This window comes from Acomys russatus, chromosome 28, assembly GCF_903995435.1.
Source record: "Acomys russatus chromosome 28, mAcoRus1.1, whole genome shotgun sequence".
Taxonomy (NCBI): domain Eukaryota; kingdom Metazoa; phylum Chordata; class Mammalia; order Rodentia; family Muridae; genus Acomys; species Acomys russatus.
In genome coordinates, this window is record NC_067164.1 from 36,463,154 (window position 1) to 36,600,464 (window position 137,311).

Below are 137,311 nucleotides of genomic sequence, written 5' to 3' on the forward strand. Positions count from 1 at the left end.
CCCCCTCCTTTCCTCCCTAGCACTCTCTTTTTTTGTTTTGTTTTGTTTTGTTGTTTTTGTTTTTTCGAGACAGGGTTTCTCTGTGTAGCCCTGGCTGTCCTGCACTCACTTTGTAGACCAGGCTGGCCTCAAACTCACGGTGATCTGCCTGTCTTTGCCTCCCGAGTGCTGGGATTAAGGGCGTGCGGCACCATATCCAGCCTAGCTTCTGTGTTTTCTAAAGAAACCAAAATTCGGGCTGCTCTTCCAGAGGTCGGTCCTGAGTTCAATTCCCAGAAACCGCATGGTGGCTCACAACCATCTATAACAAGATCTGGTGCCCTCTTTTGGCCTGCAGTTGTACATGCAGACAGAACACTATATACAGAATAAATAAATAAATAAATCTTTTTTATAAAATCACAAAATTGTCACTATACACACACACACACATACACATTTCAAATACAGAGATGTTTATAGATGATAGCATCCAAGGAGAGTAAGTAGAAAAATAAACAAGAATGCAACAATATGTGACATGACACATGAAGCACTCGGAGCAGAACCTGACCTCCAGTGAGCACAGGTAGACCCGGTCAGGGGTTGTATCTGACTCACTAGAAAAGAGACAAAGGAGCAAAACCAAGCCGGCCTGCTCTCCTGATTACTCTGTGTCTTGAATCGCATGCTGGATTTCAGGGTACACGGGGTCCTGGTCTGATCCACGTGCTGACTGAATCCCTTTACAGTCGGCAGGAGAGGGATGAACTGAGAGCTTCCTGATTGTTCTAGACGATTCCAGGAGTCAGCAGTCAGCAAAGCGTAACCAGAGAAAGCGAGAGAAGGGGGTTGGCCGGCCTCAGGAGCTAGCCAAAGGGCTGCTGGGGCTGGCTCGTGTTCTGTTGGGGCCTTTGTCCTGCTGAAACTGCACACAATAGGGCTGCGTTGCATGCTGACATGGCGTTCTGAACGTGGGGCTAGGGTAGAGAGAATACACGATGGAGGAATGAATGGTCACCGGTCCCTAAGGACTACATCTCTACTCATGAATATTGAAATCACTAGGGAGGATGGTTAGCACACAGTAAATACAAAGTATGTTAATCTATATCTAATTCAAGAATCAATTCGTTTATATATTGTTTAGGCATGTCTCACTTGATTTCCATACTCCTCCTCAACTGTCACAAGATCAGCAAGGCCAATATTTTATGGAACGCAAACCTGGTTCCATTTTAGGTACCAAAGACCACGGGCCGCCTTGGGGTAGCCATGGCAACTACACAGACTCTACTATGGAGGAATAAAGACAAATAGCTCTGCCTGAAGAGTCCCTGAGCTGTAGAGACCTATCCTTTCCCTATCACTGTAGAGAGTCCTTCTGTAGCGTTCAGGGACACTGAGAAATGGGCTTTCATTCTTAAACAGAGGAGTAAACATGGGCTCACCAGTCCAGGTACAGCGAGCTTTTCAAAGGTTGGTCATTAGTTCCCAGGGGATAACTCATGCATGTGAAGAGACAGATGATACTACAAAAAGGTTTAGCATCACAAGGCATTAATACTTCAGATAAAAAGCTGATCATGAGCTGGAGAGATGGCTCAGAGGTGAAGGGTACTGCCTGCTCTTCCAAAGGTCATGAGTTCAATTCCCAGCAACCACATGTTGGCTCACAACCATCTATAATGAGATCTGTATACATAATAAATAAATAAATAAATCTTTAAAAAAAAAAAAGCTGGTCACAGTGGGGCATACACCTAAGCCTGCCTCTGGGGACAGAAGCTGGGGTCTCAGTGAGTTCAAGAACAGCCTGGTGTATAGAGAGAGTTTTAGGAGAGCTAGGCCTACATAGAGAGAACCTGCCTTAAAAAAAAAAAAAAAGTCATGATAAAGGTCAGGCATACTACTGCACACACTTGGGAGGCTGAGGCAGGAGGATTATGAGCCTGAGGTCAGTTTCAGCTACATAGCAAGTTTAGAATCAGTATAAACCACATAAAAGACCTTGTGTGGGGCTGGAGAGATGGCTCAGAGGTTAAGAGCACTGACTGCTCTTCCAGAGGTCCTGAGTTCAATTTCCAGCAACCACATAGTGGCTCCCAACCATCTATAATGAGATCTGATGCCCTCTTCTGCTGTGCAGGCACACATGCAGACAGAACATTGTATACATAATAAATAAGTCTTAAAAAAAAAAAAAAGACCGTGTGTGAGTGTGTGTTATCGAGACAGGGTTTCCCCGTGTAGCCCTGGCTGTACTAGATTCAGTCCGTAGACCAGGCTGGCCTTGAACTCACAAAGATCCGTCTACCTCAGCCTCCTGAAGTGATAGGATTACAGGCCTATGCCACCATGCCCAGGTGGGGGAAAAAAAACAATCAGAAAACAGTTTCAAACAAACAGTGACTGGAGATATGACTCAGTGGTTAAGTGCTGCTCTTCCAGAGGACCTGCCTTTGATCCCCAGCACCCATGTCAGTAGCTCACAGCTGCCTGGGACCCCAGCCCCAGGAGGTATGAGGGCTTTGGCTTCCCGGAACAATCACACTCATGTGCACACCTCCACTCCACAATAAAAAATAATAAAAACAACCCCTTAAAACAAAAGAAGACATGTAAGACTAAATGAAGTGCTGCGCGTACACACACACACACACACACACACACACACACACACACACACACACCTAGGAGATAGAGGGATGAGGCCTAAGAAGCCAAGGCTAGTTTTGGCTACATTGACAACCTGTCTCAAAAACAAACAAATACATAAATAAGCAAATAAATAAGAAACAGCTGAAGACATGGCTCAGCGAGCAAAAGCATACTTGCCACCTGGCCGTGCAAGCCTGACAACTGACTCTAATCCATGGAATCCATGTGAAGACAGAAGAAGACAAACAACCCCACAGAGTTGTCCTCTGACCCAGAAACACACAACATGATATGTACACACAAACACCCCAGGAATCATAACAATAAATAACATTTATAAAAAGAGGATGATTATTTTTGAGACCATCCAATTTTATTACATCACAAATACTTTCTCTTGTTCTATAGTTTCTATTGAAAGAGAAAACTTAGCCAGGCAGTGGTAGCACACGCCTTTAATCCCAGCACTCAGGAGGCAGAGGCAGGTAGAACTCGAAGTTTGAGGCCAGCCTGGTCTACAAAGAGAGCCTGAATCTGAAGGTCCGAATCCAGTGGCTCTGTAATCCCAGGGCTCCTGTGAGGAGAGGGGTTGGGAGAAACAGGCAAATCCCCAGAAACTTGTGAGCCAGTAAGTCGGGGTGATGAACGGAGAGTTTGCCTCAAACAGGGTGGAATATGAGGGGCAAGAAACACTAGACTGGGTGGTGGTCCAGGCTGTGGTGGCAGCACGGCACAGGCCCTTAATCCTAGTGCTAGGGAGGCATCACACCCGACTATTTATTTATTTATTATTTATTTATTTACTATATTACTTAAGCAATAGGAAAGTTAAAAAACCATGACACAGTGATGATGCACACCTTTAATCTCAGCACTCAGGAGGCAGAGGCAGGCAGATCTCTTTGATTTCAAGACTAGCCTGGTCTACAGAGAGAGTTCCAGGATAGTCAAGGGTACACAGAGAAACCCTGCCTCAAAAAAACCCCAAAAGCCAGGCGGTGGTGGCACACACCTTTAATCCCAGCACTTGGGAGGCAGAGGCAGACAGATCACTGTGAGTTCGACGAGGCCAGCCTAGTCTACAAAGCGAGTTGAGGACAGTCAAGGCTACACAGAGAAACCCTGTCTCGAAAAACAAAACAAAAGGCAAAAAAAAAAAAAAAAAAAAAAAAAAACCCCACAAAAATAACCCCAAAACCCAAAAGGGGGCTGGAGAGATGGCTCAGAGGTTAAGAGCACTGACTGCTCTTCCAGAGCCCCTGACTTCAATTCCTAGCAACCACATGGTGGCTCACAGCCATCTATAATGAGGTCTGGAGCCCTCTTCTGGTGTGCAGGCATACATATATATGTAATAAATAAATCTTAATAAGAAAAACAACACCCCCAAGACCCCCAAAAACCCAAACCCACAAAAATCCAAAAAACCATGAAACTAGTACGGAGACCAGAAGATCATTTGCTGGAGTCAGTTCTCTTCCTCCACCAGATGGGCTGCAGGGATCAAACCTAGGTCATCAGCTTGGAAACAAATGCCTCCCCACACTGAGCCATCCTGAAGGCCCAGAGGATCTTGGGAGAGTCAGTCCTTGAGGCCCCATGTTCTGAGCCAGAAGCCATCCAGGGCCTAGTGCCTTTAGACTTGGCATTGCCCTGGGCGGCTGCAGCCGGCTGCTCACCCAGGGAAGCAGTCATGCCTGCCCTGACTAGGACAATGAGGTTGAGCAGGTACCAAGGTAAGATAGCTGACAGAGCTTTAAAGAATTAACAAGACAGAGAGAAACCCTGCTTGGCAACCTCTCTGGAAGCCACATTCACTGTGAGGCAGGTAAGTGCATTCTAAATAGACGCAGCCGGTCAGGATTCGGGGTGACTGGCTTTAGCTCTATCTCTGACACCTCCCTAGGTGGGTTGTATTAGTCAACTCCCCATCATTATGAAGGAAACCTCAAGGTTGACTGATGAAGAGAAAAGGTTCTACTATAGCTCATGTTTCTAAAGTTTTCAGTCCAAACCTGAGTGACTCCATGGCTTTGGGCGGCCAGCAAGTGCAGCACATCTACAGATGAGCACGCAGGCAAGGCTGAGCAGGTGGCTTTCCTCATGAGCGTGAGCGGGAGGCACAGCAAGAGAAAAAGAGAAAGAAGCAACTGTTGGGAAAGCCCCTTTGAGGGCAGTTTCCTCTAAACCCCACTCACCAAGCAAGTCCTTTAATTCGCTGATCACTGGAGAATACAACTCTCTCTCTCTCCCTCCCCAGACCCTACTCAATAGATTAAGGTTTTGTTTTGCTTTTTAAATATTTTTATTTAATTTTTAAATTTATGTGTATTGGTGTGAGGGTGTCAGATCTTGGAGTTACAGACAGTTGTGAGCTGCCATGTGGGTGCTGGGAATTGAACCTGGGACCTTTGGAAGAGCAGGCAGTGCTCTTAACCACTGAGCCAACTCTCCAGCCATGGATTGGATTTTTGAAACAGATTTCTCTGTGTAGCCCTGGCTGTCCTGGGCTCGCTTTGTAGACCAGGCTGGCCTCGAACTCACAGAGTTCCCCTGCCTCTGCCTCTCAGTGTGCTGTGATTACAGGCATGCATCCCTGATAAGGCTGGGTGAAGTGGCATGCACTTAAATCCTAGCTACTCAGAGCCCGTGGTAGGAGGATTCTGAGTTTAAGGCCAGACCAGACTATACAGTGGGAGCCCCATCTCAAAACTAAATAAACTAATAGAAACCAAGTAATATGCTAATGGTGTTACTATGTGTAAGATTTAGGTTACTTTTATGAGCTTATCTCCCGTTATGGTTTTGTTTAGTTACATTTATTTATTTATTACTTATGGTGTATATGAAAGGGCATGTGTGTAGGGGTCAGTGAACAGAGAATCAATTCTCTCCATGTACTGTGTGGGTCTGAAGAATCGAACTCAGGTCTTCAGCCTTGGTGGCAACCACCTTAACTCACTGAGCCAACTCACTGGCTCCTCTAGTTATTTTTGAAAGATGCTGGCATTAAAATAAATGAGGAAAGCCGGGCGTGGTGGCGCACGCCTTTAATCCCAGCACTCGGGAGGCAGAGGCAGGCGGATCGCTGTGAGTTCGAGGCCAGCCTGGTCTACAAAGCGAGTCCATGATGGCCAAGGCTACACAAAGAAACCCTGTCTCGAAAAACCAAAATAAATAAATAAATAAATAAATAAATAAATAAATAAATAAATGAGGAGCCTGATGTGAAAGGAAAGGGCCTGGGGTCCAGCTATCCACTGAGTTCTTAACAATTTTTATTTGTCTGTTTGTTTTTTGGGACAAGTCTTCAAACTTGTATGTCACCCAGGCTGGCCTCCTGTCTCAGCCAGAGTGCCAGGATTGCAGGTGTGATACAAGACAGCTGGGTAATTGTTGGCACATGACAAGGATTAAAGACGGAGGTTCTTCGCTGAAGATAAGGAAATTTGACCCCTTGGTGATGACTAAGCTCCCTTTCTGTTCCTCTTATAAAGGGGGCTCTAGGTTGTGAGAAAATAATTTTGGTGATAATAGGACTCCTGACTGGCTTCTGTGTGTTAAGTGTTTTGCTCTGCGTGAGACACTTTACCTGCCTTTTAATCTACAAGATTTGTTATTTTTAAAAATAATTTTTGGGGGCTGGAGAGATGGCTCAGTGGTTAAGAGCGCAGCCTGCTCTTCCAGAGGTCCTGAGTACAATTCCCAGCAACCACACGGCTCGCAACCACCTATAACGTAATATGTTACCCTTTTCTGCAGATAAAGCACTCATATGCAATAAATAAAATAAATAAATCTTTTTAAAAATTTATTTATGTATTGTATATGAGTGCTTTATCTGCAGAAGAAGGTACCAGATCACATTACAGATGGTTGTGAGCCACCACGTGGTTGCTGGGAATTGAACTCAGGACCTCTGGAAGAGCAGGCTGTGCTCTTAACCTCTGAGCCATCTCTCCAGCCCAATACATCTTTTTTAAAAATAAAAATAATAAAAAATAAAAATAATTTTTTGGAGCTGGGCGTGGTGGCGCACGCCTTTAATCCCAGCACTCGGGAGGCAGAGGCAGGCGGATCGCTGTGAGTTCGAAGCCAGCCTGGTCTACAAAGTGAGTCCAGGATGGCCAAGGCTACACAGAGAAACCCTGTCTCGAAAAAAAAAAAAAAAAAAAAAAAATAATTTTTTGGTGCAGAAGATACTGAGCCCCCAAGGAGTTTATATTAAATCGATTCAAAAGAAATTTAGGCCAGTGGCGCTCACCATTAATCCCAGCACTAGGGAGGCAGAGGCAGGTGGATCTCTGTGAGTTCAAGGCCAGCCTGGTCTACAAAGCAAGTCCCAGACAGCCAAGGCTAACACAGAGAAACCCTGTCTCAAAAAAACAAAATCAAAAAAAGAAATGTAGCTTCTTTTGCTGAAAGTCAGGCACCAGTTTGTGGTGAGCAATCAGATACATTTCCCATTACCCTGGGGTTAACCTGCTCAGGGAATTCACCACCTACAAAGTCACAATGCAAGGGTTACTGTTGCCACTGAAGTTACTGTTGTCACTGCTGCTCTTCCTCTGCCTTGTGACCCAGAATACCCTCCATTCATGCCCTCGCCAGTCTGCCTGCTTATAGCTCTACTTGCTTATTTTTAAAAATTTCCAAAAAGATTTATTTTTAACTTACACATATGAATTTTTGGCTGTGTGTGTGTGTGTGTGTGTGTGTGTGTGTGTGTGTGTGTTGCGTACATCACATGGGTGCTCGGTGCCCACAGAGGTCAGCAGAAGGTGTTGGATTTCCCAGAACTGGAGCAGCAGCAGGTGCTCACTTTCATTGCTTAGACAGCTCTTCAGCACCTACTTATTTATTTGAAACAAGGTTTCACTATGTATCTTCGGGGCTCTCTCTGAATTCAGAATCCTCCCGCCTCTGCTTCCCATGTACCAGAACTACAGACATTACCAGTGCCCTGTTCTCCTCCTAGTGTGGTTTCAGTTCATCTGTATGTATTCTGAAAAATGTATTTTTGCTTCAGTTGAACCTAGGTTTCCTACAGGATAGGTAAGTGCTCTACCAACCAGACCACATCTGCATCCACTCAGTCTTTTTTTTTTTTTGTCCAACATAGGGTTTCGCTGTGTAGCCCTGGCTATCCTGTAGTCTAGACTGGCTTTGACCAGTTTTGGTTTTTGTTTTTTGTTTTGTTTTGTTTTGTGTGTGTGTGTGTGTGTGCACGCGCCTATCAGGTCTCATCCCTATAGCCTTCCACTGAGTGCCACCCGGCCTCCTCCCCACCAAAGGTAAGTGGTCAAATAGGGGGCACCAGAGTTCATGTCAGAATCAGTCCCTGTTCTCCACACAACTGTGGAGAATGCACTGTCCATTGGCTAGATCTGCATAGGGGTTTTGGGTTTGTCTTTCTTTCTTTCTTTCTTTCTTTCTTTCTTTTCTTTCTTTTTTTGGTTTTTTGAGACAGGGTTTCTCTGTGTAGCCTTAGCTGTCCTAGACTTGGTTTGTAGACGAGGCTGGCCTCGAACTCACAGCAATCCTCCTGCCTCTGCCTCCCAAGTGCTGGGATTAAAGTTGTGAGCCACCACTGCCCAGCTTATTGTTGTTTTTATGTTCATAAAAAGATTACACAGGGGCTGGAGAGATGGCTCAGACCTTAAGAGCACTGGCTGCTCTTCCAAAGGTCCTTAGTTCAATTCGCAGCAATCACATGGTGGCTCACAACCATCTATAATGAGATCTGGTGCCCTCTTCTGGTGTGCATGCAGGCAAAATACTGTGTATATATGATAAATAAATAAATCTTAAAAAAAAAATAAAAGACTAGCATAGCATAAATATTTTTTCTTTTAGGTTTATTTATGTGTATGGGCATTTGTGCGTACATGGGTGCCTGTGTGCGTGTGTGCATGCGTGTGTGTGTGTGTGTGTGTGTGTGTGTGTGTGTGTGTGTGTGTGTACCAGGCATCCAATGCCCTGGAAGTAGAGTTATGGATGGTTGTGAGCCACTAATGCTGGGTGTTAGGATTGAACCCCAATGCTCTACACGACAATAATGTTCTTAACTGCTGAACTGTCTTTCCAGCCCTCATAATTTTTTACCTGAGACAGTCTTCCTATATAGCCCTGGTCAGCCTGCTACTTGTTATGTAGTCTGGGATGGCTTTGAGCTTGCTACTTAAGGCTTGGGCACTGTCACTTTAACCTTGGTGGAGGCAGTCCTTGAAGCCCTATGCCCCAGTGGGAGCGCCATGCCAGGCACAAATCTCTCATCTCATGTGCCTGACACTGGCTTTGAGTGAGCATGTGTGAGGATGAGCCTGGGAGAGAGGTTTGGGGTGACTTCCTCCAGCCTTAACCTCAACAGTCTGTCAATCATATCTGCAGATGGACAACTCCTTGGAACTTCTAAAACTGCTTTATTGCTAAGATTCATCCTTATTCTTGAGTGACACTGACTATTAACAAGTATTGACTATTGAGTAATATTCCTGTTACTACTGACTGCACTGTTTGACACGTCACTCTCCTGTTGATCAGAGTCTAGGTCACTGTCAGTTTTCCCATTGTGAACAGCTGTCTGTTAGTATGTCCATAGAAGAGTTTCTTTTGGATATATGAGTGTGTTTTGGGGTCAGGAAATATGTATTTGCTTATTTTTTCAGGTAGTGCAGTACTATATATACCTTAACTTACACTCTAGCAGGCACTTGAAACTTTCTGTCACTTTGTATCCTCACTCACACCTGTCCCGACATTACTAAGGTCTCTACTCACAAAGTTTCTCTGTGTAGCCTTCCTTGGTTGTCCTAGACTCACTTTGTAGACCAGGCTGGCTTTGAACTCACAGAAGCCCATCTGCCTCTACCTCCCAAGTGCTGGGATTACAGGCCTGTGCCACCATGCCCGGCAAGGTTTCTACTCTTTTTGTTTGTTTTGTTTTGTTTTTCGAGACAGGGTTTCTCTGTGTAGCCTTGGCCATCCTGGACTCACTTTGTAGACCAGGCTGGCCTCGAACTCACAGTGATCCGCCTGCCTCTGCCTCCCGAGTGCTGGGATTAAAGGCGTGCGCCACCACGCCCGGCCTAAAGTCTCTACTCTTAACCATGGTGTTTCCCTTGCTACTGTCTGAGGGTGTTCTCTGGAGGCAGCACGAATCCTGTGTCTTCCAGGGTTGACAGAGGTACCTGTAATCTGGGAGCACCACTAGGTGAGATGCAACACAGTTACAGGACCTGAAGTCAGGAGATTTGAGATGATCCCAACATGTGAAAGAGTCCTCCATCCTTTGAGTACCCCTGATCTCAGCAACACTTACTGCTGTTCTGTAGGTTAGAAGGGGGGCTTCTTCCATTAAGGTGCTGTTTTCCCCATCCAACTCCAAAGTGCATATTGCAGGAAGACAGAAACACAGACTCCCTCCCCACTGGACAGCATTTGTCTAAGCCATCCTCACAGGGTCTGTTCCTGTCCAGTGCTTCACATGGACAGCTCCAACTTGCCAGACTGTCCAGGTGGAAGAACCTGCCCCTGCCCCCCATTTGGTCTTCTCTACTCACATAGCCCCCCTCTCCTAGGTCCCATGTCCCTCTCTAAGGCTGAATACAGCTGGACCTGTTTCTTCTTGTCCAGACCTGCTTCCCCAGATCCAGCTCCCAGACCTTAGCGCTGGGATCAAGGCTGGACACTCCAGCACCTTAGTCACAGGGGTCCTGGAGAACAGACTTTGAGTCACTTCACCAGATGCTTCCTTTCATTTGTCACTTCCTGTTACCCCTCATGTGCTGGTGAATGTAACAACTGACTTCTTTTCTCCTTCTAGAACCCCCACCCCAACCCCACTTTCAGCTTATGCCCCCTATCTCCACACCACCCCCCGCCTCTGATTTAAAAGGGCAGGCTATGGGTTTGGAAGGGGAGCTGCTGGCACGAGCTGGGGGTCGGGAACCCGAGGCTCTGGGAAAGCCAGACACAGCAGAACTATTCTGCAGGGTCCACAGATTCCAGTCCAGACCAGCCAATGGGAGATGGCCCCATAATCCCAGGGAATAAAGAATTCTCTTCAGTTATTCAATTTCCCTGCTGCACCCCACTCCTTATCCCCTCCCCCACCCTTAACCCTGGTAGACTCAGAGGGGCAGGAGACCCCCACCCACCCAGCCCGACCTATATCCAAGGGAATGAACTCACTTGAACACCTTCCAAGAAATCTGAGGAATGTTCTAGGTCAGACATCAATCAGGAGTTTGAACCCCAACTCTGACACAGTTAGAGTGTTCCTGTTCTCCATCCATGAGCCCTATCCTCCTGGTTCTGACTGAGGAGAGAAAGAGAATCCACCCTCTCTGTCAGATGTTCCGTTATGGATTCAGACCTCTACGGTCACGAAGGGGTTAAGAGGCTGAGCCAGTTACCCCAACCTGCCCCTCCCAGGGATTAAGAGTCCTCTATAAAGGGGACTGTCCTCCCAGGCAAGTCCAGGGGGTTATTAGGGACCCAGGCACTGTGCCCACCCCCCACTGCCATGTGGGAACTTCGCTCTGCCTCCTTCTGGAGGGCCATATTCGCCGAGTTCTTCGCCACCCTCTTCTATGTCTTCTTTGGGCTGGGGGCCTCACTGCGTTGGGCCCCTGGGCCCCTACATGTCCTGCAAGTGGCTTTGGCCTTCGGCCTGGCCCTGGCTACACTGGTGCAGACTGTGGGTCACATCAGTGGAGCCCATGTCAATCCCGCAGTCACTTTTGCCTTCCTCGTGGGCTCCCAGATGTCCTTGCTCCGTGCCTTCTGCTACATGGCAGCCCAGCTTCTGGGGGCTGTGGCTGGAGCAGCTGTGCTGTACAGTGTCACTCCTCCAGCTGTGCGAGGAAACCTAGCACTCAACACGGTAAGGGGCTGGGGAGCACGGCATCATGATCGTTGCTCTAACATGCTTGCTCATGTATGTGCATGCACGTGTATGTGTCTGTGTGTATGCATGTGTGTGCATGCACACGCACGTGAACGTCAGGGTGGGGGGGGGGTAAGCAATATGTGCTTTGGAGGGGAAAAGAAAGCATAGAGCCCTCCATGGAGAATTGTGAGATGGGGACTCCAGTTTTGGCCTTAGCCCCTGAGTGCCAAGGTCACACACAGGCATGCCCAAAGGCACCCAGCCTCTGTGCTGCTGGGAACGCGGAACCCAGGGAGGTGTGCATGCTAGCCCAAATGAGCTGCAATTCCAGCTCTCCTTTCAGGTCTCTTCTTTCTTTCCTTTCTTCCCTTTTTCTTTCTTTCCTTCAAGACAGAGTTACACAGGTTTTAATGGAACTTGTTCTGTAGACCAGGCCCTTGAACTCACAGAGAGTCGCCAGAGTACTAAGACTAAAGGTGTGCACCACCACAGCCAGGGCAGGTTCTTAGATGATTTTACTTTATAAAGCCTCAGTTCCCACGCTCATAAGTGCAATCTTTTTTGTTGTTGTTGTTGTTGTTTTGTTGAGACAGGGTTTCTCTGTGTAGCCTTGGCTGTCCTGGATTCACTTTGTCAACCAGGCTAGCCTCGAATTCACAGAGATCCACCTGCCTCTGTTTCCTGAGTGCTGGGATTACAGGCGTGCGCCACTACGCCCAGGCTCAGGTGCAATCATTTTTTACAACAAAGAAGTGCCAGTAGGAGAAACTAAGGTAGAGATACATCTGCTGGGAGGGGCTATGTCTCCTTCCTTTCTTGGGAACTGAACCATAGGGGGATGCCTGCGTGAGGTGGTGATTCGTGGCAGTGCTAACAGGTGCTTCCTCTTCCCTCCCCCTCCCTTCTCCCTCCCTCCCCCCTCCGCCCCCTGGTTGGCCAGCTTCATGCAGGGGTAAGCGTGGGCCAGGCCACCACCGTGGAGATCTTCCTGACGCTGCAGTTCGTGCTCTGCATCTTTGCTACGTATGACGAGAGGCGGAATGGGCGCATGGGCTCCGTGGCCCTGGCTGTTGGCTTCTCCCTCACCCTGGGGCACCTCTTTGGGGTAAGCAAGAAAGGCGGGGCCCCGAAGTGTTACTAACTTGTAAGGGTTCTGTCTTTGCCACGCCCACCCTGAGGCCCACCCACCCCTTTCAGCGCTGATTAGCACAAAGGGTTAAACTCTGTATAGCTACTCCATCTAATCCTTCTTGGGCTCAGGGTGGAAAGCCACACCTCTTGAGTAGAACTGTTCTTCTAGGTCTCTGAGTCTGTCCCCAGATGGATTATCAGTGCCACTACCTACCCTGGAGAGTCATGAAGCTGGGACTACCCCATTTGCAGCTGGGATGTGGGCGTTAGGAGGGAAGCCGGAGGGGTGGGTGGGGTGTCTCAGTTACAGTCCTGTCTTTGCAGATATATTACACGGGTGCAGGCATGAATCCCGCCCGCTCCTTCGCCCCTGCCATCCTCACCCGGAACTTCAGCAACCACTGGGTAAGTTAGAGTACAGGGTAAGATCACAGAGCGCGCGTGGGTGGGGCTGGGTTCTGTCTGGATGCATCTGACAGCATGCAGCTAAGAAGGCTGCCAACGGCCTCGGCGTGGTTGCATGTGAACATTGCACTATTGTGCCAAAAAAGAAGCTCTTGGCTGGGTGTGGTGACGCAAGCATTGGGGAGGCTGATGCAGGAGGAGTATTTGAACCCCAAAAGTTGGGGCCAGCATGGGCGGCAAAGCGTGACTTCTCATTTCTGAAACAAACGGACAGAGGGCTCTTGCTGACAGTGGTCTTCTCTTGTTAGCTGGGGCTTTTATTTTATTTTATTTTTTATCAAAAAACAAAAACAAGAACAAAAAACAATAAAGCCGGGCGTGGTGGCGCATGCCTTTAATCCCAGCACTCGGGAGGGGACAGGCAGATCGCTGTGAGCTCAAGGCCAGCCTGGTCTACAAAGTGAGCCCAGGACAGCCAGGGTAATGTAAAGAAACCCTATCTCGGAAACCCAAAATGCAAAACAAAACAAAACACAACAAAAAGATTTATTTATGTATAGTGTTTTGCCTGCATGCACACCTGCAGGCCAGAAGAGGGCACCAGATCATATTATAGATGGTTGAGAGCCACCATGTGGTTGGGAAATGAACTCAGGTCCTCTGGAAGAGCAGCCAGTGCTTTTAACCTCTGAGCCATCTCTCCAGCCCCTAGCTGGGGCTTTGTACTGAGTATCCACTGATGCGAGAACCAGAGGTTGCTGGACAGTCGAAGACACTTAAGACAGAAGTCAGAGTGTGTCCACCTTATTCTAATAATTCTTAGCATTGTGTGTAACTCTGACTAGAAACCCACTCTTTGCCTCTGTCCATCAATTATAATATATAAGACAGGGCGTTATAAAAAAGAAAGCAAATATGAAAGCTATCTGGGTAGAGCTCCTAACACAGACTCTGGCATGGAGCACTCAGCAATAAATAACGGTAATGCTTACACTGCTTTGGGCATGTGCAAGATAAACATGAAATTAATTTAAAAGAATCTACCAAACCAGGTGCAGTGGCAAATGTCTTTAATCCCAGCACTGGGGATGGGGGGAGGGGGCTAGAGGCAGGTGGATCTCTGTGAGTTTGAGGCCAGCCTGATCTACAAATAGAGTCCAGGACAGCCAAAGCTACACAGGAAAACCCTGTCTTGAAAAACCTAAAAAAAAAAAAAAAAAAAAAAGTCAAGATGTATAGCCATTTCCACAACAGCATTAGTTATAATAGCCGCCAGTAAAAGCAACACTAATTCCCCTTGCTAGATGAATGGGAAAATCAAACATGGCCCATGTATACACGAGTATTATTCCACTATAAGAAGAAAAGAAGTTCTGATAAGGCATAGCACATACAACATGGACATTATGCTAAGTAAAATTACCTGTCACCAAAAGATAACTCTTACATAGTTCTACGTACACGAGGTAGAAAATTAAGTTCATTCAAACCAGCCAAAATGGTGCACAAGGACATTTCCAGCGCTCAGGAGGTAGCAGAGCCATTAGGAGGCCAAGGCCATCCTAGGCTACATAGCAGTTCTGGGCCAGCCTGTGCTACATGACACCAAAAAGAGAAGGGGGAGAAGGAAGGGAGGAAGGGGAGAAAGAGGAAAGAAAGGAAGAAAAAAGAAATACAAATTGCTAGAAACAGAAGTTAGAAGGGTGGTGTCAGGGGCTGGAGTGGAGGTCAGACAGGCAGCTTAATGGCCTTCGTTTTGCAAACACAAAATCCTGGGCACGAGTTACATGACAGAATGTATGTATTTACCACTCCTGAGCCATACATACACTTAAAAATGTTAGTAAGCAGGCGTATCGGCTTGTGCTAGTCACAGCACTCAGTAGGGCAGCTTAGGAGGACTGCCTTGAGTTTGAGGCTATGCTGGGTCATATACAGTGTCTCAAAAACAGTTCTTCAGAGCCCAGGTGTGGTGGCACCTTTTATTCTGGTACTGCAGAGGCAGGTGGATCTTCAGAGTGAGTTCCAGGACAGTCAGGGCTACACAGAGAAACTCTGTCTCACAATACAAAACAAAATCAAACCCAACAGTCCCAGGGTGCTGCTAAGCAATGCTGTGCAGGCACAAAGCAGAGCTTACTGCCTGTCTCTGCATGAACTTGGGCACAGCGCGCTTGTGGGTCCCAGCACTTGGGAGGACCAGAGGGTCTGGAGTTTAAGGTCATATTGAGCTGATGAGAGCCTGTATTAAGCAAATAACAATAAACGATGTTTAATAAGGTAAATTTTATATGTTATAAAGGGTATTTTGCCACAATTCGTTTTTTTTTTTTTCTCTAAAAAAATATGTAGACTAGTTCAAAATAACAGCAAATAGAATATATGTATGCTAAGGAGGTAGAGGCAGGATAGAGGAACAAGAAAATGGTTAGTAAGCCAGAAGAAAATGATAGATTTTGATGTACAGATAGCAGCCTTGGCTGTCCTGGACTCACTCTGTAGACCAGGCTGGCTCGAACTCACAGTGATCCGCCTGCCTCTGCCTCCTGAGTGCTGGCATTAAAGGCATGCGCCATCACCACCTGCCTATATTTTATTATTTAATGTATATAGGTGTTTTGCATGTATGTCTACACACTACGTGCCTGCCTGGTGCCCTTGGAGGCCAGAGGAGCATTCAGATCCCCGGGAACCAGAGTTACAGATGGCTGTGAGCTGCTGTGTGGATGCTAAGAATTGATCTTGGGTCCTCTGCAAAACCAGGCAGAGCTCTCAGCCAATCACTGAGCCATCTCTCCATCCCCATTAAGTCTAGAACGTCACGCCATGTGGGCTGGTGCTCTGTTCGGTTTTGCACATGCTTAACATGCAGAGCCCTGAATCCAGCAACAGCAAAAGTCTACATGGATGTCTACTAAGACAGTGCCCAGGCAGCCATGCAGGACAAGAGCAGGATGGCTTGTTTTCCCCGAAGAGTCCCGAAGCCTGAGCTTGCCTTCTTTCTTCCCACAGGTGTACTGGGTGGGCCCAATCATCGGAGGGGGCCTAGGCAGCCTCCTCTACGACTTTCTCCTCTTCCCCCGCCTCAAGAGCGTTTCTGAGAGGCTGTCTATCCTTAAGGGAGCCAGACCCAGTGATTCCAATGGACAGCCAGACGGTACAGGGGAACCCGTGGAACTGAAGACTCAAGCCCTGTAAGAGCTCCAGCTGGAGAGAGCAGTAGACAGCTTCTGGGTTTCAAGGAGGGGCCTAGCCAGGCCCCTGGATAAAGAAAGAGACCGTGGGGGACGGGATGAACCTCTTTATTTTTTAACTTATGTTTTTCATTTTTCCCTTTTGCTGTGTGAAATCTTTCAAGTTGCATTCACGACTGGCTGGTGCAAACTTCCCTTTCTCCCCACCCCAGCCTCCTTCGCCGTGTGTGCACAGACTGTTCATATGAATGTGGGTGCGTGTGGTGGTGTCTTGAGTTTTGAGGACACAAAAGCTAGGGAAGGGAAAAGAGGTGTCAACATAACATGTCTGTCTGTCCCCAGCCCAGTTTGGTGAATACAGGGAACCCCTCCCCCCAAACCTTGGAGTTTCTGACATTTTACCCTGCTTCTAGTCAAGTATGTGGCTCTGGAGGGGGTCAAGGGAGAGGTGACTCACCCCTCTCAGGCAACAGACAAGGAATTCCGGGGGTGGATGAGCAATCCAGAACACTAGGCAAGTGGACCTAAAAGCTTTGAGGGAGTTAATGGGGAGACCATAGCCTACCCCAGAGACAAGGGTAGGAGCTCCGAGAAAAGGAAACACTGGGTTTGAGTTCTGTTAAGCCTGCCTGCATCCACTGGCTGGGCTGCCTGTTCACTCAGAAGCAGCGGACCAGGGGCCTTCCAACCGAAATAGAGTCTAGAAAATGGACCGCCTTACACGGCCTGCCTAATGGCACTGGAGACTCACAATTGCTCTCTGAGGCTAAAACAGATAATCTGGTGTCTGAGGTAAATTTACAGAGTTGAGGGGATTTATTTAGAGCATATTGAACTTTGCAAATGGCCTCTTTGTACTTCTATCTCTAGCTCCATAGTCTTTTCTTTTTGTACGTCTTTTCACTTCTCTTTTTGTCTCACAACAAATTCCTGCTCCCACAACCATATCGATCTCCTCTATCCAAATGCTTAATTCTGGAGATGATTTTTTTTTTTTTTTTTTTTTAGCCTTATCTTGTACTGTTGGTAAAATAGCATTGTCTCGCCAGGGGCGCAGGTGACCACGAACGAACAATGAATATTTATTGCAGATCTATCCATTCTGAGCCTCCTGTATATACTTCTCAAGGTTCAAAACGTATGCCTATAGTAAGACAGACAATCCTAACTCCATCCCACACACCAAACCCTCCACTTCCTCCCAAATAAAACACAACTTTTCTAACTCGCCATTGGAGACTTCGGAATAGTCCACCTGACTGGAAGGGGAAGAATGTCTGTAAATTCTACCTTAATTCGACCTCGACCCATTATAACTCAGTAGAAGACACGGAGCGTTCTGGTTCTTACTTTACGGTAGATGCCCGACTCACGTAAAACAACCCTACTCGGCTTCCCTCCGTATCCCTCTCCCCCTCGTCCCCAGCCAAGTGGCCCAGCCCGCCCCGCCCCGCCCCACGCAGGCGCAGACTGGTCGCTTCGAGCCCAGTGGCGGGAAAGTCTGCGAGCTCCTGCACGTCAGGGCCGCCGGCTCTGTTAGGCTCCGGAGGACTCGCGGGGAGCGGGTGAGTGTGTGGACAGGACGGAGGCCGGCACGGGAAAGCTCGGAGGCGGCGGTGCAACCGGGGCCCAGCGGGGACAGCGTGCAGCGGTGCAAACAGGGGCGGCGTGCGGCTCCGGGCGGTGGGGGCGGGGCCCCGGCGCGCACGCGCGTTCTGACTCTGCCCCTTTCGGGCGCGCACGCGCGTTCTGACCTGCCCCTGGCGGGCGCGCGGTAGACCAACCGCGCTCCCCCTCCCCAGCGCATCCCCGTGCGCCCCTGAGCCCCGGGTAGGGAAGGGACTGTCAGGCCAGGGTTTTCCGTTTCGGAAAGAGCAAAAGGCGTCCGGGCATTGCCAACCAGTCCAGACCAAAGGACATGTGGGCCTGGTGCTCGTCGGGTTTTCACAGACTGTGTTGCATCCTCTTGCCCCCAGATTTGGTAAAACCTAAGGAGGATACCCCTGTTGGGGATGCCAGGCAGATGGAGATCATTTAGTTGAGGTTCTTTGCAGGAGTGTCATTTCTTTGTCTTTGATGCTGTCGGCCTTTTTTGGGGGGAGAAAAATGAAGCCCGTCGTTTTACATTTACGTTGAAGCCTCGTTTTGGTCACTAGGTGGGTGACGTGCATCTCTGACGTTTTTCTTATCCAGTTTGACTCCCAGCCTGGGAGTGGGGGAGACAGAAAGGATGTTTGCTTCGCGTTCTTTCATACCCCAAGGCAGCCGAACTCCCTCTGCTGGGGAGTTCTTGTCACTTAAGTGCAATTGCCCTGAAATCCAGTAATTTAGTTTATCCATCCCTCCAAGCTGGTCACCTCCCAGATGGCTCAGCGGGTCGGGCTGCCTGAGGATTTGAGTGCTATCCTAGAAGTCCAGAGAACACTGACTCCTGCAAATTGACATTTGAACAGGAACGCTCGCAGACACACACACACACACACACACACACACACACACACACACACGACATAAATAAAAGGGTCTCAGTATTAGCCCTGGCTTACCGGGAATACTCTATGTAGACCAGGCTACCCTCTGACTCACAGAGATCCATCAGCCTCTGCCTCCCTAGCACTGGTCACTTCCCTCCTTATGTCCCTGAGGTACTGTACCTGTTTATTGAGCTCCTGATAATACACTTTTACCTCCCAGTAGTTAGAATTGAACCAAAGGTCCTAGAACACCAAGCCCAAACACTACATTCCAATTTCGCTTTCCTGCCTTATTAAGAGGTAGAGGCTCCCTGAGTGTCCCAGACCGATCCACTTTTAACTGACCAGGATCTTCTTTAGCCCTGGCTGGTGGCCACCCCTCAAGCTCTGGGATTGCAGGCGTGTCATGCCTGTATTTGTGCAGTTGCCTGTGGACTTGCTTGATTTCCTGTGAACCGCCGTGTGGTTGCTGGGAATTGAACCCAGGTCCTCTGGAAGAGCAGCCTGTGCTCTTAACCTCTCTAGCCCCAGCACAAACTTCTTGAAGAGGAATCTGAGCAGACCTCTCCATGGCTGCGACCGCACCCTTTCTTTCCTGAGGCTTAATCTGATGCAGATTTGGTAAAGGATGGGCTGGTCTGCAGCCTTCGGTGAAGGCAGGACTCCGAACTCACACACAGGTGCATTCTGCCGTCTTCAACTATGTATCTCCTGTGTGAAAGTACTGGGTTTAGTACATTCAAAAATCCATAAGATAGGGCTGGAGAGATGGCTCAGATGTTAAGAGCACTGCCTGCTCTTCCAAAGGTCCTGAGTTCAATTCCCAGCAACCACATGGTGGCTCACAACCACCTGTAATGAGATCTGGTGCCCTCTTCTGCTGTGTGGGCACACATGCAGGCAGAGCACTGTATATATAATAAATAAAATTTTAAAAAATCCGTAAGACAACAATTAGGTAGAGGAAGAGAGAAGAGAGTGCACAAGTGTTGAAGTAAGAATTTGGTGTACATATCTCAGGCTTTCCGCCCCTGTCCTGCAGGTGGTCAGAGAGAGCCTCGTAGGGAAGTGTGTGTGGACTGCGGCTCGAAGGTCACATTGGGAGAAGAAGAGGCCTCCAAGATGGAGAGAATAAGCTGTGAGAGGAGTTTTGTGCGTTGGGATGTGTATGTTTGTGTTCCTAGGTGAGGTCCTAAAACAGCCAGAGAGAGCGATCGAGCCATGGACCTGAGCCATGCGAGTTGGAGGCTGTAGTTATCTATCCATCTAGGAGAGAGGCCAGACAAGCAAGCAATAGGCAGCTTTCCGTTAACTGAGTGAAAAGATAAACAAGATGTTCTTGCTTCCAAACTCTAAAGCAAAGAAGAAGAAAAAAAGGGGAAACTCTTAATTTTTATGTCCCTGCTACCCACCCTTTTTTTCTTAAAGTTATGGCAACTCTGAGGAGTCAGTTTTCACCTTCCAGTTTGGGGCTGGGTCTTTTGTCTACAGGGCCACACTGTTTATTCCAGGCATGGCTAGCCCTCATGATGGCCACTGCTGCTCGAGCCTTCTGTGTGTGGCCTGGGCATCTGAACGCAGGTCTTTCAGCTCGTGTGGAAAGTGTTTTTAGCTCGCTGAGCCGTTTAGCTAGCCTCCTCTTTGTTGGCCCTTAGAACATTTAGTAGAGGAGAGAGAAAAGAAACGATTTCAGCAGATAAGGAAAAGCAAATTATATAACACAGCCAGGCCTTTCACTCCGCATCCCTCACAGCTGTTTTGAATGAGAGGCAGCGTAAAGGAAAAAGCGGGTCAGAAGCCACAGGTGAGGAGTCCCACGGCCTGACAGCCCTCTCTGGGGCTGGGGGAAAGGAGCTCTCACTAGGAATGTCACATTAGAAATAGTCCCAGGGGCTGGGGGCGCACACCTTTAATCCCAGCACTCAGGAGGCAGAGGCAGGCGAATCGTTGTGAGTTTGAGGTCAGCCTGGTCTTCAAAGCAAGTCCAGGACATCTAAGAATACACAGAGAAACCCTGCCTGGGGGGGGGGGATCCAAAAAATAAAATAAACAGTCCCAGAACAGGTGTGGTGGAACACACCTTTAATCCCGGCAGGAAGATCTTTGTGAGTTTGAGGAACACCTACTTACATTGTGAGTTCCAGGACAGCTAGGAATACATAGAGTGACTCTGCCCCAAAGGGAACAAAAACCATAAATAAATAAAAGGTTTCTGTTGTTGACCACACCAAGAAATAACTCTTCAACTGAGACAGCTCTTTTATCTTTTTCTGGCCAGCTTCTTAGATCCAAACTCGGGAAGGACAGAAAGGAAAGGCCTTTGGACTGTTGTGCATGTCTGTGTGCATGCACATAACACACAGAAGCACACACACATATTCACACAGACATACGTACACCAGTGGTCTCCCTGGAAAAGCTGAGTGTCTTTGAGGACACTCAAGGGTTGCATGTTGAGAAGCTACCTCACCAGAGACCTGGTCCCTGAGAATGAAAGAAAAGGCTCCTCTCAGTCTCCCTGTCATTTAGTGTTTTGCTGGCTTCTTGTCTCACAGGGTGTTAGCACTGCGGTTGGGGGTACTAGGACAGCAGACCAGTTACGTAAATGAATACAACCCGAGTGCAGGCAGGCAGTGTCACCCATCACCTCTCCCGTAGGGGTGGAGTCAGGCCTTAGAGCTAGGGACCACAGGCAGCAACGGTCTATTTAGAGGATGCTTCCACCTGCAGAACAAGGTGAAGCTGAGGATGCCTAGGGGCCGGGATCAATGAGTATTCCTGATCTTCCACAGGAGTGGGTAAAGAACATAAGGTGTGTGTGTGCACGTGCACGCGTGTGTGCGAGTCTGTGGTATTAATGCTGGTCCCAGTGGCTCGGGATTCTGAGTTTGTGCCATCTGGTGAGGGCGCAGGGATCCAGATGAATGGGGACATGCTGGGGAAGAGGAAAGTACAGGAGCAGGCAGGGGAGGCTTACTTTCTCCTCACTGCTGCCTTTACCTCCCTTTCTGTTGGAGCCGACTTCGACTGAAGTCGCTGGGTTTTATGAGTAACATTGGAGGGCAAGGAAGGGACTTTCTGTACAAATATTGGTGCCTTAGAAGCCGAGGGGATCCTGGGGGCAGGGCGGGGTAGCTCCAGCGGTGGAAGTGTTGTACAAGCGTAATGGCCCGTGGTTGTAATTCCATCACTGAGGAGGCAGACAGGAGGGTCTGTGGCAAGCCACCCCAACTCCAGTGAGTGACCTTGTCTCAAACAGATAAGGTGATGAGGTGGACACGCCTGAAGGAATGATACCTGAGCTGGACCTCTGGCCTCCACACACACATGTGCACAAACACACATATATACTTGTGGACCCGCCCCCTACGTACACAAATCTCGCATACAATCACTATGTGCTCAAGACTGGGGTCGGTTCCTTTCACTTGGAGGGAGGGGGACACATGGCCTGTGGGTAGCACTCAGGTTCTCAGCCTTGGTGGCAGGGGCTCTTCTCACCGCTGTACTATCCCAGAGCTAGCACGTTCAACTCCTGTGGTACATCCAGGTGAGGTCTGTTCTAGGGAGAGCTGTAGAAGACAGGAGATTCCATCTGACCCCTCCTGAGGCTGCAGAGCTCTCTGAGGTGAACATCTCAGAGTTGGTCCCCTTTTTTCCTACTGGGTTGTCTTAACTCTGAGCTATGTTTCTCTGGTTTCAGGACTTGGCTGTGGTATGGGCCAGGTCATAAATCATAAACTGGAATTTCTTTTGTTCCTAGTCAGCTCGAAAGAAGCCTTAACAGAAACCTTTGGCGGGTGGGGGTGGGGTGGGGTGGCAGATACAGCTCAGTGGTAGGTCACTTACCCACCAAGCACAGGGGCCTCCCTGGGTTTGAGTCCTGTACACCACAATTGATTAGTTAAAAAGCTATTTTCCAGCTGGGTGTGGTGGCACACGCCTTTAATCCCAGCACTTGGGAGGCAGAGGCAGGTGAGTCACCGTGAGTTTGAGGCCAGCCTGGTCTACAAAGCGAGTCTAGGACAGCCAAGGCTGCACAGAGAAACCCTGTCTTGAAAAAAAAAAAAGGCTGTGTTCACAGCCAGGTGTGATGGCGCACACCTGTAATCCCCGTACTCCGAGAGGCAGAGGCAGGCGGGTCTCTGTGAGTTCCAGGACACCCCAGGTTGTTACACAGAGAAACTCTGTCTCAAAACAAAAACAAACAAACAAAAAACAGAAAAAAGTGAAACAATTAAGGGTGTTGCCCGGAATATCCTTGAGTGTTGATCCCTAGCTTGTTCCTTACCACGGAGGGACCTGCATCCCTCTTCCTTGTCATACAGGCCTCAGGATTCCATCTCCTGTCTCCACTGCCATCCCCCTGCCAGCTGGGCCTCCGCATGATGAACTGTGAACTCCTAGCCACATGTAGCGCCCTTGGGTACCTGGAAGGAGGCACTTACCACAAGGAGCCAGACTGCCTAGGTGAGTGCTCCTGCACAACCAGGAGAAAAACCTCACCGACTCAAGGTCTGATGGATTTCTCCTGCCATGGGTAGGAGGAGCGCATGCACCTGGGCAGCTTCTTGTTGGGCTGCAAGTGAGTGTTTTGTTCTTTTTTTATTTTATTTTATTTTTTTATTCTGTGTCTAAAGAGAGTGTGAAGGATTTGATCCGCTACCTGAGGCATGAGGACGAGACGAGAGATGTGCGGCAGCAGCTGGGAGCTGCGCAGATCCTGCAGAATGACCTTCTGCCCATCCTCACGCAGCACCGCCAGGACAAGGCTCTCTTCGATGCTGTCATCAGGTCCTCAGCCTCTTGACTTGTGCCATGGGCAGCCGTGTGTGTGTGTGTGTGTGTGTGTGTGTGTGTGTGTGTGTGTGTGTGTGTTAGAGAGAGAGAGAGACACACACACACACACACACACAGATATCAGGTCCGTGCTGGCAAGGAGACCTAACCACGCCTTCCTGTACTTTCTCCCCAGGCTGATGGTAAATTTGACCCAGCCAGCCTTGCTCTGCTTTGGCAGCGTGCCCAAGGACCCTAGTGTACGGCACCATTTCCTGCAGGTTCTGACTTACCTGCAGGCCTATAAAGAGGTGAGAAGCCTTTCTCCAGGGGGGCTGGGTCGTCAGTGTCTAGAGAGGGAGGCAGGAGAAGGTAGGCGGTACCTACGAGCTGTGCCCTGTTCCACAGGCCTTTGCCAGTGAGAAGGCATTTGGAGTCCTCAGTGAAACTCTGTATGAACTGCTGCAGCTGGTAAGTGCATCTCCTTCCCACACAGCCACGGCCACTCAGTACTCCCACCTCGCCTGGGCAGAGGAAGGTCCTCAGCCCTCGAGAGACTACTCAGGACAGCCCCCCTCCCTCCCCACTTCCTTTCTTTGCTTCCTTCCTTTCTTTCTTTTTATTTTTCAAAATTATTTTATTTTATATACAAGTGTTTTGCTTACATGTATGTATGTGCACTGTATGTGTCAGGTGCCCGCAGAGGTCAGAAGAGAGCGTTGGAGCCCCCGGAGCTCTAGTTATGGATGGATGTGAGCTGCCGTGTGGGTACTGGGAACTGAACACAGGTCCTCAGGAAGAGGAATTAGTGCTGTTAACTGCTGAGCTATTTCTTCAGGACACTCTCCCCGCCCCTTTTTTTTTTTAAGACAGGCTTTCTCTGTGTAGTCCTGGCTGTCCTGGACTCACTTTGTAGCCCAGGCTGGCCTCGAACTCACAGCAATCTGCCTGCCTCTGCCCCTGAGTGCTGAGATTAAAGATGTGCACCGCCACCACCATCCAGCTTTTTTTTAATGTGTGCCCTCCCCTTTTTTTTTGAGACTGACTCTCATATAGCCCAAGCTAGCTTCACACTTAAGTTCACTATGTAGCTGAAGACGGTTTTGAACTCATGATCCTTCTGCCTTGTTCTCCTGGATCTGGGATTATAGCCATGCACTGCCATACTCTGGGTTGTATTGTGTCCTTTTCCATGCCTGCCCTATAGTACTGGGATCGAATCCAGGCTCCGATGGATGCTAAACAAGCACTCGGCCACTGAGGTACCCCTAACGCTCTTTTTTTTTTTTTTTTTTTTAAGATTTATTTATTATGTATACAGTGCTCAGGCCAGAAGAGGGCACCAGATCACACTATAGATGGGTGTGAGCCACCATGTGGTTGCTGGGAACTGAACTCAGGACCTCTGGAAGAGCAGACGGTGCTCGTAACCTCTGAACCATCTCTCCAGCACCCGCCCCCCCCCACGCTCTTTTATTTATATATTTGTTTGTTTGTTTATTTTGTTTCTGAGGCAAGGTCTCACTGCATCGCCAGAAAGACTTGAACTGATCTAGGCAGGCTTGGAACTTGCAGTCCCCCTGCCTTCTGAGTGCAGGGGTTAACGACCTGTGCCACCATTCCTGGCTTTTCTTTCTATTTTTCATTTTTAGAAATTTGTAAAAAATAAAAAATAAAATAAAGAAATGAAGTGTGTGTGTGTGTGTGTGTGTGCATACATGCACATAGAAGCCATAACAAATTACAGGTGAGGTGTTTTTCTAGATGCCTGATGTGTTGAGTATGCACTGGGATCTGAACTAAGTTCATCATGAGCCATCTCGCCCTCCAGCTGCCTTTTCTTTCTCTTCAGTCCTGATGCTCAGGGCTCAGTCCTGTAGCCAGTTTCTCTCTCCTCTTACCCAGGGTTGGGAGGATCGGCAGGAAGAAGACAACTTGCTGATTGAGCGGGTCCTGCTGCTGGTCAGGAATATTCTCCATGTCCCAGCGGACCCTGAGCAGGAGAAGGTGAAGTGGGTCCTGGGGCATCTGCGCTGTGCTGGTTAGGGGGAACTCCCTCTTCGAGGCTTTCCTGTCTCCTCTGACAAGTCGGGCAGTGGTAGCCTCAGTCAAGGAGCTTGTAGGGGACCTTGGAGCTCGAGGAGCTGAATGTGTCCCTCCCTCAGCGGATCGATGACGATGCCAGCATCCATGACCGGCTTCTTTGGGCGATGCATCTCAGCGGCATGGACGACTTGCTTCTCTTCCTGTCCAGCTCATCCGCTGAGCAGCAGTGGAGCCTCCACGTCCTGGAGATTGTTTCTCTCATGTTCCGAGACCAGGTGAGACTCTGCACTATTTTCCCAGTCCCCTTCCGTGCATGGGCTTCTGCCATGTGGCCAGAGTGGCTCTGGTAGCAATGGCGATGGCCTGAGGAGGGCGGGTGATGGGTGACAGTGGCTGTGTCCTCCGTCAAAGGCCTAGCAACAGTTCCGAGTGTTTGTGTTTCTAGTAGGAGTGAACTAAGGCTCACAAATGCCTCTTCTCACTCTAGTTCTTCCCTCTTCGTTGCAAACCCAGAACCCTGAGCAGCTAGCAGGAGTAGGACAGGGACGCTCGGCTCAGGAGCGGAGCACGGATGTGGCCGAATTGGAGGTGCTGCGCCAACGGGAGATGGCAGAGAAGAGAACGCGAGTCTTCCAGCGAGGCAACAGGTGGGCACCGGGCTGCCTTGCTGTGAGCTGACTCGCAGCAGCACATACCCAACACTGAGACCAATTCGAGGCTGGGCAACATTTTAAAACCTTCTCACGCCGGGTGTGGTGGCACACGCCTTTCATCCCAGCACTCGGGAGGCAGAGGCAAGCGATCGCTGTGAGTTTGAGGACAGCCTGGCCTATAAAACAAAAGCTATACAGAGAGACCCTGTCATGAAAAAAACAAAACAAAACAAACAAACAAAAAAAAAAACCACAAACAACTGTCCTCAGAGCTGTCGATGAAGAGAAGTAAGAAAGTACTGATACTTAGAATCGGGGAGCCATTTTGGAACCTTTGGTTTTTTTTGTTTGATTTTTGTTTTTCCCTTGAAGGCACTCTCAATTTGGGGGTTCATACATCGTCCAGGGCTTGAAGTCAATTGGGGAGAGAGACGTTGTCTTTCACAAAGGCCTTCACAACGTGAGTATGTGCACATACAATGTGGAGACTGTGGCCTCTCGGGACCTGAGAAGGGTGACCAGCTTGGGGATGAAAACTGTTCTTTGGCTTAGAAAGTTGATGACAACAGAAGTGTTGCTTGTGTTGTGTTCACTGGTGTCCTCGCCACTACCAGAGGCAGAGGTCTCCTGGGCATTTTTTTTTTTCCCCTAAGACAATTTCAGGGCAGTGTCTGTCTGTAGAAAGGCCTGCAAGGGGCGGGGTTAGTTAGGACTTACTCTAATGCCTCAGCCCATACCCTCAGCTCCGAAACTACAGTTCAGATCTGGGAAAGCAGCCGAGGAGGGTGCCTAAGCGTCGCCAGGCTGCCCAGGACCTGCCCAGTCATCGCCGCTCCGCCCTCAACGTGAGGCTTTTCCTCAGAGACTTCTGCTCCGAGTTCCTGGAGAACTGTTACAACGCGCTCATGGGCGCGGTCAAGGTGAGAACCCCGGAAGGCCGTGAGGATGTACATGTAGGTGGCAGGGAGGGGACAGTAGAGAGACACTAGCCAGAGCGGTGGTATGGCTAGTGTGGTTGGCAAGACGGGCAGCAATTTCCTCAGAGAAAGTAGAGGCAAATATGCACAGAGCTGAGGAGAGTTGGAGGAGACTGGAGATATTATATTAGTGTCCAGGGCCCAACCCCTCACCTCAGGCAGGGACAGCTGGAAGGGAGCTGGAAGGCCTGAGGTCACGGTGCCTTTTCTCTTAGGATCACCTGCTTCGGGAGAGAGCCCAGCAGCACGACGAGACCTACTACATGTGGGCTATGGCGTTCTTCATGGCCTTCAACCGAGCCGCCTCTTTCCGCCCCGGCTTCGTTTCTGAGACCCTCAGTGTCCGCACCTTCCACTTCGTGGAGCAGAACCTCACCAACTACTATGAGATGATGCTGACGGACCGCAAGGAGGCCGCCTCCTGGGCACGCCGGTGAGCGGCCAGGCCACTGGGGACCGCGGCAGGCGCCTTAGCCGAGCCCGAACAGCAAGATCTTGGATAATGCTTTTTTTTCCTTGTTCGAGGTTGAGGTGGTCAGGTCAGGGTGCAGGGGCTGGTGGGGTTCTTGTCAATTTGGTTGGCACTTACATTTGACAGAGCCTTACGCTGCCCTCCACCTTGGCAGGATGCACCTGGCCCTGAAGGCCTACCAGGAGCTGCTGGCCACGGTCAATGAGATGGATGCGAGCCCAGACGAGGCCGTGCGGGAAAGCGGCCGCATCATCAAAAGTGAGGACCGGGCCTGGACTCCCATCCCGGCCTTCCCACTTCCTGATCAGAACCTCATTCCTTCAAGCCCCAACCTCATCCCTCCGTCTCCAAGCCCTCTTATTCCTCATCCCCACCCCTAGACAACATTTTCTATATGATGGAGTACCGAGAACTGTTTCTGGCACTCTTCCGAAAGTTTGATGAGAGATACCATCCACGTTCGTTCCTTTGTGACCTGGTGGAAACCACCCACCTCTTCCTCAAAATGTTGGAGCGGTTTTGTCGGAGCCGCGGGAACCTGATGGTGCAGGTACAAGGCGGCCCCAGGGTGTGAGGAGGGCTGTGGGGAGGGTGAAGGACAGAGGCTTGTGGCATTGCCAGTGTGCAGCTGCCCATTAGGGTCACCTTGACTCTGTCTCAAAGGGAAGGTGGAAAGTACCATGGAAAACACGCCAACCTCTGCCAAGCATTCACAACGTACAGGCTCACATGCACCATGGACACACACAAAATAAGATAAAAGGTTTTTTCTTATACTGGGACCTTCCTATAATTAAAGTTGCTATAGCTTAAAATTATGTCAGAACTGAGCTGGAGATGTGGCTCGGTGGTTGAGAGCACTTGCTGTTTGCCGGGTGTGGTGGCACTCACCTTTAATTCCAACACTCGGGAGGCAGAGGAAGGTGGATCTCTGAGTTCAAGGCCAGCCTGGTCTACAGAGCCAAGTTCCAGGACAGCCAGGGCTACACAGAGAGACCTGGGGGTGTAAGATAACACCTGAATTTTGCATTTTGCTACTGAAAGCCATAGCTGTGAACCAGCCCACTGCATGGGTAACAGGAAAGTCAGACAGAAGCTGGTTCCTTAGTGCCAGCCCTCGGGAGACAGAGGCAGGCCAACCTGGTCTACTGAGTGAGTTCCAGGATAGACAAGGCTACATGGTGAATCTCTGATTCAACCCCTGGCACCCAAAAAAAAAATCAAATATGATGGACAGATGGGGAATCCTTGAGGGTTATGCTCTACGCAAAGATTTATAATCAAACACATCAAGGGCAAAAGTAGTCACTGTATGTTTATCTTCATCATAGCCCCTGTAATGGCATTTTCTCTTGACTTGCCCTCCTGGAGGGCAAGAAAATCCATCACCCACTGCTGCTCCCCAGTCCTCTGCCGACACTGCACCCACTGCTGCTCCCCAGGCCTCTGCCTACACTGCACCCCACCGCTGCTCCCCAGGCCACTGCTGGACAAAGACTGTGGCTCTGCTGCCTTTACCGTACATTGCTTTCCTCTTAGAACAAGAGAAAAAAGAGAAAAAAGAAAAAGAAGGCTCAAAACCAAGGCGTTGCGTGTGGGGACGTCTCCCGCAGCCCTGGGGAGCTGGAGGCCGTGTGGCCAGCCCTGGCAGAGAAGCTGCTGCGTTGTGCCCAGGTAGGTGGCTGGAGAGTTCCTGCCGTTTCTGAGGACAGTGCTCCTATAGATAGTCTGAGTTTCTCCCGCCTCTGTTCCCATGGCTGCCGTTGTTGGAAGGATCCTGAGCTTGGTGTAGAGGACATCATTCCCTTTGATGCGGCCTCAGAGGTGCCAGTGGAAGAGCAGCGGGTAGAAGCCATGGTGAGGATCCAAGACTGCCTTCTCGCTGGCCAGGCCCCGCAAGCCCTGGCCCTCCTGCGATCTGCCCGGTAAGAATCCTACAAACTGGCTGGGGGTGGTGGCACACACCTTTAATCCCAGCACTCAGAAGGCAGAAGCACGCTGATCACTGTGAGTTCAAGGACAGCCAGGGCAACACAGAGAAACCCTGTCTCAAAAATTAAATTAAACTAAAATTTAAAATCCTGCATGCCCAGCCTCCTGGGCCCTGAGGGAATGGGAGGCCTTCACCTGGGTCCGGGTTCTCTGTCCAGAGGCATCTCAGCAGAGGATCTCTGTGGATCTCTGTACTCGACACTAACTCTTCGTAAGCTTAGATTGGAGTATTTTGGTTTTGAGAATGGTCGGAAAACACAGTTGACTAAGAAAGAAAGAAACACAGTTGTACTTTAATGTCTCTTTTCTGTGTACAGACCCCATGTGCACACCTCCAAGCGCGAACCTCTGCACTCCCCACCTAAGTGCTATTTTCAGTCCTCTGTATGTGTGCGTTAGACTTATTTTATGTGTAATAGCGCTTTGCCTGAATATATGTACATGTGCCACATACGTTCCTGTTTGCCCTGTGGAGGCCAGAAGAGGATTTCAGAATCTCTGGAGCTAGGTTTCCAGACATTTGTGAGCTGCCATGTGGGCACTGGGCATTGAACCCAGGTCTTCTACAAGAGCGAGGTGCCTTGTGAGGAAAAATAAACTCCCTAGCTGCTCCATCTCTGAGGTAGAGGTTTACTTCTCTCTTTAGTTAACAAAGAAAGTAGTTTTCCTCCCAGTTCTATTTGCAGTTTGATTTTCCTGTGATTAAAACCTTTTCTGTCAGTCCAGGCATGGTGGCGCATGCCTTTAATCCCAGCACTTGGGAGGCAGAGGCAGGCGGATCACTGTGAATTCGAGGCCAGCTTGGTCTATAAAGTGATCCAGGACAGCCAGGGATACACAGAGAAACCCTGTCTCAAAAAAAACAAAAACAACAAAAAGAACCTTTTCTTTCTGTCTCCAGGGAAGTGTGGCCCGAAGGAAACGTGTTTGGCTCTCCTGTCATTTCCCCAGGGGAAGAAATGCAGTTGCTGAAACAAATCCTGTCTGCACCCCTCCCCCGTGAGCCTCCATTTTCCCCATGTCTGTCTTCCCAGTTGTGCCCTACACCAGCATAGCGGAAGCTCAGTAAGCCCCCCTCTCTGTACAGGGCAGCAGGAGCCAGTAGAAGGAGATGACGAGGAGGAGGAGGAGGACCAGGAGGAGGAAGAGGAGTTACAAGCGGTCCAGGTGTCAGAGAAGGAGTTCAACTTTTTGGACTACTTGAAACGGTGCGGGGCTGAGAGGACCGACTGGGCTGCTGTGAGGGTGAGCAGTGTCTGTCCGATGCTAAGGAACTCCCCTCCGTGTTCGGCTGCAGCTTCGCGTGCTCAACCATCGTACGAGCCTACGCGCTGCTTCTGCGGAGCTACCAGCGGAACAGCGCTCATACCAATCACTGCATCGCCAAGATGCTGCACCGGCTGGCCCATGACCTGGGGATGGAGGCCCTGCTGTTCCAGCTCTCCCTCTTCCACCTCTTCCATCGGCTGCTTAGTGACCCAGCTGCTGGAGCCTACAAAGTGAGGGGCTGCCAAAGACTAATGCACAGTAGGGGGGGCTGCCAAAGACTAGTGCACAGTGGGGGGCTGCCAAAGACTAGTGCACAGTGGGGGGCTGCCAAAGACTAGTGCACAGTGGGGGGCTGCCAAAGACTAGTGCACAGTGGGGGGCTGCCAAAGACTAGTGCACAGTGGGGGGCTGCCAAAGACTAGTGCACAGTGGGGGGCTGCCAAAGACTAGTGCACAGTGGGGGGCTGCCAGAGACTAGTGCACAGTGGGGGGCTGCCAGAGACTAGTGCACAGTGGGGGGCTGCCAGAGACTAGTGTACAGTGGGGGGCTGCCAGAGACTAGTGCACAGTGGGGGGCTGCCAGAGACTAGTGCACAGTGGGGGGCTGCCAAAGACTAGTGCACAGTGGGGGGCTGCCAAAGACTAGTGCACAGTGGGGGCTGCCAAAGACTAGTGCACAGTGGGGGGCTGCCAAAGACTAGTGCACAGTGGGGGGCTGCCAAAGACTAGTGCACAGTGGGGGGCTGCCAGAGACTAGTGCACAGAGGGGGGCTGCCAAAGACTAGTGCACAGTGGGGGGCTGCCAAAGACTAGTGTACAGTGGGGGGGCTGCCAAAGACTAGTGCACAGTGGGGGGCTGCCAAAGACTAGTGCACAGTGGGGGGCTGCCAGAGACTAGTGCACAGTGGGTGGCTGCCAGAGACTAGTGCACAGTGGGGGGCTGCCAAAGACTAGTGCACAGTGGGGGGGCTGCCAGAGACTAGTGCACAGTGGGGGGGCTGCCAAAGACTAGTGCACAGTGGGTGGCTGCCAGAGACTAGTGCACAGTGGGGAGGGGCTGCCAAAGACTAGTGCACAGTGGGGGGCTGCCAGAGACTAGTGCACAGTGGGGGGCTGCCAGAGACTAGTGCACAGTGGGGGGCTGCCAGAGACTAGTGCACAGTGGGGGGCTGCCAAAGACTAGTGCACAGTGGGGGGCTACTGAGGAGTGATACAGGATGGGTTGTGGGTGAGTCTCAAGAGAAACGGAGGTGCTGGGTGTGGTGGTGCATGCCTATAATCCCAGCACTCCGGAGGCAGAGGGAGGTGAATCTCTGTGAGTTCGAGGCCAGCTGGGTCTACAAAGCAAGTCCAGGACAGTCAAGTCTACACAGAGAAACCCTGTCTTGAAAAAACCAAAGGGAGACAGAGAGAAGAAGGCCAGGGTGTTACAGGCAGAGAGATGAGGGCACAGTGAAGAAATCAGCAGGCAGGCTGAGGGAGCTGCATGGAGGGTGAGAGAGAGGCAGGGAGTGAGGTAGAGGCAAAGCTGGAAATGGGTAGAGAAACGTGGATGCCAGTTCTGTGGATTCATTCGGGCTGTGGTGCCACGGTAGCTTTTCTTTCATGCAGGAGCTAGTGACTTTTGCCAAATACATCCTTGGCAAGTTCTTCGCCTTGGCTGCAGTCAACCAAAAAGCGTTTGTGGAGCTGTTGTTCTGGAAGAACACGGCAGTGGTTCGAGAGATGACTCAGGGATACGGCTCCGTCGACAGTGGGTAAGCGCAGGGCTGGGGAAGGATGGGAGGCCAGCCGAGGAAGGCGGCGCAGGCGCTTGGATCATCTGCAGGTCACCTCATCTAATGGTGCTTTTCCTGAGGTTACCTAAGACAGGAGCAAGACTGGGCCTCAGTCAGTTTTCTTCTGTGTCACCAGCCTTCACAGCGGGGGCCGCTGACGACAGTGGTGTGGTTCCTAAAGAGTCCACGTGGGCCTCCTCAAAATGCGCTAGGAATCACACGAGGCCTTGTCTAAAAAATACAGGCTTGAGGCTGGGCGTGGTGGCGCAGGCCTCTAATCCCAGCACTAGGAAGGCAGAGGCAGGCAGATCAAAAATCTGATTTGGGCTCCTGAGTTCTTAGGTCGGAGAGCAAAGGAAGAAAGCTTATTTTAGGCCTCTGTGTCTTGCCTGTTTTGAGTTATCTGCTTTATCCTTTGTTCTGAAGTGATAGAGAGCTTTGGGCCTGTCTTTAAACCAGTGGCCTCCCTACACCTGTCCCGCTCTCACCGTTCAGGTCTTCCAGTCACAGAGCCCCTGTGTGGAGCCCTGAGGAGGAGGCCCAGCTGCAGGAACTGTACCTCGCCCATAAGGATGTGGAAGGTGAGGCTCTGCGGTCTCCAGAGATGGTGATGGGGGGGCGGGTGGGCAGCTTGGCCTCCCCAGACGTCTCCTTACTGCCCTACTTCCCCTCGTCTACAGGTCAGGATGTGGTGGAAACCATCTTGGCACACCTGAAGACCGCTCCTCGGACACGCAAGCAGATCATCAACCATCTGGTACGGATGGGCCTGGCCGACAGCGTCAAGGACTTCCAGAGGTAAAGGCGCTTGCTCTGGAGGGAACTGGGATAGGGAACCGTGTTTGCCTCAGGCCTCCCTGGACTGACCCCTGCCTGAATAGGAAAGGGACCCAGCTCGTCTTATGGACAGAGGATCAGGAGCTGGAGCTGCAGCGCCTCTTTGAGGAGTTTCAGGACTCGGATGGTGAGTGAGGTCTGAGTAACCAACCCCTCCCCTGCCTCTCATACCCAAGGAAACTCTCCCACCACTTCTGTTCACTTGCTACATTGTGTCACTCGGGGAGGACAGTTGCTCTGGAGTATATCCCCCCCTCCCCCCTCTCCTCTCTCCTGTGTCTCTCCCCTCTGTCCCTGCAGATGTCCTTGGTCATATCATGAAGAATGTCACAGCCAAACGTTCTCGGGCTCGCATAGTGGATAAACTGCTGGCCCTGGGCTTGGTGTCTGAACGGCGGCAGCTATACAAGAAACGGAGAAAGAAGTTGGCGCCCTCTTGCGTGGTAACCGTCTTATCCTGGCTCTTGCAGCCCGGGCCTGGCCCCTCTGTGCCCTCTTATGGGACTTCTCCTGCCGCAGGCTTTCAGAGCAGCCCCTTCCATGGGCACAGAGGAGCCAGAACCCCCCCTGAGGCTCCCTGAGGCCTGTTTTTCACTCCTCTGTCTCCGATGAATTCCAGCCAAGTGGAGAAGAGACCTTGAAGGATTCTCGGTGTGATGATCTGGAAGAGGAGGAAGACTTGCCAGAGGAAGAGAGTGAAGAAGACGAGGACCAGGAGGAAGGCTTACAAGCAGAGGCAGTTCAGGGCAGCTCGTTTCCCTCTGCTGAAAACCTTGGTCGAAGCCTGCGCCAGGAGGGTGAGGATTTGGCTTGGGAGGCAGGTCAGGGGTGGGGGTGTGGAAGGCATGGGGACCACGCACAAGCCTCCCCTCTTTGCCCAGGCCTCTCTGCTCCCCTCCTGTGGCTCCAGAACTGCCTGGTTCGCGCAGCAGGTGACCGGGAAGAGAACGGTAAGCTCACAGGGACACTGGGACTGCTTGGGCCTGGTGTGACCCAGGACCAGCCCTTCCTTCACAGAGTCCCCATGTGCCACTGGCTCTGTTCCAGGCTGCTCCCAGCCAATCCCTCTGGTGCCTCTGACAGAAGAAAACGAGGAAGCAATGGAGAACGGACAGTTTCAGCGTCTGCTACGCAAGCTAGGGATGCGGTCCCCGACCTTAGGGCAGGCAAGTGTCAGAACACACCGTGCTGTTGCCCTGGCTGCTGCCTTGTCTTTGCTCCCCAGGTCTCTTCCTCATCTCTCTGGCTTCTCAGGTCTCCCTTCCCTAAGTCTCGGCTCCACGCTGCCCCCATTCCCATCTGTCCCTCATCTGTCTGGAGCACCTGGTGGTTCTGTGTGTTCACAGCCTCCAGGTGGCGTGCCTGTCTTTGCACGGCCATTCCACCCACACCTGTTTCACACCACAGTCATCCTGGACTACCTCCTGCCCTGTGAATGGTGGGCCTGTCCATGTATAACCAGTTAATCTTCCTAGCCCTATTGGAAGGCTCCAGCCACACATACAAGGAGGTACAAACACGCCAACATGTGCGCGCCCACACACGCCTTCTTCCTGTTCAACACCAACCAGTCTAAAAGGGTCAGGTCAGCTCAGTGTCACTTCCTCAGAGGCAGTCATATTACCTGTCTAAGTCACCAAGTGAAAGGATCTCTTTGGTGCCCGGCCCAGTGGCGCTGTGGTCCAGTAGCGATGTGGCATGAGGCTTTTTCTCCTGTTGATTCTGAGCATGGGTCACACCTGGTTCACCTTTCCATGACCAGGATCCTTTGCTGTATTTCTTGTTAACACCTGTGTTTATGCTGGGCAGTGGTGGTGCATGCCTTTAATCCCAGCACTTGGGAGGCAGAGGCAGGCAGATCTCTGTGAGTTGGAGGCCAGCCTGGTCTACAAAGCAAGTCTAGGATAGCCAAGGCTACACAGAGAAACCCTGTCTCCAAAACAAAACAGAGCCGGCGTGGTGACACATGCCTTTAATCCCAGCACTTGGGAGGCAGAGGTAGGCGGATCTCTGTGAGTTGGAGGCCAGCCTGGTCTACAAAGAGAGTCCAGACCAACCACGGCTACACAGAGAAACCCTGTCTCGAAAAAACAAAACAAAAAACAAAAGAAAGAAAAAGAAAATAAAAAAAAGAAAACAAACAAAAACCCTGTGTTTATTATGTGAGTGCTAACATTGTGCATACATTATGAATAATAATAAAGTTCACGCTCCTTTAGATCATTCCCAATAAAGGGTCGTGTTTATTCAATGAATAATAGAATAAAACCTAGTGACCAGAGAGGCTGGTCCTCCCCTTGCAGTTGTTTCACCTGCTATGCACCTGTAGGAAACCTTCTGGCGAATTCCAGCCAAGCTGACCTCCACCCAGCTCCGGAGACTGGCAGCTTCTTTGAATCAACGAGAAAAAGAGGAGGGAAGGGAACAAGAGGCAGAGCCACATCCAGGGGTCCCTGGAGAGCAGAGTCCCGATGATGAGCCCCAGGCCGAAGCCCCGAGAGCCTTCCCCTCAGCCCGTAAGAAGAAAGCGGGCCTGGCATCGCCAGAAGGTAAAATGCCACCACTCACCTTTCGGTGACTTACTTTGTGCCACTCGTGTGGGCATAAGGGCTGGCGAGGCCTTTGAGGTGACACAGACCCAGTTCCCTAATTTTGTGTCTTATAGTCACCTCAGAGGAGGAGACCGCTGGGGAGAAAGAGTGGAAACCAGAGCCCAAGAAACGACAGTTGCTGGACAGTGATGAAGAGGAAGACGATGAGGGGAGGAGGCAAGGTAGGGGCTCTGCGGAGCCTGCGTTTTCTTCTGCTTCTTCAGTCTGGACCCTGCTATTTGCTCTAACCCTTATACACACTTAGCTGTTTCCTATTTCTGTGTCGCCTGTCACTCTCACAGCACCAGCACTGGGAACTCCAGTAATCCACAAGAAGAAACGATTTCAAATTGAGGATGACGATGAGGATGGCTGAAAAGATGCCTCGTGCCAGAGGCGGTGGGAGTTGGGTGGCCCAGAAGCTACCCTGCCTGCACTGAAGGCGATCGTCCCCACACTGAAGACCCATGAATTTTAGGCAACATTGTTGGATGGTCGCTTTGCAGTTGTCCATCCCACCCTGACCCCCAACCCCCACCTCGTCAGTGTGGCAGCTAATCTCCTCTCCCAGGAACTGTCTCAGCAAAGGAGAAGAGTAAATGAAATATCCAGGGCAGCCTGGCCTTCTCTGTTTGGACAATTCCTTTGGCTCCCTGCAGGAGGTGTGTCCCAACATCAGACAGGGAGCCTTATATTGTAGTACATGGGGCGTTCACACCATCTCCAGAGGGCACTGGATTTCCCTCATTTTCTTCAAGTGCTTGATCCCATGACACAAGATCACGCCCTGCCTGCCGCTGAGGCAGGGTCAGGATGCTCTACTCTCACGGTGACAAACAACCTTGGCTTGTGCTTCTCATTAAACATGGAAAATTGAAAGTTGCTGATCTCAGTGTAACTCGTCCCTCGGAGCTCACCAGGCAGCCATCTGTTTGTGTTTTTGGAAGAACTTCAAGACTTAGAGTTAAAAGACATTTCCTGAGCTGAGGCAGACACGAGAGGATTACCACAAGGGAGAGTGGAAAGGGTGGGTATACCACCATGCCTAGGCCAGGAAATGTAGTAGTTTCAAAAATCAGCCTGTCAATAAATGTAATTTTGAAAAGACAGACTTCTCTTGTCTTTTGTTCTTCTCCAGTAGGCAAAAGCAATGTCACCTCAGGGTACTTCATCTTGGTGCTTGCTGGGTCAGCTCCTCATGAGGCTTCGAAAAGATCTGGAATTTGAGGCCATCCCGGATAAGCTAGTGAAACTACCTTAAGAAGGAAAAAAATGGGCTGGAAAGATGGCTCAGTGGTTAAGAGCACCAGTTCCAAAGACCCCGGGTTCAATTCCCAGCACCCACAGGGCAGCTCACAGCTGTCTGTAACTCCAAGATCTGACACCCGCACACAGACATACATGCAGGGAAAACAGCAATGCACATAAGATAAAAATAAGTTATTAAAAAAATGAAAGCCAGGTGTGGTGGCCACACTTTTAAACTTTTAATTCCAGCACTCAAGAGGCTGAGGCAAGCAGATCGCTGTGAGTTCAAGTCCAGGACGGCCAAGATAACAGAGAAACCTTGTCTCAAAAAAATAAAAAAGGGGGGAAAAAAAAAAAACAACCCCAGCCAGGCATGGTGGCACACACCTGTAATCCCAGCATTCCAGGAGGCGAGGCAGGCGGATCTCTCTTGTGAGCTCGAGGCCAGCATGGTCTACAAACCCCAGGACAGCTGGCATTACACAGAGAGAAACCCTGTCTTGAAAAAAACAAACGATGGCTCAGAGGTTAAGGGTACTGACTACTCCTCCAGAGGTCCTGAGTTCAATTCCCACCAACCACATGGTGGCTTACAACCATCTATAATGTGATTTGATGCCCTCTTCTGGCGTGCAGGTGTACGTGGAGGCAAAGCACTGTATACATAATACATAAATTTGGAAAAAAAAAAAAAAAAAAAAAAAAGCCCAGGTGGGTGTGAGAAACTTTGTCTCAGGAAAATAAAAATAAAGCAAAACCTGAAAAGCTGCTCTGATATGGTTTGATTTGCTGCTAGCTTCTATTTTTCAGAACTTTTGGTTGGTAATTCTTTAAAGTGGGTAATGGTATGGACAGTTGGTAATGTGCTTGCTTAGCTTGCATGAATCCTTGGATTTGATTTCCAGTACCATATAAACGTCAAGGTGCCAGGCGTGGTGGCGCACGCCTTTAATCCCAGCACTTGGGAGGCAGAGGCAGGCGGATCTCTGAGTTCAAGGCCAGCCTGGTCTACAAAGCAAGTCCAAGACAGCCAAGGCTACACAGAGAGACCCTGTCTGGGGCGGGGCGTCGTAGGGAGGACCTTCAAGGTGGCAGATACCCATAAACCCCCATACTGGGACGGTGATATCATCCTTGGCAACTTAATCAAGCTCCATGCCAGCCAGGACTACAGAAGACCCTGTGTCAAAAGAGACAAAAATGTTCCATTGCTTAGGAGATACAGAGGCACTTTGTCTGGTCTGGCTTAGGTCTAAATAACTATTTAGGATAACTGGACTATGGTCTAGGGACAGCAGAGCCACAAAGGAGGAAGCCCTGTGTGTCTGGATGGGGCAATAGCTGGTTAGACAAAGTCTAGCCCAGAAAAAGTTGGTAAATATTTGAGAATGTTTGTTTTTAGAGTCATCAGCTACCGGCCCCTAAGATCTGGGAGGCAGAAACTCCACCTAGGGACGTGCTGAGACAGACACAGCCACCTGGTTCCTCTGCCTGCTGTTTTTCAGACAGGTGAGACAAAGAGCCTCTAAGATGGGATAAAAACATGTCCAGGGAAGTTGAAGTCTCCAAAGGCTCGGACTCCTTCAAGCTCTGACTCTCCTTGGCACCTGTCCTTGTTGGACGCTTTCCCACCTCCTCACCAACAGGGCTGACCCACCATGATCCAGGCCCCTTTGTTCCTGGGCTGTGTCTTACTGTCCTCCGTGACCGCCTTTCCAAGGAAAACACAGACTGGTACCCTGGCCCACCAGCCAGCTGTCGTAGAAGCGGAGCCTACATCAATCGTGTTCTCCGGCCAGATTCCCGGTCCAGCCCCTGGCACCTGCCGGGACCTCCTGTACACGGTGCCCTCCTTAGCTCCCCTGCCTGAGTACCTGTCCCTCTTAGCGCTGACGGTGGTCCTGGAGGACTTTGGCTGCCCGGCGGAGGTGCGCTATCTGCAGCTTCAGCTCAGTAAAACGGGAGGAAAAGATAGGACCAAAACCCTCCTTGAGAGGCTAAGGCACAGCCGGGAAGAAGGGATTGGCAATACCAAAGCCATTTTGAGGCCTCTAGGGCCTTCCCCTGGGGCCTGAGGCGTGTACCTCTGAACAAGGCCAGGTGTTGTATGAGACTGCAGAGCTGCTGCCTGAGTTCGCTGAGAAGCTCCCGGCCACTGACCTGGTACAAGAGTTCAAGGCTTCCACTGACCTGGTACAAGAGTTCAAGGCTTCCACAGTCAATGTCACCCAAGAGTGCACCATTGAGTCTTGGGAACATTTATATGAAACAGTCAACAGGCTGATGGAAAGCCCAGAATTTGAAAATGCCACAATCCCCGTAACAGACCGAGTATATTTCATTGCTCGGCTTGCAGTCCTTATAAAACGTATTTTCGCGGGTCTCTTACTGAACTATTTTCAGTCTTGTTTTGGATAGACAAGGCCTCACAGGCATCTCCCGAACTTTCTCACAGCCCTTTAGTGGGTCTGCGCACGCAGACTGTGCACCCATGTAGCTCTGTCATGGCAGTCTTTTATGATAGACTCAATTTTCTTCCTTTGATCCTAGTGTGCAAAGACACAGGACTGCAGTCTTTCATTTTTTAAGTGCTATGGGTTCTGCAATTTCCCTCTTCACCTACTTAATATTTTCCAGTTCCCTAACTGAATGTTGCACCTTGATTGTGTTCATTTCCATTGGTTTTGCAATATTAAGGGGAGGGGGTGTTTGCTTTGTTTTGTCCTAAGACAGGTTCTCACTGTGTAACCCTGGCTGGCCTGGAACTAGAGACTCACCTGCTTTGCCTCCAAGTGCTGAGATTAAAGGCATGCACCACCATCTCCTGAGCTGTTCTGGTATTTTTTTGTTTGTTTGTTTGCTTTGTTTTGTTTTAGAGACAGGGTCTCTCTGTGTAGCCTTAGCTGTTCTGGACTCGCTTTGTAGACCAGGCTGGCCTCAAACTCACAGTGATCTGCCTGCCTCTGCTCCAGAGTGTTGGGATTAAAGGCGTGCGCCACCACCGCCCCGGCCTGTTCTGGTATTTTGAGATAGTCTTGCTATGTAGCCACTATCCTTGCCATGTAGCCCAGGCTGGCCTCAAGTGTTTGGGACCCCTGCTTAAGTCTTCCAAGTGCCACCACATTTGTTTTGGTAGTGCTGGGTTGGATCTAGGGCCTGAGGAATACTCAACAAGCAATTGACCACGGGGCCACCATCTCAGCCTACATATGCTAATTCTTTTTTTTGTTTGTTTGTTTGTTTTGTTTTTTGAGACACGGTTTCTCTGTGTAGCCTTGGCCATCCTGGACTCACTTTGTAGACCAGGCTGGCCTCGAACTCACAGCGATCCGCCTGCCTCTGCCTCCCGAGTGCTGGGATTAAAGGCGTGCGCCACCACGCCCGGCTCTTTTTTTTTTTTTTTTAAAGATTCATTTATTTATTATGTATACAGTGTTTCGCCTGCATGTCAGAAGAGGGCATCAGATCTCATTGTAGATGGTTGTGAGCCACCATGTGGTTGCTGGGAATTGAACTCAGGACCTTTAGAAGAGCAGCCAGTGCTCTTAACCTCTGAGCCATCTCTCCAGCCCACCATATGTTAAGTCTTAAACTGATAAGAGAGATAAAAATCAGCTTCTATATTGGAATCACTGTTTGAGGGACTTTCCAGGGGGTTTAAGATGAATTCACAGCTCTGGTTGGCCCAGAACTCACTACCTAGTTGATGCTGTCCTTGAGTTTGCACTGGTCCTCTTGCCTCAGCCTGCAAAGTTCTCGCCTGGCTTCCAGGCTTTCTGAATATGGGATTTTGGTGTCTCCTCTTATGACCTGAAGATGGGGTGTGCAGGGACATGGAGTACATGCCAGCGTTTCTTGAGGCCGAAGGTTTGAGCAAACAGTGGGAATGGGCAAATATTTGTAGAAAAATAGCCATCTCCCCCTGTTCATGGGACAGGGAACTGGGTAGGGTCACCTCTCGGAGCTGTCTCGGTTCTCACTGGCTGGACTGCACAGGAATTTGGGGGTTCCTGTGACAATACAGAAGTGGAGCAGGAGTCTAGTGACATGGAATGGTGACACCAAGGTGAACTATTAATGCCATTCTCATTTCCTTATTAATAGTATACGTGTGTTACAATGTGTATGAGCACACATAGAGGTCATGCGTGTGCAGGCCAGAGGACAACATTTATGAGTCACCCCGCTCACTCCCCTGTGGGTTCCAGTGATTAAATTTGGGTCTCTAGGCTTGATTGATGGTGAACACTTTTACCTGTTGAGTCATCTTGCCACCACATTCGCATTTCTTTGGCCCAACTTAAAAGGAACTAAAACTGAGGGTTCAACAGCTAATCAAGGCAAACACCCCTCTCTCTACTAGGGATCAGGGAGGAAGGTTTGTGGGGGTCACCAAATAGGAAGAGCAAACATCATGGCCTGTTAGGCTAAGAGGTGGCTCAGGGGTCAGGAGCACTGGCTGCTCTCTAACAGGACTCTAGTTCAGCTGTCAGCGTGCCTCGCAGCTCACAGCTGTCTGTACAGGGGCTCCGACCCCCTCCCTCACACAGACACACATGCAGGCAAAATGTTAATGCACATAAAGTAAAATAAAAAAATAAGTCATTTATTAAATGTTGGGCAGTGCTGGCGCGGCCCTTTAATCCTAGCAGTCGGGAAGCAGAAGCAGGCAGATGGCTGTGAGTTCGAGGCCAGCCTGGTCTACAAAGTGAGTCCAGAACACACAAGGCTACACAGAGAAACCCTGTCTCTGAAAACCAAAAACAGAAAAGAGAGAGAGAGAGAGAGAGAGAGAGAGAGAGAGAGAGAGAGAGAGAAGGCAGGAAGTAAACAATTAAAAATAGCTTTAGGAAATCCCTGAAACTAAGCAGATTCACTAGGTCCCTCCCTCTCCAACAATATCTAAGCAGTAAACACTGCTAAGAGTCACTCTCACACAACCTGAGGCTTCCTAAAGACTCAGAGAAGCTGGGCTGACTAGAAGAAGCAGAGACCAGCTGAGCTGCCTGGAAGACTCTCAGAAAAGCTGAGCTGTTTGGAAGAGACTCGGACCAAGCGGTCTAGCAGTGTCATAGATTAATGGAGTACCGGGAAAGGACGCCCTCCCACCTGCTGAGCTGCCTGCAGGCTGTGCAGTGTGCTCCAGGCTCCCAGCTTTGCTGAGCTGTCACCCATGCGAGGTGGGCTTTGGTGATGCCACTGTCTTTAAATCATTTCTTCAACTCCTAGTAGCCCCTCCCCCATACTCCTGAAATCCCAACAAAAATCATTGTTTTGCCAGGTTGGGCCTGGTGTTATCAGTGCATTGGTCTATCGTCAGTTCTCTAGCGGGTGAGTAAATATTTGTTCATATCCCCTGGGGAATAGTGCCACACACTGGGGACTCTGGGAAGTCGGCCCAGTTGGTAAACCGCCCACTGTGCAAGCATGAAAATCTGAGTTTGGATTTCAAGAGTCCCGGCATACTATCTGCTGCTGGGACTGGGGCCTGAACTCTACTCAGAGCCCCCATTATGCCTTTGTCTGTCTGTCTATGACACTAACAACTCTTTTTTTGTTTTTTTTTTTTGTTTTTTGAGACAGGATTTCTCTGTGTAGTTTGGCTGTCCTGGACTCACTTTGTAGACCAGGCTGGCCTTGAACTCACAGCAATCTGCCTGCCTCTGCTCCCAAGCACTGGGATTAAAGGCATGTGCCACCACATTTCAGCTGTAGGGCATTTTATTATTCATTTATTTATTTATTTATTTATTTATTTTTAAAGATTTGTTTATTTATTATGTATACAATGTTCTGCCTGCATGTAACCTCTGCAGGCCAGAAGAGGGCACCAGATCACATTATAGATGGCTGTGAGCCACCATGTGGTTGCTGGGAATTGAACTCAGGACCTTTGGAAGAGCAGCCAGTGCTCTTAACCTCTGAGCCATCTCTCCAGCCCCTGTAGGGCATTTTCTTAATTAGTGATTGATAGGAGATCTTAGCCCATGGTAGGTGGGGCCACCCCTGGGCTGGAGGTCCTGGGTTCTGTAAGAAAGCAGGCTGAGCAAGCCATGGCGAGGAGCAAGCCAGTGAGCTGCGCCTTCCATAGCCTCTGCGTCAGCTCCTGTCTCCAGGTCCCTGCCCTGAGCGAAATAAACCCTTTCCTTCCCAAATTGCTTTTGGTCATGGTGTTTCATCACAGCAAAAATAGCCATAACCAAGACAGTCTCAGAGAAATCGGGGCGATTTCAGGTAATTGGTGGTCCAGGAGAGTAAGGAATTCCTCAGGTGGAACACAGCGCTCTGAGTACACAGGGGTTGAGGGACACCCAATCAGGTGATGTGAGGTCTATAAATTTACTTGGGGGCTGGGCGGTTGTGGCGCAGGCCTTTTATCCTTTAATCCCAGCACTTGGGAGGCAGAGGCAGGTGGATCTCCGTGAGTTTGAGGTTCCAGGACAGCCAGAGCTGTTATACAGAGAAACCCTGTCTTGAAAAACCAAACCAAACCAAACCAAAACAACAACAAAATAATAATAATAAATAAAATTAAATTAAAAAAAAAAAAAAAACAACCCAAACCAAACCAAAACAGAAAAGGCTTACTTGGGGAAGTGAGAAATCAGGGCACCTGGGGAGACTGTTGGGGCAGGGGTGGGACTTCTCCTTCCCTCACAGAAGGAGGGCTGCTGTAGGTGGTGTGCCTTGAGCAATGCACACAAGAAGGAGCTAGGTGTGCAAGGCCACACTTGTGATCCCAGCACTGAAGAGCCCTGGGCTGCACAGGCAGCCTGCCCTTTGTAGACCTTGGGGTGGAGACAACGAAGAAGCACAGTCCTCTGAGACTATGGCAAGAGGCCGGGGCAACCCCTGGTGGTTCCACAACGTCATAGGCAAGGGTAGAAACCATACCTGCTAACCGCTTGATTTTCTATTAACCTCAAAAACATGTGAGAAATAAATCTACGTGTTTAAAGCACCCACTTTGCCGGGCATGGTGGTGCACATCTTTAATCCCAGCATTCGGGAGGCAGAGGTAGGTGGATCTCTGTGAGTTCAAGGCCAGCCTGGTCTACAAAGTGAAGTCTAGGGCAGCCAAAGCTACACAGAGAAATCCTGTCTAGAAAAAAATCAAAAACAACAAAATAAAGCACCCACTTTGTGGGCTTCTACTTCTTCATTTTAAGAAAAACTCTTATTTTCTCACTTCCTTTTTCTTTTTTTAATTTTCAAAACATCATTGGAGCATTTACTCAGGGTCAATGGGCACACTTGTAGTCCCAGCACCACTGACACTGAGGCCTGCCTGGGCTTCTGGGCTATGTGGCAAGACCCTGCCTGTCTCCAAGACTGTGCAGACATAGACAATAAAAATACACAAAACTTGCCATCTTTTAAGTTCATTTATTTATATTTATTTATTATTACTTGTTTGTTTATTGTTACTGTCAGGTCCAAAGGAAATTCCAGTTCCCCAAACTACACAGGGTGGTCCAGAAACAGACTGGCTGAGCTGGGCTGGTGGCGCATGCCTTTAGTCCCAGAACTCGACAGGCAGAGGCAGGTGAATCTCTGAGTTCGAGGCCAGCCTGGTCTACAAAGTGAGTCCAGGACAGCCAAGGCTACACAGAGAAACCCTGTCTCAAAAAACCAAAACCAAAACCAAAACAAAACAAAACAAGAACAAAAAAAAAAAAAAAAAAAAAAAACCCAAACAACAGCAGCAACAACAAATAAAACCAAAAATCAGAAACAAACTGGCTATAGGGGGACTTCTGGCGGTTAGATAAAAACCTGCACTGCTCAGGGACTTGTGAAGCCGGTTCCCCTGACTAGAAAGAGTAATTTTCCTCATCTCGGGCAAAAGGGACAGATGGCTACCTGTGCTGCCTATCAGCATACCAAAACACATGTTGGCCTCCAGGCTCCCCCAGTGTCACAAGTTCCTGCTACACAGTTCAGAGTCCATGCTGAGTCTACGCAGAGAGACAGGATCTCACTAGGAAGCTCTGGCGGTCCTGGAACTCACTATGCAGACCACACTAGCTTTGGCTCTCTCTCTCTCTCTTCAAGACAGGGTTTCTCTGTGCAGCCCTGGGTGTCCTGGAACTTACTTTGTAGACCAGGCTGGCCTCAAGCTCAGAGATTTGTCTGTCTCTGCCTCCCAAATGGCTGGAATTAAAGGCACTGGTTCCTGGCCTGCACGGTCACCTCCCTCCCTCCCTCCCTCCCCTTCTCTCTTTGACACTGACTGTGTGCGTGCATGCCCACGTCAGGACACAAGTGTGGAAATCCCCTCCCCCCTCCCTCCCCTTTTCTCTCTTTTGACACTGATTGTGTGTGCGCATGCCCACGTCAGGACACAGGTGTGGAAGCCAGAACACAATGTGTAGGAAGGAATGTGACCTTGTCTTTCATCAGCTTCAGGGATCAAACTCAGGTTGTCCGGTTTGGCAGGAAGTGTCCTTTACCTCCTAAGTCATCTCATTGGACCAGACACTCCTGCTTTAAAGAGAAGCCATTTAAATAGTATACTTTCTTTTATTTAATTTTTTAAAGATTTATTTATTTATTGCATATGAGTGCTTTATCTGCAGAAGAGGGTATCAGATTACATTATAGATGGGTGTGAGCCACCATGTGGTTGCTGGGAATTGAACTCAGGACCTCTGGAAGAGCAGGTGGTGCTCTTAATCACTAAGCCATCTCTCCAGCCCCATAGTATACTTTCTTATATACATAATGGGGCCCCAGGGATTTTGAATTTCTTGATTTGAGGTAGCATGGGGCTCTTTTGCACACAGCTCTTGCTTCTTTCGATTTTGACTCTGCACCCATGGAGACTTTACTCCTCCTTTTTATTCTGCAGTGGCTCTCAGTTGCTAAGGGCCACTTCTGGCAACAGAGAGCAGTGAGAATTAATAGAAAGTAGGATCCTGGGTGCTGTGCTCTGGTCTGCCAGAGCTGAGGGACATATCAGAGAAAACTTTATGCCATAATGATAATTTCAAACTTGTGATACTTTTTTTTTTCCAAGACAGGGTTTCTCTGTGTAGCCTTGGCTGTCTTGGACTTGCTTTGTAGACCAGGCTGGCCTCGAACCCACAGTGATTCACCTGCCTCTGCCTCCCAAGTGCTGGGATTAAAGGCTGCGCCACCATGCCTGCCTCAAACTTGTGATACTTTTATTTTGTTTTTATTTTAAATCTGAGTCTTGTTCTGTAGCATAGGCTAGCTTTGAACTCATAATCCTCCTGCCTCAGTCTCCAGTGGTAAAATGAAGGTGTGCATTCCCACACATGGTTACACAAGATTTAGGAACCGGTGGTGTGTCCTTCCTCTAATGTGGGGATTAACGTTACACCTAAATACAAGAAGCCCAGTTCTCTGTTTTGGTAATGCTCAGGACAAGGTCTAGGGCAAAACCTTAGGACAAGGAGAGATGGCAGAATGAAAAGGTATCAGAAGCGGAAAAATCAGCACTCGGGAGGCAGAGGTGGGTGGATCGCTCTGAGTTCAAGGCCAGCCTGGTCTATGAAAGCGAGTCCAGGATAGCCAGAACTGTTATACACAGAGAAACCTTGTCTCAAAAAACCTGAAGAAGGAGGAGGAGGAGGAGGAGGAGAAGAAGAAGAAGGGAAAAATCAGTTTGTCAGTGTTGGTCAAAGGTGAGGAGGACAGAGCCTGGCCTGGAAGAGTTGGTAAATATTTGTGAATTCCAGGTGCTTCAATTTTGTGAACCATAGCGTTCTGGCTTCCTGTGATATGGTAGGGAGAAGGGAAGAAGGTGGGATTAAAACAGTTGCTCAGATCATGAAGACAGCAAAGCAAATGGAATGGTTATACTGCCGCCTGCTTCTAGCTTCTCCTCCTAAAACTAGTGAGATCTCCCATAACCTTTTTATTTTACTTTATTTTTTTAAATATGTATTTATTTATTATTTATACAGTGTTGTACCTGCATTGTGAGCTTGCACACCAGAAGAGGGCACTAGATCTCAGTATAGGTGGTTGTGAGCCACCATGTGGTTTCTGGGAATTGAACTCAGGACCTTTGGAAGAGCAGACAGGGCTCTTAACCACTGAGCCATCTCTCCAGCTCTAACCTTTTTCTTTTCTTTTTCTTTTTTTTTTTTTTTTTCCCGAGACAGGGTTTCTCTGTGTAGCCTTGGCCATCCTGGACTCACTTTGTAGACCAGGCTGGCCTCGAACTCACAGCAATCCGCCTCCCTCTGCTTCCCGAGTGCTGGGATTAAAGGAGTGCGGCACCACGCCCGGCTCCTAACCTTTTTCTTAATATGTGTTTTTGAAATTCTTTTGAGAGTATCCTGTAATTACATCATTTCTTCTTTCCCTTTCTTCCTGCCAACACTTCTCACGTACCCCTCCTTGCTCTCTTTCAAATTCTTGGCCTCTTTTTCAAAAACATTAATTGTTGTTAATGCATGCCTATAATCTCAGCTCTTGGGAGGCAGAGGCAGGTAAATCTCTGTGAGTTCGAGGCCTGCCTGGTCTACAAAGCGAGTCCAGTACAGTCAAGGCTACACAGAGAAACCTTGTCTCAAAATAAATAAATAAATAAATAAATAAAATTTGAATGAAGAGAGTGGAGAGATGGGTCACTGCTTAAGAGCATTTGCTGCTCTTGCAGAGGACCCAGGTTCAGTTCCCAATACCCGCATAGCAGTTTACAACTGTCTGTAAATCCAGTTCCAGGGAATCTAACACCCTCTTCCAGGCTTCTTCCGCACTGAACACATGCAGTGCATTTACTTATATACTGGATAACATAAAATAAAATAAAACACACGTAAAATAAAAACAAGCAAATCTTTACAAAAATAAAAAGAATATAGGCGAACAAGTGCCTGCGGAACTGAAGTCTCCAAAGACCATCCGATGAGTATCAATGCGGCCCAAGCAGTCTGTACGTGGAAGTCCTCACCTCAGCCTGGATCTCCAAGCTCACCTGTGTAAGGTCACGGAGGATAGGATCGATGCCCTAAGCTGGTTTCACTGTTGGGCCTTTCTGCGCTGGTTATTTGCAAAGGCTCTGGCCAGTGTTGACACTGGCGCCTCATCTGCACCGCGGGGGCCGATGGGTTTGCTCTATGGGTCAGTCCTGCCGCTTCCACCTCAGCGGCCCCAATATCTCCTCTGTTCATGGGACAGAGAACGGAGCAGAGAGGAGGACTGAGGAACTACCAAGCCTACCCAAGGGCTCTTACCTGGCAATGGCTGGACTTTATGGTAATTTGGGTCCCCCTAAGTGGGTGGGCATAAAACAGGGAGCTTCCTGTGACCTAGACATGGCAGAGACCCAGGAGAAATTGCATTTCATCTCCCATCCCTTTACTAAAAAGAACAAAAGCTTCGAGGTCGGTGATAGGTGCGGGGAGGGAGGTTCCCTGAATCTTGGGCTCCTTTCAGACTATAAACCTTCGGGGAAGTGGTTTGCATGTTTTGGGGTTCTCCGTCCTTCTAGGGCACCCTGCTCCAGACATGCATCACCTCCGACTCATTGCGACATCAATTCAGCTACTTTGCTGTCTGCTGCTGTGTCCTGTGGCTGCCACTTCATATAGAGAGCCCACGAGTGTCTCTACGATGCTCCCTCCCCCGGAGCTGGGATACGAGTTGCCCTCCTCAGAACCCTTGTCCTGCCAGGTCCTGCTCCCAAAGTCCCTGCCCGGCTTCACTCACATGCCCCCTCTCCCCAAGTTCCTGGTAAGCCTGGCTCTGAGGAACGCTCTGGAGGAAGCTGGGTGCCAGGCTGAGGTCCGGGCTCTGCAGCTTCAGCTTTACCGGCTGGGGGGTGTGGAGGCTACACAAGCACTCGTCCACCATCTTCAAGAGCTCCAGAGAGGCGGACGGGTGGACTGGGACGTGTCCGTGAAAGCCCTGTCCTCCGCTCTACACCTCTTAGCCCGAGAGCAGACGGATCCAAAGAGGATGAGGCGCTCGCTTTCCAAGCCGAACTGTGAGAACCAGAAGGAACAGAGCGTTCACAACGTGATTGGGCTGTTGCCGGCAGTGGGGACCTACTACAACCTAGGCACCGCTTTGTATTATGCCATGCACAATTGCTCTGACAAGGCCAAGGAGCGAGGCCAAGATGGGGCTATAGATCTGGGTTATGACCTTCTTATGGCCATGGTGGGGATGTCAGGGGGGCCAGCTGGTGTAGTGATCACTGCTGCTCTTAAACCAGCAATGAAGGCTGGAGTTCAGCGCCTCATCCACTACTATTATGATGAGAGAGAGGCGAACACCCCTCAGCCGGAGATCACTACGGAACCCACCTCACATGGGAGTGCCGTGGAAGAGCCAACCGTGGCCACTGTGCTGTCAGAAGTTGAAAGTACAGATTCCTACTGGGGGAACTACGGTGTCTTGGCATACAAGAGATAGTAACAGTACAACAAATAAATGGAAAATTCTGAGAAGAGAAGGCGGGTGGGGTGGGCGGGTGGGGTGGGTGGATGGGTTTAGGGTATTGTTATCACATGCCAGTACTTTCTTGCTTGAAACTCAGCTTTTTACACTTTTGGTGTGGGAATGGTGAATTTTCACCTGAACAAGTGGTTGTAGAAATTAAAAAGTGGCTTGGCGTGGTGGCACACGCCTTTAATCCCAGCACTTAGGAGGCAGAGGCAGGCAGATCACTGTGAGTTCGACGCCAGCCTGGTCTATAAGAGTGAGTTCCAGGACAGCCAGGACACAGAGAAACCGTGTCTCAGAAAATAAATAAATAAAAATTAAAAAGCGATACTATGGGCCCATAGTATTTATCTTAATACCCTCAAAAGTACCGTATCACCTCAGCTCTTCCCTCCCTATCCTAAACGATCGAAATGTAGGTCCCACCCCGTCTATGGAGTCCTTGGTGCCTCTGCACACTCTGGTTTCGTTTCCTTCCTCCAGAAGGCAGGTTCGGGAAAGTCAGCTGTTTGAGCTCTTGGTTACGACTTTAACTGGGCCTAACCCTTGTCCGGGACCGAGGCGGGCGCTAGCGTGAGCCTCTCCACCAATCACTGAAGTCGGGGGTGTGGCTTCGAGCAGCATGTTCCACCCAGAGGTGGGCGGGGTGACGTGTCGGCCAATGGGAGTGCCGCGTGGGGGAGGGCGTGGCCGAGCCTCCCGTCCGCCTGCAGAGCCCGGAACAGTGAGAGCAGGCGTCTGCAGCCAGCTGACCCGGTCCACCGCTGGCGGTCGGGGTCGGCCGAAGCTGGGGCGGGGTGAGGACGTGCTCTCTATCCTTTGGGAGGAACTTGCGACGGGAGCCACCGGAAGGAGCGGCGTGAGACCCTCAGAAGGTACAGGCCCCGAGAGGGTGTGCGGAGCCGGGCAGAGGTGCTAGCTCCCGGGAAGGGTGGCTGCCCCGGAGCTGCCCCGTAGCATGGCTTCTACTCTCTGGCTGAGGTAGAACACCCTCCAAGATATCACACCCCTATGGGGCTCTACCTCTCCTCCGCGTCGACTTCCTTCCAAAACTCCTCCGCAACCCCCTGGAGCCTGGCATCTTGTCATAAGCCAAAACTTGAACCTCTGCTCCGCGCATCTATTGACTTGCTTGCTTATTATTTATTTAATTTTTATACACGTGTTGTCCTGAGTACTACATGCCTGCGATGCGTGAATTGGCCAGAAGAGAGCGTCAGATCTCCTGACTATCTAATTCACCGCCATCTAGGTGGTGAGCCCTGTGGGTGCTGGGAATCGAACCCACGTCCTGTGAAGGAGCAGCCAGTGCTCTTAACTGCTGAGCCATCTCTCCAGCCCCTTTACATATGTTTTGGATTTAAGAGAGGGTTTCTCTGTGTAATAGATCCCTGGCTGTTCCAGGCTGGCCTCAAACTCACAAAGATGCGCCTACCCACTGCCTCCCAAGTGCTGGGATTAAAGGCAAGCTGTCATGGAGCGAAAGTGAGGTCCCGTGTTTGATCTCCAGCAAGGCGTGGGGATGAAGGGTTACTAACGGCTAAAATTGGCTCTTGGGGCTGGAGAGACGGCTCAGTGGTTAGGAGAGCTTGCTGTGCTTGCAGAGGACCTGCGTTTAGTTCCCAGCACCCACGCTGGGAGACTTAAAACATCCTGAAGCTCAAGTTCTAGGAACCTGAAGCCGTGTTCTGGCCCACAGCCCTGCCCCAGCTCTGCGCGCGCGCGCGCGCACACACACACACACACACACACACACACACACACCCCACACACACAAATAAATATTTATCTTTTAAGAAAAATTAGATCAGGAGCTGGAGAGATGGCTCATCAGTTAAGAGCACTGACTGCTCTTCCAGAGGTCCTGAGTTCAATTCCCGGCAATGGCTATTCGCAACCACCTATAACTGTAGACTTACATTATCCGATCTTGTGTGTAGGTGTACATGCAGGCAAAACATCTGTATACATAAAACAAAATTAAGAAGAAAGTAAGGTGGGGGCGGGGGATGTTGGAGAGATGGCTCAGAGGTTAAGAGCACTGGCTGAGGCTGGGCGTGGTGGCGCACACCTGTAATCCCAGCACTCTGGGAGACAGAGGCAGGTGGATCTCTGTGAGTTTGAGGCTAGCTTGGTCTACAAAGCAAGTACAGGACAGCCAAGGCTAACATGGAGAAATCATGTCTGGGGAAAAAAACCCAAAACAAACAAACAAACAAAAAACCACTGTCCAATTCTCAGCAACCACATGGTGGCTCACAACCATCTATAATGTGATATGATGCCCTCTTCTGGCCTGCAGGTGTATATGCAGTCAGAACACTGTATACATAATAAATGAATAAATAAATAAATTATTAAATTTAAAAAAAAAGAAAGAAAGCTGGGTGTGGTGCCGCACACCTGTAATCCCAGCACTAGGGAGGCAGAGGCAGGCAGCCTGGTCTACAAAGTGAGTCCAGGATAGCCAAGGCTACACAGAGAAACCCTGTCTAGAAAAATCAGAAAAAAAGAAAAGGAACAATTGGATCTTCTGCCCAATCTCTTCCCTTACACACTCCTACTTTTAGAAGGGAGGGGGTCAGCTCCTGGACCCTAGGTGTTTTGATCGCTCTACAGTAGAGCCACACGACCTTGTTTCCCCTGATGGCTTTTTTCCCCCCAGTTTTTTGTTTTTGTTTTTTTTTTAATTAAAAGATGTACTTATGTATACAGGGCTCTGCCTGCACATACACCGGCAGGCCAGAAGAGGGCATCAGATCACATTACAGATGGTTGTGAGCCACCATGTGGTTACTGGGAATTGAACTCAGGACCTCTGGAAGAGCAGTCAGTGCTCTTAACCTCTGAGCCATCTCTCCAGCCCCCCCAGTTTTTGTTTTTTATGGATGAGTTCTCTGCCTGCATGTACAGCTGCCTGCCAGAAGAGGGCACCAGATCACACTATAGATGGTTATGAGTCACCACGTGGCTGCTGGGAATTGGACCTGGGTCCTCTAGAAGACCAGCCAGTGCTCTTAACTGCTGTGCCATCTCTCCAGTCCTGTCTCTCCTGATCTTTTAGGCTTGAGATGCAATAAAAATAAGGTTTTTATTCTTTTTTGTTTTTATTTCTTCTTCTCTCATACAATAACATCCTGACCACATCCTCGCCTCCGTCCACCTTTCCCAGTCCCTCACGTACACCTCCTATCTCCCCTAGATGTTCCGCTCCAATGTTTCCTGTCAGAAAAGAAAAAGCCCTCCCAGTGACATCACCAGAACCCCCACAACAAGATGCAATAAGACTAGGCCCAAACCTTCATATCAAATGTGGGCGGAGCAACCCAGCAGGAGGAAAAGGGTCCCAAGAGCAGGCAAAAGAATCAGAGGCACAGAGCCCTGCATGGCCTTTAATCCCAGCACTCAGGAGACAGAGGCTGGCCGATCACTGTAAGTTCGAGGCCAGACTGGTCTACAAAGCGAGTCCGGGACAGCCAAGGCTACACAGAGAGACTCTGTCTCAAAAACCAATACAAAAAATTATGTGTATGAATTTTACAGGCATACTGCTTAAGTGCCTGATGACCTCAGAGATCAGAAGAGAGACCAGATCCCTTAGAACTAGAGTTTAAATGGTTGTGAGTCACCGTGTGGTCCTAGGAATCAAACTCTGGTCCTCTAGAAGAATAGCAAGTGATCTTAAACACTGAGCCCATTCTCCAGATCATTTTATGTTTTTTTTTTTTTTTTAAGATTTATGTTTATGATGTGTGAGTGCTCTGCCTGCATGTACACCTGCAGGCCAGAAGAGGGCATCAGATCACATTATTATAAATTGTAGGCCACCATGTGGTTGCTGAGAATTGAACTCAGGACCTCAGGAAGAACATGTCAATGCTCTTAACCTCTGAGCCATCTCTCCAGCCCTATTGTATCTGTCATTTAACTGTATAATTGAAACATTTTATTTTTTTTTAAGATTTATTTATTTATTATGTATATAATGTTCTACCGGCATGTACACCTGCACACCAGAAGAAGACACCAGATCTCATTATAGATGGTTGTGAGCTACCATGTGGTTGCTGGGAATTGAACTCAGGACCTCTGGAAGAGCAGCCAGTGCTCTTAACCTCTGAGCCATCTCTCCAGCCCAATTGAAACATTTTAAATTAGAACAGAATCCACACAGGCTTGGTGGCACATGCCTGTTAATCCCAGCACCCAGGGAGGCAGAGGCAGGTGGATCTCTGTGAGTTCCAGGACAGCCTGGTCTACAAAGCAAATCCAGAACAGCCAAGGCCACATGGAGAGACCCTGTCTCCAAAAACCGAAACCAACTAAACAAACAAACAAACAAAAAAGAACAGAAACCACACAGCCAGACTTGGTGCCTCACATGTAAATCTAGCACTTAGGAGGCGGAGGCAGGATAGTTTGCAATTTCCAGGCCAACTGGATTACAGAGTGAGGCCATGGATTTGTCTATTTGTTTGTTTGTTTCATAAACCAAAGAATAATTAGATCATGAGACTATGGACAGTTTGGTTCAATGAAATGTCCAGTTGAGAGCTGATGTCTTCCCGTTCAGTCCCAATGGCGCAGTGGGAGATGCTGCAGAACCTCGACGGCGCATTTCTGGACCAGCTGCACCAGCTGTACTCACAAAGCATCCTGCCAATGGACGTCCGGCAGCACTTGGCTGCCTGGATCGAAGACCAGAACTGGTGAGGGCTTCGGGAGTTCAGGCGCCTTCTTTCTTCTGAGTCCACAGGGTCCCAGAGACGCCCTGGGAGGGGTGGGAGGTCCCAGAGCCGCAGGCACTTTATGGTCCTTGTCATGCCTGGTCACGCGTGTTCAGGAGTGAAGCTGTACTACGCAACGATCACGCCAAGGCCAACATGCTGTACTTCAACATTGTGGACCAGTTGAACCAGTGGGACCACTACAGCTCAGACCCCGATTGCTTTCTGCTGCAGCACAACTTGCGAAAGTTCAGCCGGGACATTCAGGTAACGACTGGGGTACGGAGTCAGTCCTAACGATGCGGAGGGAGGGGAGGGGACCTGGGGAAAGGGGGCCACAGTCCAGGCTTGGTGCATCACTGGCAGAGTGAAGGGCTGAGTTTACATATAGGTAGGAGCCAGGCGTGGTGGCGTACGCCTTTAATCCTAGCACTCAGGAGGCAGAGGCAGGTGGAGTTCAAGGCCAGCCTGGTTTACAAAGTGAGTCCAGGACAGCCAAGGCTACACAGAGAAACCCTGTCTCAAAAAACAAACAAACAAACAAACAAAAAAGATACAGGTAGGAGGCAGCCAGGGACCTTGAAGAGAGAAAACACTAGGGACACCGAGGGCAGGGTCTGGATAGGCAGGTCACTGAGGTAGTTAAAAGGGATTAATTCGCTGCTTCTTCTGCTTAGACCTTTTCCAACGGCCCTACCCAGTTGGCTGAGATGATCTTTAATCTTCTTCTGGAGGAGAAAAGAATTCTGAATCAGGCTCAAAGGGCTCAAGAGGTAAGGACGACGAGGTGGTGATGCTGAAAGCTCCTGGAATGGAAAGGTGCTGCAGAAAACTCTGGAAACTTCTCTCAGACCCTGATCTTCCCATGTCCTGCAGTATAATTTCAGGTCCCGACTTTAAGGTTGAGAGCTCAAGGCTTCAGCTGCAGGGTGGTGGTGGCACACGTCTTTAATCCCAGCACTAGGGAGGCAGAGGCAGGCAGATCTTTGAGTTCCAGGCCAGCCTGGTCTACAGAGCCAGTTTCAGGACAGCCAGGGATACAAAAGTGAGAGTTCAAACGTGTTCAAAACCTCTTCTTCAGGTTCAAGCCAGGCCAGCCCCTGAAGCAGCTGTGGAGCGGCAGCAGCCTGAGATCGAATCCCGAATCCTGGATTTACAGGCTGCGGTTGAGGTCGGTTGTTGTGGCAAGTGTCCAGTAGAGAGGACTCAGCTTTTCTCCCCTCACAAGCAGCTTCACTGGGGGGGTCTCATCTCCTCTTCAGGTGCTGGTGAGATCCATCAGGCAACTGAAAGACCTGCACGACGTCTTCAGCTTCAGATACACAATTTTCAGTCAAAGTAGGTCTACTCAAAGTGAGAAAAAGAGGCCTGGCATGGTGGCACATGCCTTTAATCCCAGCACTCGGGAGGCAGAGGCAGGCGGATTGTTGTGAGTTCGAGGCCGGCCTGATCTACAAAGCGAGTCCAGGACAGCCAAGGCTACACAGAGAAACCCTATCTCGAAAAACAAACAAACAAGCAAAACTCAAACAAACAAACAAAAAATCAAAGTGGAAGAAAGGCAGGAGCCATCTTAGGGACGTAGTGTGGAGGACAGCTAGCAACAGTGGCAGAATATGTCAGTGTCAGTAGTCCTGTGGATACGCAAAATAGTAGTGCCAGGACGTGTACTAGACGGGGGAGGGGACATGCAACTGAGGAACTAGCAAATGATACAGAAACTGCCTTGAGGGCGAGTGGGCTCCTGCCTGTGGGACCCCATGTGCCTGGGCTTGACCTGGTTCTCCCTCCCCATCCGTGAAGGGGAAAGAGCAGAAGGAAGCCATGATACCCGACTCTTGGTTTTGCCTTTCAGAGAAGACAGCATCTTCGGACCCCTATCAGAGCCAACAGGCACAGCTCGTCCAGGCAACTGCCAATGAAGTGGACAGAATGAGAAAGGTGAAACACAGAACCAGAGTGGGCAAGAGGATGCCCAGGGCGAGCGGGGCCTGTGGGGGCGTGGCTCCGCCTAGGCGGCTCCTTTTCCTCTTAGTGAGCTGGATCATGAGCAGTGGTACTTAAACCCTCCCTTCTCTTCCCTAGGAGGTGCTGGACACCTCCAAAGCACTAGTAGGCCGATTAACCACCCTGGTGGACCTGCTGCTGCCAAAACTGGACGAGTGGAAGGTTCAGCAGCAGAGATCCTGCATTGGCGCTCCAGCACCAGAGCTGCATCTGGAACAGCTGGAACAGTGGTAAAAGCAAAAGCGATTTCCTTCCCACCCTCATGCACACACCCACGGGCCTGTGACAGTGAAGGGCTAGGGCGGAGTCCTTCTCCTGTGCACACAAGGTCCTGGATTTGACTCTCAGTGCAGAAGGACAACGGAAGGGTGGGAAGGGAAGGCTGCAGTGAGTGATGCTGCTGTCTCCTCTGCCAGGTCTCAGTTGACTGTGGCTGTACTCTGCTATACTTTGTCCTCACAACTCAGGGAGACCAGAGTCCAGTCTTTTCTTTGGTAAAGAAGTAATGGAGGAGAGGCAGAGGTAGGCAAATCTCTGTGAGTTCAAGTCCAGCTTGATCAACAAAGTGAGTCTAGGACAGCCAGAGCTACACAGAAAAACCTTGTGTTGAAAACCAAAAAGAAAGAAAGAAAGAGGAAAAGAAATGGAATATTATAAAATGTACATTAAAACATTTTAATGATCTGCTTTCCTTAATGTGCATTGTTGTCTTCCCTGTGTGTGTCTGTGTGAGGGTGTTGGATCTCCTGGAACTGGAGTCATAGATAGTTGTGAGCTGCCTGTCATATGGGTGCTGGGAATTGAACCCAGTTCCTTTTGAAGAACAGCCAGTGCTCCTAACCGCTGAGTCATCTCTCCAGCCCCTAGACTCCATTTCTTAAACATTTAACATTTTCTATGACTGTGTGTGTCTGTCTGATGGGGAGGGCACACACCCACGTGCTGTGCTGTGTGTGGATGGAGGTCGGAGAACAACTTCATGGAGCCAGTCCTCTCCTGCCAGCTGTATGTGGGTTCCAGGGGCACAGCTCAGGTGTCCAAACTCACCTGATGAGCACTTTACCTTAGCCTACTGTGCCATCTCTTGGGCTGTTAGCACTTTTTTGGGGGGGGGGCCTTTAGAAGAGTTGGTTCTGAGATGAATGTGGTGTTGGAGTGCAGTAATTCAAGTACTAGCTAGGCAATCCGTGAGAACTGAAAGTTAAGGCTAGCGTGCAGTGTACAGATTGTCTCTGTCTTAAAGATACACAAAAACAGGGTCTGGGGAGAGGGCTCCATCAGGAATATGCTTGCCATTCAAGCACAGGGCCTGAGTTCAGATCCCCGGCACCCACATGAGAACTGGGCACCAGGGGCTGGAGAGATGGCTCAGGGTTTAAGAGCACTGACTGTTCTTCTAGAGGTCCTGAGTTCAATTCCCAGCAACTCCATGGTGGCTCATGACCATCTGTAATGAGATCTGGTGCCCTTTTCTGGCCTGCAGGTGTGCATGTGAGCAGAGCACTGTATACATAATAAATAAATAAATCTTTATTTTAAAAAAAAATGAGCACCACACCACATACCAGTACCCCCAGAACCAGGTGGGCAGAAACAGGCAGATGCCCAGGGTCTGCTGACCAGCCACTTGGGGAGGCTCAGTGAGAGAGAGCATCTCAGAAAGAGGTGAAGAGAAGTAAATGCCAGTGCTCAATTCTGGCCTCTGTGTGCACATGTGTGGGTGCGTGACCTGCACTCACCTGCACACACATGCTTTACAAAATAAAGTTAAGCCGGGCGTGGTGGCGCATGCCCTTAATCCCAGCACTTGGGAGGCAGAGGCAGGCGGATCGATGTGAGTTCAAGGCCAGCCTGGTCTACAAAGAGAGTCTAGGACAGCCAAGGCTACACAGAGAAACCCTGTCTCAAAAAAAACAAACAAACAAAAAACAAAATAAAGTTAAATGTCATTACATTACAAAGCTTTGATTGGTTTTATGTATCAAAGTGGTTTTGAGTTGAGTCTTTTGGGGGTAAAAATTGTTTTGAATACTCTGCCATATGCTTCCTGGGTCCTGTTTGTGACAGGGTCTCATGTGTCCCAGGGTGGTCTGGAACTCACTATATAGCTGAAGATGAACTTCTGATCTTCTTGCCTCATCCTCAGTGTATGAATTTCTGGTGTGTGGCCCTGTGCTCAGTTTATTTTTGAGACTGGATCACATTATATAACCCAGGCTGGCCTTGAACTCTCAACCCTCCTACTTCAACCTGTGAGGGGACCACAAGGGTGCAGCCGCACATCTGGCTCTGGGTTCTTTATTTTTTCTTCGAGACAGGGTTTCTCTGTGTAGCCTTGGCTGTCCTAGACTGGCTTTGTAGACCAGGCTGGCCTCAAACTCACAGCAGTCCGCCTGCCTCTGCCTCCCAAGTGCTGGGATTAAAGGTGTGCACCACCACGCCCGGCCCTCTGGGTTCTTTTTAAGCTCAAGTCAGTTTCCAGCTTTCCACACCATTAAAGACGCCTGGAGCCTCAGTGGGGGCCCCAGAAAACCTGCATGTTCTGTCTCCCGGACTCTGCCTCCCAGGTTGACGGCAGGAGCAAAACTCTTGTTCCACCTTCGGCAGCTGCTGAAACAGCTAAAGGAAATGAGTAACATGCTGAAGTACCGTGGTGACATGTTTAGCAAAGGGGTGGACCTGCAGAATGCCCAAGTCACAGAGTTACTGCAGCGCCTGCTCCAAAGGTCTGGTGGCCTGGGAATGGTCTGTGGCGGGAGAAACAAGGAGGAAACATGCGAAGAGGGTTTTACAGACACTGAGCTGTTTTCTCTCCCCTTAGGTCCTTTGTGGTGGAAACTCAGCCCTGCATGCCCCAAACTCTCCACCGACCCCTCATCCTGAAGACTGGGAGCAAGTTCACTGTCCGAACAAGGTTGCAATAGGGAGCTCCTGCCTTAGTTTCCCTGATCTGCCGTCGTGCCTTTCTGACTTTGCAGCCCCTTCCCTCATGAAGAGCTCTTCTTGCCGCTCAGTTCACCTTCTCCTAACCCTTCCCTCACCTTTTTGTTGTTGTTTCAGGACAGGGTCTTCCTGTGTAGCTCTGGCTACACTTTGTAGCCAGGCTTTGTAGAACAGGCTGGCCTCGAACTCACAGAGGTCTCCCTGCCTCTGCCTCTGGAGTTCTGGGATTAAAGGCCACTGGGCCTGGAGAGATGACTCAGAGGTTAAGAGCACTGTCTGCTCTTCCAGAGGTCCTGAGTTCAATTCCCAGCAACCACATGGTAGCTCTCAAGCATCTGTAATGAGATCTGGTGCTCTCTTCTGGTGGGCAGGTACACATGCAGGCAGAGCACTGTATACATAAATAAATAAATTTTTTTTAAAAAAGGTGTGCGCTACCATGCCTGGCCCCCTCACCTTTTCATTGTTGTTTCAGGACAGGGTCTCTCTGTGTAGCCTTGGCTGTCCTGGTCTCTCTTTGTAGAACAGGCTGGCTTTGAACTCACAGCAATCCGCCTGCCTCTGCCTCCCAAGTACTGGGACTAAAGGCGTGCGCTATCGCACCTGAGTCTAATACTTTTTTTTTTCTATACAATTGGCTTATCGAGACTTTGAGACTGACCGCCATGTCCTACTATCTGTTCCCCAGACTGCTGGTGAGACTCCAGGAGGGCAACGAGTCGCTCAGAGCCGAGGTCTTCATTGACAGGTAAGCTGAGGCAGCCGAGGGATGTGACTAAAGTAGCCAGTCGGTGTAGGCCAGTGGCAGCACAGCCCAGCAGGGACCCTCAGGCTGCCTTCTGTCCATCAGTCTCACCTCACAGAAGTGAAAAGACGGCCCCTCTCACTGAGTACGCACTAGGTGCCAAGCAGTGTGTCTCAGACTTCACCAGGGAGGTCCTGCCAGGGCATCATACAAGTATGGCAGGGACTCAGAGATGCCGTGTCTCTCCTGCCAGGCCGGCCAGGCCTTGTGAGCTCCAGAGGGAGACTTGAACCTAGCTCTGTCTGACTGCCGTGACCAAGTCCCTACCTATTTTTACTTTCCGTGATTTTTTTTTTCCTCTCTCTCTTTCTTTTCAGGAATTCAGAGTTACCAGGGTATGTGCCTGATAAGGACACGTTCGCTGCATGCATGACCTGCACAGCCACATGTGGCAGCCCTGTGGGAGCTCAAGGGAGGAAGGGGATTTTGAGGGGTGAAGGGGGCGGGAGATGTGGACAAAGGGAGAGGGGAAGTCTGAAATGAGGTGGAATTTTCGTTTTCCTGCTTAAGTTGTATTTTTATTTATTTATTTATTTATTTATTTATTTATTTATTTTTACATTTTACTTACATGGGGGGGCATGTGTGTATACACATGCACAATCAAGAGAGAAAAATATGAAAAGTGCCTGGAATTGTGGCGCACGCCTTTAATCCCAGCACTTGGGAGACAGAGACAGGCAGATTTCTGTGAGTTCAAGGCCAGCCTGGTCTACAAAGTGAGTCCAGGACAGCCAAAAACTAACTCCAAGCATGTCATAGTGGAACACACCTGAAATTTCAGTACTTGAGAGCCTGGGGCAAGAGGGTCACTGGAAATACACAAGGCCAGCCTGGGCTACATAGTGAAACCTTATCTCAAAGAAAGAAGCAAGGACAGACACTAAACCTGCTCTGTGTCTCCACATATCTCCTTCCTGGAGCAGCTTCCGGAAGTTCAACATTCTGACCTCAAACCAAAAAACCTTGACCCCTGACGAGGGCCAGCGACAAGGCTTAGTTTGGGACTTTGGCTTCTTGGTAAGAGTGGCTCACAGAATTGGTATCTAATCCGAGGGAGTACTTCTGGGTCTCGGCCCCCAGGTCCTCTCCCTGGCATGGTGTTTCTCCTGTATTCACAGACGCTGGTGGAGCAACGTTCCGCGGGGTCAGGGAAGGGCAACAGTAAGGTAAGCGCGGCTGGCGACTCACCCGAGCAGAGCTGAGGCCAGCCGCTTCTCCAAGGGCAGCTCTGATCACTGTTGGCTCTCCAGGGGCCACTGGCTGTGACTGAGGAGCTGCACATCATCAGCTTCGTGGTGAACTACGTGTACCAGGGGCTGAAGATGGAGCTGACGGTGAGCGGAAGCCGGGGAGGAGGCAGCAGATTGAGAAGGCGGGCGGAGGGCGAACCCGCTTGTGCCCGGGTGGGACGTCACCGCCATGACTCCTGCCTCCTCTGCAGACGGAGACCCTGCCCGTGGTGATTATTTCTAACATGAACCAGCTCTCCATCGCCTGGGCCTCCGTCCTCTGGTTCAACATGCTCAGCTCAACTCCCCAGGTAGGAGGATGGATGAGGCCAGCGGGTGAGAGGTAGAGAGGAGTGGAGTTTTGTAAGCAAGGGCTACTTCTGAGCCGTCTCACCCCTCCCCTCCCCACCCCCTCCACCCCCCACAGAACCAGCAGTTCTTCTGCCAACCCCCGAAAGCCCCCTGGAGCCTGCTGGGGCCTGTGCTCAGTTGGCAGTTCTCATCCTATGTTGGCCGAGGCCTCAATTCCGAGCAGCTGGCCATGCTAAGGAACAAGCTATTTGGTACAGTTCTCTTTTCTCTCAGCCTTTCCCTGGCCTCAGCCTGCCCCTACCCTGGGTCCTTGCCCCAGGCCCTCTGCCCCAGCCTTGGCCTCCTTCAGTCACCCAAAACCCATCTGTGACTCTGGCCCTCAGGAAAGAACTGCAAGACTGAGGATGCGTTGTCCTGGGTAGACTTTAGTAAGGTAACTCCACGCAGCCTGTGTCTCTCTAGACCCTGGTCCAAAATGCCGCCCCTGCCTCAGCCTTCCCCACACCAAGAGCAGCCCCGCAACCCTCCTGCCTTTCGATTCCTCCTTCAGCGAGAGAGCCCACCTGGCAAGATCCCTTTCTGGACGTGGCTAGACAAAATTCTGGAGTTGGTGCATGACCACCTGAAGGATCTATGGATTGCTGGGTAAGCCCTAACTCAGCCTTCCCGCTTTCCCGGGCTGGGCTCAGGAGTGGACTCTTGCACCCCCTTGTGGCACACAAGAGATCAGAAGTTCCCATTAGTTGCAGCCTGTGTTTGTCAAGCCTTCCCTTGTGGCAGAGCCTGCTGGGTGCACTCCTGGGTCTGCTCGTGTCCTTACACCCACACTGAGTGTGCATGCGTATACCCCCTGCAGTCCGTGAGGCAACCCACTCTCAGGTAAATTAGGAACTTGCTCAGTAGACAGAGGTAGGAACAGACCCAGGCCTGTGCAACCTGCCAACACACACACACACACACACACACACACACACACACACACACACACACACACAGAGAGAGAGAGACAGAGACAGAGACAAGGAGAAAGAGAGACAGAGAGAGTCTCTTTATCTATAATGCAGCTCGGGCTGTCTGTCTGGAACTCACTCTATAGACCAGGCTGGCCTCGAACTCATAGATCCACTTGCCTCTGCCTCCCAAGTGCTGGGACTAAAGGCATGTGCCATGATGCCCAGTTCCATTATATATATATTTGGGGGGACAGGGGGGAAAGGGGCTTTTCAAGACAGTTTTTCTGTGTAGCCTTGGCTGTCCTCGACTCCCTTTGTAGACCAGGCTAGCCTCGAACTCACAGTGATCCACCTGCCTCTGCCTCCCAAGTGCTGGGATTAAAGGTGTGTGCCACCACGGCCCAACTTCTATTATATTTTTATGTACTATTTTGTGTACTTGTGTGTGCATGTGGAGGTCATAGTATAGCGCACAGGAGTAGGTTCTTACCGTGTGGGTCCTAGAGACTGAGCTGAGGTGGCAGGCTGGGTGGCAGGGATCTGTAGCCGCTGGGCCATCTCATCACTCCTCACCGTGTGCTTTTTATCCTCACACTTTCTCAAACCTTGGCGGGGGGAGTACTGTCACTAAAGTCACGTGATTTGACTAATATGGAAAGGTTTGTAAGTGACAGAAACAGAGCCAAAACAGCTTCCGTTTCAATGCAAGCCGGACCGGGACCTTGGGATCTTACTGTGGCTTTGTCTGCTCCAGGCATATCATGGGTTTCGTGAGCCGCAACCAGGAGCGCCGACTACTGAAGAAGACAGTGTCTGGAACCTTTCTGCTGCGCTTCAGTGAAACCTGTGAAGGGGGCATCACTTGCTCTTGGGTAGAGCACCAGGATGATGGTCAGCACCCCACCCTCAACCTCTCACACCATTCCTGCAGTCTCTGCTTTCTGTCTCCCCTCCTACTTCTTACCCTTTGCCGGCCTTGGCTTCTGGGGCTGTGTTTGGGAACCCCCAGGCTCGAACCTCTCAGCCCACCTGTTGTGCATCTGTCCTTCAGATAAAGTGTTCATCTACTCCGTGCAGCCCTATACCAAGGAAGTGCTGCAGTCACTGCCACTGACAGAAATCATCCGGCACTACCAGGTCCTCGCAGAGGAAAACGTCCCCGAGAACCCGCTGCGCTTCCTCTATCCCAGAATCCCTCGAGATGAAGCTTTTGGGAGCTACTACCAGGAAAAAGGTTGGGATCATTGCCAAACGTCCTTCCTAGAAGGGGAGGATTCTCAGACACCTGAGAATCCAGGCCCCTCCTTTCACACAGAGCACGTTCGTCCTCGGTGAGTGCTCCTCCTTAATAGGGAGGAACACTTGTCAGGAACTTTGACCTCTGTGCCCAACACAGTTGCTCTCTCCCGCAGTGAACTTTGAAGAACGGAGGAAATACCTGAAGCACAGGCTCATTGTGATCTCTAACAGGTGAGACACAGACGGTCAGTCCCCAGCCTCCAGCGTCCCCTCGCCTCTCCCTGACTCACTCGGGAGGCAGAGGCATGCGAATCTCTGTGAGTTCGAGGCCAGCCTGGTCTACAAAGTGAGTCCAGGACAGGCAAGGCTACACAGAGAGACCCTGTCTCAAAAAAATAAAAATAAAAAGTGTGTTGCCGCTGGTGCTGGGCTAGCTGTCCTGCATGTTGTCCCATTTTGTTGACTCTTCACAGTTGGCCTGGGAGATTTGCCTTGTATGATAAAGCAACACAGGATGCACATGGCCAGGGATGACCTAGGACTGTCAGATCAGTCGCTCATTTACCAATGGGTCAGTTAGTTGATTGGCTTGTTTTGTTGTTGTTCTGTTTGAGACGGAGTTCCTGCTGGCCTGGAACAGGATATGTAGATCAGGCTGGCCTCGAACTCATAGAGATCCTCTTGCCTCTGCCTCCTGAGTGCTGGAATTAAATGTGTGTGCCACTACTGCCCAGCATGGCTTCTTTTTTTTCTTCTTCTTCAATTTTTTTATTTTTATTTATTTTTTTGGTTTTTTTGAGACAGGGTCTCTCTGTGTAGCCTTGGCTGCCCTGGACTCACTTTGTAGACCAGGCTGGCCTCGAACTCACAGTGATCCGCCTGCCTCTGCCTCCCAAGTGCTGGGATTAAAGGCGTGCGCCACCACACCCAGCTCAAGATTTATTTTTATAGACGGGCCATGGTGGTCTACAAAGAGAATTCCAGGACGGCCAGGGCTACATGAAGAAACCTTCTCTCAAAAAACAAAACAACAACAGAGGGATTTATTTGTATTATTTTTAATTATGTACATGTGTGTTTGGGGGTGTGTACACATGAGTGTAGGTGCCTATGGAACCAGAGTTCTGCGCTCTGAGGACTGGAGTCCTGGAGCTGGAGTCACAGATGCTGTGGGCCATCTTAGGTGGGTGCTGGGTCTCTGCATTCTTTTTGTCACTTTTTATTCTTGCTGTCACTCAGCAGTGTGTGCACTGTTTCTCTCTCTCTCTCTCTCTCTCTTTCTCTCTCTCTCTCTCTCTCTCTCTCTCTCTCTCTCTCTCTCTCTCTCTTTCTCTCTCTCTCTCAGACAAGGTTTTTCTATGTAACAGCCCTGACTGTCTTGGACCTGCTTTGTAGACCAGGCTGGCCTCAAACTCACAGAAATCCACCTGCCTCTGCCTCCCCTCCCTGAGTGCTGGGATTACAGTTGTGGGACACCATGCACCCAGCCAGTATGCACTCCTAACTGCTGAGCCTTCTCTCAAGCCCCCTGTGTTGATTTTTACATTGTATTTATTTTTGTTTGTTTGTTTGTATGTGTACGCATGTATACGCAATACCTCAGCACCTGTGTGGAGGTCAGTGGACACTTTTCAAGAGTTGGTTCCTTCTCTCTCCCCTATGGGGTCATGGGATTGGACTCAAGTGTTAAGTTTGGTAGCAGGTGCCTTTACCTGCTGAACCATTTTTCTGGCTCCATGATTTTTGTACGTGGTGAAAGTTACAAATCTAGTTTTATTTTTCTGCAAGTGGTGTCATTTATTGAAGAGGCTGTTTTTGTAGTAAATATGTACATATCTAATTCGGTTTATTATAAAATTAGCCTATAAGCAGTAATATCTAACCCGCTATCATAACCAAAAAAGACATAGACAGGACTGCAGAGATGGCTCAGCAGTTAAGAGCACCTCTTCCAGAGGTCCTGAGATTTAAAGGCCAGCCTAGACTATATGAGGCCTTGCCTCCTAAAATCTCAATTATAAAGCCCATGGTCTTTAGCCCTCTGCTCCACCCCCACCCCCCCAGAGAGGCAGTTTTCACTATGTAGACCAGACTAGTCTCAAACTCAAAGACATAGGCCTGCCTGCCTCTACCTCCTGAGCTCTGGGATTAAAGGTGTGCACAAGAACACCCAGCTCCTTGTCACCTTCTTAGACTAGACACGCAGCCCCCGCTTGTCCTGCGATCCTCACTTTATTTCACCCCCCTTTTCTGTCTGTTCTGGTCTACCTAGGCAGGGGGATGAGCTGCAGCAGCCCCTGGAGCTGAAACAGGACCCAGATCTGGAGTCACTAGAGCTGGACACAGGGCTCATGTCAGCGATGGGATTAGAACAAGACTTGGAGCTGCAGACACTGATGACGGCCACGCTGGATCTGGGCACAGAGCTGTGCTCGGCCCCGCACACAGACCTGGAGCTGCAGACACTGAGGACAGCCATGCTGGATCTGGGCACAGAGCTGTGCTCGGCCCCACACACAGACCTGGAGCTGGACCCAAGGCCTGCAGTGCAGCTGTTGCCAAGGCCAGAGCCAGATTTGCCGCTTGATCTGCAGCAGGTTAACACCATGGATATGGAAAGTAAGTGACCTCTCCCACCCATGACCAGAAGCGGGCCTCCAAGTTCCTTTTCTTTAAAATAAGTTTTATTTTATGTGCATTGGTATGTAGGTGTCAGGTGCCTTGGAACTGGAGTTACAGACAGTTGTGAGCTGCCATGTGGGTGCTGGGGGTTGAACCCAGGTCCTTTGGAAGAGCAGACAGTGCTCTTAACTGCTGAGCATCTCTCTAGCCCCACCTCCACCCCCACCAAGTTCCTCATTGGTGCCTCCTTCCCTGTCCCACGCTGGTCTTCTATTTCCCAGGAGCCCCCTTCAGCCCCAGATTGTGCCTTTCCTGGTAGAGCTGGCAGCTCCTAACTTGGATCAGGTCCTGATGTCTCTCTCTGTATCATTTAGTCTTCAGAAACAACAACATAAGCATTGATGACATCATGCCCAATGGTGACCCATTGTTGGCTGACCAGAACATCATGGATGACGCTTACATGTCCTGTCGTAGCCATTTTGATGTGGATGGACCCTTGATTCCTTCTGATGACTAGGAGCTACGTTCCCATTTTTTTTTCCCTCCAACCCCGCACGTCTGATGTTGCTTCCAACGGTCGGGCACGAGGCCTTCTAAGCTGCATTAGCCATGAACTTTGGAGTAAGAGGTAAAAACACAACATGTTCTGGCAAAGAGTCAGAACAGACGCTGGCCAAAGTCTTACTAGGATCCTGTGGCTGTCTGCCATGGTAGGGGACACGGGGGTCCCGAGTGTGGGCCAGGACGCTTGGGAGGTTCTTAGAGGGCCCAAGACACTGGTTTCTTTCCAATATGGAAGGGTTTTAACGTTTTGAGAATTGGTTAAGTTGGGGGAGACCAGCATCCGGCCTTTGTTGGGAGTCCAGAGATGGATGGAAATTTGTCTCCCTCCCCTGTTGTTATCCTGGGTCTTGTCAAACCCACAGCCTTACCGTGGTGTGCAACCGCAGTGGCCGTGAGCCGTCCCCGAGTCCTTCGGGTCTCTCTTCTGGTTACTTCAAGTCCTTTCCTCCTTTCTTCACTCCTGACTGCAGTTCTAAGCTTCCGTCTTTTTCTGTAGAGGCTGAGAGCTGCGTGTTTCAGCCTACAGTGTGAAACCTGAGCAAAGGCCTGGCAAACAGGATTACTCTAGCAGTCCCCTGTCTCACTCAGTCCCTTCCCTGCAAAGTCATCCTGATGCTGTAAGGAAGATGTGAAGCTTGGCCCCCTTAGGCCGCCTCATCATCACCCCCCTACCCCCAGCACCTGAGAGCGCCACCCCAGCGCTTTGGGTGGCTCAGAGCTCGCTCTGTATAGTGGTCAGAGTTTGAAGAGAAGTGCCGTGTCTTAGCTACTTACTAGCAAGATGGCATTGCTTCTTCTGTATGGTACATTGTTAACAGGAAAGAAAAGCTATTCCTCCCGAATGACCTGGGCCTCAGAGCCTTGAAGGTTTGTCAGACGCCCCTGGGCATCCTTATGCCTTAGCTGTTGCCAGGAAACCCAGGAGCAACTGCCACTGCTGTAAGGTGTGCTTGTGGTACGGCTCCAGTATGGACATGAGGACCCATACTGTGACCATAGTCTACCTGGCATGTCAGAACAGTCTTGTTCAGGAAGGGGTTAATAATTGAGGGGGGGGGGGGCTGCAGTGCATGCTCAACCATGAAGGTGGCACGAGCAAACCAAGAACCAAGAAGGTGGGTGAGGAAGTTACACAAGAAGCAGAGGAAAATCAGGGAGCTAAAAGTAAAAGCCATAAGAGAAAGGCCCCCAGCCAACAGCTGAAAAAGAAATCCAGCGAAACCAGGCAGGGGTCACTCAGGGCAGGTGGAGAGGGGGAGGAGGGGGAGGGAGGGAGGGAGAGAGAGAGAGAGAGAGAGAGAGAGAGAGAGAGAGAGAGAGGAGAGGGGAGGAACTCTCCTTGACCCTCAGGTGACAGCAGCGCTTCAATCCATTCTTTTGTAAGCACTAGGCTGTGAATAGCTAGAGCGAACTGTTGTCTTGGGGTCTTTTGTATGTCATAATAAACTTCTGTTAAAACAATACCACAAGTGTGGGCCTGTCTGTTCTCCAAACGCTTGTGCCTCTCTGTCCCTGTAAGCTGATTTTCTCAGGAACAGCAAGGCCAGCAGCTCCTCTTGTACCCACTGCCGCACATTTCTCTCATCACATTCCTTCTTTCCTCTAATGGCCACAGCCGTTTGTGTCCCTCAGACTGTTGGGGCAGAGAAAGGGTAGTCATATATGGTCCATTGTTACTCAGCTAGCTGGTGGCAAAGTCAGGGCGTAAACCTGGATCTAGCCAGGCCAGCACCTGTAACCCCAGCACTGCTCCAGAGTTAGAGGCAGGATCAGCAGGTAAGGTACGTGTTGAGTTTCAGGACAGTCTCAGAGACATGAGTCCATGTCACCAAAATAAGAAGTAAGTCTCAGCCGAGCACGGTAGCGCAGAGCTTTAATCCCAGCACTTGGGAGGCAGAGGTTGGCGGATTGCTGTGAGTTCGAGGCCACCATACCCGGCTAGTATTTTTGTATCTTTGTTCTTGTTTTGTTTTGTTTTGTCCTGGAATGAGTTCCAGGACAGCCAGAGATAAAAAAGAGAAAAGAAACCCTGTCTCAAAAACAAAACAAAACGAAAATCACTAGCTCTTTTCCTTGTCCCTCCCCCAGACTACAATCTGATTACATCATTTTCCTCCCTTCAGACCCTCCCATGTGCCCCTCCTTGTTCTCTTTTCAAATCCAGTGCCTCTTTTTTCTTTTTCTTTTCTTTCCATTTTTTGAGACAGGATTTCTCTGTGTAGCCTTGGCTGTACTAGACTCATTTGTAGACTACGTACCCATAGCCTTAAACACCAAAAATTTGAGCCTGTTGTGACGTTCACAGGACTGAGGCCGGAATACTGCATAAATTTAAGACAGGCTTATGTGAAACCCTATTTTAAAATGAGGGGGGGAGCGGCCCTGGAGAGATGGCTCAGAGGTTAAGAGCACTGGCTGCTCTTCCAAAGGTTCCTGAGTTCAATTCCCAGCAACCACATGGTGGCTCACAACCATCTATAATGAGATCTGGTGCCCTCTTCTGGCGTGCTGGCACACATAGTCAGAATATTGTATAAGTAATAAATAATTCTTTAAAAAATTGAAGTCAGGGAGGGGAGTTGAGATGGTTGAGTGGGTAAAGCCCTTGCAAGGCACATGTGAAGACCAGAGATTGGAGCTCCCACACCCACAGAAACAGATGGGCATCGTCCCCCTGCGACTGCAACCGGAGCACTTGGGGGGCAGAGACAGGATCCCCAGTGCAAGCTGCCAATCAGTCAGTCACTGAGTGTAAGCTCAAGTGAGAGACCTTGACTCAGTATATAAAGTAGACAAAACTGGGTGAGGTGGCACCTATATACACACATGATTATCACACACACATGAGCACATGTATATACACATGATTATCACACACACATGAGCACGTGTATACACACATGATTATCACACACACATGAGCACGTGTATACACACATGATTATCACACACACATGAGCACATGTATATACACATGATTATCACACACGCATGAGCACGTGTATACACACATGATTATCACACGCGCATGAGCACGTGTATACACACATGATTATCACACACGCATGAGCACGTGTATACACACATGATTATCACACACGCATGAGCACGTGTATATACACATGATTATCACACACGCATGAGCACATGTATACACACATGATTATCACACACACATGAGCACATGTATATACACATGATTATCACACACGCATGAGCACGTGTATACACACATGATTATCACACACGCATGAGCATGTGTATGTACGCATGATTATCACACACACATGAGCACGTGTATATACACATGATTATCACACACACATGAGCACGTGTATATACACATGATTATCACACACGCATGAGCACGTGTATATACACATGATTATCACACACACATGAGCACATGTATATACACATGATTATCACACACACATGAGCACATGTATATACACATGATTATCACACATACATGTACATCAGAAAAGAGCAAGCGTGTTCAGGCTGTGGGGTTACCCACTACAGCGTTACTCAATTTACTCAACACAAATGTTTGGGTTCAGAGCGCAGGACCCTCTGAGACCTTTGATCGGTCTCTATCTGAGATGTCAGGTCCATGGTGTTATTCCCTGACCCTACTTGGCCATCTGTTTTATTTCTTATCTGTTTTCTTCCCCAACTATGCTTAGAAATTAGAGTCAGAGAGCCACATAAGTAAATTTTTATTGAAAAAAAAATACATAATTTCTTATAAATATAATAATATATATAATAAATAACAACCATCTAAACGTTTACAAGGATAAATAATATCAAAATTTTCCCTTCCCACTTAATAAATATGCAGCTTTGTCCTAGGTTAGCATCTTGAGTCAGTCCATGCTGTAGCGCGATTCGTTCTTAGGGGCTAAGTCCCACTAGAACTGTGGCCTAACAGGCAGTCCCAGGCCTTCTGTCTGACGCACTGTGTGCCTGCATTTCCCTGAACCACACAGAAAAGCATGCCTCTCCCCTTTTCTTGTTTTTCTTACAGATACTGGGCTCATTTGTTCTGATGCTCAGGGCTTTCTTACTGTTTCTTTGACACTACCCATCCCCTACCCCCTCCTGCTATGCAGCTGCTTGCCAGCTTCCCTGGCAAAGAGCCTGGCTTTATTTCTCTCCGTCTAGGGAGCTGCCTGCTCTGGGTCTCGTTCTTTTTGTTTTTCTCTTTAATAAATCTGTCCTTGCCCTTCCGCAGGAAACAAAACAACAACAAAAGGTCCCAATGGGCTAATTAGCTTATAGATGCCTGCATCATTGTTGCCCTGGGAACCTGGGTACCATCCTTAAGCTGTTGGCATTAAGGGCTCAGTCAGAGTTGCTGCTCCGTGGGCAAAGACCCGGGCAGCTATAGCCACAAAGGCCTGGAGGCTTCGAAGGATCTTGGACCGGAGAAGGGGCCGCTGCCACTGCTGGCTGGGACCCAGGCGGGGCATCTGTTGAGTCTCCCCGTGGTGACCCTCTGGCTGAAAGGACAGAAGACATAGTCAGGAAGAACAGCAGACACTAAGCTCCTGGCTCCCAGCTCCAGCACTGGCTGGCCCCATCCTCCAGATCCCTGGTTCATACCTGGAGGAGCTGGCTGAGGCCCAGCAGGGAGGTGTGAAGCTGGCCCACGGGGCCGTCAGGGAGTAAAAAGGGCTCCCCTGTGAAGATGTCCGAGTCTAGCAGGTGCTTATAGAAAACCAGACCTTGGTGGATCCTTTGCAAGCACAGCTGGGGAAGGAAGAGAACAATGAAGGCACAGGGATGGACAGATGGACAGACGGACGGATGCTCTCTCCGGTGCCCTGCCTTCCTTTCTTCTTCTTTTCTTTTTTCTTTCTTTAGACAGACCTCACAAGCTTAGGCTGTGGCCTTAAACTTATTGCACACAGCTTCAAGCCCCCTGCAGTCCTTTATCATGAAGATGCCCAGCATCCTTTCCCCTCCCTCTCCCTGACATCTTCTTGGTGGTACCTGGCTGTTGTCTTTGAGTCCTTGGGGATCACAACCGTCTCCACATTGGATGTGAGGGACGTCGCCATTAGTCTCTTCAGCCCCTTCTTCCCTTGGATCCTGGAATGGGGGAGTGGGAAGGGAGAGGCATGGCAAATACTTTGCATTCCGCTGGATCCCTGGCCCAAGACTCTCCCAGAAGCCCGTCTTCTGTCTTCTCTCATTCCACGAGGTCCTTTAATCCTCCAGCTCCTACCCAGGGCCACGGTTTACACTAAACCTACCACACACTTGCAGGGCTTGGGGAGGTTTGTACATGGGTCCAGGGGCTGACACTTACCATGTGTCCCATGGGTGGGTGTGCAGTCCAGGCGAGCGTGCAGAGGTTCTGAGACAGCTGTTGGCACTGAGCCCAGTCAGGACTGCTACGCCTAGGTATGGCCAGGCCCTGAGCGGTCCAAGGCAAGAGCCAAAGCAGTATCACAGCCCTGCAATCCAGCATCTTGGAGCCCTGCTTCTCGAATCTGGACAGCTCTGTGATCAGCACCAGGCCTCGTGGACTGACTCTCTCTCAGCGGCTCCTTTCTTTCCGTGTCTGACTCTGTAGTGCGATTTCCAAGCCGCTTCCTGCTTTCTTCCCTTTGTCTCGCAGTCTCTTTTTAAGGTCCCTGCATTGTAAGGCCCGCCCTTTACACTAGCAGGTGACTCAGAGCAGGTGGGATTCCCCTGCCTGCATCATCCCCCTTCTGCGGAGAGCCCAGGTATGCCGCCTCGGTTCCAGGGGAAGTGAGTGGTGAGGTTGCTGTGGCTACAGGCCACGTATGTCATGCTCTCCAGGAACAGAGATGGCCGCAGAAGGCGCAGGGAAGTAATGGGCATTTAAATTAATCTCCCCAGTTCCTTCCTGTATAATCTAATATTTTCGCCTCTCAAGGCTTTATTCTTACCCCACCCCACTCTGATTTCCTCATTTCCTTTTGCCTGAGGAAAAACCAAAACAGCACTCACCACTGGTCTCCAAGTCCTATGGTGAGCCCAGATTCAGTCTGGCTCCCATGTGGAGCCTTCTATGCAAGTACAGGCATTTCTTTCCCTCCGTGGGAAATTGTGTTCCTTTCACTGGGTGGTCCTGGTTTTGAAGGCGACAAGAGTCATGAAAATATTTTGTGGCTTGAGAAGCCCTATAAGGGTAGGGTTAGAGATTAGTGTCCCCGTCTGGCCTCCCTGTGGAAAGGGCACTTGGGGGGGTTGGGGGTGTGTGAGAATGCTGACTAAACCTCTGAATTTCTCAGGCCACTTAGCCTAACATTGTCATCGGTTCTGTGGGACTTAGGTAATGATTTTTTAGGGAACCAGTAACCAGTACAACCAAGGACTGGCGGTCTGACTTGAACATTCCAGCCCCATCTCCCTGCCCCATAGCTAGTGTAGCTAGTGTTCTGGGTAGTTGAAAGTCCAGCGGCAATGACCCTTGCTGGTCTTTCAGCCTGTTGCGTCCACGGGTAAAATCCAATGATGGCTGATTTCATCATCCTCCATGATGCAACACCCCGGGAAGCAGCTGAGAGTGAGGTTGGACGTGGGAGGAGAGGGTGGTCTGAGACCGGGATTGTCCCGACCCCAGTGGAGGGTCCCAGAGCAACTTGGACGTCAGAATGAGGCCATAGATGACCACACAATGGTCTCTCAAAGCCTTCCCAAGTTACCTTTTCCTGAGAGACAAATTCTCATTGGGGGTGGGGGCTGTCTTCCTTCCCTCAGGACTATTTTGTTTGTTTTTTGAGACACGGTTTCCTCTGTGTAATCCTAGCTGTCCTGGAACTCACTCTGTAGACTAGGCTGGCCTTAAACTCAGAGATCCCCCTACCTCTGCCTCCCAAAGGCTGAAATTAAAGGTGGGAGTCAGGTGGACGCCTTTAATCTCAGCACTCGGGAGGCAGAGGCAGGTAAATCTCTGTGAGTTCGAGGCCAGCCTGGTCTACAAAGTGAGTACATACAGGACAGCTAAGGCGACAGAGAAACCCTGTCTTAAATGCCGCCCCCCCCAAAAGGTGGGAGCTGCCTCCACCCAAAGACTATTTTTTTAATATAAAATATAAAATGCTTTATGGATTTGCATGCCATGCTTGTACAGGGGTCGTGTACCTTCCAATTTTAGTAACATGCTGCTGAAGCAGGCACTCTTTGGGACTATTCTAAACTGCCCAAATGAAACTTCTGGTCCATATATTGTTATTAGGATTCCGTGACAAGTCTACCTACCTCCTGGTGAAACATTTTCAGCATCTGAGAATTAGCTCAGTTTGGGGGAGAAATGATTTGTCTACACAGGATGGATATAAGTGGAATAAGGAGGTTGGGAGGTGGATTCACAAAGGACGTATACCTTATTTCTGTAGTGTCTCGTATGCTTTTGCTACCTCCAGTCACAGTTCTGAGAGTCCTCAAAGATAGATGAAAGGTGAAAAGAAAGGAAAGGAGTCGAAGATGGGGTAAAGAAGGTGGGGTGACTTCGCTGTTTCACTTCCTGGTGCTTTAGCAGCTAAGTAGGAAGCGGGGTTGGAGGGACGGCTGTGGGCTGTCTTGCAGCTGGAACCACTTCCAAGGCTACTGCTGACCTAGAACTTCAAGAAGCCCTTGACGTCAGCTGGATCTCAACCGTTATGCAAATCACACCAGAAGACACTCCTAGACAGGCCTTTCCAGCCAGATGCTCAGGCTCCAAATGCAGCCCAAGTTCCCCCAGGTGGTTCATACCGATGGCCGTAATGACGGCTAATGCGTATCCGGCTCTCACTTTATGATGTGTGCCTAGTCTAAGGCCTTTATGTACATTGACCTAAGTCTCACAGTAAATTCTACGTAATATGTATTATTACATAACATATAATGGCTGGGGACATTGAGGTGCGGAGATGCGTCATTTAACCAAGATCACCCAGCTAGGAAGTGGCTAGCACTGTGGTGTCAACAATTTGCCAGCAATAAAATTCTGCCTTTTAAAAATTGTTTAAAATTAAAAAGATAAAAAAAAATATTTTAAACAATTTTGTGTGTGTAGGTGCATGTGCGCCTCAGTGTGCCTGGAGACATCAGAAGGCAAGCCAGGCCGGGCGTGGTAGCACACACCTTTAGTCCCAGCACTCGGGAGGCAGAAGCAGGAGGATCACTGTGAGTTCGAGGCCAGCCTGGTCTACAAAGTGAGTCTAGGACAGCCAGGGCTACACAGAGAAACCCTGTCTTGAAGAAAACAAAACAAAAAGAAGACAAAAGCCGGGCGTGGTGGCGCACGCCTTTAATCCCAGCACTCGGGAGGCAGAGGCAGGCGGATCGCTGTGAGTTCGAGGCCAGCCTGGTCTACAAAGTGAGTCCAGGCAAGGCTACACAGAGAAACCCTGCCTCAAAAAACCAAAAAAAAAAAAAAAAAAAAAAAAAAAAAAAAAAAAAAAAGAAGACAAATTAGTCCTTTCCTTCCTCCTTTGTGTAGGTTACAGGAATTGAGCTCAGGTTGTTAGGCTTCCTAAGCTGGGACACCTGCTAGTCAAGTGCCCTGCCTCTCATCATATTCCTAGGACTTGTTGTTTATTGGGACAGGGTTTCTCTGTGTAGCCTTGGCTGTCCTGGACTCACTTTGTAGACCAGGCTGGCCTCGAACTCACAGAGATCCACCTGCCTCTGCCTCTCGAGTGCTGGGATTAAAGGTGTGTGCTACCACGCCTGGCTTCAATTTGTTTTTTTAGATTTATTTATTATGTATACAGTATCCTGCCTGCATATACACCTGCAGGCCAGAAGAGGGCACCAGATATAAATGGTTGCGGGCCACCATATGGTTGCTGGGAATCGAACTCAGGACCTTTGAAAGAGTAGCCAGTGCTCTTAACCTCTGAGCTATCTCTCCAGCCCCCATAGATCTTCAAAATTTGCTTCTTCTAATTGAGCCTTAGCAGCAAGGGTTGTAGACTTGCAGTAGTCCCACCTCATTCAGCAGTGCGGATTTTTTTATTAGTTTTGTGTGTGGGTTTTTTGTTGTTTTGGGGTTTTTTGTTTGTTTTTCGAGATAGGGTTTCTCCGTGTAGCCCTAGTTGCCCTGGACTGGCTTTGTATACTAGGCTGGTCTCGAACTCACAGAGATCTACCTGCCTCTGCTTCCCAAGTGCTGGGATTAAAGGAGTGTGCCACCACCGCCCAGCTTTTTGATTTTTGTTTTTTAAGACAGTTTCTTTTAGCTCAGACTGCTTTCAGATTTCTCTGTGCTGAGAATGATCTTGAATTTGGTCCTCCTGCCTTCACTTCCCAAGCTCGTTAACTCCTGTGAGGTCTTTTTTGTTTTTGTTTTTGAATTATGAGAATTACGAGCCCTCAATATGTAGATTTCTTTTTTAATTAATTATTTAATTATGGATATAGTATTCTGCCTACATGTCAGAAGAGGGCACCAGATTTCATTATAGATGGTTATGAGTTTGGCTTTTTGTTGTTTTTTTGAGACAGGGTTTCTCTGTGTAGCCTTGGCTGTCCTGGACTGACTTTGTAATCCAGGTTGGCCTCGAACTCACAGAGATCCACCTGCCTCTGTCTCCCTAGTGTTGGGATTACAGGCACGCGCCACCACGCCCAGCTAGTTTTTGTTTTTTTAAAGATTTATTTATTATGACGCTGGGCAGTGGTCTGTGAGTGCCACTACCACCGGCCTACAGCCTGGGAGATTTCTGTATACAGAGATTTTCATATGGTTAGGTCTCTTAGCACCTAGCTTCTTCTGTGAAAATTTAACTCTCTGTTTTTTCTTTTCTTTTTCTCTTTTCTTTTTTTTTTTTTTTTTTTTTGGTTTTTTGAGACAGGGTCTCTCTGTGTTAGCCTTGGCTGTCCCGGACTCGCTTTGTAGACCAGGCTGGCCTCGAACTCACAGCAATCTGCCTGCTTCTGTCTCCCGAGTGCTGGGATTATAGGCATGTCCCACCACGCCCGGCCTTCTTTTTTTGTTTTTCGAGACAGAGAATTTCTCTGTGTAACAGCTCTGGCTGTCCTGGAACTTCCTCTGTAGTCCAGGCTGGCCTGGAAATCACAGTGATCCACCTGCCTCTGCCTCCCAAGTGCTGGGATTAAAGGGGTGTGCCACCACTGCCCTGCGAAATTTAACTCTTAAGGACCTGTGAAGCCAGAGATCCTTTAGCTGTTCCCTGTTTTGGTGTAGGATTCCTTGGAGCGTGGAATATCCAAGTGCCTATGTCCCGCTGCCTGCACCCTCACTGTTTTGTTCTGCTTTTTTAGACAGTCTCAGGTACTTCAGGCTGGATTGGGGTACACTGTGCTACAGAGTACACTTAGGTGACTGCTGACCCGTTTGTCTCCACCTCATAGTTTATTCATAAAGTTCTACTTGTCTTATTGAGAGAAATACACACACACACACACACAGACAGACACACACACACAAGGTGAGACAGAAACAGGTATGTGGTGTGTGGGTTGTTGAACCTAGGGCTTCCTGTATGTATGTATGTATGCATGCATGCATGGCAAGTGCTAAAGTACTGAGCTATACTCCCAACCCAGAGAAATGTTTTGTTTTTTGGAGATAATTGGTATAAAACTCAGGGCTGTTCCTGCTATGTGCTTGCATGTGCTAATTAGATGCTTTAGCAACTGAGCTACCTCCCACCCCTGACTTAAAAAACAACACAGTTAAATTTATTATGTGTGTGTGTAACACAGTATGTGAGTGAAGACAACCAACCATGTGGTCCCAGAGATGCAGCTCAGACACTCACAGTTTGTTTGTTTTTTTGAGACAGGGTCTCTCTGTGTTAGCCTCAGCTGTCCTGGACTTGCTTTGTAGACCAGGCTGGCTTGAACTCACAGAGATCCGCCTGCCGACACTCACAGTTGGTAGCAGGACCCTTACCTGCTGTGCCATCTTTTGTTTTGGTTTTTTGGTTTTTCGAAACAGGGTTTCTCTGTGTAGCCTTGGCTGTCCTAGACTCGCTTTGTAGACCAGGCTGGCCTCGAACTCACAGCGATCCGCCTGCCTCTGCCTCCCGAGTGCTGGGATTAAAGGCTGCGCCACAGCGCCCGGCCCTGCTGTGCCATCTTGATAGCCTCTTTCACCTTTTTGAAAAGAAAGACATTTTTTTATTTGGGGGTGGTAATTTTTGAGACAAGGTCTCCCTGTGTAGCCTGGGTTGGCCTGTGGTTCATTATGTAGACCAGGCTGTCTCACAGAGATGCTTGTCTCTGCCTCCTGAGTGTTGCTGTGTTCCCCACCTCACCTAGCCTGGCTTTTGGTTTTCTGAAACAGAATCAATCTCATGTACCCTAACTAGCCAGGAACTTGTTATGTAGCAGAGGCTAGCCTTGAACTTGTTATGTAACAGAGGCTAGCCTTGAACTTGTTATGTAGCAGAGGCTAGCCAGGAACTTGTTATGTAGCAGAGGCTAGCCAGAAACTTGTTATGTAGCAGAGGCTAGCCAGAAACTTGTTATATAGCAGAGGCTAGCCTTGAGTTCCTAATTCTCCTGACTCAACATCTGGATTACTGTGAGCAAAACCATGCCTGGCCCAAGGAATGCTTTAAAAGCTTATTATTGGTGAGTTATTTCTTCCACAGGTACCCCACAGTATGGCCTTTATGCTGTTTGCTGACTCACCGTGTAACCATAGCTGGCCTGTTCCTTGACGTGACGAAGCCTAGGCTGGCCTTGAACTTTTGGGGGGCCGCTTTCCTCTGCATTAAGAATCCAGGGATTGCGGGAGCATTAGGTGTGCATGGCCTTTAAAAGCAGTGATAACCGCTGAGTTTGCGCGACTTAAGACTGGACCGAGCCGGGCGTGGTGGCACACGCCTTTAATCCCAGCACTCGGGAGGCAGAGGCAGGCGGATCGCTGTGAGTTCAAGGCCAGCCTGGTCTACAAAGTGAGTCCAGGATGGCCAAGGCTACACAGAGAAACCCTGTCTCAAAAAAACCAAAAAAAAAAAAAAAAAAAAAAAGAAAAAAGAAAGACTGGACCGATTCCAAAGCAGTTTAGCACAGCAGCTAATGCCCCAGACTCTGGGGGACATGGTGACACCCTCCCACAGGCGAGGCGCGGCGAGGCGAGGCGGTATGATATCAGAGTGGGAGGTTGGCCAAGAATCCTCCAGAATGACTGTTGGTAGCATACATCTCAGCTGACTCAACTTACTGCCCGGCTCCCCCCGAGGGACAAGGTCCTGCTCCACGGATAGGGGAATTTGCCGGTCTAGGAGTCTTGATTCTTGGGAAAATTACGGGGACCATTGGGGACGATACGAGCATGAGTGGGAATTTCAGATGGATGCCTTTAGAAATAGAGAAAAGGTGGCCACTTGGGCCAAACTAGAAGCCGGGCTCCCGCTTCCTTTTTCTTTCCCATCTCTAGAAGTCATCATAGGAAATGCCAGTGAGTTTCGGGGGGCACCGGGTCAGAGGCACCGCAGGAAAAAGGTCTGGAGTGGAGGACGAAGTTTCTATTCAAGGAGCGGAAAGGTTTGGTTCCCAGGTCTAAAGTTAACTTTGCGTAACAAGGCTTAAAAGTGAACGGATGACTCTTTCCCCAAACATCATACGGATCCGCGCCTGACTCGGTTTGTCCCCGGCGGCATTCCGTAACCCCCGTTTCCGCGGAGCTCACGCATCACAGGCCTCCTCCGTACCTGGCTCGCTCTGATTGGCTGAGCGGAGCTCCCGGCCCCTGCTGATTGGACGCGATGGCTGCCAATCTGCCGTCCGCCTCGCGTTAGGTTGAGCTCGAGGCGCGGGGGAGTAGTCGGGAAACTGGAATTTCCCGCGGAGCTGACGGCGCTTTCTCTGCCCCCCTACTCGTTTGAATTCCACGCGCTCCAAAATATCCGCCATGGAGAAATCTTGGTAATGACCCATTCCCCGTAAGCATCCCAGGAACACGGCTGACCTTTGCCCTAAGCCTTCCCCTCCCGTCCCCTGCGCTGGGGGAGAATTCTGGGTAACCAGTTTTTCTGGGTCGCTCAAAGAATTCTGGGTAGCTACCCGTTTTCATGACTTCCCCCTTACCCCCGCCCCGATTGTGGGTAACTGGCCGTTCTTGTTACCTCCCCCCCCCCCCTGGAGAATGCTGGGTAACCACTGTAAGGGATTCTGGGAAACTGACTTGTCTTGCTCCCTTCACTGCCCTGCCCCTTTCCCTCACACTCAATTCTAGGAAAACGGCTTAGAGCTGTCTAACAGACTGCAGCCCCTATGATACCCACCTGCTCCCTTCAGCCCGTGGTTCAGGAGAAAGGGAAGTCAAGCATTAGATTATTTGGTGGGGGTGGTAGGGAACTTAGAAAGTTTAGAGGTGCACAGCCAGGGACACTGTGTCCCCCTCCTGCATGTCCCTTTCAGCCTGCCTCATTGTCTTGTCCACATAGAAGATACTGCCGGTACCTAGGCCTATCCCTGACGGAGCTACCTCTTTCCCTTACAGGCCAGGATGTCCATTCTAGGCTCACTGGTGCTGTCCTGCTGAAGGTTGGGTCAGCGTGTCAGTAGGAGTCCTGGCAAGGGAGGGTGTGACTCAGGTCTGAGCAGTGGCCATTATCGTCATGAACTTTGACGGTCTGGATCCTGGACTGGCCGAATTTTCCCCAGCTATGCATTCAGCCCTGGACCCAGTCCTGGATGCCCACCTGAATCCGAATCTGCTGCAGAACGTGGAGCTGGACCCGGAGGGAGTGGCCTTGGAGGCGCTTCCTGTCCAGGAGTCAGTGCACATAATGGAAGGTGTCTACTCTGAATTGCACAGCGTGGTGGCTGAAGTGGGAGTGCCCGTGTCTGTCTCCCACTTTGACTTACATGAGGAGATGCTGTGGGTGGGGAGCCATGGGGTAAGAACCACACCCCTCTCTGAAGGCTGAAAGGGTGTTTGAGAAAGCTGTGTCTGGTCTTTGCCCAAGGTTGGCTCGGCTCTACGCAGGGAGTCAAAACTGAAGCGATGAGAGATTGCTTGGTCCCTGAAACCAGGAAGGAGGGAGTGGAGAAAGAATTGGGGAACGTAGGCTCCAGAAATCAATCTGGAGGCATCCCACTTTGCCAGTTTGCCCATCACTCACGTTGTGTTGTGTTTTATTGTATAGTCCAGGCTTTACCTGGAACTCACAGCCATCCTCCTGCTTTTGCCTCCCAAGTGCTGAGTTTGTGTGTGTGCCACCATGTCTGATGGTTGTTTATTATTTTATTTATTTATTTTGGTTTTTCGAGACAGGGTTTCTGTGTGTAGCCTTGGATGTCCTGGACTCACTTTGTAGACCAGGCTGGCCTCAAACTCACAGCGATCCGCCTGCCTCTGCCTCCCAAGTGCTGGGATTAAAGGCGTGCGCCACCACCACCCGGCTCTGGTTTTTTGTTTTTGTTTTTTTCTTTTCTTTTCTTTTCTTTTTTTCCGAGACAGGGTTTCTCTGTGTAGCCTTGGCTGTCTTGGACTCCCTTTGTAGCCCAGGCTGGCCTTGAACTTTATGTACAGCCAAGGATGATCTTGAGTTTCTGATCCTCCTGCCTCTATCTCCTGAGTGCTAGGAGTACATGCACCCAAATCATATTCAGCCTGTGTGGTGCTGGGATAAAACCCAGGGCTTCACTGCAGCAGGGAAGTGCTGTGCTCACTGAGCTACGTGCCTAACACAGGGCTGGCATCAAACGTAGTCCTACCTGCATGTCCCAAGTGCTGGGATTACAGCTGGTTCACAGCGAGCTCAGGCCGCAATCATGATTGCCTGTACCCATCACTGGTCACTCACACATGTCTGCCATACCCAGTACAGTCCTAGCCAGTCTTTTAGAGTTTTGCCCACTTTATTTTATTTATTCATTCAAGACAGGGTTTCTCTGTGTAGCCCTGGCCATCCTGCGCTCACTTCGTAGACCAGGCTAGTTTTGAGCTCACAGTGATCTGTCGGCCTCATTGCAAGCATATGCCACCACGTGGACGGCTGTGTTTTGCCCACTTAAAGAGTTGCGAGTGGGTTGGGGATTTGAAATAGGGTCTCACTATGTAGGGCTTTCTGGTCTGGGACTGACTTTGCAGCCCAGTGGCTTTGAGCAAGGGGCAGGCTTGTCTCAACCTCAAAGTGTTAGTATTGTAGGCATGCGCACACCTGGTTTATAATTGTAGAGTGCTTAGTGGATGTTTTTGTGTAATTCCTGCTGGAGTTATTTTGTCTTCTTAGATAACTGTCTTAGCAGCTGTCAGTGTTCATTTTTAATGTGTATTACTATCGGCTGTGAAACCCAGTGTTTTCTGTGAGACCTTGGTTTAGTTACAGCTACAACCTCATGGCGTATGAATTGTTTGTCCATTAGGAGAAATGAATTTTTTCACTGTTGTATTCAGTTCGGTAAGGGCTGTCCACTGCTGTGCTTGGCACAGGGGTAAAATTGAATACACATAGACAGTGTGGTTGCAACATTCTGTAGCCTGAGGCAGGAGGATGGCAGGGTCTAGGCCAGCTTGGACTAGGTAGTAAGACCATGTTTCCGAAACCACCTACCCACCCACCCAGAGTTCTTACTCTCGCACAACTCACAGTATAGAGCGAGGAGAAAAGCACACCAACAAGTGATCTCTCGGCCTAAAATGTCACAGGAAAATACTGATGAGTGTTAGTGAGCTGGGAGGAGCCAGAAAGGGCCACCAGGGCGAAGGGTGCAGCTGAACTGAGTCTTAGAAAATAGGTGTGTGTAGTGTGGGGTTACCTGTCTATAGTCCTGGTGCTGGGAGGACACAGGTCTGAGCTCAGGAGCTCAGGGTCATCTTTGCCTACTTTACTGAGTTTGAAGCCAGCCTGTGGTGTGTGAGATTCTGTCTCACAAACTGTCCGAACAAGTGAAGAAGGGAAAGCTATATTAGCAAACATTCCCATGGCACTATATAGAATGGTGAGTGTAGCATGCAGGAGCTACCAGAAGTTACAATTTATTAGGTTAGCTAGGCAGCTCTGTTGCTGAATAATTTGTCTTTTTTGCCTTTTTTTTTTTTTTTTTAAGAGAGAGGTTTCCCTGTGTAGTCCATGCTATTTTGGAACTTGCTCTCTAGATTAGGCTTGACTCAAACTCAGTTGACGTTTCCTTTTTTGGCAGAACACAGAGCACAAAATATGCGTTGGGGTGTGAATCAGTGATAAGCTCTTGCCTGGAATACAAGAGGCCTTGGGATCAAACCTTAGTGTCTCCCTTTTTCCCCCACATACAAAGTCCAGGCCTAAGGTATGGGGAAGTTGGGCATTTCCAGTGCCTGAGTATTTAGCCCAGGATTTCACACATCTAGGCGAGTGTTTTACCACTGAGCTATATTCGACCTTCTCACACTAGTAAGCCAGCTGCCAGGTACCACAGCAGAGTGTGTTGTAACACAACCCATAAATCAAGGCTGGGCATGTTGGCCTACAACTTTAATCCCAGTATTCAGAAGGCAGAGTCAGGTGAATTTCTGTGAATTTAAGTCCAGCCTGTTCTACAAAGTGAGTTCCAGGACAGCCAAGGCTGCCTCAAAAAAAAAAAAAAAAAAAGTAATAATAATAAAGAAGAAAGAAAGAAAAGAATTGAAATGGGATTCAAGGTGGGCACATGCCTGTAATGTCACTCAGCACTTGAGTAACCAAGATGCATTGCATAAAGCCCAGGCCAGGCTGGCTAATTGTCTGTAGCAAGAACCTATCTCAAAATAAAGTCAAAAGGCTGAGGAGGCTGAGGATGTATCTTAGCCAAGTCTAACATATGTGAGCCCTGAGGTTTGATTGCTAGTACTCAAGCACAAAATGTAAATTAAAAAAAACCCCCCTCTTTTTCAAGACAGGGTTTCTCTGTGTAGCCTTGACTGTCCTGGACTCACTTTGTAGACCAGGCTGGCCTCGAGCTCAGAGCGATCCACCTGCCTCTGCCTCCCGAGTGCTGGGACTAAAAGCGTGCACCACCACCCGGCGAAGCCAGTTCTAATCAAGATGTAGGCCGGAGGATCCTTGTCCTGGTTTACATAGCAAATACCAGGCCACCCGGAACTATATGAGATCCTGTTGTTGCTTTAAAAAAAAAAAAAAGACAAGAGCCCCCCCACCCCCACCCAAAAAAAAAAAAAAAAGAAAAGAAACCCACACTTTAATATTCAGCCATGGAACAAGTGGCCATTGGAGGATCAGCTCATGTTTCTGGCCTTCAGGGATTGGTTAAGACTACGTGTCCTGGGCTGAAGAGATGGCTCAGTGGTTAGGAGCATCGACTGCTCTTCCAGAAGACCTGGGTTCAATTCCCAGCACCCACGTGACAGCTCACAACTGTCTGTACTGTATGTAACCTGTTCCAGGGTATCTGATGCCCTCACACAGACATACATGCAGTCAAGACACTAATGTTCATAAAATTAAAATAAAAAGACCACTTGTCCCCTTCAAGAGGACCTGGGTTAGAGTCCCAGCTCCCACATGGCAGTTCATGTCTGCAGTCTGTAACTCTAGCTCCAGAGGCTCTGCGGCCCTCTTCAGCCTGTCTGGGATACACACATGCACACAAGTTTAAACTTTTAAAAATAATTTGTAATGCATTAGTACAAGGTACTATAATCATTGCTTTTATCTCTCAGATTGACTGGTTCCTAGCCTTATGTCTCAGTGGCCACTAGACAGAAAGGAGGCAGTGCGAGGAAGGCTCAGTCCACGGCAAGTATCTAGGCGAACCTGCCCCTGCCCTCATGTGTCGCTTGTCTCCGTCCTTCTAGGGCCATGCCACTTCATTTTTCGGTCCAGCTTTGGAGCGTTACTCATCCTTTCAGGTCAATGGCAGCGATGACATCAGGCAGATCCAGAGCTTGGAGAACGGAATCCTTTTCCTCACCAAGAACAACCTCAAGTACACGGCCCGTGGGGGCCTCATCATATTTGACTATCTGTAAGTGGCCTTTCCATTGAGCTGGGAAAGGTTATGGGAAGGCCGTGGCATGGCCGCTGGTGAGCCCCTGGCCTCTCGGCGCTTCTCCGCAGGCTGGATGAGGGTGAGGATATGCACAGTCTCCTCCTGACTGACAACAGCACTCTGCTTGTTGGTGGGCTGCAGAGCCACATCCTGGAGATAGACCTGAACACAGTCCAGGAGACGCAGAAGGTATGGGCCAAGGGGCGGGGCGGGGCTTGGACCCGGTGTGCTGAGGTGTGGGCGGGGCTTCTCTGTTCTTGGTCTGTGGGAAAAATCCTCTCACTGGCTTCTCTCCTCTCTAGTACGCACTGGAGATTCCCGGAGTCACCATCATGCGGCAGACGAATCGCTTCTTCTTCTGTGGCCACACATCTGGCAAGGTAGCCAGGTTCCATGTCTCCTCCTGTCTCACTAGACGCTGAGGTCTGTTTTCCCTGCCTGGATCTGAGACGTTACGAGATGTCTTAGATCCTGCGTTTCCTACAGCCAGGTGCCTTGGTGGCAAAGCATACGCTCTTGGCTTCTCGTCCTGCCTGCCTTTGCTGACAGTACCCCAGAGCCTTAGTGCTCTCTGGCGGGCCCTCTTGAGATTAAGTAGGCAGCAGGATCCCTTCTCTGTCACAGAAGTGGAAGGTAAGTAACAGTTTCTCTTGCTCAGGTGTCTCTGCGAGACCTCCGTAGCTTTAAGGTGGAGCACGAATTTGAGGCCTTCTCAGGGAGTCTGTCAGACTTCGATGTCCATGGCAACCTGCTGGCTGCCTGTGGCTTCTCTAGCCGCCTCACCGGCCTGGCCTGTGACCGTTTCCTCAAGGTGTACGACTTGCGCATGATGCGTGCCATCACGCCACTTCAAGTCCACGTGGACCCTGCCTTCCTGCGTTTCATCCCTACATACACTTCCCGTCTTGCTATCATCTCCCAGTCAGGTATGAAGGGCGCAGCCCTGGGTAGGACAGGCCAGCGGGCAGAGGCCCAGCCCCGCAGGGGTAACCCCATGTCCCTCTTATTGGGGAAAGAAATGGCTGGCCACTAGGCTCGCATGCTTCACTTAGGTTTGGTTAGAAGTGAGCTTTTCTCTTTGGGTGAAAGGAACATAGACAAGACTACAGCTCTGTAACCCTGTTTACCGAGAGGCTGAAGTCCTGCCTGGCTGCAGAACACATTGAAGACCAACCTGGGCAACATAGTGATACTCTGGCTTAAAAAAAGAAACACGGAGTAGCGGGCGTGGTGGCGCACGCCTTTAATCCCAGCACTCAGGAGGCAGAGGCAGGTGGAGCTCTGTGAGTTTGAGGCCAGCCTGGTCTACAAAGTGAGTCCAAAACAGAGAAGTCTACACAGAGAGACCCTGTCTCAAAAATAACCAAAAAAAAAAAAAAAAAAAAGAAAGAAAGAAAAGAAAAACACGGGGCTGCAGTTGAATGAGAGAACGATTGCCCACAAGGTGGTAGGCCCTGGCTTCACTCTCCTGTATCACCAAAACTCAGTGATTCAGAACATTACTGGTCTAGTAGGGGACTGAGTTCAGCCCCCAGCACTGACATTAGGAGGCTTCAGTAGCTCTGAGGCTCTTTTGGCCTCTGCAGGCACCTGCACTGGTGGGTATATCCCTGTACAGATGCACATATATACTGGTAATTAAAAAAATAACTCTGGGGCTCAGAGGTTAAGATCACTGGCTATTCTTCCAAAGGTCCTGAGTTCAATTCCCAGCAACTACATGCTGATTTACAGCCGTCTATAATGAGATCTGGTGCCCTCTTCTGGCCTGCAGGTGTACATGCAGGCAGACTACTATATAAATAATAAATAAATAAATAAATAAAATTTAAAACTTACTAATACCTTGAGGAAAGCACTTGTGATTCATGAGATCACATGAGGTGCATGTCTGTTTAGTGTCTCACCTGGTATCAGAAGAGGTAAACAGTGCATAAAGGGCTGTTTACCTTTCCCATCCAGGGCCCGCTGGTCTGTGGCTTTTTCCTTTCTAGGGCAGTGTCAGTTTTGTGAACCCACAGGCCTGGCCAACCCAGCCGACATCTTTCATGTGAATCCTGTGGGACCTCTGCTGATGACGTTTGATGTGTCAGCCAGCAAACAGGCGCTGGCCTTTGGGGATTCGGAGGGCTGTGTGCATCTCTGGACTGATTCCCCTGAGCCGTCCTTCAACCCCTACTCCCGAGAGACGGAATTTGCCTTGCCGTGTCTTGTGGACTCGTTGCCGCCTCTGGACTGGAGTCAGGACCTGCTGCCTCTTTCGCTCATTCCCGTGCCACTTACCACGGACTCGCTGCTCTCCGACTGGCCCGCTGCCAACTCTGCTCCTGCTCCCAGGTTGTCCTCTGCTGGGCTGGGGGGGAGGGGGAGGTAACAGACGCCTGTTAGCCTGATATCGTCCACTGCCTATTATTTCTGTCTGCCTTAAATGCTTTTTCTTCCTTCTGAGCCATGGGTGGGAAATGCATGCGTGGCTGTCATGGCCCTCAAGCCTAGAACCACACTGCTTACAGGCGGGCACCACCTGTGGATGCAGAAATTCTTCGAACCATGAAGAAAGTGGGCTTCATTGGCTATGCGCCCAACCCTCGCACCAGGCTGCGCAATCAGGTGTGTTCAGAGGGAGCTCCTGCGTTCTCTTACCCTTTACTAGTCTTTGCTTGGGGGATGTGTGCAGAAGTCAGGGTACTATGCTTGTTCCATCTGAGACATAGATGATCAGGCTTTATCTCTTAGGATAGTTATTTGGTTGAAGATAAGACCCTAGTCCCATCAGAAATAATATCTTGTTAAATGCCAAAAGAATGTTGTGAGCATTCTGTGCCAGGGCTTCTCAGAGGGGAGCTGTTACCCTAGGCTGCAGCAGATAAGAACATCATAACCAAGTGGGTAGCTAGTGGGACGTGAGGACGTAGGTGGCTGTGGAGGAGGAACACAGCAGACCTGTCATAGAGAGCCTTAGGAAGTAAGTAGTAATATAACATAAACTTTAAGATTAATATTTTTGCCAGGTGTAGTGGCACACGCCTTTAATCCCAGCAGAGGCAGGCGGATCACTAAGTTCAAGGCCAGTCTGGTCTATAAAAGCAAGTCCAGGACAGCCAAATCTTGTCTCAAAAAACCAAAAAAAAAAAAAGATTATTTAAAAAAAAAAAATTCTAGCCAGCGTGGTGGCGCACGCCTTTAATCCCAGCACTTGGGAGGCAGAGGCAGGTAGATCACTTTGAGTTCAAGGCCAGCCTGGTCTACAAAGTGAGTCTAGGACAGCCAGGGCTACACAGAGAAACTCTGTCTCGAAAAAAAAAAAATCTGTATTCATTGATGTTTTGCCTGAATATATATCTGTGTTAGGGCATTAGATCCCCTGGACTGGAGTTAAAGATTGTTGTGAACTGCCATGTGGGTGCTGGGAATTGAACCCAGGTCCTCTGGAGGTTGCAGAGGGTGCTCTTAGCTGCTGGACCATCTCTCTAGCCCCTTAAAATTAATTTAAAAAATTTTATAGGCAAGAGGCAGGCAGATCGCTGTGAGCTCGAGGCCAGCCTGGTCTACAAAGTGAGTCTAGGACGGCCAAGGCTACACTGAGAAACCTTGTCTGGAAAAACAAAAAATAAAAAAATAAAAAATTTATCGGCTGGGTGTGTTGGCACATGCCTTTAATTCCAGCACTCAGGAGGCATTGCTGTGAGTTTGAGGCCAGCCTGGTCTACAGAGTGAGTCCAGGACAGCCAAGGCTACACAGAGAAACCCTGTCTTAAACAACAAAAACAAACAAAAAATTTTTTTATTATTAGTTGGATGGTGGTGTACACCTTCAATCCCAGCACTCAGGAGGCAGAGGCAGGCAGATCGCTGAGTTGGAGGCCAGAGTGAGTTCTAGGACAGCTGAGGCTCCACAGAGAAACCCTGTATAGGAAAAAAAAAAAAAAAAAAAAAAAGACAGAGGCAGGTGAATCTCTGTGAGTTCGAGGCCAGCCTGGTCAACAAAGCAAGTCCAGGACAGCAAGGACTACACAGAGAAACCCTATCTCGAAAAACTAAAAAAAAAAAAAAATTAAAAAAAAATTTTAAAGAATATATACACACACACACACACACACACATTGTTATATGTATGTGTTTGATCTGTGGCGTGTGAGTGAGTGTGTATGTGTGTGTATGATGTGTGTGTGACAGGAGTGTGTATGAGATGTGTATGGGTTTGTGTGTATGTGATGTGTGTGTGCCTGAGCATGCTGTGGTTTGTACATATATGATATGTGTGAGTATATGTGTGTGACTGTGTGTGTGTGTGTAACTGTGCATGATGTGGGTGTATGTGTGTGGCTGTATGTGATGTGTGTGAGTGTGTGTTAATGTACATGATGTTTGTGTGTGTGGCTGTGTATGCTGTGTATGAAGTGTGTGTGACTATATATGTGTGAGTGTGTGTGTGTGTGTGTGTGTAACTTTGTATGATGTGTGAGTGTGTCACTGTATGGTATATGAGACTCTGTGTGACTATATATGGTGTGTGAGTGATATGTTCATAAGAACGTGTATGAGTGTGTGTGTGTCTGTGCGTGTGCGCGTGAGTGAGTGAGTGTAGGCATGCATGTGTCACAAGCACTCATGGAGGTCAGAGGAGGACTATTATGAATTGGTTCTCCAGATACCTTGAGATCTGGGCATTGATCTTGGGTCTGAACTCTGCCCCCAATTTTATAATCTTTTACAGTGTAATATGTGTTCCTTTTCTAAGGAAGACCTTTTATCTGTTTGTAATAGATAAAAATAAGCTAGATGGCAGGGTTGTTAGTTTTTTAAAATCATAAACCATGTACAAATTAAACTTAATTTCAATCCATTAACTAACGTGAATATATTTCTGTAACCATAGTTACGTTGAAATAAAGTTTTAAAATAGACAGAAAGGAAGGAATAAGTGTGCACTGGTTGAGGTGGCAAACCTGTAAACCCAGCCCTGGGTGGCTGGACAGTTTAAGGGTTTTTGGCTACATAAGACCCTGCCTCTCCCAGCACTTGGGAGGCAGAGACAGACGGGTCTCTGTGAATTTGAGGCCAGCCTGGTCTACTAAGTGAGTCCAGGACAGCCAAGGCTACGCGGAGAAAGCCTGTCTGGAAAAAACACAACACAACAAAACAAAAAGGCCCTGTCTCAAAAACAGAAACAAAACAACCCCCCCCCCAAAACAGTATCAGGTGTGATGGCATATGCCTTTAATTCCAGCACATAAGAGGCAAAGGTAGGAGTTCAAGACTAACCTGGTTGACATACTGAATTTCAGGCCATCCAGAGCTATGTAGTAAGATCCTGTCTCAAAATAAACAAAAAACAACAGAAAAGAAAGAGAAGGGTGGTCAGGTGGTGGCACATGCCTTAATCCCAGCACTTGGGAGGCAAGAGGTAGGTGGATCTCTGTGAGTTCGAGGCCAGCCTGGTCTACAGAGCGAGTTCCAGGACAGCTAGAGCTGTTACACAGAGAAACCCTGTCTCAAAAAACAAAAACAAAAAACAAAAGAAAGAAAGAAAAAGGAGAAGCCTAAGCTGCTGAAGACATCCAACAGTGTCCTCCACCCTCTCTCAATAAAAAACAAACTCTAGATTCCCTATCGACTAAAGGACTCAGACAATGAATTTGACAACTTCAGCCAAATCACGGAGTCACCAATAGGACGAGAAGAGGAGCCACATCTCCACATGGTTTCTAAGAAATACCGAAAGGTGCTGGGGGTGCTGCGTCAGGGTGTGGGGCATGTGTGCGAAGAGTGCCATCTGGGAAATAAGGAGCCCAGTCAGTTCCTTCCTCTGCAACTGGCGCGGGAGGGAGGCGGGTTCGGGAGAAGGAGCGACCGCGGGCCTCTGCCCTCACTCTCTCCAATGTCTGTGCTGTAGGTGACTATCAAGTACTCCAAGCTGGGGCTGGAAGACTTTGACTTCAAACACTACAATAAGACTCTGTTTGCTGGCTTAGAGCCCCACATCCCCAATGCCTACTGCAACTGCATGATCCAGGTAAGGCCACCTCTTCCGGGCTTGAGCGCGCCTCCTGCCCCGTCCTCACTCCCGCCGCCCCTGAGTTTCCTACTCCACTCTTTTTTTTTTTTTCCCCCAGTTTTTCAAGACAGGGTTTCTCTGTGTTATCTTGGCTGTCCTAGGCTTGCTCTGTAGACCAGGCTGGCCTCAAACTCACAGCAGTCCCCCTGCTTCTGCCTCCCAGGTGCTGGGATTAAAGGTGTGCGTCACCGAGCCTGGCTACCCCTACTCCACTCTCTCTAGGCCGCCTTAGTCCAGCCCCTTGTACCTTGGCCTCATTACCGCGTGCCCGCGTGCCCTCGTGTGTTGTCTGCATCAGTGGAGTCGCGCTTTGCACTCCAGTGGCTTACAGAACCCCGTCTCTTCCTCCCCCCCCCCCCCCACCCCAGTTCCCCGCACCAGCTCTCCTGCTCTTCCCTCCAGGTGCTCTATTTCCTGGAGCCCGTTCGCTGTCTAATCCAGAACCACCTTTGCCAGAAGGAGTTCTGCCTGGCATGTGAGCTCGGCTTCCTCTTCCACATGCTGGACCTCTCCCGTGGCGATCCTTGTCAGGTCAGTCCTCAGAGGCCCGGGACACTTAAAGCGGCAAGGGGTAGAAGGCCGATAGTTGAAAAGGGCATTGCTGTGCAAATGGCACACAAGAGAAAATAACCCTTTGCCACCAACGTAACCCTCTTCCAGGGCAGTAATTTTCTCCGAGCGTTCCGAACCATTCCTGAGGCCTCAGCTCTGGGTCTCATCCTCGCGGACTCCGATGAGGCGACGGGCAAGGGCAATCTGGCCAGGCTCATCCAAAGGTGGAACCGTTTCATCCTCACCCAGCTGCACCAGGACATGCAGGGGCTGGACCTACCACAGGCTTACCGAGGTGCTGGGGGCAGGTATGGCACTGGACTGGGGTAAAGCCACCAAAGCGGGCCCTGGACCCAGAGGGTCTCCTGACACTCACCACATATGTCGCCCTCTCCACGCTCAGCAGTCTCTGTTCATCAGGGGACTCCATCATCGGGCAGCTGTTTAGCTGTGAGATGGAGAACTGCAGCCTGTGCCGCTGTGGCAGCGAGACCGTGCGAGCCTCCTCCACTCTGCTCTTCACACTCTCCTACCCTGAGGGTAGCATCTGTGGTACACCCTGCAGCTGTTTGTGGGGGGCTGTGGGGAGAGGGGAGAGCTTGGAGTGAAGGATCAAGTTTCTCCTCAGATAAAACCGGGAAGAACTACGACTTTGCTCAGGTGCTGAAGCGAAGTGTGTGCCTGGAGCAGAACACACAGGCCTGGTGTGACAGCTGCGAGAGGTACCAGCCCACGGTGAGGAGGCTGGGCCTGCCTCAGAGCACTCCTCCACGCTCTGCCTGAGGTGCTCCCAGAGACTTGCAGGGATTGATGGGGTGTGGACGTGGAAGAACTCCAGTTTCAATGATCATGTCTAGGTTTCTTTGTGGACTCTGTCTTTTTGTTTTTTTGTTTTTGTTTTTGTTTTTGGAGACAGGGTTTCTCTGTGTAGCCTTGGCTGTCCTGAACTCACTTTGTAGAGCAGGCTGGCCTCAAACTCACAGCGATTCCCCTGCCTCTGCCTCCCGAGTGCTGGGATTAAAGGCGTGGACTCTGCCTTTCTTGTCTCATTTCCTCAGATTCAAACCCGCAATATCCGACACCTGCCAGACATTCTTGTCATCAACTGTGAAGTGAACAGCTCAAAGGAGGCTGATTTCTGGAGACTACAAGCTGAGGTAATGACCAAGACTGAAATCAGGACTTTTGAGGAGTTCTCAAGTGAGATTATTCTCATTCCTTGTGGTATTTCTATATATGACTATGTTCTTAAGGAATATTGATGTTTTTCCTTTGTACTTAGTTTGCCTTCAAAATAGCAGCAAAGAAATATGGTGGAGAAATTAAGAACAAGGAGTTTGCACTGGCGGATCATCGGTAGGTGCCGTCTTAGAGCTGTCCACTGGTGGAAGTCCTTGGTGCTTCCTGTGGGCTGGCTATGCCTTCTGAGCACAGCTCTAGCCGTCTGTCTAACAGGAAGGAGCTGCGGGGCGCAGACGGCTCTCTGTGCTGCTCCTCCATCGAGGAACTGAAAAATGTCTGGCTTCCATTTTCCATCCGCATGAAGATGACCAAGAACAAAGGACTGGATGTCTGCAACTGGCCCGAGGAGCATGAGATGCAGGTGGTTTGCAGAAGTGAGGGGGTGTAGGTGGGGTCGGTTGGAGGTGAGGCAGGGCAAGGGGATGAAGGAGTCAAGGTGGGGTCAGAGGTAAGGCAGAGGGATGAGGAGCTTAGAGGAGAAAGGAAAGGAATAAAATGTATATTTGCCAATTGTGCGCTTTCCCAGAATAATGATGTTGAGGGTTGGGAAGTCATACATGGCGGAAGATGGAGATTGCCTACCCTGGCTCCCCCTTCCCAGGACATGCTACCCTCTGTCCTTTCTCCCCATCCCTTATCCCAAACCCCAGTCCTCACACTTAGCTTAGCAGCCTGGGTCCCCTCTCCCTCACAGTGGGGTCCAGCCAGGGCAGAGGAGCACGGTGTCTGTGTGTATGACCTGATGGCTACTGTGGTGCACATCCTGGACTCACGCACAGGAGGCAGCTTGGTGGCTCATATCAAAGTCGGGGAGACCTACCACCAGCGCAAGGAGGTGAGTGAACCGATACAGGGAAGGAACATTGCTGGGGGGATGGCTGTGGTGCAGTCCCAGGGCTGTCCCTGTACACCTAGCAAGTAGACAGCCAGCTGTCACTCCCAGCCTGCTCCTTTATCTGCACAGGGCGTGACTCACCAGCAGTGGTACCTCTTCAATGATTTCCTCATTGAGCCTATTGACAAGGTGAGTCAGAGCACGTGCTGTACCCACTTTCATTCTTGTTGTTTGTTTTTCGAGACAGGGTTATTCTGTAGCCTTGGCTGTTGTGGATTCACTTTGTACACCAGGCTGGGCTCGAACTCACAGAGATCCACCTGCCTCTGCCTCTGCTGGGATTACAGGCATGCGCCACTACTCCCGGCTTCTACCTTTATTTCTTTTGGGGAAACATGCAGAGGGTTGTTGTTGTGTGCCTCAGATTGTTCTTGAATTTACTGTGCAGCCTATGGTACTCTTGAACTTGTGATCTTCTGCCTCAGACCCTAGAGGGCAGGATTACAGCCCCATTCCCCCTTCATCTACCCATCTTGGTTAGTGTCCTCATTCTTGGGGCCCTATGAAAGGTTCATGCTGGGAGGAGAGAGCTTTGGAAATAAATGGCATCAGGAGAGTTGGGAAACAAACACACACACACACACACACACACACACACACACACACACACACACACACACACACTCTCTCTCTCTCTCTCTCTCTCTCTCTCTCTCTCTCTCTCTCTCTCTCTTTAATCTACACTCTCTTTAATCCCAGGACTTGGGAGGCAGAGGCAGGTGGGTCTCTCTGAGTTCGAGGCCAGCCTGGTCTACAGAGTGAGTCCAGGACAGCCAAGGCTACACAGAGAAACCCTGTGGGGGGTGGTGGGAGTGGGAGGGGGGCCGTGGGAGATAGCACCTGGGTCCTGGCCTCTGTCTGATTGAGGAAAAGGAATGAGATACATTGTTAGATAGGATGCAGGGTTGGTTGATTGTTTCCTTTTTAGAGAGTGAGGCAGTGCCCAGGATTACACCCAGGGTTTTATGCATGACAGGCAAGCATTTCAGCACTGAGCTACCCTCTAGCCTTGTGTTCTGCCTCCTCTAGTATGAAGCTGTGCAGTTTGACATGAACTGGAAAGTACCTGCTATCCTGTATTATGTCAAAAGGAATCTCAATTCCAGATACAACCTGAACAGTGAGTGACCTGGAGTGGCCCAAAGACTAGACAGTTTAGGCTGCACTCAAGAGAAAGCCTGGGGATAGCTTTGTATTCAGGATTGGTAATAGGTGCTACTACTTCCAGGGATGCCAGAGAAAGTCCTGCTGACCAGATAGATCTTAGTTTAGAAGCTGGCTGGGGATTATGGGGGGCGGGGCACAGTGGGAGTGGTTCATGCCTGAAATCCCAGCACTCAAGAGACCATGGCAGGAGGATTACTATGAGGTCAAGGATGACTTGGCCTACGTAGTTCAAAACCAACCTGGGCTATAAAGTAAGACCCACTTCAAAGAATAAGACAAAATTAACCAATTAATTGATTTTGAGGCTGGAAATTGTGAGGGTGGAGTAAGGAGGAGGGAGGAGATTTGATAAGAATGGCACGGTTGTGGTTTTTACTCTAAACACTCTAGAACAGCTGCACAGGGTATCTGTTTTCATTTTATTTTATTTTATATATTTTTACTTTTTTTGAGACAGGGTTTCTCTGTGTAGCCTTGGCTGTCCTGGACTCACTTTGTACACCAGGCTGGCCTCGAACTCACAGAGATCCACCTGCCTCTGCCTCCCGAGTGCTGGGATTAAAGGTGTGCGCCACCACGCCCGGCCTATTTCTATCTTTTTTTTTTTTTTTTTTTTTTTTTTGGTCTATTCCTTGATAATTTTCTGATTTGATCTGCTATGCTGCCTATCAGATATAGTCTCTTTAAAATATTTTTATTACAGCTTAATTTACTCTGTGTGTGCACATTAGCATGTATACCACAGCATGAATGTGGACATCACAGGAGCTTGTGGGAGTAGCTCCTTCCCCTCCTCCCTGTGATACTGGGGACCAATCTTGGGGTGTCAGATGTGGCAGTGAGTGTCTACCTGCTGACCGTCTTGCCAGCCCAGGTACACTCCTTTCTCCCAACTACTTTGGTATTCAGGAGACCAGGTACAGAAGGACAGCCTCTGAGCGGCCATCCTGGGGTCCCCCCCCCCCATTTCCCTAGCCCCAGCCTTGTCTGCATTCTCCCTCTAGTCAAGAACCCTATTGAGGCTAGTGTGCTGCTGGCAGAAGCCTCACTGGCACGGAAGCAGCGGAAAACACACGCCACCTTCATCCCACTGATGCTGAATGAGATGCCCCAGCTCGGGGACCTGGTGGGCCTCGACGCCGAGTTTGTCACTCTTAATGAGGTAACCAAAGCCAAAAGGACTCTGAGGATATCAGGAACTGTATTTCTCTGGTGTCCATACTGACTCTTGTGCCATAGGAAGAAGCTGAGTTACGCAGTGATGGTACCAAGTCTACCATTAAACCGAGCCAGATGTCAGTGGCAAGGATCACCTGTGTTCGGGGCCAAGGCCCGAATGAGGGCGTCCCTTTCATTGATGACTACATCTCTACTCAGGAGCAGGTGGGAGGAGCTGAAGGGGCCTGAACAGAGCCCTGGAAAGAGTGGCAGGAAGAGGCCGTGCCTTCTCGGGCGCTGATTTGTCGTTTCTCTGCTCCTAGGTTGTAGATTACTTGACTCAGTACTCGGGGATAAAGCCGGGAGACCTTGATGCCAAAATTTCCTCCAAGCACCTCACAACTCTCAAGTCTACCTACCTGAAGCTTCGTTTTCTCATTGATATTGGAGTCAAGTTTGTGGGTCATGGGCTGCAGAAGGACTTCCGGGTTATCAACCTCATGGTTAGGGCGGGGCTTACTCTGTTGTCCTTTGCTTTGGATTCCTTTGGTTTGGTTTGACACAGGGTCTCACTGTGTAGCTCTGGCTGCTCTATAACCAGTTATGTTGAGCAGGCTGGTCTCAAACTCACAGAGGTCCATGTCCCCTCCTGAGTGTTGGGATTAAAGGCGTGCACTATCGTGCCTGTCACTTCTACCTCCACAGTATACAGCCTTCTTCCCACCTAGCCTGCTCCTATAACCCTCCTTTATATTTTAAAAAACAAAATTACGTCTATTTAGTGTGTGTGTGCACTCATACATGCATCCTCCAAGTACCACGTTTCATGTGTAGAGGGCAACTCACTTGTGGAAGTTGATTGAACTCAGGTGGTAAGGCCTTGTGGCAAATGCCTTTACCTGCTGAGCCACCTTGCTGGCCTAGGATTTACTGTGACTTTGGCAGATAGGCTTCTCAGGATGCATATCTGAATTTAGAGAATGGGACGTCTACATTATGGCTTCTGTTTTGATCCCTGCCAGGTGCCCAAGGACCAAGTTCTTGACACAGTCTACCTGTTCCACATGCCCCGAAAACGAATGATTTCTCTAAGATTTCTTGCCTGGTATTTTTTAGGTGAGCTGCTCTACCGTGTATGCCCAGTAGTCCTGATTAAGAAGAAAAACATTAGGGGTAGAGGGTGTGGCTTGGTTGGTGGACCCCAGGACCACATGAAACTGGACCTACTAAAAAGCTGGGCACGGTGGCACACACCTGTAATCCCAGCACTCAGGAAGCAGAGGCAGATGGATCGCTGTGAGTTTGAGGCCAGCCTGGTCTACAAAGCTAGTCCAGGATAGCTAAGACTACACAGAGAAACCCTGTCCCAAAAAACCAACAAAACAAAACAAGAAACTGGACCTAGTAGTACATGCCTACCTCTAGTCATTAACTCAGGAGGTAGACACAGAAGAAACACAAGTTTAAGGTTAGTCTCAGCTATAAAATGAGTCAAGGCCAATCTGGGCTACAAAAAAACCTTCTCTTAAAAAAAAAAAAAAAAAAAAACAAGGAGGCTGATGCTTCCAGATACAGAAGATTGAAGCCAGCCTGGGCACCATAGGACGTGCTGTCTGAACAGCAGTGGCAACAAAAACCCAAAACCCTGCAACAAAAACAGACTAGGAAACATTTAGGAATAAAGAATAGTTAGTGGTTTCTCAACTTAAGAGTTACAATTTTGGGGGGCGGGGCTAACAGTTTCAGTGAGCTACTGTCACTAACTTAAGGCATTTTCTGGGGCTGAAGAGTTGGCTCAGTGGGTACGAGCACCTGTTGCTCTTGTAGAAGATCCAGGTTCGGTTCCCAGCACTTGTGTGGTGGCTCACAACCACCTCTAACTTCAGTTCCAGGCCATCTGACACCTCCTGACCTCCATGGTTCCCATGTACCCCCACACAGCATATACTAAACACAGGCCAAGCCTTGAACACACACAAAATAAGGGAATGTTTTCCTCAGGACTGGGAGCCTGCATGGGAGTTTTCTGGGTGTCAGGATGGAAACGGGATACCTTCTTTGTGAGGTTCGTACATGCTGTATTTACCCCAGACCTGAAGATCCAAAGTGAGACCCATGACAGTATCGAGGATGCCCGCACAGCCCTTCAGCTCTACCGGAAGTATCTGGAGCTAAGCAAGAACGGTACTGAGCCCGAGTCCTTCCACAAGGTGCTCAAGGGTCTTTATGAGAAGGGCCGGAAGATGGACTGGAAGGTGCCTGAGCCTGAGAGCCAGACAAGTCCCAAGAGTAAGGCTGGGCTGAGGGGAGGGAGGGGAGCTCGGCTGGGGAGGGTTGATGGCACGGAGAGGCTGCAGCACCATCTTAATGAGCACAGCAGCGCTACCTCATCTTCTACTCATGAGGCAGCTGACAGTCTGTCAGTGAGATTGACTGACTTTCTTTTTTTCTTTTTTTTGGTTTTTCAAGACAGGGTTTCTCTGTGTAGTCTTAGCTGTCCTGGACTCCCTCTGTAGACCAGGCTGGCCTCAAACTCACAGAGATCCACCTGCCTCTGCCTCCCGAGTGCTGGGGTTACAGGCATTGAGCCACTATGCCCAGCTCTGGGAGATACTTTCTAAAGGCGCTGGCCTAATTCTAGAATGTCTGAGGGAGATGCGTGCCACCTCCTCAGTCCTGTCTGAGGGAAATGTGTGCTGTGCTCTCCGTCCTCATGTTCCTTCTTCATAGGAAGTGCCCCGATGCTTTCTCTGTTCACCCTTTGTTTCACTGTTGTTTGTTTCTTAACAGATGCAGCTGTCTTCTCCTCAGTGCTGGCCCTTTGACCTGTGACCTAACCCCTTCCTTTCAGTGTTCTATTTCCAGAACTGAGGGATGGCTTCTCAAGTTGGCTTTTCCCTGTCCACTTCCAGAACTGGATCTGCGCAGGGTCCACACATGGTGCTATTAATAGAACTGGACAGCAGCAAAACTGTTGCAAAGGTCCTAGAAGCCAGAGTCCCCTTATCCTCTGCAAAACAGGGGCCAGAACAAAGCCTAAATTCACCCAGGTGGAAAGTCATTGATATTCTCAATAAATATCCTGGGTGATTAATACCTAAACAGAAGAGCTCCTAGAATCAGAACGCTCAGTTCCTAGCCAGCTAGAGAGCTGAAGTCCTGGACAGTGACAGGGTACAACAAGAGATCCGAACAGCTCGCAGGTCCAGCTGCTTGAGAGATGATGGCTGGATGGACCAGCATGCAAGATCTCAATGGGCCAATCAAACCAGTGTGGAGGAAGCTGAGCTACTGCCTTCGTTCCTGCCCACAGCTGAGACATGGCTGTCTTCCATACATTCTACCTTGAGTTTTGTTTTATTTTTTAAAAAAAATTTTGCTTAAAACAGCATGTTTTATAAAATAAAGATATTTTTTATCTCATTTAAAAAATAGCCAGTGTGAGGTTCTTTGGCTTCTGTCTTCCTTTCTTTTGTTTTGTTTGTTTTGGTTTTTCGAGACAGGGTTTCTCTGTGTAGCCTTGGCTGTCCTGGACTCAATTTGTAGACCAGGCTGGCCTCGAACTCACAGCGATCCGCCTGCCCCTGGGATTACAGGTGTGCGCCACCTCGGGTGGCTCTCCTTTCTTTGTTTTAACTTCACCAAACAATGAAAAATTGAAATTGTGTTCAGATCCACACCTAGAAATGAAGAATCTGGGGTCCCACAGTGAGTGGGTCCAGGAGGAATATAATAGTATAATTGTGGTGTCCGTTCCCCCCCAAACACACACACAGTGTTCAGCCTTTGTGGCGGTTGCCTAGCACCCTAAATACATAAAGTGACCATAAATTCCAGTTTAACGTACAGCCTGTATGTAACCCTAACAGTTAAGGAGCTGAGAACCACCGTTCCTGAGATGGGGAGTTGAGTTCAAGGCATCCTGGGCTGCAGAGCTCCTCAGTAGTACTAGTGACACGCTGGGAATTTAGCGGGGCTTGGCCTATTCAGGCCTGAGAGCCGCCGCCTCCCATCCTCAGGATAACTTTCAGCAATCTCCAGGAACCCGCCTGAAAAGGCAGGTGACAACAATAGTGACTTTCCTAATACGTACCTAATGACGATAATTTATTAATTTGGCACATGCAGAAACTAACAACTAGCTTAAAAAAGACCTGTAGCTACTAGGAAAGGTTGGTGCCGCCGTGCTTCCTGGGAAATGTAGTTTGCAGTATGATGGACGCTTCGTATATTGAAACCTAGGTTTCTCTTCCACTGATCGCGTCTATCTGGAAGTCCTAGCCTACCTGGGCCGACACGTTACCCCACGCAGCACTTGAGCTCGGTCCTCGCGTTAGGCGACCTTTGTTCTCTGGGTGGTCACGTGAGCCGCGCGCCACGCAAGCCTGGGTCCTCAGCTTTCCGAGGGGTCCTCGCCGCCTCCCGCTCAGGCGCTCCGGAAGCTGCCTGTTCGCGCGGGAGTCCGCAGGGGCGGCCGTGGGGTCCGCTTCCCATAGGGGCTCGCACGCCGCGTCGGGTCCTCTCGTGCAGAGTTAGGTGCACACAGCTGGCCCAGGCGGTCCCCGGCCGGCCACCCTGGACGCGGCGGGCGCCCGAGCACGCGCTCTGGAGAGGCCCGGACAGCCCCGCTCTTCCCAGCCGGCTGCTTTGCAGTGCCCGGGCCACGGCGGCGGCCGTGGGAGCAGAGGTGGGACAGATGCGAGCATCACGGCAGTGGGCGCACTGAGGTTGGGGACGGAGCTGCGCGGGAGCTACCCACATTCTAGAGGTGGGGGTTCTAGAACTCTTGGTGCTGGGTCCACACAGGCCCTGGTTATGGAGTGTTCTCGTGGCCTGGCTGGTGGTTTCTGCCCGGCACCCTGGCATAGTTGGAAAACATGCATCCCACAGCTACCGCGTAGCTCTGGAGCCCTCAGTGTCCGGCCCTCACCTGTGGAGGACATAGTTTCTGGAACTGAGTCCCAGTTCTGAGCTCTCACTTCCTATGGTCCTGCCCCCCCCCCCCCCCAGCAACTCCAGTCTCTCCCGAGTTTGTAACGTGGCCTTTTCCCGGATAGGTTGAATCAGGATCACACCGAGGCCTGAGGGATGAAGGGTGGCGGTCAGGGCAGAAATGGATCGGTCTCCTCACACCTGTGTTTTATTTTACACGAATCCAGGTGGAGCGACCCCATTACGCTAAAGATGAAAGGCTGGGGTTGGCTGGCCCTACTTTTGGGGGTGCTGCTGGGAACTGCTTGGGCTCGAAGGAGCCAGGATCTACACTGTGGAGGTAAAGGCACAAACACAAGGGGAAGAAGTGGGAGGAAGCTGACCCGTGGGAGGGACGAGGATGGACAGAAGTCCCTGGGTCTGTCTCGGTCTCCTCACCGTCCCCACCCTGTTCTCTTCCCTGGCACTAGCTTGCAGGGCTCTGGTGGATGAACTAGAGTGGGAAATTGCCCGGGTGGACCCCAAGAAGACCATTCAGATGGGATCCTTCCGAATCAATCCAGATGGCAGCCAGTCAGTTGTGGAGGTAACTTACCATCCCCCAAATAAAGCAGCTCAATCCAGGCTTTGAGTACAAAGGTGGAAGAAAAGAAAGCAGGAAGTCGCACAACCTACAGTGACAGTAATAATCCGACACTCAGAGGCTGAGGCAGGACAACTTCTCTCAGGTACAGGCCTGTTTGGATTAGACAGGTAGATTTTCAAAAACCCAGTGGGCCAGAACGTGGTGTTGCTGAAGAATTGGGCTCTAAGCCAGGTACAATACTGCATGCCTGTAATCCTAGTGCTGGGAGGTAGAAACAGGACGGTCAGGAGTTCGAGGCCAGCCTGGACTACTTGAGACCCTGCCTCACTGACAGAAACAGAGCACTTGGGCTCTGCCTTATTTGGAAGGGCCTGGGAAGTTAAAACCGACATGTTTCTTGGCCCCAGACCTCAATTCATTGTTTCTGCTGTAGATTTAGCTGTCAGGAAGAGCTTCACCAGCCCTTTTCTCACACCCCTAGTTCTATAGCAGTGTAGTGCACACACACCCATCTAGGGAGTGAGAGGTCTCGCCCAGCAGGCTGGTGCACATCTGTGATCCCGCTCCGCAGAGGCTTCCTTGTAGCTGGACAGATGGCTCAGTGGTTAGACGCACATGCCACTGTTGCAGAGGACCTGGTTCAGAAACTATCACCCACTGGGTGGCTCATGACTCATTCTGGGGAATCTGACATCCTCTTTTGCTCTGTGGGCACCAGACATGCATGTAGGCAAGCAAACACTCATATGCATAAAATAAGAATAAACTTTTAAAACTTTATAGCAAGAAATTTATATTAGAAACATAAGACACATATGCAAAGCTAGTAACTACAAGGACACTTATAAATGATTTGTTTTTTATCTTATGTGCATTGGTATTTGTTTTACCATATATGACTAAGAGTACAGATCCCCTGGAACTGTGGTTAGAGCTGTGAGCTGCCATATGGGTGCTAGGAATTGAATCCAATCCTCTCAAAGAGCAGCCAGTGCTCTTAAACTGCTGAGCCATCTCACCAGCCCCCTTTAATGTTTTTTTTTTTTTTAAATAAATAAAAATTACCTATGTCTGCTGGGCAGTGGTGGCGCACGCCTTTAATCCCAGCACTCAGGAGGCAGAGGCAGGTGGATCCCTGTGAGTTCGAGGCCAGCCTGGTCTACAGAGAAACCCTGTCTCGGAAAACCAAAAAATAAAAATAAATAAATAAAAATCTGTGTCCAAAAGAACTAAGGAAATTCACAAGAAAAAAAAACATAGTTGCTTATAGTTAATCAAAATAGTTTCTGTCTGTAATTTGGAGCTAATGGGTCCTATCTTATTTCTTGGGGTTTTATTTATTTATTTATTTATTTTTGGTTTTTCGAGACAGGGTTTCTCTGTGTAGCCTTGGCCATCCTGGACTCACTTTGTAGACAAGGCTGGCCTCGAACTAACAGCGATCCGCCTGCCTCTGCCTCTCGAGTGCTGGGATTAAAGGCGTGCGCCACCACACCCAGCTTCTTGGGGTTTTATAATCAGGCAAAATAAGGTTGTACATTTGCCCAGAATGGTAGCACATTCCTTTATTCCCAGCACTTGGAGACAGAGGCAGGTGGATCTGTCTGAGTTCAAGGCTAGCCTGGTCTACAGAGTTGTAGACCAGCCAAGGCTACAGGCCAACGCCATGATCCAAAGGACAAACAAAATATGTACATTTGAAAGCAATTTGAGAGGAGGAAAGAAGGGACACTCTAAGAGACTATTATTGGGTTAATTTTTTTAGAATTAGTTGTTTACATTAGACTTGAAAATTAAGAGTGTTATCTGGGCCTGGTGGCGCACGCCTTTAATCCCAGTACTTGGTAGGCAGAGACAGGCAGATCTCTGAGTTTGAGGCCAGCCTGGTCTACAAAGCGAGTCCAGGACAGCCAAGGCTACACAGAGAAACCCTGTTTCCAAAAAGAAAGAAAGAAAATGAAGGGTGCAAATTACTGATCTATGAGGTGGAAGGGAGTGACCGAAGGCCGAGTCCGTTTCCAGGTGCCTTACGCCCGCTCAGAGGCCCACCTCACGGAGTTGCTGGAGGAGGTGTGTGACCGCATGAAGGAGTATGGTGAACAGATCGACCCTTCCACCCACCGCAAGAACTACGTGCGCGTCATGGGCCGGAATGGAGAATCCAGCGAACAAGACTTACAGGGCATCCGAATTGATTCAGATATCAGCGGCACCCTCAAGTTTGCGGTGAGTGACGGCTGTGGGTGCCTGGGAATTCATGGCAATTGTTGGGCATAGATTGGGAGTCAGTGGCAGACAGGGTGTTGTGTGCCTAGGTTCCAGCCCTGGAAGATGCAGAGGTAGGAGTTTGAGGTTAGCCTGGTACACATGCTGAGTTCCAGGCCAGCTAGGGCTATGTGGCAAGACCCTGTCTACAGAAATCCACCCGTGAAAGAACAAGCAGAGAGAGATAAGTGGTTGCCTTCTGCCCTTCTTCTTGGGAGGTGTGAGCCAGACGCCCTGTGTCACATCCCTCTTCCTTGGGCCCACAGTGTGAGAGCATTGTGGAGGAGTACGAGGACGAACTTATTGAATTCTTCTCAAGAGAGGCTGACAATGTTAAAGATAAACTTTGCAGTAAGCGAACAGGTAAGCTGCTCCCACTTCACACCCTTTGCTCACAGCCTGGTGTAACCTGGCTTGCTGCCCCGAGCCTCACCACACAAGAGCACGCGCCCGCGTTCAGACGTCTGATAGCTGTCCCATAGCTGGCTTTGCCTTGGCTTAGGGATTGGAGTAATTTCTCTCCAGTCTCTACCTATTGGCTTTCAGAATCTCTGTCTCCATTACTCTTAAGTACAGGAGAGAGGGAGAGAAGGAGAAAGTGAGCGCACAGTGGGGGTGGTGAGCGCACAGTGGGGTTAGTTTGTCATTCATAAGCATGTGCTCTGCAAGGCCAGGCGTGGTGGCGCTCGTCTTTAATCCCAGCACTCAGGAGGCAGAGGCCTGCGGATTGCTGTGAGTTCGAGGCCAGCCTGGTCTACAAAGGGAGACCAGGACAGCCAGGGACACACAGAGAAAAAAAAAAAGCATGTGCTCTGAAGAACAGTGATTGGTGTCAATTTGGCTTGGGGTGTTTTCCTGAGAGGTGTGTGTGTGTGTGTGTGTGTGTCTGTCTGTCTGTCTGTCTCTCCCTGCTTCCTTCAAACTGTTGTGTACTCTTTGCAGACCTATGTGACCATGCCCTGCACAGCTCGCATGATGAGCTATGAACACTGGAGCAAGCAGCCTAGACCAACGCGATGAAATACCCCCAGGAGGGGAAGATGGTGGCATTGCCTTTTATATTATGTTTTTATGGAAATGAACTGAAAAAAAGTCTGAAACCAAAAGCACAAGCTGTGTTGTCTTTTTATACCCAAAAACAGCCTTTATATTAGGCTGGAAGGTAGGGGATTGCAGACAGTTAAAAAATAATGGAGGGGTAGAGTTTGGGGATTGGCATAGTGTAAAGGCTGGCGGGCCCTGACCCATTAATTCTCCAGCCTGTGGGATCCTGTTCAATTTACAAACTATAGATACATACTTAACTCAGCGTATACTAATGTAATGTGTCGGCAACTGGGCATTGTGAAGAAAAGAGAACCGGTTGTGTGAGCAGGGGACACAGGTGAGAAGCCGAAGACTCTAGAAGGTCCTCGTATTCGTGCTAGTGGGACATTAAAGGTGGGGATTGCTCTAGAAGGAAACAGTGGAGATGCACAATTCTTCCCTCTCTGCCCTTCCAGATGGAGGGACCAGCAAGAGCAGAGACAGGAGAGGGAAAGTCGACTCTGTCAGATAGGAGCAGGAGAGGGAAGGAGAGGGAAAGTCGACCCTGTCAGATAGGAGCAGGAGAGGGAAGGAAAGGGAAAGTCGACCCTGTCAGATAGGTGCAGGAGAGGGAAGGAGAGGGAAAGTCGACTCTGTCAGATAGGAGCAGGAGAGGGAAGGAGAGGGAAAGTCGACTCTGTCAGATAGGAGCAGGAGAGGTAAGGAGTGGGAAAGTCGACTCTGTCAGATAGGAGCAGGAGAGGGAAGGAGAGGGAAAGTCGACTCTGTCAGATAGGAGCAGGAGAGGGAAGGAGAGGGAAAGTCGACTCTGTCAGATAGGAGCAGGAGAGGGAAGGAGAGGGAAAGTCGACTCTGTCAGATAGGAGCAGGAGAGGGAAGGAGAGGGAACAACGAAAGGGACAGTGAAGGGCTCGGAGGTTAAGAGCACTGTTCATTCTTCCAAAAGTCCTGAGTTCAATTCCCAGCAACCACATGGTGGCTCTCAACCATCTACAATGAGATTTGGTGCCCTCTTCTGGCATCCAGGCAGAATACTGTACAAGTAGTAAATAAATAAATCTTTAAAAAAAAAAAAAAAAAGCCAGGCATGGTGGCGCATGCCTTTAATCCCAGCAGCATTCAGGAGGCAGAGGCAGAGGATCTCTGTGAGTTCCAGGCCAGCCTGGTCTACAAAGTGAGTCTAGGACAGCCAAGGCTACAGAGAGAAACCCTGTCTCGAAAAAAACAAACAAAAAAAAACTATGCCAGGTATGGCAGGATACACCTCTAATCCTAGCACCTGGAAGGCTTGAGGCAGGAGGATTACAAGTTTGATAGCTGGAGAGAGAGCTCAGCGGTTGAGAACACTGGCTGCTCTTTCAGAGGTTACAGGTTCGCAGCACCCACATGGCAGCTCACAACCATCGTAACTCTGGTTCCCCAGATCTGATGCTCTCCACTGGCCTCTGGGTACCAGGTGCTCAAGTGGTCCACAGACAAACTTCCAGGCAAAACATCCCTACCTATAACCCTTCCGGCATCCTTGTATATCACAAGCCATTGTTAGTTCAGAATCTCCTGTATAGTACATAGTCCTGAAAATCTAAGCTACTGATCTTTTGGACCTTTTTTTTTTTTTCTCTCTTTTGGACCTTATTATTTTGGGGGGAGGGGGCGGTTTTGAGACAGGGTCTCTCTGTGTTAGCCTTAGCTGTCCTGGACTTGCTTTTTAGACCAGGCCGGCCTCGAACTCAGCAATCCATCTGCCTCTGCCTCCCAAGTTGCTTCTTTAATTTTATGTTTATTTTGTTTGTGGTTGGTCTTTGGAGGTCAGAGGACGACTTTGGGAGACCTTTCTCTCCTTCCTGGGTCCAGAGCTCAAACTCAGGCCTTCAGGCTTGTCCTCTTCGCCATATTACCCACCTCTCAGATTAAACAAAGGCAAATACAACATTTAAAGCCTGGTGTGGTGCCTCATAACTCTACTTAGAGATACGAGGCAGGAGGATTGCCCAGAATTGGAGGACAGCAAGGCTGCATAGACCTCATCTCAAAAAATAAGAATAATAATTAAAAGAATAAAAGGGCTCAGTAGGTAAAGGCATTTATTTACCTGAGTTGAATCCTTATCCTACTGACTTCCACAAATTATCCTCTGACCTCGGCAAGTACACTGTGACCAAAGCACACACACTAAATAAGTACAGCATTTTAGCCGGGCATGATGGCACACCCTTTTAATCCCAGCACTGAGAGGCAGAGGCAGGAGGATCACTATGAGTTTGAAGCCAGCCTGGTCTACAAAGTGAGTCCAGGACAGTCAAGGCTACACAGAGAAACCCTTTTCAAAAAACCAAAAACAAACAAAGTGAGTTCCAGAATAGTCAGGGCTTCACACAGAAACTCTGTCTCTCAAAAACCAACCAAACAACAACAAAAAGCAGGTTGGAGAGATGGCTCAGTGGTTAAGAATGCTGCCTGCTCTTCCAGAGGTCCTGCCTGAGTTTAATTGCCAGCAACCACATGGTGGCTCACAACCATCTATAATGTGATTTGATGCCCTCTTCTGGCCTGCAGGTGTACATGCAGGTAAAGCACTGTATACATAATAAATAAATAAATCTTAAAAAAAAAAAGGCAAAAGATCTTGAAATTCATGTAACTTGACTCTGCCCATTTTACAGATGAAAGTGGAGTCCAGGGAGGCCACAAATTCAGCCAAGGTTACACAGAGAGAGAGAAAAAAAAGGACATTATTCCTGTTTTACAAGCCCAAGGCTAAAGAAACTTACCCAGCACAAGCAACACTCTGGATTTCATTCTCAACAATGGAAAGAAAAAGAAAACAAAATATCCTTTGCTGGTTTTTTTTGTTTTGTTTTTAATAAGACAGGATCTTACCATGTAGTTCTGGGTGGCTGGCCTGGAGCTTTTTTTATATAGACCAGACTGCATTTGCCTTTCAGGAGTTAAAAGTTGAACCACCACTTTGGGCTTGGTTTTGACTTGTTTGATTGTTTTGGGTTTTTTTTCCCCCAAGACAGGGTTTCTCTGTGTATGCCTGGCTGCCCTTGGACTCACTCTGTAGACCAACTGGCCTTGAACTCAGAAATCCACCTGCCTTTGCCTCCCCAGTGCTGAGATTAAAGGCCTGTGACACCAATGCCCAGCTTTATTTATTTATTTATTTTGGGTTTTCAAGACAGGGTTTCTCTATGTAGCCTTGGCAGTCCTGGACCTGCTTTGTTGACCAGGCTGGCCTTGAACTCACAGTGATCATCAGCCTGCTTCTGCCTCCCTGAGTACTGGTGGTAAATGCATGCGCTACTATGCCCAGCTTATTTTTTTGTTTTGTTTTGTTTTGTTTTTCGAGACAGGGTTTCTCTGTGTAGCCTTGACTGTCCTGGACTCGCTTCGTAGACCAGGCTGGCCTTGAACTCACAGCGATCCGCCTACCTCTGCCTCCCGAGTGCTGGGATTAAAAGCGTGTGCCACCACCGCCCGGCTTTATTTTTATTTTATTTTATTTTTTAATAATTTATTTATTTTTATTTTATGTGCATTAGTGTTTAGCCTGCAATGTGAGGGTGTCAGCTCTTGGAGCTACAGACAGTTGTGAGCCGCCATGTGGATGCTGGGAATTGAACCTGGGTCCTCTGGAAGAGCAGGCAGTGCTCCCAACTACTGAGCCATCTCTCCAGCCCCTATTTTTATTTTTTGAGATAGGGTTTCTCTACAGTAACCTTGGCTGTCCTGGAATGTGGATCAGGCTAGTCTTGAACTCAGAGATCTGTCTGCCTCTGCCTCTAGAATGCTAAGCATTTCCTCATGCCTGGGTTTATACTATTTAATTTAATTTATTTATTTATTTGGTTTTTTTTTTTTAAAGACAGGGTCTCTCTGTGTAGCCTTGGCTGTCTTGGACTCGCTTTGAGGACCAGGCTGGCCTTGAACTCACAGCAATCTGCCTGCCTCTGTCTCCCAAGTGCTGGTATTAAAGGTGTGCGCCATCATGGCCGGCCTATACTATTTTATAAAGAAGCAAGCTCAAGAGAAGTAAAGTGGTCTTGGTAGTCAGTGAGGAAGCAAAATTCTGTCCATGGGGCTGGGCACTCCCAGTACTCGGGAGGCAGGGGTAGACGGATGGCTGTGAGTTCGAGGCCAGCCTGGTCTACAAAGCAGGTCCAGGACAGCCAGGGCTACACAGAGAAACCCTGTCCTGAAAAACCAAAACCAAACAACACTTGCCTAGTGTGCGTGAACCCTTGTCAATCTCTCCCACTACAAGGAAGGCATCCATCTTGCTCACCTTGGACATTACAGCTGCTAAGCATTTGGTTTTTCTATCTGTACGTGTTCTAGGGTGGGCGTCTCCGGTTGTGTTTATCAGTTATGGCTGTGCAAAGGTTTACAGATGGGGGAGACGTCATAGTTCTTATCTTTTAAAGTATCTTTATAGCAACGCGTTGTGCTGACGTCTCCAGGAGACCAGGGGCAAGGATTCAGAAATCCTCCAGGGCTAGGATGAGGCTCAGTGGTAGAACACTGGCCTAGTATGCAGGGTCCCCAGGACCTAGTGAGTAGATGGTAGAGTTTGGCAGATAGATATGAGCTCTGATTGAGGCTGACTTGAGTCTGAGCTCTAGCTTGGCCAGTTATGAGCAATAGCCCTTGGCAGGATATTTTATCTGCGTTTCCTCCTCTTTAAAGGTACTATTACCTACACACGTAAGAGTTGTAAGGATTAATTAAGATGACTCATGTACCATAGTTAGATAGTAACGTGAAACAGCAAGCGCTAAATACATTTTAGCTTTTGTCAGCAAGGCGTGCATGTCTGGGATCCTAGCTACTCCAGTGGTTGAGGCAGGAGGATCAGACGTTCTTGGCAAACCTGGGCTACTTAGTGAGACTTTGCCTCAGAGTGGATGTAATTTTTCTTTTAGACAGGGTCTCACATAGCCCAGGCGGTCCTTGAACTTACTGTGTAACCAAAGATGGCCTTGGACTCTACATCTTCCCGCTTCTACCTCCCAAAAGTTAGGATTATATACGTGTGTCACCACTCCTGGCTTCTCAGCATTTTAAAAATGGCTTTGCTGTAGCTGATGACTTAGCATGTGTGAGACTCATGTAGCCATATGTATGCTCGTGCACACACAGAGAGAGCAAGCTATTGTCCACTAAGTGAGGAAGTTTGTTTTAGACAGTTTTTAAAATAGAGCCTGCACGCTCCCCCTTTTTTGACCACCAGGGGGCACCATTGTCCCTGTGCATCTTAAATCTTCCCAAGGTCACAATGATGTCAAGTCTGGGCCTTCTCCATTGGACCTAGAGTTTACTTTGCTGTTACAGTCATGGCTGTCTTAACCACCCCATCTGCGCTCAGAAAGACACTCTAGGGCTAGGGGATGGCTTAGCGCTTGAGTGTTATATAGCACGTTAGAAGCCACATTTTTAATAACCCGTGGCCAGAGAGAGAGAGAGAGACTGATGCCAGACTCAGCTTTTAGGGGATTCCACTTAAATCCCCTTCATGTTTGGGCTTTCACATTGACTCTACAACAATAAATATCAGCATTGAACGAGTTCAAGTAAATAAAAGGTTGTGTGTTAAAATCCAGAACCCAATGCCAAGGGGCTTGAAGCACTTTACTGTCCGCACATATTCTCCCCGCAGCTATTAAAACAGCAGTGACCATTACGGCCACCCAATACCTGTCCCTTTGGCAGGCTCACCTGCCGAGCACTGGAGTTCAGCCCTCTGTCTGCTACCTAGTCTCTGTGGATAATTAACTAGGGGGAAAGGAGGCAGGCCAGACTATCCCAGGGGTATGAGGAAACCCTATGTGAGATGCTAAATTGGGAGCAAATATTGATCAGTGGAGCTTTGAAGTTCCTCGGGGAGGTAGCCTGGGGTCATTGCTTCTCCAGGGGTGTGACTTCTTTTAGTGAAGCTCTCTCCTAAGAACTGCCTGATTTCCAAGCAGAACACTGCTGGGCAGGAATGAATCTGTATATGAGAAAACGTGGGGAAATGGGGTTTTTTTTTCTTTCTCTTTTTCCAAGTCTAAGCCACAAACTACATCCTCTATGAACAAGGACTATCTAAACTTGGCTTACATGGATACTGAGACCTCTGTACTTTGTTACTGCCGTGTGGGAAGATGAAACGGTCATACATTTGGGGTTGGGGTTTATAGATAAGGCGCCCTGATCTTTGGCTCAGCTTCTCTCCACCCTTAGGCCAATTACAACAACGGGCTTGGGAAAGTCCAGACGTTCTGAGGTGTCTACAGGTGATGTGTAAGAGCATTTTAAATCCTTGTGTCAGTTAGTGCAATGGTTTCTGGAGAGAGAGCCAAGTAGGAGAAGTGTCCTGGAGCCCTTTGGAAATACTGTGAATGATGTGACAAAAAGGGAGTGTCTAATGCCTGGTCTTTAGTGGAGGGTTGCAGCTCCTGATCCTGTGGCTACGTTTGAGGGGGTTGTACGGAGAATGCCCAGGAATGACAGAATAATAATGCCCAGGGCTCAAAGACTTAAAGATGCAGGCCCCTTAGGGGCCTTGGTAAGACTTAAGAGTCCCTGCAGTGCACAAACAGCAGTCAACATCCAGGCTCCTGGGTTTGCTCTTTTCCACATAATGGGCATCAGTATCTGTAATATCAAGATTTCTGCCGTTCACAAATGATCATCAAGCAGGTGACTGGCATCGCAGCCTGCTCTCCACCACATGATGTCACCTCCATGGCCATGAAGTCCTTAATCGAAGACATTAAGAAAGTATGCCGAGGGCTGGAGAGGTGCCTCAGCCTTAGTTAAAGGCTAGGCTCACAACCAAAAATATAAGAAAGCACGCTAAGCAGGTGAGGGTGTGTGTGTGTGTGTTTGTGTGTGTGTGTGTGTGTGTGTGTGTGTGTGTGTGTACGCGTGCGCGCGCAATGGTCACTGCTGTGCGCTGTGACCTTCACAAGGCTGGAGCTTTTATCTTTTGCATCCTCTGGAGAACCCTTAATGTGTTAAGGGCAAAGAGAAAAGCCAAAGAAGGAAGTTAACTGAGTTCTCAGGCACATCTTTGGACACCTACAACCCCCTCCCCACCCACTCCTAATTAGCCTAATCCTCACTGTCCAATCTTCCAAGCCGTCACAGCTGTCAGCCGCTCAAGCCCCGCCCCTCCTCCGTCCTGGACCAATGGCCGAGCCGGAGACGAGTCCCCCGAGAGGGGCGGGACTGGGGCCGGTCAGGGGGCGGGGCCTCGCCGAGGACCCCGGGCTGGGCGCCTCTGCCGGTTCGTCTACCCTTCCCTTCAGCCGCCTCCTTTCAACCTTGTCCGCCGGTTGGCGCGGTGTCCAGCACAGCGGCGGCCGCTCCGGTTGAAGCTGCAGCTCTCGCCCTCCGCTCCGTCTCCGCCAGGCCCCGGAGTCCGCCCGCCATGGCCCTCCTCAGCGCGGCAGCCCGGCTCTTGGGAGCCAAGGTGAGCGGTTCGGGAGGGAGCGCGTCGTCGCGGGGTGGGGCCGAGGCGCCCGCGGCCGGCCCGGCACCGGGGCGCCCTCCGCGCCTTAAAGGGGCCCGGCGCTTGGCGGGAGGCCAGCGCTCCCTGCGGCCGCCGGGCCATGTGCTGCGCTGCCCTTCCGGCTCCGAGGTGTGCGCTGCCGGCCGGCGGAGGCCTGCCCTCCCGCTCGCCCGCCGCAGCCCAGGTGGAAGCCGGGCGGGAAGGCCAGAGGGTGGAGGAGACGTGGGGGTGAGCCCTGTCAGGACCTGTCTCTCAGTGGAATGGAAGCCTTCAAGTGACCCCGACGTTGCAGTGTTGTTAAAGCAATAGAGCCCCCCCTCTTCCCCCAAGCTCCTCTTTGTCCTTGGGACTCTTGAGCTTCCCTGTGTACAGGAGGAGTTCGGGTAGGGTGGGGCGTCTCTTGTCAAACCTGCTGATTGAGTATCCCATAAGGCTGGAGCAAGAACCAGAAAACCTGTCCCTCCAAGCTACAAGCCAATAAATGAAGACCGGCAAGAGGTAGTAACACCAACCAAGGTCACATGACCAGTTCTACTACTCGCAATGCTTCCTTGAATTCCCCGGGGCCCTTGAACTTGACATTTCTGCCTTTTTGAATTGGCAAATTCAAGTCCGAATGATGAATACTCTTAATTTTAGATTGTCACTACTTTGGGCTCTGCACACCTTGGTCCTTTAAACAGAGGGACCCGGCGGTGCTGAAGGAATCTCAGATCTCTCATCCAGGTGGGGACAGTCCCACGGACTACCCTGGCTTCTGTAAAGAACTTAGGTTTTCTCTCGTCAGTAGTCGGCTTGGAAGCAGGGTACACCTGGAGGAAAGACGAGACTTACAATGGTTTTGACCTGCTGTACGTAACGCGCAGTTATCAGATATACCACCCGGCCTGCAGGAGTTATCTTGGGGTTCCTCTGAGCACCCAACAGCAAGGTAGAGAGGAGTTATGTGGGAGATCCTTGTCTTACTTGGCTGTTGATACCCCTGCTGCCAGGGAACTGGGTAAGGAAAGCTCTTGGGAATGAAGCAAGTTCTAGACAGTGTTGGCAGAATAGTGGACCTATAATTAGAGCACCTCAGAGCTGCTCCCTCAGACCAGATAGTCTAACACAGCAGCGAACTTGAGGAAAGCCGTTGGGTTTGCCTTCTGAGTTTATCTTGCCTCTTAAGGGCCTTTGTGTGTCGGGGTGGGGTGGGGAGGGGGCGATGGCTGGCCACATTTGTGCTGTTATTCTTTACTTTTATGTTAGAAGTGGAGTTGAGGATCTCAACTTTAGAAGTCTTTTGGGCTCAGCTGGTCAAGTACTTGCCTAGCGTGCTTGAATCTCAGTTTGCCTTGTGTTGAGTGTGATGGTACATGCCTGTAATCTCAGCACTTGGGAAGTGGAGACAGCGGCTACATGGTGAGTTCGAGGTCATCCTGAGCTGCATAATAATCTGCCTCCAAGAAAAAGGGTTAGGTTTACTCTTAGAATCAGCAGAGCCATTCAGGTAGTGGTAGCACACACCTTTGCCTTTAATCCCAGCACTCGGGAGGCAGAGGCAGGTGGATCTCTGTGAGCTGGAGGACAGCCAGGGCTACATAAAGAGTGAGTTCCATTAAGCTTGGGCTCCAAGGGTAAGCACAGGACGAGAGTTCATATCCTGACCTCCACCTAACCATGTTCTCCTACAGGTGCCTAAAATCCTCATAGTGCTGAGGTTGGGGGGAAGAGTGGAAACAGATGGGCTCTCAGGGTCTTGATTGCCAGTCAGCTGACCAGGCACAGGTTTCCATAAGAGACTCCATATTAATAAGGTGAAAGACACCTGAAGTCACTCTGGCATAGACACGTGTGGACAGACAACAACAATAAAACAAACCACACAAGCCAGAGTGGCACACACCTGTAATCCCAGCAGTCTGTGAGTGCAAGCCTGGTCTACAAAGCAAGTCCAGGGTAGCCAAGGCTACGCAGAGAAACCCAGTCTTGGGGGGGGTGGTATTAAAGGCTGGCAGTCAGTAGTGGTGGCACACACCTTTAGTTGATCTGTGAGTTAGAGGCCAGTCTGCTCTACAGACTTCCAGGATAATGAGAGCTACACTGAGAAGCCCTGTCTTGAAAAGTAAAAAATACAGCTCAATGAAAAATGTTTGGCTTGAGTGTGCAAGACCCTAGCTTTATAAACTTACAATGCAAGCATGTGCCATGTCTGTGTGTGTGTGTGTGTGTACGCGTGCACGCCGTGTCTGTGTGTGGTGCTCTGCAATTGCCTCACTGATGCACAGTTGTAATTCTGGGACTGAAGGAAGTCAAGGTAGGAAGACCTCAAGTTCCAAAGGTTTCAGGCCAGCCTGGGACTATATCTCCATGAAGCCTCTTAAGGGGGGAAATTTAAAAAGATTATTACTGTTTACCTTTCCCACCCCCATCTCCAAAATCTTTCAAGACTTGTAGATGAATAGGTCTTGGCCAGGAAGTATGTAGCTCAGGCCTGTCCTACTTGAAGTTGATTTTCCCAGGTCATCTGGGTATGTGGTAGCCTAGGAATTGGAATAGGGCCACCAAGTCACCAAAATAGGGCTTTTGAAGTCAACATGGTTAATCAACAATATCCAAAAAGAATATTGGCTTCTTTCACAAATCTTACCATGGGGCTACAGAGATGACTCTCAGAGGTTAAGAGCACTGTCTGTCCTTCCAAAGGTCCTGAGTTCAGCTCCTAGCAACTGCATGGTGGGTACAACCGTCTACAATGAGACCTGGTGCCCTCTTCTGGCCCGCAGGCAGACAAAAACACTGTATACACAATAAATAAATAAATTAAAACGCCATGTGCCGAGTGTGGTAGCACACACCTTTAATCCCAGCACTTGGAAGGCAGAAGCAGGGTGAGTTCCAGGGCTACACACAGAAACCTGTCTCAAAAAAAAAAAAAAAAAAGTTTCACCATGTAGCCCCGTCTGGCCAAGAACTCTTTTTTTTTTTTTTTTTTTTTAAAGATTTATTTATTTATTTATTATGTATACAGTGCTCTGCCTGCGTGTACGCCTGCAGGCCAGAGGAGGGCATCAGATTACATTATAGATGGTTGTGAGCCACCATGTGGTTTCTGGGAATTGAACTCAGGACCTCCGAAAGAGCAGTCAGTGCTCTTAACCTCTGAGCCATCTCTCCAACCCCCAAGAACTCTTGATATGTTCTGTACCAGCTGTTAGAATTACAGGCTTGTATCATCAGGCAGAACGCTAAGCCGGGTGGTGGCGCACGCCTTTAATCCCAGCACTTAGGAGGCAGAGGCAGGCGGATCACTGTGAGTTAAGGCCAGCCTGGTCTACAAAGTGAGTCCAGGACAGCCAGGGCTACACAGAGAAACCCTGTCTCGAAAAACCAAAAAAAAAAAAAAAAAAAAAAAAAAAAAAAAGAGAGAGAGAGAGCGAGAGAAAAGAAAGAAAGAAAAAGGAAAATGTGTATCGGTACAGGCATGTTATAAGTCACTGTTATGTAAAAGTAAAACTGTACTGATCTTTTCAAAGTTCTAAACATCCTAATCTAGAATGTTTTTTTCCGTCTTTTTTATTTTAGGCAGGGTTTCTCTGTGCTGTGTAGTCCTGGCTATCCTGGACTCACTTTGTAGACCAGGCTGGCACAATGATCCACTTGCCTCTGCCTCCCTAGTGCTGGGATTAAAACTGTGCGCCACCACACTCGGCCTTTCCCTCTTTGTTTTTGTTTTTTGAGACAGGGTTTCTCTGTGTAGCCTAACTGTCTTGGAACTCATTCTGTAGACCAGGCTGGCCTCAGAGAGCCACCTACTTCTGCCTCTTGAGTGCTAGAACTAAAGGTGTGGGTCACCACACAGCTCCACTACGTATTTTCTATTAGCCCTAGTCTGAAATTAATTTCAACAAAACAGAATCATGTTTCTCCTGTGAAACAGGCTTAACATCCCAACTTTTGAAGGCAAGACTCTGATCTCTGTGCATTTACCTTTCTTAACCAAGTGGAACTTAACGGTGATTGTAGGATAAGTCTCTGTTCCTAAGCACTCAAATATGAATTCATGGGCACAGACTGGCAGCAAGGATAGACGTGGTCAGTCGTAAAAGCAGAGAAGGGATCTCTGGCATTTTTGGCTCCTAAAACTGGAGCACGCAATGTATAGGAAACCAGATGTAGATCTCAGCTAAAGCCACACAGCGATTTTTTTTCTTTTCTTTCTTTCTTTCTTTTTTGTTTGTTTGATTGTTTTTGGTTTTTGGTTTTTCTAGGCTGGCCACAATCTCACAGAGATCTACCTGCCTCTGCCTCCCAAGTGCTGGGATTACAGGCGTGCTCCACTGTGCCTGGCTCAGTTTATATTTTTTGAGCAGATAAGTGTTGCTAGGCACAGGCATGACCCACCATACCCAGCTTCATTTTTATTTTATTTTTTTCTTGTGAAACCTGGAGCAAAGTATTAACTAAAACTTGTTTTAAAAACAAATCTAGGGCTGGAGAGATGGCTCAGAGGTTAAGAGCAGTTACTGCTCTTCCAGAGGTCCTGGGTTCAATTCCCAGCACCCACATGGCAGCTCACAACTGTCTGTAACTACAAGATCTGACACCCTCACACAGACATACATGCAGGCAAAATACCAATGCACTTTTTTTTTTTTTTTTTTTGTTTTTCCAGACAGGGTTTCTCTGTGTAGCCTTGGCCATCCTGGACTCACTTTGTAGACCAGGCTGGCCTCGAACTCACAGCAATCCGCCTGCCTCTGCCTCCCGAGTGCTGGGATTAAAGGCGTGCGCCACCACGCCCGGCTCCACCAATGCACATTAAATAAATTAAATTTTAAAAAAATCTAGCAGAAGTGAGGAAATCATTTATTATTTCCAAGCAAGTGCTAAGGTGACAGGTCATGTACGTTTCATGTCGATGTAATAACTACCTGGCTGCCTGTCACCCAGCACTCTTGTGGATGTCAGAGGACAGTTTATATGAGGTAATGTTTGCTCCTTCCACAAACCCAGATCATCAGATTTGGCAGCAAGTGCCTTTTGGGCCTTCTCACCAGCCCAGGGATAAATTTCCAAATTAAAAGTAATAAAAGTTAATACATTAAAAAACAATAAATTGAGTTGGGTGTGGTGGCACACACCTTTAATCCCAGCACTTGGGAGGCAGAGGCAGGCAAAAAACAAAAACAAAAAAACAAACAACTACCAACAAGAAGGCCTAAAAATTGGATCTAGGGAAATGGCTTATCAGTTATGAGCATAAACTAATTTTTTTTCTTTTCTTTTTTAAATTTTTGTTTATTTGTTTGTTTCAAGACAGGTTTTTTCTGTATAGCCTTGGTTGTCCTGTAATTTGTTAGACCAGACTGGCCTTGAACTCACAGCAATCCTACTGCCTCTGCCTCCCTGAGTGCTGGGATTACAGGCCTGTACCACCACTCCCGGCCACCAACTGCTTCTGTAGAAGACCTGAGTTTGGTACCCAGCACCTAAGTTGGCTTTACAGTTGCCTCTAACTCTGGGTCTAGGGGTCCTCTGCACTCCTCAGGCCTTCATGGGCATCTGCACATATATGGTGTACACAGACACATAAATAAAAGAAATCTTTAAAAATAAATTTTTAAGAGCTGTGTTGCCATTTAACATTAGTCCCAGCCAAGGTAGTATAGTCACACCTGGTCTCCCCGCCCCCTCCCCCCCCCACAAAAAAAATACTGTATTGACAGACTTACAAAGAACAAAATAAGTTTCTGCTAAGAGTCTTTGTTTTCTGTTTTGGCAACAGATATATTGAATGATATATTTTATGGTCTTTCTCTCTGAATAATTAAGTGGACATGTAGGCAAGATACTGTTAGACAGTGACAGGTAGGAGCCAGTAAAGTGGCTTAAAGACGTGCACCATTACTGCCTGGCTTGACATGTAGAATTATTAAGATAACTCCTATTAGTATTAAAGGGGTCAGAGTATAAAATCTTGACAAATTTGCTCAGGCTATAAGTGGCCTGACCAAACATTGCTGGCTGGCTTGCAGCATGACCGTTGTGAAACACAGGCTGTAACTGGCTTTAGTTCTCTGACCTGATTCTTGAAACACAGGAGTTTTTGTCCTAGACCAGTTTGTTGTTGTTTGTTTTTGTTTTCCTTTCTGAGTTTCTCTGAGACAGCGTTCCATGTGACAGGCTGGCTTTAAACTCCTATCCTGCTTCTACCTCCCAAGTGCTAAGATTACAGGTGTGTACCACCATGTCACGCCTCATGTCTTCACCTCCTCATGCTTGAGACTGACATGCTAAGGAGGCACCTGCCTCTACTTATTTTTGAAACAGTCTAATGGTATAGCCCTGGTTCTTCTAGACCTTGATGTGTTGACCAGGCTATGATCTTCAGACTCAAAGAGATCCCCTGCCTCTGTGTCTCCAGTGCTAGGATTAAAGGTGAGCACCACTGTCTGATTTATTTCACTTGGAGTATGTGGCTTCAAATCCCCCTGGAGCTAGAGGTGCCAGGGAGTTGTGAGCTATCTAATGTTGGTGGTGGGAGCTGAGCTCTGGTAGGGCACTGTTTGTTTGCTTGGTTTTTGTCTGTTTGTTTGTTTGTTTCCTTTTGTTTTGTTTTCTGAGACAGAGTTTCTCTGATAGAGCACTCTTAACTGCTAAGCCATCTTTCCCCCTCCATCATTTTAGGATGTAGAGTCCCACTATGTAGCCCTGGGTGATCTGGAACTCACTGTATAGAGCAATCTGGCCTTGAACTCACAGAAATCTGCCTGCTTCTGCCTTCAGAGTGCTGAGATAAAAGCCTGCCTCTCCTGGCTCCCCCCCCCCTTTTCTTTTGGTGTTGTTTGTTTGCTTGTTTTTTGTTTTTGAGACAGGGTTTCTCTGTATAGCCTTGGCTGTCCTGGAACTCATTTTGCAGACCAGGCTGGCCATTAATTCAGAGATCCACCTGCTTTTGCCTCCCCAATGCTGATTAAAAGAATGTGCCACCACTACCCAGGCTTCTTTTTTCTTAATACAAGTGTTCTTTTTGCAATAGAAGGCTCTGTAGCTCAAAAGATTTCCTCCTCATTTTGTGTTTGCTTCTTTTTGCTTTGTCATCTGTTAAAGAGGACAGTGTGTTAAAATCAGGGTCATCAAGGATTTTTTGTTTTATGTGTACAGGTAATTTGTATGTATGTATGTCCATGCACCATGTATATGTGTGGTCCCTGAAGAGGCCAGAAGATGGCAATGGATCCTCTCCTTTGAAATTGGAGTTACTGACCATTATGAGCCACCATGTGGGTGCTGGGATTTGAGCCCACATCCTTTGGAAGAGCAGCCTGGCCTGTGCTATTACATGCTGAGCCATTTTTCTACCATCACTGCCTCTTTTTGGCTTGTTTGTTTGTTTGTTTGAAACAGGGTCTATGTATCCCTGGATGTCTTGGAACTCTGTAGACCAGGCTGGCCTGTAACTCAGAGATCTGCCTGCCTCTGTCTCTGCCTCTCAGTGCTGGGATTACAGGCTTCAACACTATGCCTGACTCTCTTAATGTTAGAGTTCCTGGGAATGTAGGATGATGTGCCTGGAATGGCGGTCAAAGTAAAATTACCTTCAGAGAAACCCTGTCTCGAAAAACAAACAAAATGCCTTCTCCTGTGAAAAGAGCCCTTTATAGAAATTAGTAACAGTAAGATGAGAGGTATAAGAATATAACCATGAAGCCAGGCATGGTGGCGCAAGCCTGCAATCCCAGGACTCTGGAGACAGAGGAGGGTCTCTGTGAGTTCGAGGCCAGCTTGGTCTACAAAGTGAGTGCAGGGTAGCCAAGGCTACACAGAGAAACCCTGTTGGGGGAGGGGTCGGAGAGTATAATCATACTGATTATCCAAATAAAATTCCAGAATGTGGAGTGGTAGTTCACTGGTACTTGACAATTAGTTCATTTTCCTATTTTATTTTATTTATATATTTTTGTAAAGATTTATTTATTTATTTATTTATTTATTTATTTATTTATTATGTATACAATGTTCTGCCTGGACATGTGCTTGCACTCCAGAAGAGGTCACCAGATCTCATTACAGATGAGTGGGAGCCACCATATGGTTTCTGGGAATTGAACTCAGGATCTCTGGATGAGCAGCCAGTGCTCTTAACCTCTGAGCCATCTTCTCCAGCCCTCATTTTCTATTTTAGTAGGAATATTCTTTTTTTTTTTTTTTCCTTTTAAAGATTTATGTATTTATTATGTGTACAGTGTTCTGCCTGCATGTATGCTTACGTACCCAAAGAGGGCACCAGATCACACCATGTGGTTGCTGGGAATTGAATTTAGGATCTTTGGAAGAGCAGCCAGTGCTCTTAACCTCTGAACCATCTCTCCAGTCCCGCAAGAATGTTCTTTGTTTTGTTTTGTTTTGTTTTTGTTTTTTGAGACAGGGTTTCTCTGTGTAGTCTTGGCTGTCCTAGACTCACTATGTAGACCAGGCTGGCCTCGAACTCACAGCAATCTGCCTGTTTCTGCCTCCCAGGTGCTGGGATGAAAGGCATGTGCCACCACTCCTGGCCTGCAGGAATATTCTTGAGTACTATAGAAAAGTTTTTCACAGTATTACCTGCATGGTACCTCATTGGTCTTTTTCTTTCTAAGCCCTGTAAAATAGAGGTGATAATACATTTTGTTTTGTTTTGTTTTGAGACAGTTTTCTCTGTGTAGCCCTGGCTGTCCTGGAACTCAACTCTGTAGACCAGGCTGGCCTTGAGCTCAGAGATTCACTTGCCTCTGCCTCCTGAGTGATGGGATTAAAGGCGTGTGCCACCACGCCCGGCTGATATAGTTTGTGATGTCAGCACATTTGAGAACCGTAATCTACTTCCATCAACAATAGCAAACTCACTAAGCCTTGTGCCTATAATCCCAGCTTTGATGAAGTTGCTACAGGAAAGTCCAGGCCAGCCCGGGCTGCGCCGTGAGATCTTGCTCAGAAATGAGACAAGTCAGATGTACTCAGTCAGGTGTGAGATAGGCACACCTGTATGTAATGCAGCACTTTGGAATCAAGCAGGAGGGGCCGGGAGTCAAAGCCAGACTGGGTTACATGAGATCTTGTCTCAGTAGAGTAAACCAGAGGTAACAGCATATGACACTGGGTCTGCACTTTCATGCTGCAGGCAGTCCTGGCTGTCAGCCGCTATTCACCAAGCCTTAGCAGCTCTGTTGTTGAGTGGAGTGGCTGCCTGATTTGCCTGACTGCTCCTGTTCAGTGAGGTGACTACTTGTGGCAAGTAACCAGAAGCCAAAATTTGCTGCCACACCTCCAAGGTGGGGGAGGAGCTGGAAGTAGTTCAGGAGTAACTCAGAAGTTTGTAATCTGCGTGTCCCATCAGTGAGAGTAACCTGAGGATACTGTACAGAGCCATGCTGCAGCTCTGTGGAGACAGACCACTGGGCATCTGATGGAAGTGTGTGGCTTCTCAAAAAAAAACCTGTGATGGGGCTGGAGAGATGGTTCAGTGGTTAAAAGCACTGTCTGCTCTTCCAGAGGTCCTGAGTTCAATTCCCAGCAATCACATAGTGACTCACAACCATCTATATACCCTCTAATGCCCTCTTCTGGCCTGCAGGTGTACAAGCAGACAGAGCACTCATATATATAAAATAAATAAAATCTTTTTTAAAAACAAAACAAAAAACCCCTGTGACTGCAGTACTCTGGTAGAAGACAGAGGAACCAGGAGTTTGAGGTCAGCCTTGCCTATATAGTGAGTTCAGGAACAGCCTGTACCATACATAGGAGATCCTGTCTCAAAAAAAAAGCCAAAAAATAACATCCCTCACAAAAAAGAAAATAGGAAATCAAGGTTATTTCCTGTTTTGTTGCCAAAGGGAATTACCCATTCACCCTTCCCTTTAGCTGCTGCTTCCTGTTAACAGCCAATATACTTCTCAGTCATGTTTTCCTTTTTTTTTTTTTTTTCCTTCGGAGACAGGGTTTCTCTGTGTGGCCCTGGCTGTCCTAGACTCACTTTGTAGACCAGGCTGCCCTTGAACTCACAGCAATCCACCTGCCCCTGCCTCCCAACTGCTGGGATTAAAAGTGTGCGCTACCATGCCTAGCTGCTTCTCAGCCTCGACCTGGATGTGGCATGTAGCTGAGACTGATCTTGAACCTCCCAACTGGTTATGGCCATGACATCTGCCTCTTTTTCTTTCAAATACATGTTTTCACTCTGTAGCCCAGGCTTTCAGAGGACCTGAATCTGACTGCTTGGCCTCTGTGGTGCTTGAATGACAGACATGTCACCACCCTGCTGAACAAGGCCAGTACTTTTTAAAGAAACAAGTATTAATTTATTATCTATGCACAAATCAGCGTCCTTCGTGCTTTAATTTAATTTTGTTTTTGGAGACAGGGTTTCTCTGTTTAATAGACAGCCCTAGTTGTCCTGGACCTCACTCTGTAGACCAGGCTGCCTCTGATTCCTTTCCCCCTGCCCCCCAGTGCTGAGATTAATTTCAACCTGCAGTTTACAGGGGGAGAAAAATCACAGCAAGTCCTAAATGCAGGTCTACCATTTTTTTGGCTATGAGACCTAACATAATTTCTGTTTGTCTTTCTATTTCTATTGTCCATTTGTCTTTTCAGGGGCAAGACAGAACATGAATGCAGTTTGCATCAGCTGTAATTAGCATCTCTGTATAATCAGTACATGCAACACTCTGGTTGCTCTGTCTGGTTCTCTAGGAAATAAAATAAACCAGAAGGGTTAGAAATGTAAAAGCAATGGGCAGACTGGATGACTAGAAGAAAAACTGATGCAGACACCCTAGCATACATCCTTTAGATGTATGGCGGCATGAGAGGCATGAAACGACTTGTGTATGAAACATCAGCAGTGATTGCCAGTGGGGGTCACTCGGGAGTATTGACACCTACGTCTGCGTGGACTAGGTGTTCTATAACAGGTGTGTGACAGAAGCTCTTAGGGAGTACAGGAGCAAACTGTCCTAAAAGGGCAACTTGGAGAGACAGACAGAGCCACTGCAATTTCTTGGTACAATGAGGAGGGTACTAATAAGGGTTTTGTCTTCATCTTCCTACAGAATTCCTCCTGCCTTGTCCTTGCTGCCCGGCATGCCAGTGCTTCCTCCACGGTGAGACCTGGCAAGGAGTGCAGAGTCCTTGAAGCAGTCTGACATCAGGATACAGTGTTTGTTGGAAACAGCTAGTAGTTACTGTTGTTGCGGTTATGATTACTACTGTTTTAAGAAGTAATTGATTCAGTGGAGCAGTGCTATGGAAATAGCAATGTTCCCCTTATACGTGCTAGGCAGGCACTTTACCACTTAAAAGATACTCATGACTCCTAACTGAAATAAAATTTACTATTATTTAATTCCTAGTACAAGGTCTTACTATAAAGTTGTATTTATGATTATGTGTATAATACTCTGCCTGCATGTACACTTGCAGGCCAGAAGAGGGCACTAGATCTCATTACAGATGGTTGTGAGCCACCATGTGGGTGCTGGGAATTGAACCCGGGTCCTCTGGAAGAACAGGCAGTGCCATCTCTTCAGCCATTTCTGACTTTATCATTACATGAGCATTGCTGTCTATATCCAGGTATTTTCATCTCTTCAAAATGAAGCTCCCCGTCCCCTTCTCCCCATGCCCAGCAGATAGAGAAGTGCTAGCAAGCCGTCTTCGCACGCCTTCTCTGAGTCTTCTGTTTCTCTTCCTAGAATTTGAAAGATGTACTGGCCAATCTGATACCTAAGGAGCAGGCCAGAATCAAGGCCTTCAAACAGCAGCATGGGAAGACAGTGGTGGGCCAGGTCACCGTGGACATGGTAAGAGCCATAGTGTCCTGCAGTGGGTGCCACGAAGCTCTAACCAGCTCTGTCTGAGTCAGGCTGACGGTCGGTCACAACTTTTCTCCTTTAGATGTATGGCGGCATGAGAGGCATGAAAGGACTTGTGTATGAAACATCAGTTCTGGATCCTGATGAGGTAAGACGCCAGCATCCGCTAGTGACTGTTGGTGCGTTCGGTTGTTCTGACCATAGAAACCAGTTTGAGAAGTGAGAAGTGCAGAGTAGATATGCATAGGACCTCTTACAGTCTTCTGGAACTGGAGTTAGAGAAAGATGTGGGTGCTGGGAATTGAACCTGGCTCATTTAGAAGAGCAGCATGTGCTCTTAACTGCTTAGCCCCAATAAATATATTTTAAATTGATAAATATATTTACTTTGTGTATACACATTCATGCGTGTGCCCAGGTGCAAGTGCCACATTATATGATTGGTGTCAGAAGACAACTTGTGCAGGTCAGTTCTCTAACACTGTACTGTGGGACTTAGGGACCAAACTCAGGTCAGCAGGCTTAGTGACAAGTGTGTTTACACACTGAAACGTCTGGAATAATTAGGGCCAGCCCGTTATATAGCTGATAGATTAGTAAATTTGGTTGTAATTCTCGATTTTCTTTTTAAGGGCATCCGTTTCCGAGGCTACAGTATCCCTGAATGTCAGAAACTGCTGCCTAAGGCTAAGGGTGGGGAGGAGCCCCTGCCTGAGGGCTTATTTTGGCTGCTGGTAACTGGACAGATGCCAACAGAGGAGCAGGTACAGCCAAGAGCATTGGCCTTTCCCATCTCCCCTTGCTTTTCTCTAATCTTAGCAATTTAATCCTCATCTGGCCGTAGCTAGAATTAATCGAGAGCGCTTTGAGAAAGAATCATCAGATCTGAGTTAATTTAAACGGATTGTATTGACCCTGCTGATTGCCTTTACTCAGATACTACTGTTCCTGTTTTTCTGAGTGTATCTCCTTTCCCACAGGTATTTTGGCTCTCACAAGAATGGGCAAAAAGGGCAGCTCTGCCGTCTCATGTGGTCACCATGCTGGACAACTTTCCCACCAATCTGCACCCCATGTCTCAGCTCAGTGCAGCCATTACAGCCCTCAACAGTGAAAGCAACTTTGCCAGGGCATACGCAGAGGGAATCAACCGCACTAAGTACTGGGAGGTAGGAGGTTTTGAGTTGGTGATTGGGCTGTAGTGGGGTTCAGAGCACCTGAATGTGAAGAGTACTTCTGAGTTACCCCAGGAATCTACTTAACAAACTATTAGAAACAGGGGTCACGGGCTGCATGATTGAGGCCCCAAGGTCAGTCCTCAATACCAAAAAAAATTTACTGTCAGGTAATAGGCTTAGCCTGGTACAATGGCGCACACCTTTAATCCCAGCACTTGGGAGACAGAGGCAGGTGGAGTTTGAGGCCAGCCTGGTCTACAAAGCGAGTCCAGGACAGCCAAGATAACACAGAGAAACCTTGTCTGGGGGAACACAAACAAAAACCCCAAAACACAACAACAACAACAGAAAGATAGTACACATGTTTTCTTTAAAATCGTAAGTAGAGCATTATATCCTTTTCTATTTTTTTTTCCCTTTTGTCCTATTTGTTTATTTTGTTGGTGCACTCACATGTGAAGGCCAGAAGACAATGCAGGTACCAAGAATTAAGATGGAAATTTATGGTTTTTCTATGCCTGCCCTTGCTCTGAGTAATGACACAGAGATCTGTATATTCACAGCTTCAGGCACTACAGCTGGGCAGATACTGAGCTATTCTAACCTGACCACACTGCCCTGGCCTGCTCACTTCCCAGCCACATGGCCCATTAACCTGCCATCTTAGTGTGGCACCTCCTTCTCCATCCTTGTCCCCACCTCATTCATTCATTCATTTTTATTTTCTCTCACTCTCCCTCTCTCCTCTCTCTCTCCCTCCTCTCTCCTCTCTCTCCTCTCTCTCTCCTTTCTCCTCTCTCTCTCCTCTCTCCTCTCTCTTCTCTCCTCTCTCTCTCCCTCCCCCCCTTTTCCTCTCCTGCCCAGCTCATAAGTTGTTCAGTTTTTTATGTGACCAATCAGAAGGTGATAGAGAACAATATTTTTATAAAAACTGAGTCAGGAGATGCTTCGTAATAATGACAGTTCCAAAGTCTGGACTGCAAACATCTCTGGGTAAAAAAATCATTTGAATACATGGTGCACAAAACCACCCTCCAACATCTCCCCTTTTTGTCCAATAAAAGGCTCTTTCTCTAACATTAATAAACTGTCTTCGGGGGCTGGGCTGGAGAGATGACTCAGAAGTTAAGTTCTGAGTTCAATTCCCAGTAACCGCATGGCAGCTCTCAACCATCTATAATGAGACCTGGTGTCCTCTTCTGACGGGCAGGCACATGTGCAGGCAGAACCCTGTATACACAATACATAAATAAACTATATACAATAAGAACAATTATGAAATCTATCAGGTCAGAATTACATTCACAATGTCTAGTCCATTTGTATTTGGTGACCTGGGAGAAAGCACACCACTATCTGTCCTATCTTATGAGTTCAGAATTCTGTACTTAAATCACTATTTTTGTTTGTTTGTTTTTTCAAGACAGGGTTTCTCTGTGTACCCTTGGCTGTCCTAGACTCACTTTATAGACCAGGCTAGCCTCAAACTCCGCCTGCCTCTGCCTCCTGAGTGCTAGGATTAAAGGCGTGCGCCACCACGCCTGGCTTTTAAATCACTTTCTATCACAGCTTGCATTTATCAACCTATAGGTATCATCTTAGAACTAAATCATTTTCCTAGATTGCTAACAGTTTAACCTAAGGACCTCTAGAAAAGCAGTCAGTGTTCTTAACCGCTGAACAGACTGTGAGGTTGGATCACCTAGGCTACTTGTATTCTTTGGTGTCTGACTTTTGCTCTGTAAACATAATACAGATTTCTGCATTAACACAAGTATAGAATGTGCAGTGTACACAGATTAGCTAAAGATGATTCTTTGCTCTTTGAGCAGGTGAAAGGCATCGGTTCTTTATTAGTTTGTTTGGACTATATAACCAAATAGTAATGTAAACCTCTATGCCATATGAAAGGATGGCATGTAAGATTAAGTTCTGAGGACTCTATAGCCTACAAGATTTATTGCTCTGCAGAGCATGTCTCAGCCAGTCTCAGAGATGTTCCCATGAAGAGGGATCAATGTTCATGTTACCTGTTTTTATTCTTGGTTTCTTTCTTCATGTCTGCAGCCAAGATTTTCAGGAGGTCGTGTGTGTGTCGTGCCTCCCCCCCCCAATCAAATCTAATCATTACAGATTTTGGAGGGATCCACAACATTTCTTTTCCTGATTGAAACAAAGACAAAACTTTTCCCCCAGTACAGCCTATTTCCTGTCTTCTGTTCTGAAGTTAGCACCTTTATAGGCTGATCTAATTCTACTTCATCTGTCTTTTCCATAATCCAGTGTTTTTCAGTATCTGTGCCACCTGTCTCATTGGCATTTAAAAAATGTAAAGTCAATAAAGCATTATTTAATCTATCTCTGTGAGAAACACATAAGCTGTTGTATGACTGACACTGACCGTGTTGTTTATAGCTGAAGCTTTTTCATCTGGCATCTCTATGGGCTGCTGTTCTGCACTCTCCTTAAGCCTCTGTGGATTCCTCTCATCTGGAACTTCTTTTTTGTTGTCACTGTAGGTTCCAGATTGTATTCTTCTGTGGATCCCTTATTCTGAATTGGAAAAGGGTTTTCCGGTCTCTTTTCTGTCACCTCCATTCTAGCATTTAATTTTTCAGTTTTTTCTTTCTCTTAAGTAGGCTTTCTTTTGAACTCTCTTAAAAAAGAATATATTAAAAAATACATTTTTCCTGGGCATGGTGGCACATACCTTTAATCCCAGCACTCGGGAGGCAGAGGCAGGTGGATCAAAGCCAGCCTGGTCTACAAAGTGAGTCCGAGACAGCCAAGCCTAACACAGGATGACCCTGTCTTCGAACAAAACAAAACATTTTTATTCTCTCAAACTCTCTCCTTCCTTCTAAAGACTTCGAAGACTTCATTTTATTATGCACATTTACAAAGCATCTTTATTTTCTCTCTCCTTTCTTTAAAGATGTATTTATTATGTCTGCATGTACACTTGTAGGCCAGAAGGGGGCACCAGATCTCATTATAGATGGTTGTGAGCCACCATGTGGTTGCTGGGAATTGAACTCAGGACCTCTGGAAGAGCAGACAGTGCTCTTAACCTCTGAGCCATCTCTCCAGCCCTCTCTCTCTTTTCTTTGGGTAATTTGGAGAGTTTTTCTTTCTTCTTCCTTTGGATATGTTCTGTATTCCTAAATGTTTAAATATAGCCTGCTCAGTCTATTAATGTAAACGTGTGTTTTCTTTTTTTTTTAAAGATTTATTTATTATGTATACAGTGTTGTGTCTGCATGCACACCTGCAGGCCAGAAGAGGGCACCAGATCTCATTATAGATGGTTGTGAGCCACCATGTGGTTGCTGGGAATTGAACCCAGAACCTCAGAAGAGCAGCCAGTGCTCTTAACCTCTGAGCCATCTCTCCAGCTGTGTTTTCACGGCTAACCATTTGGTATTTGATAACCAGCTAGTGCACTCTTTTGGGGATGTATTTTTCAAGATTTATTTATTTTACATATATGGCTGTGTTTGTCTGCATGTATGTCTGTGTACTACATGCACGCATTGTTTATGGGGTCAGAAGAGGGTGTTCAATTCTTTGAAACTGGAGTTATAGACCATTGTTAGCCAACATGTTGGGTGCTGGACCCTGAACCTGGATCCTGTGCAAGAACAACTGTCTTAACAGCTGAGCTACCTCTCTAGCCCCATGGTTTGGAAAAAATTTAAGCATGTGCCAGCTATCAAACCCAGGTCTCCTACATAGCTGCACAAGTTTTCTATCAAAATATTCATGTATCATAACCTTATATACTATATCTAGTGTAGTGGAGACCGAAAACACAGACTTTGCTGTTCAGTAATTGATCAGTACTGTTTGACACAGAAGCTAAAGTGTGAATTAGCTTTGGAACGTTAGTGTAAAAAATCAATGTTAGAGCCGGGCGTGGTGGCGCACGCCTTTAATCCCAGCACTCGGGAGGCAGAAGCAGGCGAATCGCTGTGAGTTCGAGGCCAGCTTGGTCTACAAAGTGAGTCCAGGATGGCCAACGCTACACAGAGAGACCCTGTCTCGAAAAACCAAAAATCAATGTTAGAAAGTGAGACAGTGCAGCAAGTAAAGGCATTTTGCAGTCCTAGACACTTAACTTCTGTCCCCTGAGCCACATAAAGATGGAAGGAGAGGAGGGACGTCACAGAGTGTCTTCTAGCTCTGCGGCACCGTGTGCATCTTCCCCGATATGCACAGTACATACATGCAGTCATAATGAATCTAGCTTTAAACGTGTAAAGGTGGCATCTTAGCACATTTGTTTAGTGCAGAGTTACAAAGTTACAGTGTCTGGAGAAGACCACAGTTAACCCCATCAGTAAGTTCTGGGAACTCAGCTTCTCATCTGTGAGTGGTCGTTCCATATTTGTAGGCTGGAAACCATGGGGCTTGTGTGTTATGCACAACATGTGTTGTAGTTGTGTACTTGGTACATGGCTGTCATCGACAGACAGCAGCACCACAGTCCAGTCTTGGTGGCAGTTCCTTTCATTTTCCCCATCTTTCCTGTCTCTCCTCAGCTGATTTATGAAGACTGCATGGACCTGATCGCAAAGCTACCTTGTGTTGCGGCAAAGATCTACCGGAATCTTTACCGGGAGGGCAGCAGTATTGGGGCCATCGACTCTAAGCTGGACTGGTCCCACAATTTTACCAACATGTTAGGCTATACTGATGCTCAGTTCACAGAGCTTATGCGTTTGTACCTCACCATCCACAGGTAAGCCTACATTCAGTAACTATATCCCAGTGCCTGGATGGATGGGAAACTTTTCTTTGTTTGTTTGTTTGTTCTGTTTTTTGAGACAGCGTCTCTCCATGTAGCTCTAGCTGTCCTGGAATTCGCTTTGTAGACCAGGGTGGCCTCAAATTAATAAAAATCTGCCTGCCTCTACCTATTGAGTGCTGAGATTAAAGGCAGGTGCCACCATGCTCAGCAATGGGGGCTACGAGTGGGGATATGTTTACAAACTTTCATAAAGTTATTATCTGGAACAGGTGGTCTGTAGCAAAGGGGTAGAAGGAACATTTTGTAAGGGTTGAAACTGGGCAAGAAATAAAGGACAGCTGCAAGGCCGAGGGAAACCAAGCAAGCTGTTCAGTCATCAGCTGCCCTGGAGCTCCCTCTCGTCAGCACTGTTGAGATGGGGTCAGTATCTGAGAATGTGTAGCACAGTGTTAAAATTATTTGTTCAAGCCGGGCAGAGTGGCGCACTCCTTTAATCCTAGCACTCGGGAGGCAGAGGCAGGCGGGATCGCTGTGAGTTCGAGGCCAGCCTGGTCTACAAAGCGAGTCCAGGACAGCTAAGGCTACATAGAGAGACCCTGTTTGGAAAAACCAAAAGAAAAAAACAACAAAAACAGATTATTTGTTCAATATTGCCTGAGTTCTGTATTTGATCCCAACAGTGAGGGAAGGGTAGGGAGTGAGCATGCACTACCTGGCCAGAGGGTGTTATGAGCCCATAAGGCCAGGAAAGGACAAGAGAATAGTAGAGTCTGTTTCATAATCAGCCCCTTTTTTTCTCCTTTTGGCTCTGTCTTATTTCCCCACAGTGACCATGAGGGTGGTAATGTAAGTGCCCACACAAGCCACTTGGTGGGCAGTGCCCTTTCAGACCCTTACCTGTCCTTTGCAGCAGCCATGAATGGGCTGGCGGGGCCTCTGCATGGACTAGCAAATCAGGTAAGGCCTTTTTCCTTCCCCTGTCTGTCCCTTATCTTGACACGTGTATTGACGTTTCTCCTCCCCATCCCTGAACCTAACATACAGGAGGTGCTTGTCTGGCTAACACATCTACAGAAGGAAGTTGGCAAAGATGTGTCAGATGAGAAGTTACGAGACTACATCTGGAATACACTCAACTCAGGACGGGTAAGCAGCCAGGAGAGGCTAAGACCCAAACACTGCAGCTCCAAAAAATGAGGCCATCAGGACCTTGTCTCAAGGGGAAAAATGCAGAGGAAAAAAAAAGCAGTCCCTGCGCTAGCTAAGAAGGTGCTTCTTCTGTTTCCCCATCTGCTCACCTGTGGATTTAATTTTCTTTTTCTTTTTTAGGATGTTAGGGCTTGAACCCAGGTCTCATGGCAAGTTCTGTGCTGCTGAATTTTATATATATATATTCCCAGCCCCCCCCCTTTTTTTTCCCCATTTTGAGGCAAGGGTTCATTGAATCACCGAGATTGAGTTTGAATTTACAGTCCTGCTTGAGCACCAAGACCAAAGCACCCTGAGAATGAAGAGAAAATTCTACCTGAATATACCAATTGTTATTTTCCCCCTGCCCTTTACAGGTTGTCCCAGGATATGGTCACGCAGTGCTAAGGAAGACTGATCCACGATACTCCTGTCAGCGAGAGTTTGCTCTGAAACATCTGCCTGACGACCCCATGTTTAAGCTGGTTGCTCAGCTATACAAGATTGTGCCCAATGTCCTTTTAGAGCAGGGGAAGGCCAAGAACCCTTGGCCCAACGTGGACGCTCACAGTGGGGTGCTGCTCCAGGTGAGTGCTCTCCTCCCTGCCCTCCTCCTTGCCCTCCTCCCATGGACCACCGTTGTTCTCCTTCATGCACAAAATCAACTTCCTAGTCAGAACAGGGGCATGGAGCCCAAAGCCTCATGGGTGGCTTTTTTTTTTTTTTTTTTTTAATTTATTATTACAGTACTCTGGAGGCTAGAAGAGGTCATCAGATCACATTACAGATGGTGGAGAAAGGGGGGTGGAGTCTCTAAGGTTTGTGCTGCTATGGACTTATATGTCCACTGTCTGGGCTCTTAACAAAGCCTTCTTTTAACACCTTAACAGTACTATGGCATGACGGAGATGAACTACTACACGGTCCTATTCGGAGTGTCGAGGGCACTGGGTGTGCTGGCACAGCTCATCTGGAGCCGAGCCCTAGGATTCCCTCTGGAAAGGCCCAAGTCCATGAGCACAGATGGTCTGATGAAGTTTGTGGACTCTAAGTCAGGGTAAAGTGGGAGACGGGGAAATTGACTATAAGAAAATGAGGAAGCTTAAAAATAAAGTATAATTTTGTTTTGTTTCAGGGGCCTTTAAGAGTTAAGACTAAACTGTCTGAGGCACTGAAAATATATTTGAAGTTAAAATATAAATTAAGAGTAAAGGACAAAAGTGACCCTCTTCCCTCAGCAGCTCACTCCCCACCTGGATAAGTTGCCCCAGCTATAGGATGACCAGGACTAATGCATGTGGTCAGGGTTAGGTCTGGCTTCCCACCATCTCTAGGGTGAGATTCTGGCTCCTCTTTGTCTAGGTCAAAGCAGGTTACAGAAAAGCTGCAGTCACGCTGAAGAAGCGATTGCTTCCACTCTATCAGCCCTCCAAACCACGTCAGCCAGGGCCAGGCCCCTTTGTTTCCATAGGAATCATGTCAGATGTCAGCTGTATCAAACCCTAGGGCCTTTTCCCATGTATGCAAGGGCCTCCTAGCAAGATCTATTGGTTAGCTGGAATGCTTTGACAACTTTTATGCTATCCGGTGACCATAAATGGCATAGTGTTTACTGTGACTGGTACCCAGCATTTGATCCTATTCCTCCTTTTAAATTATACCATTAAACTAAGGTCTGGGAGTACTCTGTTTCTTTCTAGACTTTATACCTGCTGTGCCTCAAGCTGAGGACGCTCTGGGTCTCCCTGCCCTGGGCTCTGCTCGGGTCCTGTTTTAGCAGGTCTGTCTGATCTGTGGTCTTCCCTGTTGTTTGGCTTTACCAGTACTTAATGTGAACTAGGCCTTGTACTTCCATGGATATAAGCCACTACCTTCCGACCTTGGTTTCTCCTGTTAATATGCTCTCACCAGAACAAGGGCTCAGGAGTGACCACCCTCTCCACGGTCTGCTCCCAGGGGTTCTAGCTGTTCTTTTTGAACATAAAAGGATTTGCGATTAGACAGTGTCTGTTGAATGTCAAACGGACCAAGGGCTGGGGGCATTCAGTACAGTAAGCCGCCTTCCCATCCACTGCGACAAGGAAATGGTCTTTTATTTATCTATTGGTGTCTCCCTTCCTCTTTAAGTAATTATTTTAGCAGCCCCAATTGCACAGATTTTCAGTGACTCAGAATGCGCTACTGCCTTTTCTTTGAGAAAGGGTTGAGATACACTCCTCTTGTGCCCCCTCCCTACCCCTAAACTCCTGCCTGTGTTCCTGTGGAACCCAACCCACCACACTGTTGAGATGGACACACTGTAAACCCCTGGGTAACTGTTAAGTCATGACGCAGACTTCAGGTTGTTCTGTATAAAATGAAAAATAATAAATGTTTTTATTAACAATGCTCGAGCTTGCTATTGCATACGCATTCTTCATTATGAGGTAAGGGATCTGGTTGGTTAGCGAGACCTGAACTAGTGGCTGGTGAGTGGTTCTGTGCATTCCTCTCTTCTAACAAGTTGGACAGTCAGTCTTTCTCCAAGGTTAGGAAGTCCTTGACCTTTTAACCCTCTTCCTTCCTTACAAGCACTTTCCTGACTAAGTCAGCAGCTGGTCTAGCCCACTGGGTGAAAGGAGCAAGAACTGTACAAGGACAGATGCAGGGCTGCTAGCTCCAAACCTGGGCACTAGAGGGTGCTTGCAGTTAGTGCGTCTTCTTGCCACTTTGCTTAAGGAGGCCTCCCAAATAAGGGGTGGTCCTGGGGGGGCATCAGATACATGGAAGGTCTAAGACCATATGACTCTGTCCTGAGACTCCTGGTGCAGCTAACCTTCTGGAAAAGACTATAAATAGGCAAGAGGGTAGCTACTAGGTCCTGGCATACGGGATATGCTGCTATAGTTAGCAGGGACACTATGTCCAGAAAGCTGTGACTTTCTTCTGCTTACTATGTTACCCCACCGCTCTCACCCCAAGAACAGTAACAAAAGAGGGAAAAGGCAGATTCACACTGTCACAATTTATTGAAGTTTTATAAAAACTCAGGCCACATGGAAGAAAAAGACATACCTCAACAATGTAGGCCACACTGTTAAGGGGTTTCTCCTCTGCTCTGGCACTGTTGTTAAAGCAGCTCCTCACTCTCTACCTGTCCGATAGCACGCACATGTTCCTGAGCTGATGGGTCAAAGGTGCTTGCCTGCCGCTGCCTGTGTGTGAGGGCGTCACTGCGCTATCCCTTGATGGCCCAGGGGCCGCTAGGGGCGATGAGGCTTTCAGAAGGCACCTGACCCTTTGTTGTATGCCTGTCTCACCTCCATGCCTGCTGTCTCTCTCCACGTGTGCAGCCAGCATGCAGCCCAGCTTAGGAAGAATTGAGAGGTGAAACGTAGACCTCTCTCAGAGCAAGAGCCAAACCAAATAAATAAAAATTGGGTGGGAACAGGGGGTGGAGGAAAGGGGACAGTCCCTTGTCTCAAGTCTGGTGCACTTCGTGGAACATCAGTTCACGGGGGATGGCTGTTTCTGGACCAAACTTGGTGGCTGCCCGGCGCTCAAAGGCAGCAACGTTCTGTTTTACCACCTCATCAAAAAACATGGTGGCCAGCTGGGAGTGCAGCAGAGAACGGAATTCAAAGGAAATCTGGAAATGCATAAGAGATAGTCAGAAACTTCAAGGGCATTTTGGACAGTTTGTCTGTCTGTAGTGCCCTTTTCTCCTCATCCCCTCCAGACATCACTTGAGAATCCTGACTCAGAACTGAGCAAAATGCAAACCTGATACGGACCTAAGCCTCTGGGAACTTGCTGACTTCCAGTGTTTAGTTTTACCCTCATCCCCAGTCCCAGGCCTGTGCCAGAAAACCTGACTCACCGAGAAGTCCACAGTGCAGGTTCGAGGGTAGGCAGGAATGCCAGGGCTGAACCGCCAAACAGTCTCTAAGTGGTTGAAGAGCTTGCCGTCAGTGCAGACAGCCTGGAGTAGGATACAGTTGGCTAGTAACTCCCATTGTTAAGGAAGAGGGGTAGTGTTAGAGGAGCCACAGCAGCAGTTCTCAACCTGTGGCTCGAGGCTCCTTTGGGGGTTGATGAAGGGCCCTTTCACAGGGGTCACCCAAAACCATGGGGGGGGGCGGGAATGTACATTAAGATTCATAACAGCAGCTGAGCAGTGGTGGCGCATGCCTTTAATCCCAGCACTTGGGAGGCAGAGGTAGGTGGAACTCTGTGAGTTCCAGGACACAGAGAAACCCTATTTCAAAACACAAAAAGATTCATAACAGCAAAATTACAGTTTGAAGTAATAATGGAAAAAAAATTTATGATTGGGGACCACCACAGCATAAAGAACTGTATAAAAGGGTCACAACATTAGGAAGGTTGAGAACCACTGAATTAGAGGGTTTAGCTTGGTGGAACTACTTGCATAGCATGTGTGATATCCTGGGTTAGCCAAGCACCACCCAAAATAAAAGTAGTTGTCCCAGCCTGGCAGTTGTGGTGCACGCCTTTAATCCCAACACTTCAGAGGCAGAGGCAGGTGAGTCTCTGAGTTTAAGGCCAGCCTGGTCTACAGAGTAATTTCTAGGACAGCCAAGGCTACGTGGAGAAACCCTGACTTTATTTAATGTTATAGTAGGTAAATATTTAACATGTAGAAATCAAGTAATTATAGAAAAGGCAAAATAGTCCTTGCATATGAAACTGCCAAGGAGCATGAGAGTTCCTGGTGACTCCCACCTGGACAGGCCTCACCTTGACCATGTGTGGTTTGACCATGGAGACTGCAGAGGTATAACGTTCCAAGACAGGTGGAAAGCCGACCTCCAGCTGGGCTTTCAGGTGACCCTTACGGCTGGATACCACTAGCGACTTCTTACACCACGGCACAAACTCTCGATACTCCTGGACATTGGACACCACTTCAAACATCTCCTGCATCGAGTACCTAGGGCAAGAGGAACCAGAGAGCCAACAAGTGCCAGCTGGGGCAAGGGTGCCTTGCCACTGGTTCTGAAGCAAAGCCTTTGGCCAAACCTGGACTGTTGCATTTGCAGTGAGTGCTTCCCACGCCTGCCCGACAGGCTCCTGCAGTCCCGGCTAGCCTTAAACTCTGAATAGGTGAGACGATCTTGAACAGTTGGTCCTCCTACCTTGACTTCCTGAGAGCCGAGGTGATGAAGCACACAGCATCCGGTTTGTGTTAGGGACCAAACAGCCTTTTGCCTGCTAAGCAAGCACTCTACTGACTGAGGCAGCCTCAAACCACAATGCTTTTATGTTATTCTATCCTAGTACAGGCTCTAGATGACAGGTTGTCAGTCTTTTGTTTTGTTTTGGTTTTGTTTGGTTTTTCGAGACAAGGTTTCTCTGTATAGCCTTGGCTATCCTAAGACTCCCTTTGTAGATTAGGCTGGCCTCGAACTCCGAGATCTGCCTGCCTCTGCTTCCAAGTGCTGGGATTAAAGACGTGCGCCACTAACACCTGGCTCAGGTTGTCGGTTTTATTACTAGTCAGATCTCAGTTTTTTTGGTTATTTCATATGGAACAGATCAGAGAAGAACTTGAAGCAGTCAGTTCTCCTTCCCACTTGGTGACAAGTGCCTTTACCTGCTGAGCCATTGGAGTTTTAAAAAAAGACCATCTTGGGCTGGAGAGATGGCTCAGTGGTTAAGAGCACTGGCTGTTCTTCCAAAGGTCCTGAGTTCGATTCCCAGCGACCACATCATGGTTCACAATCATTTATAATGAGATCTGGTACCCTCTTCTGGCATGCATGTGTAACACTGTGTACATAATAAATAAATCTTAAAAAAGGACAGTCTTGAGTAGGCCAGGCTAACT

General features: G+C 48.9%; 10 protein-coding genes across 13 annotated transcripts in view; 8 read left to right on the top strand and 2 right to left on the bottom strand.

Annotated features, from left to right (window-relative positions):
* Window positions 1-11,167: 11,167 nt before the first annotated feature.
* On the top strand, window positions 11,168-16,578 carry Mip (major intrinsic protein of lens fiber). Its single transcript, XM_051170484.1, has 4 exons — window positions 11,168-11,527; window positions 12,474-12,638; window positions 12,989-13,069; window positions 16,082-16,578. The coding sequence occupies exons 1-4, from the start codon at window positions 11,168-11,170 to the stop codon at window positions 16,265-16,267; spliced, it is 792 nt and encodes a 263-aa protein (XP_051026441.1). The 3' UTR covers window positions 16,268-16,578.
* Window positions 16,579-16,996: 418 nt separating this feature from the next.
* On the top strand, window positions 16,997-36,569 carry Timeless (timeless circadian regulator). The gene is made up of 30 exons (XM_051170537.1): window positions 16,997-17,055; window positions 17,690-17,828; window positions 23,111-23,207; window positions 23,378-23,531; window positions 23,713-23,827; window positions 23,925-23,987; window positions 25,422-25,523; window positions 25,682-25,837; window positions 26,076-26,209; window positions 26,588-26,675; window positions 26,959-27,135; window positions 27,408-27,625; window positions 27,819-27,922; window positions 28,045-28,214; window positions 29,204-29,338; window positions 29,438-29,589; window positions 30,558-30,655; window positions 30,744-30,864; window positions 30,954-31,155; window positions 32,537-32,682; window positions 33,199-33,284; window positions 33,384-33,501; window positions 33,585-33,667; window positions 33,841-33,983; window positions 34,160-34,337; window positions 34,422-34,490; window positions 34,588-34,706; window positions 35,870-36,089; window positions 36,215-36,313; window positions 36,434-36,569. The coding sequence occupies exons 1-30, from the start codon at window positions 16,997-16,999 to the stop codon at window positions 36,505-36,507; spliced, it is 3,819 nt and encodes a 1,272-aa protein (XP_051026494.1). The 3' UTR covers window positions 36,508-36,569.
* A 2,468-nt stretch (window positions 36,570-39,037) lies between these two features.
* On the top strand, window positions 39,038-39,863 carry LOC127210831 (apolipoprotein F-like). The gene is given in 2 exon segments (XM_051170578.1): window positions 39,038-39,447; window positions 39,449-39,863. Coding segments are annotated over 2 exon segments (759 nt in total). The 3' UTR covers window positions 39,798-39,863.
* An 8,954-nt stretch (window positions 39,864-48,817) lies between these two features.
* LOC127210784 (apolipoprotein F-like) lies at window positions 48,818-49,772 on the top strand. The gene has a single exon (XM_051170538.1). The coding sequence runs from the start codon at window positions 48,864-48,866 to the stop codon at window positions 49,770-49,772; it is 909 nt and encodes a 302-aa protein (XP_051026495.1). The 5' UTR covers window positions 48,818-48,863.
* An 844-nt stretch (window positions 49,773-50,616) lies between these two features.
* Stat2 (signal transducer and activator of transcription 2) lies at window positions 50,617-67,201 on the top strand. The gene is made up of 24 exons (XM_051170416.1): window positions 50,617-50,677; window positions 54,376-54,511; window positions 54,646-54,796; window positions 55,207-55,302; window positions 55,611-55,700; window positions 55,792-55,867; window positions 56,385-56,470; window positions 56,615-56,766; window positions 59,104-59,262; window positions 59,358-59,450; window positions 60,168-60,227; window positions 60,602-60,619; window positions 61,211-61,304; window positions 61,406-61,453; window positions 61,538-61,621; window positions 61,729-61,827; window positions 61,944-62,079; window positions 62,212-62,261; window positions 62,379-62,473; window positions 63,536-63,672; window positions 63,833-64,015; window positions 64,194-64,251; window positions 66,293-66,639; window positions 67,017-67,201. Exons 2-24 carry the CDS (start codon window positions 54,381-54,383, stop codon window positions 67,160-67,162), a joined length of 2,589 nt encoding a protein of 862 aa, XP_051026373.1. The 5' UTR covers window positions 50,617-50,677; window positions 54,376-54,380; the 3' UTR covers window positions 67,163-67,201.
* A 4,174-nt stretch (window positions 67,202-71,375) lies between these two features.
* Il23a (interleukin 23 subunit alpha) lies at window positions 71,376-72,698 on the bottom strand. Its single transcript, XM_051170495.1, has 4 exons — window positions 72,530-72,698; window positions 72,211-72,309; window positions 71,821-71,967; window positions 71,376-71,717 (listed from the first exon to the last, which is right to left on the bottom strand). The coding sequence occupies exons 1-4, from the start codon at window positions 72,689-72,691 to the stop codon at window positions 71,538-71,540; spliced, it is 588 nt and encodes a 195-aa protein (XP_051026452.1). The 5' UTR covers window positions 72,692-72,698; the 3' UTR covers window positions 71,376-71,537.
* Window positions 72,699-80,662: 7,964 nt separating this feature from the next.
* On the top strand, window positions 80,663-99,584 carry Pan2 (poly(A) specific ribonuclease subunit PAN2). The gene is made up of 25 exons (XM_051170104.1): window positions 80,663-81,056; window positions 84,935-85,104; window positions 85,197-85,317; window positions 85,431-85,508; window positions 85,787-86,054; window positions 87,123-87,465; window positions 87,642-87,738; window positions 90,734-90,853; window positions 91,025-91,144; window positions 91,589-91,717; window positions 91,847-92,046; window positions 92,142-92,278; window positions 92,367-92,473; window positions 92,797-92,895; window positions 93,021-93,094; window positions 93,194-93,341; window positions 93,675-93,815; window positions 93,945-94,004; window positions 94,905-94,995; window positions 96,047-96,204; window positions 96,282-96,425; window positions 96,524-96,703; window positions 97,223-97,316; window positions 98,292-98,489; window positions 98,991-99,584. Exons 1-25 carry the CDS (start codon window positions 80,775-80,777, stop codon window positions 99,023-99,025), a joined length of 3,594 nt encoding a protein of 1,197 aa, XP_051026061.1. The 5' UTR covers window positions 80,663-80,774; the 3' UTR covers window positions 99,026-99,584.
* A 1,160-nt stretch (window positions 99,585-100,744) lies between these two features.
* Cnpy2 (canopy FGF signaling regulator 2) lies at window positions 100,745-105,097 on the top strand. Of its 2 annotated transcripts, none has more exons than XM_051170105.1 (6): window positions 100,745-100,887; window positions 101,360-101,472; window positions 101,603-101,718; window positions 103,741-103,944; window positions 104,250-104,346; window positions 104,926-105,096. In XM_051170105.1, exons 2-6 carry the CDS (start codon window positions 101,385-101,387, stop codon window positions 104,967-104,969), a joined length of 549 nt encoding a protein of 182 aa, XP_051026062.1. In that variant the 5' UTR covers window positions 100,745-100,887; window positions 101,360-101,384; the 3' UTR covers window positions 104,970-105,096. The 2 variants fall into 2 exon arrangements, with proteins under 2 accessions (XP_051026062.1, XP_051026063.1); XM_051170106.1 differs by having other exon boundaries at window positions 100,820-100,968; window positions 104,926-105,097.
* A 7,040-nt stretch (window positions 105,098-112,137) lies between these two features.
* Cs (citrate synthase) lies at window positions 112,138-133,874 on the top strand. The gene is made up of 11 exons (XM_051170877.1): window positions 112,138-112,489; window positions 123,604-123,654; window positions 124,246-124,353; window positions 124,448-124,513; window positions 124,998-125,129; window positions 125,346-125,534; window positions 130,085-130,284; window positions 131,121-131,250; window positions 131,338-131,439; window positions 131,859-132,068; window positions 132,372-133,874. Exons 1-11 carry the CDS (start codon window positions 112,448-112,450, stop codon window positions 132,540-132,542), a joined length of 1,401 nt encoding a protein of 466 aa, XP_051026834.1. The 5' UTR covers window positions 112,138-112,447; the 3' UTR covers window positions 132,543-133,874.
* A 995-nt stretch (window positions 133,875-134,869) lies between these two features.
* Coq10a (coenzyme Q10A) overlaps window positions 134,870-137,311 on the bottom strand; it is a 6,049-nt gene continuing 3,607 nt past the window's right edge. For all 3 annotated transcript variants that reach the window (XM_051170879.1, XM_051170880.1, XM_051170878.1), the window contains exons 3-5: window positions 136,222-136,414; window positions 135,341-135,442; window positions 134,870-135,109 (exon numbers count right to left, since the gene is read on the bottom strand). In XM_051170879.1, coding sequence (XP_051026836.1) covers window positions 134,942-135,109; window positions 135,341-135,442; window positions 136,222-136,414 — 463 coding nt within the window. In that variant the 3' untranslated portion in view covers window positions 134,870-134,941. The remainder of the gene's footprint in view (window positions 135,110-135,340; window positions 135,443-136,221; window positions 136,415-137,311) is intronic.

Excerpts from the sequence above, each read along its gene's own strand:
- Cs (XM_051170877.1), top strand. The coding sequence starts at position 112,448 with ATGGCCCTCCTCAGCGCGGCAGCCCGGCTCTTGGGAGCCAAG. Across the intron at positions 125,535-130,084 it reads ACCGCACTAAGTACTGGGAG|CTGATTTATGAAGACTGCAT; the intron begins GTAGGAGGTTTT and ends GTCTCTCCTCAG. Across the intron at positions 131,440-131,858 it reads ATACACTCAACTCAGGACGG|GTTGTCCCAGGATATGGTCA; the intron begins GTAAGCAGCCAG and ends TGCCCTTTACAG.
- Mip (XM_051170484.1), top strand. The coding sequence starts at position 11,168 with ATGTGGGAACTTCGCTCTGCCTCCTTCTGGAGGGCCATATTCGCCGAG. Across the intron at positions 11,528-12,473 it reads GAAACCTAGCACTCAACACG|CTTCATGCAGGGGTAAGCGT; the intron begins GTAAGGGGCTGG and ends CTGGTTGGCCAG. Across the intron at positions 12,639-12,988 it reads CCCTGGGGCACCTCTTTGGG|ATATATTACACGGGTGCAGG; the intron begins GTAAGCAAGAAA and ends CTGTCTTTGCAG.
- Pan2 (XM_051170104.1), top strand. The coding sequence starts at position 80,775 with ATGAACTTTGACGGTCTGGATCCTGGACTGGCCGAATTTTCCCCAGCT. Across the intron at positions 85,509-85,786 it reads GTGGCCACACATCTGGCAAG|GTGTCTCTGCGAGACCTCCG; the intron begins GTAGCCAGGTTC and ends TCTCTTGCTCAG. Across the intron at positions 87,466-87,641 it reads AACTCTGCTCCTGCTCCCAG|GCGGGCACCACCTGTGGATG; the intron begins GTTGTCCTCTGC and ends CACTGCTTACAG.
- Cnpy2 (XM_051170105.1), top strand. The coding sequence starts at position 101,385 with ATGAAAGGCTGGGGTTGGCTGGCCCTACTTTTGGGGGTGCTGCTGGGA. Across the intron at positions 103,945-104,249 it reads GCGGCACCCTCAAGTTTGCG|TGTGAGAGCATTGTGGAGGA; the intron begins GTGAGTGACGGC and ends TTGGGCCCACAG. Across the intron at positions 104,347-104,925 it reads ACTTTGCAGTAAGCGAACAG|ACCTATGTGACCATGCCCTG; the intron begins GTAAGCTGCTCC and ends TACTCTTTGCAG.
- Il23a (XM_051170495.1), bottom strand. The coding sequence starts at position 72,691 with ATGCTGGATTGCAGGGCTGTGATACTGCTTTGGCTCTTGCCTTGGACC. Across the intron at positions 72,310-72,529 it reads ACCCACCCATGGGACACATG|GATCCAAGGGAAGAAGGGGC; the intron begins GTAAGTGTCAGC and ends CCCCCATTCCAG. Across the intron at positions 71,968-72,210 it reads GACTCAAAGACAACAGCCAG|CTGTGCTTGCAAAGGATCCA; the intron begins GTACCACCAAGA and ends TTCCTTCCCCAG.
- Timeless (XM_051170537.1), top strand. The coding sequence starts at position 16,997 with ATGGCACTGGAGACTCACAATTGCTCTCTGAGGCTAAAACAGATAATC. Across the intron at positions 33,285-33,383 it reads CGCCCATAAGGATGTGGAAG|GTCAGGATGTGGTGGAAACC; the intron begins GTGAGGCTCTGC and ends CCTCGTCTACAG. Across the intron at positions 34,338-34,421 it reads TCGAAGCCTGCGCCAGGAGG|GCCTCTCTGCTCCCCTCCTG; the intron begins GTGAGGATTTGG and ends CTCTTTGCCCAG.
- LOC127210784 (XM_051170538.1), top strand. The coding sequence starts at position 48,864 with ATGCATCACCTCCGACTCATTGCGACATCAATTCAGCTACTTTGCTGT.
- Stat2 (XM_051170416.1), top strand. The coding sequence starts at position 54,381 with ATGGCGCAGTGGGAGATGCTGCAGAACCTCGACGGCGCATTTCTGGAC. Across the intron at positions 61,305-61,405 it reads TTTGGGACTTTGGCTTCTTG|ACGCTGGTGGAGCAACGTTC; the intron begins GTAAGAGTGGCT and ends CTGTATTCACAG. Across the intron at positions 62,474-63,535 it reads AAGGATCTATGGATTGCTGG|GCATATCATGGGTTTCGTGA; the intron begins GTAAGCCCTAAC and ends TGTCTGCTCCAG.